The 144,179-nt window shown below is 44.3% G+C and overlaps 6 protein-coding genes and 2 pseudogenes across 6 annotated transcripts; 3 read left to right on the top strand and 5 right to left on the bottom strand.

The window, feature by feature from the left end:
- Nucleotides 1–41,409: 41,409 nt before the first annotated feature.
- Nucleotides 41,410–47,771, bottom strand: LOC127326728 (AAA-ATPase At3g28610-like; annotated as a pseudogene).
- A 554-nt stretch (nucleotides 47,772–48,325) lies between these two features.
- On the bottom strand, nucleotides 48,326–52,826 carry LOC127326800 (DEAD-box ATP-dependent RNA helicase 48). The gene is made up of 10 exons (XM_051353593.2): nucleotides 51,699–52,826; nucleotides 51,189–51,295; nucleotides 50,914–50,969; nucleotides 50,595–50,819; nucleotides 50,297–50,503; nucleotides 50,080–50,166; nucleotides 49,546–49,641; nucleotides 49,239–49,454; nucleotides 48,883–49,065; nucleotides 48,326–48,769 (listed from the first exon to the last, which is right to left on the bottom strand). Exons 1-10 carry the CDS (start codon nucleotides 52,808–52,810, stop codon nucleotides 48,539–48,541), a joined length of 2,520 nt encoding a protein of 839 aa, XP_051209553.1. The 5' UTR covers nucleotides 52,811–52,826; the 3' UTR covers nucleotides 48,326–48,538.
- Nucleotides 52,827–53,049: 223 nt separating this feature from the next.
- On the top strand, nucleotides 53,050–55,856 carry LOC127326801 (uncharacterized). Its single transcript, XM_051353594.2, has 6 exons — nucleotides 53,050–53,274; nucleotides 54,022–54,181; nucleotides 54,491–54,678; nucleotides 54,815–54,938; nucleotides 55,145–55,275; nucleotides 55,413–55,856. The coding sequence occupies exons 1-6, from the start codon at nucleotides 53,050–53,052 to the stop codon at nucleotides 55,545–55,547; spliced, it is 963 nt and encodes a 320-aa protein (XP_051209554.1). The 3' UTR covers nucleotides 55,548–55,856.
- Nucleotides 55,857–59,944: 4,088 nt separating this feature from the next.
- Nucleotides 59,945–62,483, bottom strand: LOC127326699 (uncharacterized). Its single transcript, XM_051353493.2, has 4 exons — nucleotides 62,173–62,483; nucleotides 61,936–62,034; nucleotides 60,911–61,834; nucleotides 59,945–60,678 (listed from the first exon to the last, which is right to left on the bottom strand). Exons 2-4 carry the CDS (start codon nucleotides 61,966–61,968, stop codon nucleotides 60,178–60,180), a joined length of 1,458 nt encoding a protein of 485 aa, XP_051209453.1. The 5' UTR covers nucleotides 61,969–62,034; nucleotides 62,173–62,483; the 3' UTR covers nucleotides 59,945–60,177.
- Nucleotides 62,484–64,342: 1,859 nt separating this feature from the next.
- Nucleotides 64,343–66,342, bottom strand: LOC127326767 (F-box/FBD/LRR-repeat protein At1g13570). The gene is made up of 3 exons (XM_051353551.2): nucleotides 65,360–66,342; nucleotides 65,046–65,189; nucleotides 64,343–64,949 (listed from the first exon to the last, which is right to left on the bottom strand). The coding sequence occupies exons 1-3, from the start codon at nucleotides 66,290–66,292 to the stop codon at nucleotides 64,575–64,577; spliced, it is 1,452 nt and encodes a 483-aa protein (XP_051209511.1). The 5' UTR covers nucleotides 66,293–66,342; the 3' UTR covers nucleotides 64,343–64,574.
- Nucleotides 66,343–69,252: 2,910 nt separating this feature from the next.
- LOC127326771 (uncharacterized) lies at nucleotides 69,253–130,914 on the top strand. The gene is made up of 5 exons (XM_051353557.2): nucleotides 69,253–69,610; nucleotides 94,824–95,145; nucleotide 95,258; nucleotides 129,870–130,112; nucleotides 130,256–130,914. The coding sequence occupies exons 1-5, from the start codon at nucleotides 69,253–69,255 to the stop codon at nucleotides 130,781–130,783; spliced, it is 1,452 nt and encodes a 483-aa protein (XP_051209517.1). The 3' UTR covers nucleotides 130,784–130,914.
- A 4,548-nt stretch (nucleotides 130,915–135,462) lies between these two features.
- LOC127326757 (F-box/FBD/LRR-repeat protein At5g56420-like) lies at nucleotides 135,463–139,204 on the bottom strand (annotated as a pseudogene).
- A 1,332-nt stretch (nucleotides 139,205–140,536) lies between these two features.
- On the top strand, nucleotides 140,537–141,019 carry LOC127326729 (BTB/POZ and MATH domain-containing protein 5-like). The gene has a single exon (XM_051353515.1). The coding sequence runs from the start codon at nucleotides 140,537–140,539 to the stop codon at nucleotides 141,017–141,019; it is 483 nt and encodes a 160-aa protein (XP_051209475.1).
- The last annotated feature ends 3,160 nt before the right edge of the window (nucleotides 141,020–144,179 follow it).

Here is a 144,179-nt window from a genome sequence, read left to right as displayed (position 1 = left end):
GTTGCCCTAACCGCCCTTCCAAACGGTAACCTGCGACCTTCGTCTGAGAAAGCAAACTCAGATCCCCAAATCGCCGCCTGAGCAATTTCCACTCACGGCCGCCCTCGTCTCAGATCTCGACCGCGCCACCTGCAACTCTTCAACACGCCCAATGGCGGAATCATCCAGCACCAACGCCATGGTCTCCGATCTGAAGGTAATCCTTAATCTCCTCTGGCCATCAGAATTGACGTTAGGATTAATAGCAAGCACCTGAAATAATGTTTCGCTCCGTTACTCCTTTTAGGCTTCAGACATCCTACTGCCACATCCTTCTCTCGCAAATTCCATGTGCCTCGGTCCTCGTTCTTCCGAGAGTCCCGCCCTCTTAATTTCATGCGAAGCTAACAGAATCCCCTTTGTGAATCAGACCTTAGATCTGACTTCCTGGGCCGACTGCCTGCGAGCCTGGCCTAATCCCCCCGAAGGTTGGGTGGCATGGTACACTAGAGTATCCAAAACCCATTATGCCACCTGGGAAGCCATAGGGATAGCCGATGCCTTGTCATTATCATTGTCTCCCCTTGAGAAGAATGAGAACATTCTGAAAACCATCGGCTACTTCTGGTCTGACGCACTGAACTGTTTCATGTTCGGCCATGGCCCCATGACACCAACTCTGCTGGATGTGGCCATGATCACAGGCCTAGACATTGCATCCCCACGCCCTTCTGCATTCAAACTGCCAAAAGTCCCTTTCACCCTGTCTTCTAAGAAAGAATGTACCAGCTGGGGCGCCTACCTCACTCGTTATATGAAGACCAAGGGGCCTGTGACAGAGAGAGAACATACAGCCTTCCTGAATTTCTGGTTGGAGCACTTTATTTTCTGTGGCCCATCACTTGCCCCTACCAAGAATTACCTTTCCCTGGCCTATGAACTTGCCAAGGGTACCCAACTTGGCCTAGGCAAACTGTTTCTTGGAGAAGTCTATCGATCTCTTCAACTGATGTCTGTCAAACTGTTCTCTCAAAAGACAGTTAAAACTGGCGGCCCTTGGTGGTTTATTCAGTTATGGGCGCAGCTATATTTTCAGAACCATATCCCAGACTTCCCACCCTTGACCGACTGCACCTTTCTAGATGTTAATGGAAAGGATATCCGATGCACCAGCTATGGCCAGGCTTTGTATGGTCTCCCCGGCAGCAGGCTGATCCCCAAGGAAGCAGCAGGGTGGTTCAAAATCTTCTTCCAAGGTTTGGACAACCCCCTGTTCTTTCCTTATACTGAATCAGCAAACTTTGAAAACCCAACCTCCTTTCGATTGGATGACTTTGCCGATGACGCTAGTACCCAGCATCTGTATTCTATCATGATCCGTCCTTGCTTCCTCCCTGTTGGTATGAGTACTCGAACCGGATCATCAAGCCTGGTTATGAGTGTTACCAACCGGTAGTGGTAGCCCGACAGCTTGGCCTCGGGTAGGTGCCTCCACACTTCTTCTTACACCACCTGACAGCAAGTAGAGCTGAACTGCCTGACATTCTTACTGGCCAAAGATGTTATACCTTCTTCGATGCTTTGGCCATTCCAATTCCCCACGACCTCCGTTTCTCCTCCACCACCGATGGCTTCGAGACTTGGTGGTCCATGTGGAAGACCCATGTCTTCAGAAGGGCTCTCGGACCACTGCTGAGACAACTTGATGCCGAGTATGACATTCCTGCAGACCAGGTACCATTCTTTAACCATTTCTTGTAACAGCATTATGGTGATTGTCTGTGACCTGACTCCATCTCCTGGCAGCAACAAGATGGCCCGGCTCCCATGCAAGCCGATGGTTCCCCCTTCGTATTCCTCCCTCCGGCACCAGTGGTCCTCTTCTGCCAAAGCTCGCCACCCCTGAAGAAAGTCATAATGCAGAGTCAGCCGATTTCACCGAAATCGGCTCCCAAGAATAAAGCATCTTCAGGGCCAGTTGCCCCCCGAGCCTCGACTCAGGCGAAGACGGCAGTGAGGAAGGTAGCTGCCAGGAAGACCCTGAAGCGCAAAGCTCCTGCCCAAGAAAACTTGCATGTAAGTTGGTTCATGCCCTGTCCACATTTTTCTGCTTTCCAAGTCTTTTACAACACACTCGTATTCTTTTCTGCAGACTTCCACGGAAGAAACTTCGAGCAGGGCCGTAGAATCCAGCCAGGGGAACTCGAGCTCGGGCAATTCTGAGAGGTCCACCACTCAGAGCCAGACGGCTTCACCAGCACCGGCCTCTAGGAAAAGGTCGATCCCCGAGCCTACCGCTCCCCAAGCCCCGACCAGATCGGGGTCACGCACGAAGCGTCGATGCGTCAAAAGGGCACGTAGAGACCCACGAACCTCTCCATCAAGCCAGGAGGTCTCAAATGTAATTCTCTCCCCGGTCGCACTTCGTGCTAATCCATCGTCGTTTGGATCAGCTAACCACTTCCCCCTGCAGACCAAAGAAACTTCTAGCGGAGACGTCGAGGAGGTACCGATGCCGTCCACCACCCTGGACCTAGCCACCTCGACGATCGCGGCCGACCAAGTGGCTGACCTAGCCAAGCCCACAGAAAAGCCGATTCTCACTACATCGGCTGTTCCTCCTACCTTGGGAGAGGTATACCCCCTCTCCTTGGCTCTATCACCTTTTTCACTGTATGCTAAACTCGCTTTGCTTGCCTTATCAGGGTTGTGATCTCTCGAGCTTGCTGACGTTCGATCCAGAATCCATCGAACCAACTTTTTCCAAGGCGAGTGGAGAGCCGAGTCCTAGCACGGTCCATGGCCCACTCCAGCGTCTCAAGGATTTGCTCTCTTCCTCAATTGAGACCTTGATTGAAAATTCCGAGGAAGTCAAAGGCATCCTCGCAGATATCCAGCCCCATCTCCCTATGACACTGCAAGTGAAACTCTGGCCAGCTGTCACTCTGTCGGTCTTCAAGTCAAGAGTGCAATCAGCTCGACAAAGGATTACTCTTCGCCACACCCAGCTTCCTTTGAGGGCCGATATTGCGGAAAAGTGTCAGCGGCTCAACGAGAAAAAGGCTGCTCTGGACGCCAAGACGGACACTTCTGCTAATCGCGCCGAACTCGAGACTCTGTGCAAGGAGCTGAAGAGCCTTGAAGGGAGGGTCAGGGTGACCAAGCAGCTCATCCAAGACAAGGAAGCTCTTATTGCCCGCTCTCAGGAGGAAGCAAAAGGCCTTACAGCCGATCTGAAGACCGATCTAGCTGAAATTTGTACCCTGAGCAGTCAGCTGGTGACGGGTAAGGACGAGGATGATGAGGCTGAGATCGCTGAGGTGGATCGCATCCGTGTTGACGCCCTTCTCACCCTCGGCGCATTTCTTCAGTAGGGCCTTCAGAGACAGATGATGTTTCGCTGGACTGGATCTTTCTGTACTTGCTACATTTTTTTTTATTGGCCGATTTTCCATCGGCTCCTAACATTTTCTTGCCCATGCGTCTGTCTGCTGATGCGTCTGTCTGCTGATCATATGCCCCCCCGAGCCGAATCTGTCAGGTGACTGCAGATATCGGCTCTGTAGTATGCCAAGGCACTGTATTTGCACGTCGGCTCCGTTAGGATTCGTGTAGCCGACGTGGCCGTTGTTCATTAGATCATCGTTGAACCCAAGCAGACCGTGTGGTGAGGATAATATTGGCCGATTTGCTGGATCGAAGCGCTCCAGGAAGGTTTTGTAATGTCCCTTCATAGATCTTCGGGGGCCGATCCCAAGGATCGGCCTCGCCACGTTTGCTCATCAATTTGTCACACTTCATAGGTCTTCGGGGGCCGATCCCAATGTTCTTACTACACGGTCAGGCCGGTAGGTAGAACCAGTCTAACCCCATCCTTCGTCACGTCGATGCGCTTGCCGTCGTCCAAATTGGGTACCTCGTGTAATCCTGGAGCACTAGGCTCCGTCGGGAGGACGAGCACCGTGTTTGTGCCAGCCGATGTCTCGTCATCGGCTTTCCTTTGCTTGGTGTCCCACCGGGCGTGCCAGAATGTGTTGCGGTCAGAAACCCACCGGCGGGCAGCGACGGGCAACACAGTAGAGCCGGGAACAACTTAGGGCTGCGGCTGGCCCTGGTCCCTCCGAGCGACGGCCCGCAAAGCCTTCTGGTACACACGTCCGATGCTGATGCTTGGGCGTGCCACCTGACCTATACCTGGTCAGGAAGGTGATGGAGATGCCTCGCTTAGTTTCCTGCATGGCATACACGTAAACATTAAATACGAGCCTCGATCGGCTCTCAGGTTATCCTGTGAATCGGCTCAAGGAGCCGATCCACCCATGATTCGTACGAGGTGCACGAATATATGGTGGTCCTGCTTGATCAAGATAAAGCTAACTCGATCTACGACGATTTAGGGTTTTCACCGCATAATCGGATCATCCTACTCACGATTGGGCCTCGCGGCCACGCACGGTGACCGTAAGCCGATCCTAAACAAGGCCTAAAAACCAACACGAGGTTGATCCCCGGAACATCCTGTTTAGGACTAGCAAACGACACCCTACGTGCCGCTGGATCCTCCAACCCTTTGTAAGGCCTAACTATTGCAGATATTAAACTAATCCTTGTAGAACAAGGAGCAACCGTAACGGATCGGATCTACTAAATAAAGATCAAGCGGGGTGCCGCCCCTACACCTGAGATAGGTGTAAGGGCGGCTAGATGTGCAAGGGTTGCACTACGACAGCATATGATACGAAGAACTATGCTAACCCTAACACATCTATGATAACTACATTGCTCGCCATCAAAAAGGCTTCAGTACGAGCAACGCATGAACAACATAAAGCTTCTGCTGCCTAGATCGCTAGATGCGATCTAGGCAGCATGATGCTTACCGGTAGAAACCCTCGAGACGAAGGAGTTGGCGATGCGCCGAGATTGATTTGTGGTTGAACGTTGGTTGTTGTTTATTCCATAAACCCTAGATACATATTTATAGTCCAGGGGACTTTCTAACGTGGGAATAATCCCCACCGTGCACGAGACAAACGACACGTATCCTACTATATTACAGATACACGGGCCAACTAGCCCAAACTTTGCATAACAGGCCGATTCACGTATTTCTTCCATGTATATAATCTTCAAATCCATCTTGATCGCGGCCCACCTCTGACTCGGTCAAATTCTGGTGATAACAATGTGTTGATATGGTGGAGGTTCCATTGCATGGGTTATATCACCCTAGGATTAATTACCAATGCCGTCCAGTGATTCTAGCGCCGTACAAACCGCGTTGACCATGAGATCTATAATGGCTCTGGGGAAGCCAGCTGTATCTTTTCCCTTCTGCATGCCAACGGATTGGTAGAGCCGGCGGGGTGTTGGAGGCACTGCCGTAGGTTGGGATAGCCTTTTAAATCCCCATCCATTAGTGATGATGGCTCTACGATCTATGAAGGATTGTCTGGAGTACACCGTGAGTAAAGCCGTATTATCGGGGGAAGTCTACTGGGGGTGTACGGTTGGACAAAAGGGTGGATTTGCAGTCGCGGAGAAGGCGGTGTGGGCTTGGATCTTTATACCTGGCCTCACACCAAAGGAAGTGTGAACGGGGGCAAGTCCCTGCGGATGGCAAAAAGGGTGAGATCTCTTGTGGGAAAAGTAACGCACCTCTGCAGAGTGTATCAAATTGTGGCTGTCACTCCTTGTTCCGGGAAGGGAACTGCGAACGCGGCAGGAAAGGAACTCCACGAAGTTCTAATCAACCTGTGAAGACTGACGGGCATAGTTTTCATAATAAAAGCAACCTTTTGAAGAAATGATTTCAAAACATGCATTGACCTGCGATTTCCTGATCAATGGTCGTAGCTAGTGCATCAAACACCTTTTTACTCTTTTAGAACTTGCTGAGTACCACTGTACTCACTTTCTTTCGACACCCTTGCTAGACTGTGATCCGGAAGTGGAGGCCATCAACGATGGAGCACCAGAAGGAAGTTACGAGCTGGTCTACGAAGAACCTGATCTTACCGGCGGAGTGGAAGGAGTAGACTATGGGATAGTCTACGGACCAGATGACACGGAGGTGGAGGAGTAGTGACATACCCTAGCATCATAGAGCCGAGCATCGTAGAACTTACCTAAATAAGTTGTTGAGCTCTCTTTATATTTGTTATGAGTTGTAATCGTACTTAAGTAGTATCTTAGGGTGTTCTCATAGGACCTGTGAGAATACCAACTTGTTAAGACAATGTTTGTAATAATGTATGGAGTGTTATGATCTGCAATGTTTCTGTTGTACCAGTCTGAGGGATATGGCAATTTGTGAAGAAGTGCCTTCACAAAGATCATATCAACGACTTGTATACTACAACATGCAGTGGTATGCTGGGTCACCGCAGCTGGTATCAGAGCAAATGTTGCGACCTTAGGTTGGAAAAACCTAGTATAGGGAAGAAACCTGTAGGAGTCTAGTAGAAATAGTAAAGGATTCTCTAGAAATATGGTGATTATTCACTTGAGAATAGCAAAACCATATATTTTAGTGCGATAATTCTTTATTATAGCTATTATGATGCATTATCACTACTAATATTCTGCTTTTGTATACAGCCATAATGGCGAACACTTTTCCTAAGAGGACTTTGAGGAAGGTTGAGGGATGGCTCGGTGATTATGATGGACCAATCACAGCTCTCCTGTGTGGGATGCTGAAGGAACTTCATTGTGACCCACGGATACCTGTTATCAAGTATACCTACTATGATGGGGAGATCCTAGCCAAGTGCAGAGTATCGGTCCAACTACCGACAAAACTGCTGATGAGTCGTGTAATGCCATACGGAGAAGCCAAAACCATCACCACAGCCTACCACATGGGCCTATTCAAGGCAATCCTTGAGATAAGGCAGCACAAGTCAGTAGAACTGCTATGTTCAGAGTTTTCTCATATACCTCATGCCGAGGAAGATGAGGATCCCACTCTGAATCATTTGGTGTTAGCACGCAGAAGTCCTGAAGCTGCAGCACAGCACATGGATAGCTGTAAGTCTTTATTGACCACGATGTACCTTTTACACATGAAGATGAGAGGTGAGATTGACCACATGCTAGCTGAGTTCACGGACCCGGATAAAGTCCAAACTCGGATGCGTGATCTAAGGGCACAACCACAACATACTACACCATTCTTTAGCCTAGACAACTATGTAGATTTGAGTGACCAGTTGTCCCATAAAGATCCACTCACACCCAACTTTGTTCCACACTATCCACATGTGTCAGCATCATATGAGTCTGGATATGGGGGAGATGATTCTAGGAACTGATACGCGTACAGCACGCGACCGTTGGGAACCCCAAGAGGAAGGTGTGATGCGTACAGCGGCAAGTTTTCCCTCAGTATGAAACCAAGGTTTATCGAACCAGTAGGAGCCAAGAAGCACGTTGAAGGTTGATGGCGGCGAGATGTAGTGCGGCGCAACACCAGGGATTCCAGCGCCAACGTTGAACCTGCACAACACAACCAAAATACTTTGCCCCAACGAAACAGTGAGGTTGTCAATCTTACCGGCTTGCTGTAACAAAGGATTAGATGTATAGTGTGGATGATGATTGTTTGCAGAGAACAGTAGAACAATTGCAGCAGATTGTATTTCAGATGTAAAGAATAGGACCGGGGTCCACAGTTCACTAGAGGTGTCTCTCCCATAAGATAAATAGCATGTTGGGTGAACAAAGTACAGTTGGGCAATTGACAAATAGAGAGGGCATGACCATGCACATACATGATATGATGAGTATAGTGAGATTTAATTGGGCATTACGACAAAGTACATAGACCGCTATCCAGCATGCATCTATGCCTAAAAAGTCCACCTTCAGGCTATCATCTGAACCCCTTCCAGTATTAAGTTGCTAACAACAGACAATTGCATTAAGTATGGTGCGTAATGTAATCAATAACTACATCCTCGGACATAGCATCAATGTTTTATCCCTAGTGGCAACAGCACATCCATAATCTTAGAGGTTTCTCTCACTCCCCCAGATTCACGGAGACATGAACCCACTATCGAGCATAAATACTCCCTCTTGGAGTTACTAGCATCAACTTGGCCAGAGCCTCTACTAATAACGGAGAGCATGCAAGATCATAAACAACACATAGATATAAATTGATAATCAACATAACATAGTATTCTCTATTCATCGGATCCCAACAAACACAACATATAGTATTATAGATAGATGATCTTGATCATGTTCGGCAGCTCACAAGATCCGACAATGAAGCACATAAGGAGAAGACAACCATCTAGCTACTGCTATGGACCCATAGTCCAGGGGTAGACTACTCACTCATCACTCCGGAGGCGACCATGGCGGCGTAGAGTCCTCCGGGAGATGAATCCCCTCTCCGGCAGGGTGCCGGAGGCGATCTCCTGAATACCCCGAGATGGGATTGGCGGCGGCGGCGTCTCTGGAAGGTTTTCCGTATCGTGGCTCTCGGTACTGGGGGTTTCGCGACGAAGGCTATTTTTAGGCGGAAGGGCAGGTCAGGGGGGCCACACGAGGGGCCCACACAGTAGGTCGGCGCGGCCAAGGCCCAGGCCGCGCCGCCCTAGCGTGTCGCCACCTCGTGGCCCCACTTCGTTAGCTCACCGGTCTTCTGGAAGCTTCGTGTGAAAATAGGCCCCTGGGCGTTGATTTCGTCCAATTCCGAGAATATTTCCTTACTAGGATTTCTGAAACCAAAAACAGCAGAAAACAGCAACTGGCTCTTCGGCATCTCGTTAATAGGTTAGTTCCAGAAAATGCATAAATATGACATAAAGTATGCATAAAACATGTAGATATCATCAATAATGTGGCATGGAACATAAGAAATTATCGATACGTCGGAGACGTATCAGCATCCCCAAGCTTAGTTTCTGCTCGTCCCGAGCAGGTAAACGATAACAAAGATAATTTCTGGAGTGACATTCCATCATAACCTTGATCATAATATTGTAAGCATATGTAATGAATGCAGCGATCAAAACAATGTAAATGACATGAGTAAACAACTGAATCATATAGCAAAGACTTTTCATGAATAGTACTTCAAGACAAGCATCAATAAGTCTTGCATAAGAGTTAACTCATAAAGCAATAATTCAAAGTAAAGGCATTGAAGCAACACAAAGGAAGATGAAGTTTCAGCGGTTGCTTTCAACTTATAACATGTATATCTCATGGATAGTTGTCAATGCAAAGTAATATAACAAGTGCAATATGCAAGTATGTAGGAATCAATGCACAGTTCACACAAGTGTTTGCTTCTTGAGGTAGAGAGAGATAGGTGAACTGACTCAACATAAAAGTAAAAGAATGGTCCTTCAAAGAGGAAAGCATCGATTGCTATATTTATGCTAGAGCTTTGGTTTTGAAAACATATAGAGATCATAAAAGTAAAATTTTGAGAGGTGTTTGTTGTTGTCAACGAATGGTAGTGGGCACTCTAACCCCCTTGCCAGACAAACCTTTAAAGAGCGGCTCCCATTTTATTTTTATTTTTGGGTGGCACTCCTTCCAACCTTTCTTTCACAAACCATGGCTAACCGAATCCTCGGGTGCCTGCCAACAATCTCATACCATGAAGGAGTGCCTTTTTATTTTAGTTTTATTATGATGACACTCCTTCCCACCTTTGCTTTCTCAAGCCATGGCTAACCGAATCCTTCGGGTGCCGTCCAACAATCACATACCATGGAGGAGTGTCTATTTTTTTGTTAATTAATTTGGGACTGGGAATCCCATTGCCATCTCTTTTTGTAAAATTATTGGATAAGCGGATGAAGCCACTAGTCCATTGGTGAAAGTTGCCCAACAAGATTGAAAGATAAACACCACATACTTCCTCATGAGCTATAAAACATTGACACAAATCAGAGGTAATAAATTTTGAATTGTTTAAAGGTAGCACTCAAGCAATTTACTTTGGAATGGCGGAGAAATACCATGTAGTAGGTAGGTATGGTGGACACAAATGGCATAGTTGTTGGCTCAAGGATTTGGATGCATGAGAAGTATTCCCTCTCGATACAAGGTTTAGGCTATTAAGGTTATTTGAAACAAACACAAGGATGAAGCGGTGCAGCAAAACTCACATAAAAGACATATTGTAAACATTATAAGACTCTACACCGTCTTCCTTGTTGTTCAAACTCAATACTAGAAATTATCTAGACCTTAGAGAGACCAATTATGCAAACCAAATTTTAGCATGCTCTATGTATTTCTTCATTAATGGGTGCAAAGTATATGATGCAAGAGCTTAAACATGAGCACAACAATTGCCAAGTATCACATTATCCAAGACATTATAGCAAATTACTACATGTATCATTTTCCAATTCCAACCATATAACAAATTAACGAAGAAGAAACTTCGCCATGAATATTATGAGTAAAGCCTAAGGACATATTTGTCCATATGTAACAGCGGAGCGTGTCTCTCTCCCACACAATGAATGCTAGGATCCATTTTATTCAAACAAAACAAAAACAAACCGACGCTCCAAGCAAAGCACATAAGATGTGATGGAATAAAAATATAGTTTCAGGGGAGGAACCTGATAATGTTGTCGACGAAGAAGGGGATGCCTTGGGCATCCCCAAGCTTAGACGCTTGAGTCTTCTTGATATATGCAGGGGTGAACCACCAGCGCATCCCCAAGCTTAGAGCTTTCACTCTCCTTGATCATGTTGTATCATCTCCCTCTCTTGATCCTTGAAAACTTCCTCCACACCAAACTCAAAACAACTCATTAGGGGGTTAATGCACAATCAAAATTTACATGTTCAGAGGTGACATAATCATTCTTAACACTTCTGGACATTGCACAAAGCTACTAAAAGTCAATGGAATCGAAATATCCATCGAACATAGCAAAACAGGCAATGCGAAATAAAAGGCAGAATCTGTTAAAATAGAACATTTCGTAAAGACGAATTTTATTGAGGCACCAGACTTGCTCAAATGAAAATTCTCAAATTTAATGAAAGTTGCGTATATATCTGAGGATCACTCACGTAAATTGGCATAATTTTCTGAGTTACCTATAGAGAATTTGGCCCAGATTCGTGACAGCAAAGAAATCTGTTTCTGCGCAGTAATCCAAATCTAGTATGAACCTTACTATCAACGACTTTACTTGGCACAACAATGCACAAAACTAAGATAAGGAGAGGTTGCTACAGTAGTAAACAACTTCCAAGACTCAAATATAAAATAAAATACTGTAGTAAAAACATGGGTTGTCTCCCATAAGCGCTTTTCTTGAACGCCTTTCAGCTAGGCGCAGAAAGTGTGTATCAAGTATCATCAAGAGACGAAGTGTCAACATCATAATTTGTTCTAATAATAGAATCAAAAGGTAACTTCATTCTCTTTCTAGGGAAGTGTTCCATACCTTTCTTGAGAGGAAATTGATATTTAATATTACCTTCCTTCATATCAATGATAGCACCAACGGTTCGAAGAAAAGGTCTTCCCAATATAATGGGACAAGATGCATTGCATTCAATATCCAAGACAACAAAATCAACGGGGACAAGGTTATTGTTAACGGTAATGCGAACATTATCAACTTTCCCCAAAGGTTTCTTTGTAGAATGATCAGCAAGATTAACATCCAAATAACAATTTTTCAATGGTGGCAAGTCAAGCATATTATAAATTTTCTTAGGCATAACAGAAATACTTGCACCAAGATCACATAAAGCATTACAATCAAAGTCATTGACCTTCATCTTAATAATGGGCTCCCAACCATCCTCTAGCTTCCTAGGAATAGAAGCTTCGCGTTCTAATTTCTCTTCTCTAGCTTTTATGAGAGCATTTGTAATATGTTTCGTGAAAGCCAAATTTATAGCGCTAGCATTAGGACTCTTAGAAAGTTTTTGTAAGAACTTTATAACTTCAGAGATGTGGCAATCATCAAAATTTAAACCATTATAATCTAAAGCAATGGGATCATCATGCCCAATGTTGGAAAAAATTTCAGCAGTTTTATCACAGGCAGTTTCAGCAGTTTTAGCAGTTTCAGGGAGTTTTTCGCGCTTTGCATTTGAAGTGGAAACATTGCTAACACCTATTCTTTTACCATTATTAGTAGGAGATGCAGCAACATGTGTAGAATTAGCATTGCTAGTGGTGGTAATAGTCCAAACTTTAGCTATATTATCTTCTTTTTCATTTTCTTCTCTTTCCCACCTAGCACGCAATTCGGCCACCAATCTTATATTCTCATTAATTCTAACTTGGATGGCATTTGCTGTAGTAACAAGTTTATTATCAATATCCTCAGGTTTAGCAGCCATTTTATTAATTAAAGAAGATTGTGACGCAGACATGTATGAGATTCGGTTTTCAGCATTCGCAAGTTTAGTTTGCAACCCAGAGATCTCCATATTCAGATTTTCGAGTTGATTTCCTATATTCTTCAACAAGGTGGATTGTTCATTCATAGTTTTAGTAAACAATTTATTTTGCTCATATTGAGATTGCATAAAGCTCTTGGTGGACCTTTCAATTTCTAACATCTTTTCCTCATTAGGTGAAACATATCTACCATAAGAGTTTCCATTAGCAGGATATGGCCTAGAATCATTGTAATTATTATTTTTAATGAAATTCACATCAACATATTCTTTTTGAGCTACCAATGACGCTAACAGAACATTATTAGGATCAACATTAGTCCTACCATTCACAAGCATAGACATAATAGCATCAATCTTATCACTCAAGGAAGAGGTTTCTTCGACAGAATTTACCTTCTTACCTTGTGGAGCTCTTTCCGTGTGCCATTCAGAGTAATTAATCATCATATTATCAAGAAGCTTTGTTGCCTCGCCAAGAGTGATGGACATAAAGGTACCTCTAGCAGCTGAATCCAATAGGTTCCGCGAAGAAAAATTCAGTCCTGCATAAAAGGTTTGGATGATCATCCAAGTAGTCAGTCCATGGGTTGGGCAATTTTTAACCAAAGATTTCATTCTTTCCCATGCTTGTGCAACATGCTCATTATCCAATTGTTTAAAATTCGTTATGCTACTCCTCAAAGATATAATTTTAGCAGGGGGATAATATCTACCAATAAAAGCATCCTTGCATTTAGTCCATGAATCAATACTATTCTTAGGCAGAGATAGCAACCAATCTTTAGCTCTTCCTCTTAATGAGAAAGGGAACAATTTTAATTTTATAATGTCACCATCTACATCTTTATACTTTTGCATTTCACACAATTCAACAAAATTATTGAGATGGGCAGCAGCATCATCAGAACTAACACCAGAAAATTGCTCTCGCACAACAAGATTCAGTAAAGCAGGTTTAATTTCAAAGAATTCTGCTGTAGTAGCAGGTGGAGCAATAGGTGTGCATAAGAAATCATTATTATTTGTGGTTGTGAAGTCACACAACTTAGTATTTTCAGGAGTACCCATTTTAGCAGTAGTAAATAAAGCAAACTAGATAAAGTAAATGCAAGTAACTAATTTTTTGTGTTTTTAATATGGAGAATGCAAACAAGACAGTAAATAAAGTAAAGCTAGCAACTAATTTTTTTGTGTTTTGATTTAGTGCAGCAAACAAAGTAGTAAATAAAATAAATCAAGACAAAAACAAAGTAAAGAGATTGCGATGTGGAGACTCCCCTTGCAGCGTGTCTTGATCTCCCCGGCAACGGCGCCAGAAAACAGTCTTGATACGCGTACATCACGCGACCGTTGGGAACCCCAAGAGGAAGGTGTGTTGCGTACAGCGGCAAGTTTTCCCTCAGTATGAAACCAAGGTTTATCGAACCAGTAGGAGCCAAGAAGCACGTTGAAGGTTGATGGCGGCGAGATGTAGTGCGGCGCAACACCAGAGATTCCGGCGCCAACGTGGAACCTGCACAACACAACCAAAATACTTTGCCCCAACGAAACAGTGAGGTTGTCAATCTCACAGGCTTGCTGTAACAAAGGATTAGATGTATAGTGTGGATGATGATTGTTTGCAGAGAACAGTAGAACAATTGCAGCAGATTGTATTTCAGATGTAAATAATAGGACCGGGGTCCACAGTTCACTAGAGGTGTCTCTCCCATAAGATAAATAGCATGTTGGGTGAACAAATTACAGTTGGGCAATTGACAAATAGAGAGGGCATGACCATGCACATACATGATATGATGAGTATAGTGAGATTTAATTGGGCATTACGACAAAGTACATAGACCGCTATCCAGCATGCATCTATGCCTAAAAAGTCCACCTTCAGGTTATCATCCGAACCCCTTCCAGTATTAAGTTGCTAACAACAGACAATTGCATTAAGTATGGTGTGTAATGTAATCAATAACTACATCCTCGGACATAGCATCAATGTTTTATCCCTAGTGGCAACAACACATCCATAATCTTAGAGGTTTCTCTCACTCCCCCAAATTCACGGAGACATGAACCCACTATCGAGCATAAATACTCCCTCTTGGAGTTACTAGCATCAACTTGGCCAGAGCCTCTACTAATAACGGAGAGCATGCAAGATCATAAACAACACATAGATATAAATTGATAATCAACATAACATAGTATTCTCTATTCATCGGATCCCAACAAACACAACATATAGTATTACAGATAGATGATCTTGATCATGTTCGGCAGCTCACAAGATCCGACAATGAAGCACATAAGGAGAAGACAACCATCTAGCTACTGCTATGGACCCATAGTCCAGGGGTAGACTACTCACTCATCACTCCGGAGGCGACCATGGCGGCGTAGAGTCCTCCGGGAGATGAATCCCCTCTCCGGCAGGGTGCCGGAGGCGATCTCCTGAATCCCCTGAGATGGGATTGGCGGTGGCGGCGTCTCTGGAAGGTTTTCTGTATTGTGGCTCTCGGTACTGGGGGTTTCGCGATGAAGGCTATTTGTAGGCGGAAGGGCAGGTCAGGGGGCCACACGAGGGGCCCACACAGTAGGTCGGCGCGGCCAAGGCCCTGGCCGCGCCGCCCTAGCGTGTCGCCACCTCGTGGCCCCACTTCGTTAGCTCTCCGGTCTTCTGGAAGCTTCGTGTGAAAATAGGCCCCTGGGCGTTGATTTCGTCCAATTCCGAGAATATTTCCTTACTAGGATTTCTGAAACCAAAAACAGCAGAAAACAGCAACTGGCTCTTCGGCATCTCGTTAATAGGTTAGTTCCAGAAAATGCATAAATATGACATAAAGTATGCATAAAACATGTAGATATCATCAATAATGTGGCATGGAACATAAGAAATTATCGATACGTCGGAGACGTATCAGGAACCTAAACTGCTCGGAGTCACCAATCGAGAATTCGACTGGTTGGCATTTCTGGGAACCATTTGGAGATGAAGGAGAACCTATCCCATGTGAGTCAGAGGATGAAGGAGGCGCGGTTAACCAGAATGTTAACCAAAGCTTTGGGCAGGAAGAGAAAGACACCAACTCCATTTCTTTAGATTTGGAGATGGGATTACCCAAAACATCCCAGTACGTCGTAGGTGAGAGTTCTGGAACCAAGAAAAAGAAGAAGAAGAAGATGAGGGGTCAAGTGAATAGGAATCCTCCATGGATGGCAGAAGAAGGTGAGCTGTATCCCACTGGGGATACATATGATTCTTTATCCAGCTACTTTGGCATGACAGATCTCTGTCTCGGCACTTCGTCCGATTCATACTACATACCTACTGGAAGGACCTTCATTCCGGACGGGATTCGGAAGACAAACCGCTGTACCGGATGGACCCCAGGGATGTACGCGGAGGCGAGTTATGATGACGAGGAGTAGAGCTCCAAGGAAGAATAAAGTAATCTAGGTGGTATTGTAATAGAACGTATTTTAAATTCCTGTTGGCTTGGGCTTTGAGCCAAATAAGTGGTTTATATATACCACATGTAATATAAGTTTGTGTGTGTTATGTATTATACAAAGTATATGCATAATAAATGTTTGTTTTGGATTTGCTTCTTGATTTCATTGTGTGACTAGTTCTGGGCATTGAGTTGAGCTCAGAAAGCATTTGCATGGTGTAATTATGAGTAATCGCTCTTTGTTACAGGACTAGGGGGAAATGGCGTTAGTAGAAACCGAAGAGGCTCGCAGAGAGCGGGAGGCAAAAGAAAAAGAGGAGGCAGATGCAGCAGCTAGAGCAGAGAATGCACCACCACCACCACACCCAATGATGCACCCAGACTTCCAACAGTATATGAGGGCAGTGGAGGAAGATAGGAGGCGTTACCAGGAAAGCCAGAGCAAGAACATGCAAGATTTCTTTACCCACGTCATCAATGATAGGGGTAATGAAGGCAAGGGAGTAACCCTATCAGACTTCCAAAATGCAAGACCACTACCGTTTACATCAGCTCCAGAACCAATGGACGCTGAAGATTGGCTTATGGATACGGAACGGAAGCTGAAGACCGTTGGTTGCAATGATGAGGAGAATATTAGATACACTACTTATCTGTTGTCAGGACCAGCAGCGTCATGGTGGGAGAATCTTGTAGCTGTACACCCTCCAGATAAGGTGTTCACCTGGGAGGAGTTCAAGAAGAAGTTCCGGGATGCTCATGTTCCGGACAGCGTGGTGGAGCTCAAGAAGAGGGAGTTTGACGAACTACGACAGAATACTGCACCCATCATGCAGTATGTTCGGGATTTCAACAGGCTATCCAGGTATGCACCTGAGGATGTAGATACGGAGGAGAAGAGGAAGAAGCAGTTCATGAAAGGCATGAATCCATACATGAAGATGCAACTGAGGTTGGCACGGACTGCCGAATTCCAGGAACTGATTGACTCGGCAATCACTTTCGAGGATGATTACAGGCAAGTCCAGGAGGACAGGAGGAAGAGGGCTCTTATCGAGCCAAGGAAGTACCCAATCAGTAAACCAACACCTGATCGGGGTTTCAAACCCCGATACCGACCTACTACTGGTAGCCAATACAACCGGGGAGGTCAGAGTCAGAATCCAATCAGCCAAATCATCTGCAACAATTGTGGCCTAAAGGGTCATTTGCAGAAGGATTGTCAGAAACCCAGGATCATTTGTTATGGTTGTGGGAAGGATGGACACATCAAGCCGGATTGTCCAAACAAGGCGTCTTGGAGCGAACAGAGCTCAGGAGGACGAGGTGGAAACAACAACAACAACAACAACAACCGCAACAACAACAACAATAACAACCGCAACTACAACAACAACAACAACAACAACAACAACAACAAGAGGGGAAAGCCTTATGGAAAGCTGAATTGCACATCTTTGGAACAAGCGGAAGAGTCGGATCAAACAGTCTTAGGTACGCTAAGCATTCTTACTCATCCTGGCAAAGTATTATTTGATACTGGAGCAACCACATCATTTCTTGCATTGGAGTTTGTGGAAAAATTTGGGCTTAGATGTTCTAAGTTAGAAACTCCTATAACTGTTCTATCCACGGGGGGAACGATCTTAGTAACCCACGTGAAAGAAGCACAAGTCCTAACCATATGTGACTGTGTGTATTTCGCGGACCTATTCATCATACCCATGAAGGACATATCTGTCATCCTAGGGATGGATTGGTTGACAGAGAATGGAGCGGTGATTAACTGTGGAGACAAAACAGTATCACTTCGCAACTCCATCGGAGGTCGAATAGTGTTCCAAGGAGATAAGTACAGTGAGTTGGAGATCGGATTGGAACTCAATAGTCTGAAGGAGGTGAGAATTGAAGATATTCCTGTAGTGAATGAGTTTCAAGATGTATTTCCTAAGGAACTACCGGGGATGCCACCCGATAGGGAGATTGAATTCACAATCGATCTGATTCCAGGCACAGCACCAATAGCTCAACCACCATATAAGATGGGGCCAAAGGAATTAGTGGAACTGAAAGCTCAGATTGATGAGTTAGAACAGAAGGGATTCATTCAAGAAAGTGTGTCACCATGGGGTACACCAGTTATTTTTGTGGATAAAAGAGATGGAGGAAAGAGAATGTGTGGAGATTACAGAAATTTGAACAATGTAACTATCAAGAACAAGTATCCTTTACCTAGAATCCAAGACCTTTTTGATCAAGTTCAAGGAGCTGGAGTCTTCTCGAAGATAGATTTAAGGTCAGGATACCATCAAATCAAGATCAAGAAGGAGGACGTACCAAAAACAGCGTTCGTATCAAGGTATGGACACCATGAATATTTGGTTGTACCATTTGGACTAACAAATGCACCAGCAATTTTCATGAATTTGATGAACAAGATATTCATGAAGTACTTGGACAAGTTCGTGATAGTGTTCATAGATGATATTTTAATCTATTCCAAAGATAAAGAAGAACATGCCAAGCATTTGAAAATAGTTCTGCAAATTTTGAGAGAACATCAGCTATATGCAAAGTTTAGTAAGTGCAAATTTTGGTTAGATAGTGTTGAATTTCTTGTACATGTCATAACCAAAGAAGGCATAGCGGTGAATCCAAGCAAGGTTCAGTCCGTATTGGAATGGAAATCACCTAAAAATGCTAAGGAGATACGGGGATTTCTTGGCATGGCAGGCTATTATCGGAGATTCATAGAGGGATTTTCGAAGATTGCAGGACCAATGACCAAGTTACTCAAGAAAAATACTCCATTTGAGTGGACTGATGAGTGTGAAGCCAGCTTCCAAACACTCAAAGATAAGTTAACCACAACACCGGTGTTAGCAGTTCCTGAACCTGGAAAGGATTACACGGTGTATTGTGATGCTTCCAAGAATGGACTTGGATGTGTTCTTATGCAAGATCGGAAGGTAATAGCTTACGGATCAAGGCAGTTGAAACCACATGAGCACAACTACCCAGTACATGATCTAGAGTTAGCGGCAGTTGTGTATGCTTTGAAGAGTTGGAGACAATTTCTATATGGATCCAAGTGTGAGTTATACACCGATCATAAAAGTTTGAAATATTTCTTCACCCAGAAGGAATTAAACATGAGACAGAAGAGATGGTTAGAGTTGATTAAGGATTATGACCTTACAATCAAATATACACCAGGCAAGGCTAATGTAGTAGCAGATGCTCTAAGCCAGAAGAGTACGGAGAATCAACCTACGGAACGGGAGATTCCAAAGGAACTTCGGAAAGAGCTAGAGGATGTTTAGATTCTGTTTATTCAAGGTAATGAGAAGGGAAGTATAGCAACCATGAGGATTATGGATGAGATGTACTCAGACTTGAAATATGAGAGTATCCGAAAGCAAGCGGATGATTTGTTCATCCAAGAGGAAATCAAGAGGATTGGAGAAGGAAGACCATCGGAATTCCATCTAGGGGATTTTGATTCATTATACTTCCAGAAAAGGATATGTGTACCGGATGATCCAGAAGTAAAGTCAATCATATTAAAGGAAGCACATGAAACCCCTTATTCAATACATCCGGGAAGTACTAAGATGTATATGGATTTGAAGGAGATGTTCTGGTGGAACAACATGAAAAGAGAAATAGCACAATATGTCTCGAAATGCCATACATGTCAACGAGTGAAGGCAGAACATCAGAGTCCTGCAGGATTACTCAAACCACTAGAGATACCAGAATGGAAATGGGATGAAATCGGAATGGATTTTGTTACTGGTCTACCAATGACTAGTAAGAAGAAGGATATGATATGGGTAATAGTGGACAGGCTTACCAAGAGTGCTCATTTCATAGCCGTAAACACAAAGGATACTGCAGAGAAGCTTGTGGATATATATGTGAAGGAGATTGTAAGTAAGCATGGAGTACCAAAGAAGATAGTCTCAGATAGAGGTTCAATTTTCACATCAGCATTTTGGAAACAACTCCAAGAAGCTTTGGGATCCAAGTTGGATTTCAGTACCGCTTATCATCCACAAACCGGAGGACAAACCGAAAGAACCAATCAGATACTTGAGGACATGCTTAGAGCTTGTGCTCTGAACTTTGGAGGCTCATGGGAGGACCATTTACCTTTAGCGGAATTCTCATATAACAATAGTTATCAGAGTAGCATCCAGATGGCACCGTACGAAGCATTGTACGGAAGGAAGTGTCGATCACCAATTTGTTGGTTTGAAACCGGAGAAAACAAGGAGTTTACACCAGACTACATCAAGGAGAGACAAGAAGTCATCGAGGTGATCCGGGATAGACTCAAAATAGCTCAGAGTCGTCAGAAGAGTTACGCCGACTTAAAGAGAAGAGATTGGGAACCGAAAGTGGGAGACATGGTTTATTTAAAGGTTAGCCCAATGAAAGGACTTAAGAGGTTCAGAGTGAAAGGAAAGTTAAGTCCTCGATATATAGGACCATTTAAGATACTCAGTCAGAATCGAGGAACAGCTTTTGAGTTGGAGTTACCAGCACAACTAAGTCAAGTTCACAATGTGTTTCATGTATCACAACTCAGAAAGTGTTTGAAGGCACCGGATGATCCTATCACATATGAAGAAATAGAATTGCAATCTGACCTAACTTATGTGGAAAGACCGGAAAAGATCTTAGAAGTACAGTGGAAGAAGTTAAGAAACAGGGCAATCAAATACTGCAAAGTTCAATGGCAACATCATCCTGAGCGAGAAGCAACTTGGGAGACGGAAGAAGAATTAAGGAAGTCTTACCCCGAGATGTTCAGGTACCAATCTTAACTTCGGGACGAAGTTTCTATTAAGGGGGAGAGGATGTAATAACCCAGAACATAGGAACAACGAAGGGTAGATTTAGAAATGGGATGTGCATTTCATCGCAAAACGGGGGAAATTTTCGCGCCTTATTGCAACTAAACCTAAGAGGGATCGAGGTTCTCTCTCATTTTGCACTTAGGGTTAGGCAATGTGAGTTAGGGAAATTTCGACATGATCTCTTTTGTATCTTGTTACTTTGGGGAATGATTGCATTTGATAAGTGTTAAACATTTAACTATAAACATCACACAATATAAATAATGAATTTATAATTCAAACACAAGATATAAATTCAAATCACTTTGAATTTCCAAATGAATATCAAATACAATATTTAATCAAGAATATAAACATTACATCATACAAAAGCTCATAAACCAAAACTTGAGCTTTATTGATATACAACACAAATTACAAAGTCTTTACAATATTCTTGATACAAGAATTGAGAAATAATGAACAGAAATAAAAAGAGGAAAATTACAAGTTCATTCTAAACTAAAACCTAGACTAAGTGGCTTGAGGATGATCTTCTGGCCATAGCACAATTCAAACCTGCAAAACAAAGAACAAGAACTAGCCAGAGTGTAAGTATTAGAAATTCAGTTTGGACAGTTAGCAAAGTAACACAGAAATTCAGTTTGGACAGTGCACACTGTCACAGCACACTTGTGCTTGTCCAAATTCTTGGACAGCACAAGATAGGTATAGGCAGACCAGAACTGAGCAAGCCACAGGGGCTCAAGTTTCAGCATATGAGTGCTGTTGCTAACCAAGCAACAACAAGGCAATGCAAGGGGTGAGTCATAAAGTAACCAGGCTTGTGTGTCATGGCCAGGGAAGAAGTAGAGACCATATAAATAGCACACAAACCCTAGAACCATGACAGTCGACCAGAAATGCAAATCACCAGGTAAGGGTGAAGCTAGAACTAGCACCAGTTCATCCAGTTCATACTCAAGAACAGAAACCAACACAACCACTTAGCCACCAGGAATCATGGTGACTTGAGAAGCTCAACCAAAAACTGGAGGTGAAGGGCTGTGCACAAAAACCCCAAGTCTGCAACAACCAAATATTTCAATCTAGGAGCTGGAACAAGGTATACCAAGTTCCTGGACAGATCCAATGGATCTGATCCATCATATATGCATGATATAAGCATGGGAATGAGCAGATGCTCAAGTGGGTAGATCATCACTTGGTTTTCACCAAGGATTACTGTCAGTCTAAAAGCCACTAAAAATAGAAAGCATCTAGATATAGATCTTGTACACAGAAGCTAGCAAACATGCACAGATGCACACACTAGCCAGATCAGATGCACAGATAGCACCAGTAGATGAATTGCAGGGATTAGCAGCTAATAAAGACTACACAGTAAATCCTAAGCTATGAACCATCAGTAAACCCAAGATTTTCACCAGGCAAGCATATTGGCATTCATATCTAGTATGATCCCCAAATATGCAAGCAAAGGTTGAGTAGCCACAAGATCCAATTAAATAGGTGAGGAACCAATCAGTAGCAAGGCTACTGAGGTCACATCACACTTAGCACCAAATAAAAGAAAGCCAATCATAGCACATCATTATCCAGGAATGGATTCAAATTCATTTGCTTGCTAAACAATCATGAATAGCCAAATCATTTGCAAGCAAGTCATTTAAATCATAACTGCATAAGCAGTTCATCATAACTTAATTAATACAAGCATGAATTTATCACAGATCCATGCTTAGTACTGACAGCAGTATAATATAAGGCAACACAGTTTAATCACTGCATCATAGCCACTGGAGCAAGTCCAGTAGCTTGAATGAGCAACAGCACAAGTAAGCAGCAGCATAGTGATGCTTGAGCATCAACATCAACAAGGAAAGTGAATCACTTAGCCACAGAATTAAACAGTAAGCCATCACTGACATTTAATTGATCAAATGGATAAATTGAATCAAGTCAAGCTACACAGGGAAGCTAGCCAACAAGCAAAGGATGATCCAATGGATCATTAGCTTGCATAGGAAGCACAGAAGCATTTCACAAGCACCACTAGCACACACAAGTGTCACTGATGCATCACAGTACACCTAGACAAGCAAGTATGACATGCCAGTAAGCACAAGCAAGCCATAAGCAAATACAGCATGAATAGCAAGCTCTTAAGCAAGCACAACAGAGCATGGCAAGTACAGGGCATGCTAGGAGCAGCAAGATAAGCAAGCACAGCATGAATAGCAAGCAAAGCAACATTGGCCAGTACCAGAAACTGGTGATTTAGCCATGAGCTTGCAGTAGATAGTAGCACTAGAAGATTAAGCAACTATGGCATAGCTCTGTGTGATCACAGGATCACTAGAGAGCAACAGAGCATGAGGAGGAAGAAGAACAGAAGCAAGGGAGGCGCACAGACATGGAGAAGTGAAGGAGGAGGTGAAGTACTTACTCGTGCCTGGAAGCAGAAGCTAGGGCATGGCGAGGCAGTGCTCGCACGGCCATAGCAGCTGCAAATCCAGGGTAGGCGCCGACGTTACGCTGGCGACACGAACACCACCGTAGCAGAGCACCCGAGGCGACGGCACGAGTACTACGAGCAGCACACGCGCCAGGACAACCTCAGGGGCGCACACATCGTCGGCGAGGACGAGAGCTCGCCGGAGTTCGTCAATCGCCAGAGGCGATTCTCCACGAGATCCAGAACGGAGGCGATTCGCCAGGAGAGGAAGAGAAAGGGAAAACCACGCGGACAGATCGGTAGATCTGCACGCGGTGGTTCTGATTCGGTAGGTGGCTATGGTGGGGGAGCTCGGAGCTGGCCGGAGCGCGGCGGCGGCCATGGCAGCGACGCCATCGCCACGGGCGTCGCAGGAGGTTAGGGTTAGAGATGAACGAGTGAGAGAGGGCCGAGTGAGTGAGTGAGGTGGGCCGTTCGGCGCCACCGACCCATAAGGGACAAGCCTTAATGGGCTGTCCCTGGGCTTTAGGAAAATGGGCTGGCCCAATAGGGGCTAGGGGGCATTTTAGTCTTTTAACAATTTAGAAAAGGCCAGAATTTCACCAATTTTTAATAAATAAAATACAATTCTAAAAATCCATTAAAAATTGGATTAATGAATGAAAAATAAATCTTAACAAGAATAAAATATGAAATGGAATTTATGAAACAAATTCAAAATTATGAATTTCAAGAATTTAAATAATAACTTGGAATTTTAAACTATTATTTCCTTGTATTTAAAATTCAAGGAAAAATCTCAAATAAGTTCAAATACTTATTTTCAAACATTTCAAAATGAAATTCTACTATTCCAAGTCATTTCTATTGGAAAAGGGTATTTTTCCAAGAAAAATACTATATTCCTTTTATTCCAAAAACTATAGAGGTAACTCTATGATTTCAAATTATTTTTGGAATGATTAAGGGAATCACCAAGTAAAATAGTTTTACTTTGAATTATTGTACTTTATGTGAATTAAAATGGTTTATACTTTTAAATCAATTGCAAGTTACCGTCAAAGACATAAATCTTAAACTCAACCCTAAATTGATATAACTTAGCGGGGTAAAGGGATTCAACATAAAATAATACATCCATGATTGCATTATTTGGATTTTATAACATTGTCCTTACCGGACAATGATGCTTCTTACAGAACCCGAGGTCCAGGTTCCATCAACTGCATTGAACTGCACTATATCGCAGTCCACAGGCAAGTTCACCCTTGCTCATGTCAACTTGATTATTTTCTACTACTTTAGTGCAAAGCTATATACTTATCATTCCTGCATCGCAAATAAAATGTTACTTTCCAACTATGAATATGACTATGTGGTTGGCAATGGAACCATGGTATGTGTTGATATGGTGGAGGTTCCATTGCATGGGTTATATCACCCTAGGATTAATTACCAATGCCGTCCAGTGATTCTAGCGCCGTACAAACCGCGTTGACCATGAGATCTATAATGGCTCTGGGGAAGCCAGCCGTATCTTTTCCCTTCTGCACGCCAACGGATTGGTAGAGCCGGCGGGGTGTTGGAGGCACTGCCGTAGGTTGGGATAGCCTTTTAAATCCCCATCCATTAGTGATGATGGCTCTACGATCTATGAAGGATTGTCCGGAGTACACCGTGAGTAAAGCCGTATTATCGGGGGAAGTCTACTGGGGGTGTACGGTTGGACAAAAGGGTGGGTTTGCAGTCGCAGAGAAGGCGGTGTGGGCTTGGATCTTTATACCTGGCCTCACACCAAAGGAAGTGTGAACTGGGGCAAGTCCCTGCGTGTAACATCCCAAGTTTCAACAAAATGAACACGAGAGAATTCAAGAATCCAAAAATTTAGGCCAACAAAAACTTTTTCTCATCATATAGGTTTATGCATATAGATCACCTTATTATTTATTTTGAGTGTGCAATTGCCATGATGTTTGCTTATGTGTTCTCTCTCACTCTAAAACCCTAACAATGATCACTTGATCACCCTCAGCCAATTAAAATTGAAATATAAAAGAAATCCCAAAAATCCATTTCACTCTCACATAAGGCCTATGCCATTTTTGCAAATACTTAATCTAGGCCAATTTGGTTTGCACCATTACTTGTAAATGGTTACTAAACACTTATTAACACCTTTGAAATCAAGCCAACTCAATTCAAACCAAAATCAAACTCAAATTCCAAGTCACATGCAATATGGTCACTTATGCCATTTTTAGTCTGATGGCCACTTTGAGCCCCTGGTTCTCTTCTTTCCACTTCTAAACTTTGTCAACTCTTTTCACCTCATCCAAGACAACATCAAGCACTACAACTTTGCCCAAAACCACCACCCCAAATTCATCACCATTTTCAAATGACAAGCAAGCAAAGTCAGGACTTTGAAACAAATTTAAGATCATATGCAAAATGTGATTTTGCATATCAAATCCATTTTGACCACCACCACCACCAAAATGCTCCACTTAATATATGATTTCAACCCACCAAAAAGAATTTCAAAATTCGAAAATAATTTTCTTGCGGGCATTTTGTCGAACACATTGCAGGCAGGGTAAAATCTTGAGCCCATGCCTCATTTTTCTACTTGGACTTGGTCCAACTTGGACCTCCCTGCACCCTGGAGTCTCCCTCTCACCTCACCACACCATCACCACCACTTGCACTGACCAGGGTCTGGTTAAATCAACAAAAACATGCCATGCCGTGGCATGGCATGGCCACTTCATGCCATCTCCTCACCTGGTCACCTCTGGACTACACCACCATGTCCACTAGCTCCTTCACACTCACCTGAGCAAGACCCAACCCTGCCTCGACGAAAAATGTTACCGCAACGGGTAGAAAACGTCGCGCCCAGACGCGCCCAGGCACGCCCATGCCGCGCCAGAGCGCGCATGGCGCCAGCGCTGGACGCGCCAGAGCGTCAGCCGCCCCGCGCCCCTGCGTCACCTCCGCCTTCACGCTCACCGCCAGTAGACGCACCACGGCGCCCTGCATCGCCTGGACACGCGCACGAGGCCGCGGGAACGCCGTGGACGACGACCGCGTCGACGACCGTCCGCCACAGTGCCCACGGACGCGTGACGCGCGCCACTGTGCTTGACCACCGAAAGCTGTTTCGAGTACATCGTGACGCTCCCTGAGTCTGCCTGGACACGACCATGCCCTCGCCCACGCCGTTGATCGACGGGAGCGCGCCAGAGCCACCGTCACCATGACCGCCCGCCCTGGCTCGGAGCCGCTATAAAAGGAGGACTCCTCCGTCCAAACTGAGCACGCCAATCGACTCCACACATCCTCAGAACTCCCCCTGCCACCTCAATTTCATAGATACGCCGCCGGAGACCGCCAATCGCAAGATCGACGCCGCCGCCAGTACACGGAGGCCGCCGGAGCAGGAGGCCGCCATTGGAGACGCCGCTGCTTCCCTCTGCTTCACCGTCGTCGACAACGTTGCCGTGCACCTCGCCCTCGACCGCCGGAGCTCCGACGAGCTCGCCGACCCCCTGCCGCCGTCGCGGTGAGTTCCCCCTCTCGCCGGAGACGAAGGCCATCCTCGACCGTGCGATCCCACTCTAATCCTACGGTCCACCTCCCCCGTACCGTTTCGGTGTTTTAAAGCACACTGACGTGTGGTCCCCACACTGTCAGGCGGCCCGCTGCGCTGGACGCAGTACTGGGCCGGCCCAAGTTCCCTTCCCGCGCAAGCCCACCTATTTGAATTCAAATTTGGAAATTAGATAAAATATACAATCTGATGCAAACTTTGAAATTCAATTGTGACAAATCTACTCGGCCAAATTTTACAAACTTTATATTTTTGGAAACCTTATGAAATTGTCTACACTTTGCCACTGGCTAGAACCCTAGATCTTTTGTAGAAATGAAATGACAAAATAAACAAAGCAGGGACTTTTCTGCCTTGTAATAATTCTTAAAAATCAACCATAAATGCTTTTCAATTAATTCCACCTCCAATAATTCACTTTTCACTTATACTATTTGTTTCTACAAAAATATGCCATGCCTACTTTGGATGATCATAGTTTAGTTGATTTAAATGCCTTATGGCTATTTTCTAGTCAAAGATATTGTCCAAAACTATTAATAAATCTTATGTGGGAGTTTCCCTCATTTAAATCTTGTCACCACCAATTCCAAGTGAAGTGGAGACTCTGGTTATTTAGGTCCCATAGGAATTGTTGGTGATATTAAATCCTTGTTATGCTAGAATTAAATTGTATGAGGTGCTCACCTCATTTAAATCTTTTTCTCCAAATGATAAGTGTGAAGAGGTTGACTTGGGTCAACCTAGGTCACATATTATGCATGAGAGAAATTAAATCTTAATAAGAGAATGAGAGGAAATTATTTCTCTGAATAATTCAAAGTAACCTTTAATATTAGTGTGAGAGGAAATTATTTTTCTTAATTAATAAGAAGAACCCATCCACCAACTTAATAGTAATATGTGATGCTAGTTTAAGTGTGTGAACCATGTTTGTGCATAGTTTAGTAGATTAGTTTGGTGTGATGATTGTGTACCCCGTATTCGTATTTTAGACGCTAGTACCGAGGAGTACCAGGAGGAGGAGGAGGTCTACTTCCAGGAAGAAGAAGACCACTTTGACCAGTTTCCCAACCAAGGCAAGATAATACTCTTGCAAAGTGCAAAGCTCACCATGAGCAAGGCATTACCCCATTTACTTTATGCTTATGATCCTATTTCCCAGTTTTACTTACAAGCTTTATTTACCTTTGTTTTATCAAAGTACCTTTGATTTATGTTTTACTAGGTTAGTACGAAGTTAGTACAAGAGTATCAAACTTAGCCTAGAAGCAAAGCAAATACTTAGCACCCCTCACACATAGTGGCTAGTGCTAAATTTAAAATGACTACTCTAGATGGGAACATGTGTTGATGAAATGATGATGGTGAAAACCTTGGAATGATTAGTCATTTCCATTGAAAGATTTTGAAGGTGAATATGACACTAAAGTTGACTTGGTGACTTTGGCTAAAAAAACTGATGATTGATTGGATGCGATACCATTCCAATTTTTGAGTACCCCCACAATACCTGATTATGGGTAGGGCTTAGCTGGAAATTTATGTATCTTAGTATGGGTTCCCTCTGAACACACATCATAGGGGTTATGCTTGAGGCTGCCTCCGTTGTTGAGAAATGATGTGAATTGAAGGTGAATTGTACGGCCAAGCCCTGTGCAGTTCCCGGGTTAACAGTTGGTTTTCACCGGGAGGCCAAGCTCATGGGGAGAGGTGCCTATACTAGGGTGTGTAAGTGAAAGGTTAACGGTTGATGATCCGCGTACTGAGTTACGATTATTCAGGGTTTTACCCCTGACGGATGTAATCAAATGTTGTGGCACAAGTGTGCGACCTCTGCAGAGTGTAGAACTATTCGAATAGCCGCGTCCGCGGATATGGACAATTGGAAAGGCCATTCTCGTTTCCGTCATCGAATTTATATCTTTGTGATCGGTGTTTTTGAACTTGAACTGGAAAGGTGACTTTGACTTTGAATCACAACTGAGTTGTGGGAATGACACTAATGTTCCCACTTGAGTTAGTTAGCACTTGAGGAGTTGTTTACAAAAGGGTTTACGAAATAAAATTGGCTTTATGCAAATAAACTTAGAGCTTAGAACACATTTATGTCAATACTAGTACTTACTTTAGTGTTAGATTGCGAGTACTTAAAGTACTCACGGCTTTGTCCCTGGCTATTCAAATGGCCAGAATATGAAGCCGAGCAGCAGTACGAGGAGGACGATCAGCAGGACGTCTACCACAACTAGGAGCTTCTAACGTCAAGCGTTGGCCTGTGGACTAGAGAGTCCTTGTATCTTACGCTTCCGCTATGAACTTATGTTTGTTCGTTGATCATTAGATCAACTATTTGTGTAATATGGATCATGTGATTCCAAGTTGTAAGACATTATGGTTTGTAATGAATGATGACTGTGATACTTAACTATTATGCCTCGCAACAACAATTTCCTGGGATTGCGATGTATGACATAATAGGCATCCGGACTTAAAAATCCGGGTGTTGACAAGTTGGTATCAGAGCCATTGTTTGACCTTAGGAGACCCTAGTTAGAAATGGACGTTCTGAAAAATTAAGTTTCAAAAAGGAATGAAGTATTTCTGAAAAATGTAAGTCTTTGTCTTCTCCTTGAGCTCTTTGGAAAAACAAAAAAATTCATGCTCTTCCTTAGAAAGATAACTAAAATTTTGCCACACTTGTTCACTTCTCTAACTTAATCCTTTACTTCACTTTCAGATGGAGCCCGTGAACACGAAGTTTTACCAGCTTGGGAACGGGGGTAGCTTGATCTTCGAGCACGACCTCAACGCCCTGTCCGACCACCTTGGTCGCCCGCACCCCGAGTTCCACGGTTCGCAGATCGCGAACCAGCCAGGAGGCGAGTTGCAGTGGATCATCACCGCTGACTTGAGGGGCAAGATGGAGCCTCCCACTTCTGAGAGGATCCTCTTCTCCTTCATGGAGAGCAACTGGCTGGACGGACTTGCTCGCGGCCTTCAGGAGGGACTCGCACGCTTGTGCGGGATGAGCGGGGAGGCACTCCAGCACCCTCGCTTTTCTCACCTCGCGAGGCGTAACTCTGCTGGAGAACCCATGGACATGTCATCGCACCCGCAGCTGAAGCACCACGTGGAGCATCTCGACTTCATGTTGTACCACACTCAGCAGGATCTCGACCACTCCCGTGAGTACGCCAACCAGACTCACGCCCGCATCATCGAGCAAGGCGACTGCATCAAGATGCTCGCCAAGGACCGCAGGACTCTCCGCCAGCAGCGCGCGAAGAAGGATGCCACCATCGACCGCCTCCGCGCGAAGATCGCAGCACTTGAGGCCACTGTCAAGGCCCAGGAGGAGCAGATGAAGAAGATGGAGGAAGATGGAGAAGATATTCAGGGAGGAAGCAACTACCTGAGTGACGACGACGACTTCGAGGAGGATGAGAACACCGAGGGGGAAGACTACGACTTCCTGGACGACGAGGATGATGACCACACCCCCATCGATGTTGATGAGGAGGAGGAGTAGTTCACTTATGCACTATCGTAGGTGTGAGTTGTATCCCGCCCCATGTATCGTAGCTTGGAGAAGAAGGGTTCTTAAAACCCTTAGTGTGTTAGCTTGTAATGTGTGTTGTTTGCTATGAATGAATGTATGTTTGTGTCATCATGAAAAGACTTCAAGTTCTAAACTTTTGAACTTAAACACAAAACAAGCCATAGAAATTTCCCTCTTTTCTCATGATCAATCTCAATACTCAGATGGCCCCTCCAAATCGCAACACGAACCAAGACGCTATGATGCAGATGTTGCAAGTTATGCTGGAAGATAGAGAAGCAGAAAGAGCTGAAAGGCAAGCCAACATCGCAGCACTTCAACAGCTTGTCAACAACAATCAAGGCCACCATGATCATCCAGGATCTAAGCTCAAGAACTTCCAGAATACCAACCCGCCAGTTTTCAGCAAGACTGAGGAACCACTTGATGCAGATGATTGGCTCCAAACTATGGAGAACAATCTAGAAGTAGCTGGAGTGGAAGAGAATGAGAAAGTGCTGTTTGCAACGCACTACCTAGCAGGACCAGCAAGAGCTTGGTGGACAAGCACCCGTGCCATGAACGCGGGACAGTTCATGACTTGGACTGATTTCAAGCTCAAGTTCAGCAAGTACCATGTGCCCCCGGGTCTGATAAAGAAGATGAGAGATGAATTCCGTGAACTGAAGCAAGGCCGGATGTCCGTGGTGGAATACCGCGACAAGTTTCTCACACTGTCAAGGTACGCCCCGGATGAGACCGACACTACTGAGAAGAGGAAGGAAAGGTTCCTGAACGGACTGCATGATGAGATGCAGACTGTGTTGATCAACATCCCCTTTGCCGACCTCGAAGCCCTTGTTGACTCCGCCATCCAGATGGAAGGCAAACTGCACCAAGCCAGCGAGAACCGCAAGCGCCGCATGATGAATCAGAGTGGGCCTAGCAATGCCCCAAGGTACCGCCCCAACTCAGGCGGAGGTTTCAGAACCAACAAGCCCAATGCACAGATGTCACGTCCGGTTTATCAGAACCGGAGTGGAGGAAACCCCAGGCCAGGAGGCCACCACAACAACAGCAACTACAACACCAACAACAACTTCAACCGCGCTCCGCCAAGAGCCCCCAACAACAACAACAGCCACAGCAACACCAACACCGCACCAAGGACCGGGAGCAATGCAATCCCCGTCGCGAACAAGCAAGACAAGACCACCATCACTTGCTATGAGTGTGGTGTAGTGGGGCACTACTCCAATGAGTGTCCCAAGAGGCTCGCCAAGCTCGCAGGCAACCCCGCACCACCAGCTCAGCAGCAACGCCGTGTCTCCACCGGCAAGAAGTTCGCCCCCAACAACCCGAACAACCGCGGAGGTCGCCTCTACCACATGAATGCTGAGGAAGCCCAGGAAGCACCTGACGTGGTGCTGGGTATGTTCTCTGTTAACTCAATACCTGCAAGAGTGTTGTTTGATTCTGGAGCATCGCATTCGTTCGTTACAGAAGATTTTGTGTGCACTAGTAAGATTCAACCAATCAGCTTGAAACATGTCATGGTAGTTCAAATACCTGGATCAACAACTAAAGCTAGAAAATTTTGCAAAGATGTACCCATCAGAATCCATGAAATAGACTTTTATGCAAACTTGATTGTTCTGGGAACAAAAGGATTGGAAGTAGTCCTGGGTATGGACTGGATGGCGAAACATCATGGATTGATAGACTGCGCCAAGAAGGCCATCACCATGACAAGTAGCACCGGAATAATAATAGAACACCTATCTGAAAAACTACCCAGAAAATTTACCTGCAACCAAAGTGTAGCCAAGCCAACTCTGGATCAAATCAGGGTCGTTTGTCGATACCCTGATGTGTTTCCGGATGATCTACCCGGTATGCCCCCGGATCGGGATATCGAGTTTATCATCGAGTTAATCCCTGGAACAGGACCTATAGCCCAGAGAGCCTATAGCATGAACCCCGCAGAACTGATGGAACTGAAAAAGCAACTGGATGATATGCTGTACAAAGGTCTGATTCGACCAAGTGCGTCGCCTTGGAGATCACCAGTTTTGTTTGTGGATAAAAAGGACGGTGCCACTCGTTTGGTTACGGATTATCGTAAGCTTAACGATGTCACCATCAAGAACAAATATCCCTTGCCAAAGATAGAAGACCTGTTTGACCAGCTGACCGGTGCTCAAGTTTTCTCAAAGATTGATCTGAGGACAGGTTACCATCAACTGAAGATTCGAGCAACAGATATTCCAAAGACTGCCTTTACCACCAGATATGGACTGTATGAGTACAATGTCATGTCCTTTGGACTGACCAATGCCCCCGCTTATTTCATGAATCTCATGAATAAGATCTTTATGGAATTCCTGGATAAGTTTGTCGTTGTCTTCATCGACGACATCCTTATCTACTCCAAATCAGAAGAAGAACATGAGCGACATTTGGAAGTGGTTCTAGAAACCCTTAGGCAACATCAGTTGTACGCCAAGTTTAGCAAATGTGAGTTTTGGTTAAGAGAAGTGGGATTCCTGGGACACATCTTGTCTGCAGGAGGAATTCTTTGTAGATCCCGCAAAAATCAAAACCGTTGAGGAATGGAAGGCCCCAACCACCCAGACTGAAGTCAGAGCATTTCTAGGATTGGCGGGATATTACCGCCGATTCGTTGAAGGATTTTCAAGCATCGCAAGACCAATGACTCAACTGTTGAAGAAGGACCGGAAATTTGACTGGAATGACAAATGTGAAGAAAGTTTTCAGCTACTCAAGCTCAGATTAACCACAGCCCCAATACTGATCATGCCCGATGTCACCAAACCATTTGATGTCTATTGTGATGCATCCAAGACTGGACTTGGATGTGTGTTGATGCAAGAAGGCAAAGTGATATCTTACCTATCCAGGCAACTGAAGCAACATGAACAGAACTATCCAACCCATGACTTGGAATTAGCAGCCGTAGTGTTAGCCCTGAAGGTTTGGCGTCATTACCTCATGGGTAATCGATGCGAGATATATTCTGATCACAAGAGCCTGAAGTACATTTTCACCCAGAAAGAGCTGAACATGAGACAGCGCAGATGGATAGAATTAATCAAGGATTACGACATGGAAATTCACTACCACCCCGGCAAGGCCAATGTGGTAGCGGATGCCTTGAGCAGACTGCCGTGTCAGTTGAACTCCATGATCGCAATAGAGCAACCAAGCCTGTACCAAGAGTTTGAACAATTCCGACTAGAGCTAGTGAGCGAAGGATTCCTCGCCAGCATTGAACTCCAACCCACTTTGGTGAGCCAGATAAAGGAAGCCCAGAAGGGAAATGCCAGCATTGAAGGAATAAAGAGTCAGATAGCTGCAGGAAAGGCACCAGGATTTACCGTAGACGAAGCCGGAGTTCTTTGGTACAAAGAACGTCTCTGCGTACCATCGGACTCTGACTTGAAACAAGTCATTCTGCAAGAAGCCCATGACACCCTTTATTCAATCCACCCCGGAGGAACCAAGATGTACCAAGACCTAAAGGAACAATTCTGGTGGCACGGAATGAAGCGAGAGATAGGAAGCTACATCGCCAAGTGTGATATCTGTCAGCGAGTCAAAGCAGAACATCAACGACCCGCAGGACTGTTGCAACCCTTGCAGATTCCTGAGTGGAAATGGGATTCTGTCGGTATGGACTTTATCACAGGATTGCCCAAATCTAGCAGAGGAAATGACTCCATTTGGGTAGTCATCGATAGGTTAACCAAGGTTGCACATTTCATCCCCGTCAAGACCACATACCAAGGCCCAAAGCTAGCTGAGTTATACATATCCAGAATAGTCAGCCTGCACGGAACCCCGAAGTCAATTGTGTCAGATAGAGGATCACAATTCACCTCAAGATTCTGGCAGAAAGTGCATGAAGGACTAGGAACCCGTCTGAATTTCAGCACAGCATACCACCCACAGACTGACGGACAGACTGAGAGAGTCAACCAGATACTAGAAGATATGCTGAGAGCCTGTGTGCTAGAGTACGGATCCAAATGGGAAGACTGCCTACCATATGCAGAATTCTCCTACAACAATAGCTATCAAGCCAGCTTACAGATGGCCCCCTTTGAAGCCCTGTACGGAAGGAAATTCCGTACCCCTCTGAACTGGTCGGAAGTCGGAGATAGTCAAGTCTTCGGCCCCGATGTTCTCCGCGAAGCCGAAGAAAAGGTGCACAAGATCCGCGAGTACCTCAAGACCGCCCAGTCCAGACAGAAGAGCTACGCCGACAAGAGACGCCGAGAGATGACATTCGAGATCGGAGATTTTGTGTATCTCAAGGTCTCACCCCTCAAAGGAATGCAGAGATTCCAACTTAAAGGAAAGCTCGCCCCCAGATATGTCGGACCATTCAAGATTCTGGATCGCCGAGGAGAAGTCTCATATCATTTGGAACTACCGGAAGAGATGTCTGCCGTACACAATGTGTTTCACATCTCACTACTTAGGAAGTGCCTAGAAGTGCCTGAGAAGACCGAAGTATTCAAGAACATCGACCATAGAGCCATTGATATCAACACGGACCTAACCTACCGCGAAGTGCCTATTCGCATCCTTGAAGAAGCATTCAGGACCACCCGCACCAGAAGTATCAAGTTCCTGAAGATACAATGGAGTAACCACACTGAAGAAGAAGCAACTTGGGAACGCGAGGAAGATATGAAGAAGGAATACCCAGATCTCTTTCGTACCTAGTTTTCTCTAGATCTCGGGACGAGATCTTTTGTAAGGGGGAAGGGTTTGTAACATCCCAAGTTTCAACAAAATGAACACGAGAGAATTCAAGAATCCAAAAATTTAGGCCAACAAAAACTTTTTCTCATCATATAGGTTTATGCATATAGATCACCTTATTATTTATTTTGAGTGTGCAATTGCCATGATGTTTGCTTATGTGTTCTCTCTCACTCTAAAACCCTAACAATGATCACTTGATCACCCTCAGCCAATTAAAATTGAAATATAAAAGAAATCCCAAAAATCCATTTCACTCTCACATAAGGCCTATGCCATTTTTGCAAATACTTAATCTAGGCCAATTTGGTTTGCACCATTACTTGTAAATGGTTACTAAACACTTATTAACACCTTTGAAATCAAGCCAACTCAATTCAAACCAAAATCAAACTCAAATTCCAAGTCACATGCAATATGGTCACTTATGCCATTTTTAGTCTGATGGCCACTTTGAGCCCCTGGTTCTCTTCTTTCCACTTCTAAACTTTGTCAACTCTTTTCACCTCATCCAAGACAACATCAAGCACTACAACTTTGCCCAAAACCACCACCCCAAATTCATCACCATTTTCAAATGACAAGCAAGCAAAGTCAGGACTTTGAAACAAATTTAAGATCATATGCAAAATGTGATTTTGCATATCAAATCCATTTTGACCACCACCACCACCAAAATGCTCCACTTAATATATGATTTCAACCCACCAAAAAGAATTTCAAAATTCGAAAATAATTTTCTTGCGGGCATTTTGTCGAACACATTGCAGGCAGGGTAAAATCTTGAGCCCATGCCTCATTTTTCTACTTGGACTTGGTCCAACTTGGACCTCCCTGCACCCTGGAGTCTCCCTCTCACCTCACCACACCATCACCACCACTTGCACTGACCAGGGTCTGGTTAAATCAACAAAAACATGCCATGCCGTGGCATGGCATGGCCACTTCATGCCATCTCCTCACCTGGTCACCTCTGGACTACACCACCATGTCCACTAGCTCCTTCACACTCACCTGAGCAAGACCCAACCCTGCCACGACGAAAAATGTTACCGCAACGGGTAGAAAACGTCGCGCCCAGACGCGCCCAGGCACGCCCATGCCGCGCCAGAGCGCGCATGGCGCCAGCGCTGGACGCGCCAGAGCGTCAGCCGCCCCGCGCCCTGCGTCACCTCCGCCTTCACGCTCACCGCCGCAGACGCACCACGGCGCCGCATCGCCCGGACACGCGCACGAGGCCGCGGGAACGCCGTGGACGACGACCGCGTCGACGACCGTCCGCCACCGGTGCCCACGGACGCGTGACGCGCGCCACCGTGCTTGACCACCGAAAGCTGTTTCGAGTACATCGTGACGCTCCCGAGTCTGCTGGACACGACCATGCCCTCGCCCACGCCCGTGATAGACGGGAGCGCGCCAGAGCCACACTCACCATGACCGCCCGCCCTGGCTCGGAGCCGCTATAAAAGGAGGACTCCTCCGTCCAAACTGAGCACGCCAATCGACTCCACACATCCTCAGAACTCCCCCTGCCACCTCAATTTCATAGATACGCCGCCGGAGACCGCTAATCGCAAGATCGACGCCGCCGCCAGTACACGGAGGCCGCCGGAGCAGGAGGCCGCCATTGGAGACGCCGCTGCTTCCCTCTGCTTCACCGTCGTCGACAACGTTGCCGTGCACCTCGCCCTCGACCGCCGGAGCTCCGACGAGCTCGCCGACCCCCTGCCGCCGTCGCGGTGAGTTCCCCCTCTCGCCGGAGACGAAGGCCATCCTCGACCGTGCGATCCCACTCTAATCCTACGGTCCACCTCCCCCGTACCGTTTCGGTGTTTTAAAGCACACTGACGTGTGGTCCCCACACTGTCAGGCGGCCCGCTGCGCTGGACGCAGTACTGGGCCGGCCCAAGTTCCCTTCCCGCGCAAGCCCACCTATTTGAATTCAAATTTGGAAATTAGATAAAATATACAATCTGATGCAAACTTTGAAATTCAATTGTGACAAATCTACTCGGCCAAATTTTACAAACTTTATATTTTTGGAAACCTTATGAAATTGTCTACACTTTGCCACTGGCTAGAACCCTAGATCTTTTGTAGAAATGAAATGACAAAATAAACAAAGCAGGGACTTTTCTGCCTTGTAATAATTCTTAAAAATCAACCATAAATGCTTTTCAATTAATTCCACCTCCAATAATTCACTTTTCACTTATACTATTTGTTTCTACAAAAATATGCCATGCCTACTTTGGATGATCATAGTTTAGTTGATTTAAATGCCTTATGGCTATTTTCTAGTCAAAGATATTGTCCAAAACTATTAATAAATCTTATGTGGGAGTTTCCCTCATTTAAATCTTGTCACCACCAATTCCAAGTGAAGTGGAGACTCTGGTTATTTAGGTCCCATAGGAATTGTTGGTGATATTAAATCCTTGTTATGCTAGAATTAAATTGTATGAGGTGCTCACCTCATTTAAATCTTTTTCTCCAAATGATAAGTGTGAAGAGGTTGACTTGGGTCAACCTAGGTCACATATTATGCATGAGAGAAATTAAATCTTAATAAGAGAATGAGAGGAAATTATTTCTCTGAATAATTCAAAGTAACCTTTAATATTAGTGTGAGAGGAAATTATTTTTCTTAATTAATAAGAAGAACCCATCCACCAACTTAATAGTAATATGTGATGCTAGTTTAAGTGTGTGAACCATGTTTGTGCATAGTTTAGTAGATTAGTTTGGTGTGATGATTGTGTACCCCGTATTCGTATTTTAGACGCTAGTACCGAGGAGTACCAGGAGGAGGAGGAGGTCTACTTCCGAGAAGAAGAAGACCACTTTGACCAGTTTCCCAACCAAGGCAAGATAATACTCTTGCAAAGTGCAAAGCTCACCATGAGCAAGGCATTACCCCATTTACTTTATGCTTATGATCCTATTTCCCAGTTTTACTTACAAGCTTTATTTACCTTTGTTTTATCAAGGTACCTTTGATTTATGTTTTACTAGGTTAGTACGAAGTTAGTACAAGAGTATCAAACTTAGCCTAGAAGCAAAGCAAATACTTAGCACCCCTCACACATAGTGGCTAGTGCTAAATTTAAAATGACTACTCTAGATGGGAACATGTGTTGATGAAATGATGATGGTGAAAACCTTGGAATGATTAGTCATTTCCATTGAAAGATTTTGAAGGTGAATATGACACTAAAGTTGACTTGGTGACTTTGGCTAAAAAAACTGATGATTGATTGGATGCGATACCATTCCAATTTTTGAGTACCCCCACAATACCTGATTATGGGTAGGGCTTAGCTGGAAATTTATGTATCTTAGTATGGGTTCCCTCTGAACACACATCATAGGGGTTATGCTTGAGGCTGCCTCCGTTGTTGAGAAATGATGTGAATTGAAGGTGAATTGTACGGCCAAGCCCTGTGCAGTTCCCGGGTTAACAGTTGGTTTTCACCGGGAGGCCAAGCTCATGGGGAGAGGTGCCTATACTAGGGTGTGTAAGTGAAAGGTTAACGGTTGATGATCCGCGTACTGAGTTACGATTATTCAGGGTTTTACCCCTGACGGATGTAATCAAATGTTGTGGCACAAGTGTGCGACCTCTGCAGAGTGTAGAACTATTCGAATAGCCGCGTCCGCGGATATGGACAATTGGAAAGGCCATTCTGTTTCCGTCATCAGAATTTATATCTTTGTGACTGGTGTTTTTGAACTTGAACTGGAAAGGTGACTTTGACTTTGAATCACAACTGAGTTGTGGGAATGACACTAATGTTCCCACTTGAGTTAGTTAGCACTTGAGGAGTTGTTTACAAAAGGGTTTACGAAATAAAATTGGCTTTATGCAAATAAACTTAGAGCTTAGAACACATTTATGTCAATACTAGTACTTACTTTAGTGTTAGATTGCGAGTACTTAAAGTACTCACGGCTTTGTCCCTGGCTATTCAAATGGCCAGAATATGAAGCCGAGCAGCAGTACGAGGAGGACGATCAGCAGGACGTCTACCACAACTAGGAGCTTCTAACGTCAAGCGTTGGCCTGTGGACTAGAGAGTCCTTGTATCTTACGCTTCCGCTATGAACTTATGTTTGTTCGTTGATCATTAGATCAACTATTTGTGTAATATGGATCATGTGATTCCAAGTTGTAAGACATTATGGTTTGTAATGAATGATGACTGTGATACTTAACTATTATGCCTCGCAACAACAATTTCCTGGGATTGCGATGTATGACATAATAGGCATCCGGACTTAAAAATCCGGGTGTTGACACTGCGGATGGCAAAAAGGGTGAGATCTCTTGTGGGAAAAGTAACGCACCTCTGCAGAGTGTATCAAATTGTGGCTGTCACTCCTTGTTCCGGGAAGGGAACTGCGAACGCGGCAGGAAAGGAACTCCACGAAGTTCTAATCAACCTGTGAAGACTGACGGGCATAGTTTTCATAATAAAAGCAACCTTTTGAAGAAATGATTTCAAAATATGCATTGACCTGCGATTTCCTGATCAATGGTCGTAGCTAGTGCATCAAACACCTTTTTACTCTTTTAGAACTTGCTGAGTACCCCTGTACTCACTTTCTTTCGACACCCTTGCTAGACTGTGATCCGGAAGTGGAGGCCATCAACGATGGAGCACCAGAAGGAAGTTACGAGCTGGTCTACGAAGAACCTGATCTTACCGGCAGAGTGGAAGGAGTAGACTATGGGATAGTCTACGGACCAGATGACACGGAGGTGGAGGAGTAGTGACATACCCTAGCATCATAGAGCCGAGCATCGTAGAACTTACCTAAATAAGTTGTTGAGCTCTCTTTATATTTGTTATGAGTTGTAATCGTACTTAAGTAGTATCTTAGGGTGTTCTCATATGACCTGTGAGAATACCAACTTGTTAAGACAATGTTTGTAATAATGTATGGAGTGTTATGACCTGCAATGTTTCTGTTGTACCACTCTGAGGGATATGGCAATTTGTGAAGAAGTCCCTTCACAAAGATCATATCAACGACTTGTATACTACAACATGCAGTGGTATGCTGGGTCACCGCACTCTAGCATGTTCTTTTAGCTAAATTGTAATGATAAGAGTTGGGCCCATGTATGAATAAAGTGCTACATTTTATAACTAATTTGTCTAGTACTATACACATTGGCTATAAGCTAGTTATAAATAAGGGAGCGTCTAGAGATCAGTCGCCTGAGACTTAATAAGTCTAAGTCGCTGACATCAGTAGCTTATTAAGTCGTGTACTACTTTAATTTTAGCGTCCAGTTTTGTGCGTTCGTATTTTTCACTAGAAAAAATAATTTGTGCAACCATTTAAGACCTAAGAAAAATATTAATAGCAATTTACGTGTAACTGGAAAAAACTAAGTTGCAACTCACATGTAAGTGTAAATTCTTAGTTGCGAGGCATGTGTAACTGAAAAAAATCTCAATTGCAACCCACATGTACGTGGAAATTGTTAGTTGCAACATATGCGTAACTGGAAATATCTCAATTGCAATGCTCATGCAATTGGAAAAAAATATCAGTTGCAACCCACATGTAAGTGGAAATTCTTAGTTACGACGCGGGCGTAACTGGAAAAATTCTCAGTTGTAATCCACATGTGTGTGGAAATTCTTAGTTGCAACATATGCGCAACTAGAAAAATCTCAGTTGCAACGCTCATGCAATTGGAAAAAACAAAATCAGTTACAACTCATATGTGTAACCGAAAAAACCTCAGTTGCAACTCACGTGCAACTGGAAATATGTCGTTTGCAACACACGCGCAACTGAAATGTGTGGTAAGCTGTTCCATGGGAGAGAGAGAAAGACACCTTATAGATAGGAACCGTCACCACGAACCCACTTCACAAAACCCGCAAAAAACAAGTCAGCCCGCTTACACGTCGGGGCAACAACAACACAAACACACACAAACAACACAAAAGTCAGAGCACGAATCTACAGGCACAAAATACGAATCTCCAAGCGCTCGACTTAAACTTATTAAATATATGGCGCCTAATTTCCAGTAAATCCGTATAAATAAGTGGGCAATGGCTTATATCCAACCCTTGACTTTACTAGTATTAAACTTGCTCTTATACATTTGGAGTCACGTAAATCAAAAAAATTAATGATAACGCTAAGATCAAGAAATAACTAACATATAAGCCCTATGAACCAGGACGGATGTAGTACTTCTCATTATCATCTCCAAATAATGTGGAGAGGTAATTAAGAGAAGCATCACTTTCTAACCTATGCATATAGCCCAGCTAGCACACCCTTCGCAAGGATCCGGCATCGCCGACCTGTATCGGCCCGCACGACGTATCCTTGACCTTGTCCTCCCTAGCGCCGTGGAGCATGACATCGAACACCTGCTCCCCGCTGCGCATTTGCATCGCCAGGCTGCCGAGCACAGACCCCGGCACCACCACCCCGGCGCCCCTCGCGACGACGGCCTTCTCCGTCGCCTTCCTTGGCCCGGCGCAGACCCGCTCCGTCAAGCCCACGCTGGACGCGAGCGCGACGCCACGGTAGGACACCTCCACGTACATGCCGAGCTTGGCGCACTCGGCCGCCCAGATCCCCGACGAGGCGACGCGGAGCGTGACGTTGAACTCCGGGTCGAGCGCGCGCACGAGGTCCGTCGCGGGGTCGAGGCCGGACACCGAGTCGATCGCGACGGAGTAGTGGCGCAGTCCCTCGGGGAGGGTCTCGTACATGTAGAAGCCGTAGACGACTATCAAGACGACGACCGCCGCCGCGCCGCACCAGGTCCAGCAGCGGCACGAGCACCAGCGCTTCCGCGCCTCCGCCGGCTGAAGCTGGACGGACGAACAGTGAACCCGTGTGACGCCCATCGTCGTCGTCGTCTCCGGCCGGCCGGTAGCCTGCGCGCGCGCCGCGCTAGCTAGATCGATATTGCTTGGAGCGGACGGCACGGTCTTACGCGCGCGCTCGTGGGTCTTCGGACTGATCCAATGAGGTCAAGGCCGGGTCAGATTTATATCGACCTTAATTATCTTCTGAGCAACCAACACAGATCGATCATCTGATCGAGTTGTGGTGTACCACGCTTTTCTCAACAAATTAGGGAACATGGATTTTATCTGTTTCGTGATGGTGGTGTACCCGTGTCACCTGATGCACATACTGTAAAAGCCCAACTTTCATCCTCACAAGTAATTAAGATAGTATCTAGTCTAGAGTTTTTTAACATGGGAAATAATTAACCGATAAAAGGTTTCACACATACTACCTCCGTTTTTATTTACCTCGCGTTTTGAATTTAGATTAATAATATCAGCATACATATATAATATCAAATGAATATAGTACAAAGATATACTTCATGACGCTAATACTACTCCGTATAAAATTTAAATTGCAAATAATGTTGATATTTTCTAAATACTTTTTTTAGATTTTGCAAACTTTGACTTTGACTAAACTCAAAGCGCAAAGTAATTGTGAATGGTGAAAGTATTAGGGCATGTGCAATGGTTGATAAGACCCGTCTTATCTTAATTATCACGTAATCTAGATATGATAATTAAACCTTATGTATAATACATTACTTTTTAATTTTAGCTTTGCTAGCTAGATATCCTACAAATACGGTGAGAGAAATTGTGCTAAGAAATTATCTCTTAATTAAGAGAAGACAAACCTTTTTTTAGCCTTCTCTTTACTCCACTGCAGCGTTTATCCAATGTGACACTGCTAAGATATCACCATTGTTACATTGTACATGCCCTTAGGCTATTAACACATAGAGTTGCATTAATTGTTACAACTAGCCGGGGAATAAAATCTTCCTTTTGCGAAAGAAAATGATACACCTCAATATATTTGGTAGCAAGAAAAGGACATATCCCACAATATTTGTTACCCTTGAATATATTGCCCGTCATTATGCCTTCCGCCGGATACAAGAGTAAGCAACATCTTCTTATCACATCTCCACAAAAGCCAACCATCTTCTCCCCATCATGCGCCTCCGCATGAAAAAGAACAGAGCCATCGCCTCCACCTTCTACTCCACCATAGGTCAGTTCCCCCTCCTTTGACCGGCCTTGTCGGCATAATGAGGAGTGGGCAACCCGATCTATGAATGAAGGTTTCAATAAAGTAGTGTTTTTCTATAAGATTAGGTTAAGATTTTAGGTAGTTGTCTTCTTTTGGTTACCATATCAATGGGGATGCCATCATCTACAATAATTGATCTTCGGCCCACTATTCGGCGACGAGATCTTGCTCCTGGCATCAATAATGGTGTTGGAAGATTAAAATTATCTATGTATGGTTCTTCGGATCTTATTTTGCTAGATCGATCTAGAATATCTTTTTGTGCTTGCCGCGAGGATTTTTGTTCTCGCAATATTTGTCCCGACTGCTACGTCCTCGACAATTGTGATTCATATTCTTAGGTTTGCGGTGACATTGACGAGGTTGTTCAATTGTTTTTTCCTGGCATACTGGTGTTGGTACTCTTGCTGATGGTGATTGGCTACTTGAATGGCTGCACGCGCGCATGTAGCCTTGACATTGCGGCTCAAATTAAAATTATGAGAGAAATTCCGTTAGTATTTTCAGGTCTATGGTTTGGTATATATCTTCGAATGCCTCCAGAAAAATACAATATTGTGTCATGGAAGAAGAAGAAAGAGCTTAAAGACCATAAAGATTTGTTGGTTTCTTTTGGATTTTATTTTGAAATATTTGAAGTCAGCTCGTATCTCATTTACCATGTACTATTTTTTATTATAAATATATATGGTATTGATTCTGAAAAAAACCCAACCATCTTCTCGTTGTAGTGAAGAGATATTTTCTCTCGTTTAGACAGAAAGCTCGAGCAAAGCCCGACTTCAAATTAATAAAACCCCATAGGCCAACACAAGATTCACACAACAAAATTGCACAAAGGTACCCAACAACACAACAAGACAACACGAAGCCTAGACATACACACTTAAAGGTTCAAAACAGGAACCAAAGACACATCACTAGCTAGATGGAATTCGTGAAGGCGACTCAAGTAGGTACACGAACTTCCATGTTGCCTCTCATCGCAGCATCGAGCGCTCGAATCTTCTCAACCGCCTTTTGGATAGCATATCGGTCCTTCCGTCTAGCCAATGCTTCCACACCGGTAGATACATAGACAATTTGTACAGGCTATCAGCCGGTTGTGTTGGAAAAATCCCCTTAATCGTAAACTTATTCCTAAGATTTCACAGTCCAGCAAAGGGCCACACGTACAGTAGATCCCTAGAAGGCGCATCGTTTAACCAGCCTGGTCCTGAAGGAGCCTAAACACATCAGCGAACCAAGAAGGATTCCAGGAGTAAACCAACATTTTCTTAACTACGCTTCAAAAGAATTTAGCCAAGCCAAAGGAGAAAACAAAATGTGGTTTGTGTCCTCATTCTCTCCACAGAGGGCACATCTACATGTGGTGTGGCCTCGATGCTGCCTGATCCGGATCCGTAGAGGGATCGCCAACTTCCAGATAGCGCTAAAGAATTTGGAAGGTGTGTCCTCGCAAAACTTACGATATAGAGAGAACACCGATAACCAAGTGTTTAGCCCCCATGCTGACCACCTGTTTGAACTTCTGGAGCGGGTTCCAGAACGAACATGGCCTATGGGAGTTGACCCACATATCCTTAGCTCTAAGATATTCCCCTGGATGATATTTGGCCACAAGCCATGCTCGCGCCTGTACAGTCTCCAGAGCTATTTTGCTGTAAGACAGATGTTCATAAGCCTCGTATCGAGGATACCTAGACCCCCTAAGGCCTTAGGTAGATAGATTTGCACATGGCACCTAACCCAATGATGCCATTGTGAGAAGTTTGATGTCCTCTGATTCCATTTTCCCCCAGTTTTAATCTTTTGAGTTGCCAGCTAGGCTTGTCATGCGATAGCAGCTATTGGACTAAATTGATGGTAAATAGCAATATCCGGGCTATTAGCGGTTATTTTCATTTTAGCCTAGCCGTAGCCGCATGCCTCGTAAAAGGCTATAACCGAGCTATAGTGGGCTATTGTAAAGAGAGGTTCCAATCTTGCCGCTGCTTCTAATTACCTCCTGTGCACACGAGCACATCGCACCTTCAGCTTCTGGATTTTATGGCAAAAGAGACCACACTGCCCAATTTATTGACAAAAAGGACCACCTGTGAGTGCAATTGACAAAAACGACCACCTTCTCAGTGACGGCAGCGCCCCCAGGCGACACGTGGCACATGCCGCTGCAGGCTGTGGCGGCAGGAGCTTGCCGTCCCGTGTCGTGGCGGCACATTAGGCGTCGAGCAGCGCCGTCCGTCCCCATCAGCAGTGGCGGGTCATGCCGCCAGAGGCAACAGCGGCGGGGTGACGTGGAGGATGCCTCCACTGAGTGCGGCTGCAGACCCCGCCCCTTGCCAAATTTTTTGCATGCTAGCTAACCATGTCATTAGGCCATACTCCATATCTATGTACGTTGCATGCATGGATTTCACGGCACCGCAGCATAATTAGCATATAATAATGATATTTTGTAGATAGCACATGAAATATATTTCATTATCTATCTAATAATATTAATTTTGTATTTTGCAAGTTAATGATTTTTGATAAAAACTTGGTCAAACTTAACATAGTTTGATTTTCTAAAAAATATAGACCTTAAGTCTTGGGATGGAGGTAATAGTATATAGGAGTTCGGCAAAAAATGCTTTAAATCATAAGAATATTAATTTTCAATTAGTTATTATCATCAGACCTAGAAGAAGAAGAAGAAGAAGAAGAAGAAGAAGAAGAAGAAGAAGAAGAATCGGAACGTCCAGAGCTCAAACTGCTAGCTCTTCCGTTGTCCCGGCTTTCCAAGATGGCATCAACGTTATCCTTCTTGGCTCTTTTCAATGGAGCACCCTCCTTCTCCTCCTCTCCCTCTGTCTTATCATACGTGTTCTCATAATCATCGGACGTTTTGTTTTTTCTGATCTTCTTCCTCAGCTCGTCGATTAGACGGCTGATACAAGATTCCACGTCACCGGTGTTGCGCTTGGACGCCATCAAACACTCAGCGACGTCCGCCGGGGTCATCAGCACCGTCTGTAGCAGCACCTTGATGGCGTCGAACAGCGGGTGCGCGTCCACACCGAGGTAATTCTTGGCCAGCGTCTTGAACGCCTCGAACTCACAGTAGGACATTTCCACGTGCATGTCCATCCTCCCTCGTCGGATCAGCGCAGCGTCGAGCTTGTCCAGGTGGTTGGTCGTGAACACGATTATCCGCTCCCCGCTGTGCGCTGACCATAGCCCGTCGATGAAGTTAAGAAGTCCAGACAAGGTCAATATGCTGTCGTCCCACTTGCGCTTCTTATTATCAGTCATTGGTGTTGGCAAGGTCATCGCGCGGCTGCCAGTCAAATCAAGGGAGCAATCGATGTCCTCTATGACAATGATCGACTTGCCCGTCGTCTCGATGAAAAGTTTGCGCAGGTCGTTGTTGTCGGCCAGCGTGGTCAGTTCGATGTCGTAGATATCATAGTTGAGGTAGTTGGCCATGGCGGCGATCATTGTGGACTTGCCTGTGCCTGGCGGGCCGTATAGGAGGTAGCCACGCTTCCATGCCTTGCCGATGCGATGGTAGTAGTCCTTGCTGCTGCGGAAGTCATCGAGGTCGTCGATGATCTTCTGCTTCTTGGTAGGGTTCATGGCCAGCGTGTCGAACGTGGTTGGATGGTCGAAGTCAATGTAGCTCCACACATCTTTCCGGCTAGTACTGTAAAATTAAGGCAGGGAATGATCATCCGGCGGGCAGCACTAAATAATAACTTGAAGTAAAATTTGCGGCAAGAAGAAACAAAAGGTATCGTATTTGTTTCTTCTGTATAGCTTAAGAAACGTGCTTTGTATTTTATTTTTGAAAAGAAGAAATAAATCTGAGTGCTTGTAATTCAGTTTAACTTTATCTGTATGCCTGAAATCAATTAGTCATCACAATTAAAACTGTATAGCAGCAATCAATTAATATGTATATGCTTGCAAATCAACTGATCATCACAAAGATATATAAAATATAGTGCATCAGATTAAGCGCGTACGTACGAGTAGGTGATATGCTTCTTGTTGGTGTAGAGCCTGCGGCGTCGGTTGCCAGACATGGCATCGCGGCCGCTCCGGCGTACATGCGGAAGGTACTCGTCGACGACGAGCTTCCGGTGCCGCTCGTGGAATGTCAGCCGGCAGCACCTCTGGCCATTATTTCCTTCCGGCGTACATGCGGAAGGTACTCGTCGGCCACCTCCTCCCCGTCCCGCAGGCTGATCACGAAGCCACTGCCGTCGGCGGCGCCCTCGGCACAGAGCTGGCGCGCCTCGCGCGAGCAGGCCGTGCTCAGGTAGGCCTTCACCTCCTCGAACGCGTCGTTCGACTTGATCTTGTCCGTCAAGTCGTTGCGCATGCTCGCAATGTCTAGGGTGATGAACGGGTCGAGGAACGGGAGGAGTCGCCGCACAGGCCGCCGAACATGCTGGTTGAAGTAGGTCCTCACCGCCCCGATGGGCAGGCAGGCCGCGACCAGCGGCGTCAGGTAGAGCCACGCCGACGAACGGAGGTGGCCAAGAAGCACCACCATTATATTGATTTCGTCGGATCGATCAATACCTAAGTAGGTACGTCGTTCGATATGTACGTCTCTGCAGACGGTTTGGCCCAGTATCGATCGGGTTATGTACGTAATGGGCAGAGACATGAATGAATACGCGCGCCGGCCGCTGGAGGTGGACAAGATCAAGCCACATGCCTTTTTTTATTTTATTTTTAGGAATCGTCTACGGCGGGCCAAAAAGAAAATAAAAAAATTTCCTCAAAAAAAGAAAGATGAAAATGAAACACGGGTTGAGCTTGTTTTTACATTTTGTTTGAATTTGTACAAAGTTAAATTTTACCAAGTTTGATTAATAGTATCAACATACATAATGTCAAATGAATATAGTACAAAAATATACTTCATGACGCTAATACTATAAAATTTAAATTGCAAAATGCTGATATTTTCTAAATACTTTTTTAGATTTTGCAAAGTTTGACTTCGATTAAACCCAAAGCGCAAAGTAATTGTGAATGGTGAGAGTATTAGGGCATGTGCAATGGTTCGTAAGAGATCTTAATTGTCACGTAATCAAGATATGATAATAAAACCTTATGTGTAATGCCTTACTTTTTAGTTTTATCTTCTCCCAAACGCTCCTTTACTACATATGAGTTTGAATCAGTGGTTTTCTATCTGCACCGTACAACACACCCGCAGGAAGTTACAGAGCTTCCAAGCAGAGCCTTATGTACAAGTGAAACGAAAAGCGGGACATGGAAAAATGTACTACCAGTACTAGCTTCCTTATTTCATTTCCTGATCCGGATCCCCGGTACATCTTTCAACCCCATCTTCATGGCGGTTTTCCTGTACAACGACGGAGGCTTCTCCATGCCTATAGACACGCAGAACCTACTTGCCAGGTCGGCGAGCATGGCTTTGTCTCTTCCTACATCAGCTATTGAATTATAGTACCCGAGCCAGGCGTGATAGGCGGCTTCCTTGATGCTCATGTCAACAATCTTAATCGACTCATCCACCTACATTACATTGCAATAAGAAAGTGTGTGTATGTTCAGGAGATGATTCCGATGAGCGTTTATGTGCATAACACCGAAAGAGAGGAATGTGTACTAGTAAAGCCAAGACAAACCTTCTGTTTCATCTCCGGATCAATATGTGGCACAGGCCCCTTCTCTATCGGAAGATCCTGTACCTCCTTCAAGAAATACTCTTCCCACGGCGCGATCAACAGGACTCCTTTCCCGGATTTACCTTCCCTTCCGGTCCTTCCAAGACGGTGAATATAGTGCTCTCTGCCAGGAGGAACACCGACCTAATCCAGTCATGATGTGCAGCAGTTAGAGAAGCAACCATGTTAAGAAAAGACAACCATGCAAAGTAATGACATTCAAGAGATAGCTGGCAATCCCGTGTTGCTCTATCGTAGGCAGATAAAAGGTTCTGTTTGGAACTTTTCTCCATGATGAAAAGGAAAAGAAATCCTACCTGCAGCACTAGGGTCACATCTGGATAGTTCACTCCACGTGTTGAAACGTCTGATGTTACCAGAATCAGGCGATTGGAATCGCGGAACTCTTCGGATATGCGTGTTCTGTAAAGCTGAGGCTTCCTTGAATGTATTTCTCTGACATTCAGCTTCAAATCTCGAAGCATTATGTACATAAATTCAGTCATCATGGCTGTTGTGCAGAAGACAATCACCTGCATGCAACGACCTTGGTAATTTAACACATTGCAAAACTTACAGCAATTATACTGCTTGATTCAGAGAGAGGGGCGGAGGAGGAAGGACCTTATAGTTCACTTCCTGATCAATATGCTCTCGAAGAAGGCGATGGACCATATGAAAGTGCAGTTCATGTGGTACCACGAGATATTGCTGCTGCACCTAAGCTCAAGAACCAAGGAATCAATAAGCTACAGGAGAAAAAATCATAACAGGGAAGAGGGGAAAAACACAGCAAACAAGGTATTGTAATATTTTACTTTCAGACGAAATTTGGTTAGAAGTAATGCTCATCTACCATACAAAATGTAGAAATGATGACATAATGACATGGTACATAATGTTGATGTGAATGTCAGCATCTACATGTAAAATGTTTTACAGTCACTGAGTCACCATTATACTTGCATGACAAACATACATTGATAACTTAATTATGTATGAAACTCTAAATGGTCAAATGATGCAATAGAACATCATGGCATTAGTACATCTTGCAGGAGCCAGAACGAAGTGAGTACTTTGTATAGCTACTAATGGAAGATAACTACATTTGATATTAGTACCAACTACCAAGTGAGTACGTGTAGAAATACACACCTTAGTAGGAGTTTCAACAGCTCCCAGGCCCACTGTATCAACAAAGACATGATCCTTATTTAAAACTAGCTGTGAAACCCTTCGAACCTGCCATCAAAAAATGACAAGCATTATTCCTATTTTCAGACCTGTGGTTATCCACAAATTATAGGAGTAGTAAGATATACATTACGATACAAGAAAGTATTCATGCCATAGATCATGCTGAATACATTACCTCTTTTGGGACAGTAGCTGAAAACAGTAATGTCTGTCTTTGGCGTGGCAAGCTATCAGCAATCTTCTCTATGTCTTTGCGAAAACCCAAATCTAGCAAATGATCAGCTTCATCCAACACGAGCAACTTTAGTCCCATCAAGCGGACAGAAAACGAAGATCTGTTTTCAATGTGATCCAGCAGCCTACCAGGTGTTGCTACTAAAATCTGAAAAGGGAAAACACCACAATGTATATAGGTCAACCCAAGAGTTAGCAGTTTCACCTTGGTCTTCCGCAGCTCAGTAAATGCTACAAACCTGGCATGGATCAGACTCTAACCGCCTCTGATCAAGCTTGAATCTAGTTCCGCCAATAAGAGACTGAACACCCACTCCATGATGGTGCTTCAACAAAACATTTGCTTCAGCTGTAACCTGGACAGCAAGCTCTCTTGTAGGGCAAAGAACAAGGGCATATACTGGAGACACTCGGTGGTTTGTGTTGCTCTTCATAGCATTCAAGACTGATTCAATTGCAGGAAGCTGTTTATCAACTCATTGCTTTAATAAATTGCTTGAAGGACAAGGAAACTGAAAGGAACTACATGTCAGAGTAACTTCTTGGAATGAACATTACCAGAAAAGCTACACTTTTGCCGGTTCCAGTTTTGGCCTTGACAAGAACATCTTTACCTGCGTGTATACAGTGATGAGTGACCAATCTCCTGATTGTCGCATGGTTTCATGATAATATGTTCAGATAGTTCACGCACAGCTAAAATGATACCACTGGAGTAAAATGCTAAATATGAACTACTGAAATCAAGTAGAGCATTTCATTATACTAACCAGCAAAAGGTAGGATTATTTCATGAAGTTCGTCTTTAAAGAAAGTGAAATAAGATATACTACCTTCAAGACAAACTGGAAGAGCTGCTTCCTGCACAACAGTTGTCTGTACGTATCCAGCATCAGTGAGCGCTTTTACAGTAAGTGGGGAGATGCCAAACTCATCGAATCTGAAGAATGAAGATAAAACAAAAATATCAGTTGAGATACCACAACTCATCAAATCTAAGGAAAAGAAACAACATGAATTATTGATATGATACTCAATTTCAGTATGGGACAGAGTGTGCTTTGAAGAAGTTAATCACTGACCATTCGTTAATCTTGAGTTAATATGTCCATTTTTCGTATAATGGCTAGACCGGTGCTTACGTAATAAAAAGGAGCTTCAAACAGGCTAAATTTGGCGATCATATATATACCAAGAGCCACACATTTCAGGACTTGCTAGTTAAGTTAGCCTTATACATTCATTAGACAGCTATACGGACACGATTCCTTACAAAGTTAGTAGGACACACACAACAAATGAGGCAATTGGCAATGAGGAAATAAATAACATTAGAGAATAACCTCTTGTTGGTAAACAAAGATTCACCCCTCGACTCATAACGCCTCCTCTCAGCGCCGAGCACCTCCCTATTCCTGATCTCCTCTCGCAGCTCCTGGATCCTACCGGCGATATCGTTGCTCTCTTCCTCGTACGTCTTGAGCTGCACCCTCCTCTCCTTCTTCATGTCGCAGTTCCTCAGAGCCGCACTGCTCCATTTCCTCCTGATGGCGCTCCCCTCCCCCTCTGGCTCATCGTCTTCCGACTCCTCCTCCTCCCTCGAATCAACGAACTTCCTCAGCCTCAGATCCCTCTTGGCGGCCGGGGCACCCTCCTGATCCTCGTCCGACGAGTCCCGCCCCCATCTCTGCCCAAACCGCCGCGCAGCGACCGCGTACATCCTCTCCTGATTGAGCAGCGCTAGGGGTGTGCCCTTTGTTCCGTTCCCAACCTCGGCAAGCTGTGTCGCACCCGGTGGCATGAGCGCGCCGGTTGATCGTCGATGGGGCTGGCAAGGAGGAGGAGCCGCCGAGTAGCATCGGTTTGGGCTGAAGAAGCCGAGAGACGCATCCTTTCTTTGTAATCCTGTGGCAGAGCGAGAACCCCACTGCCACCACCAGGGAGCCACTGTTCCGTACTCCCTCCTCTGGCCGAAGCCTCTCTTGGGATTGACCGGGGGCAGATGTGGCTCGTTCCCAGCGCTTGGCTCCTCGGAATCCAGCTCCTCCCAGTGCTTCCAATCCCCTCCTCCTCTCCGAGGCGGCTTCTCCTGGTCCCAGTCGACCAAGCGGACACCGGACGGCAGGCTCCTCGCCGGCGGCTGCTGCTGCTGCTGCGGGAGTGGGAGCGGAGGCCTGGCGCGACGGAGCGGCCCGTCGTCGTCGTTCCAGAGGTCCTCGGCTCCGGGGCGGAGGAATCGGTCGGCGAGGGCCCGGATGTGGGCGCGCGAGGAGGTGGGCCCGCGGTCGGGGGCGGGGAGGTGGGATGCGCGGATCTCGGAGCGGAGGCGGGCGAGGTAGAGCTGCTTCTCGTGGCGCAGCAGGCCCCGCTCCTTGTGGCGCGCCAGCTTCTCGTGCATCCGCTTGTGCTGCCACTTGGACAGCCCGCCCGGGAACGTCCGCGGGCCTCCCCCCATCTCGCTCCGGCGGGGACCGGCGGCGCGACGGCGAGCGGCGGCGGCGGGCGGCGAGGGTTTAGGTGGTCGCTGCTCGCGGAAGGTTTAGTGATGTAGACTAGCCAAGGTGTCGCTACTCCGTGGTTTACGCCTCCGCACTGAGATAGCGGAATCTACCACGAGGCGCGGGCTAGAGTCAGTCAACTGGTACTGACAGGTGGGACCCACCCCACGCCTGCTCACCAACTGTGATCGGAGCGATGGCGGGCGAGAGGAAGAGGGTGCTGGTGGTGGGGGGAAGCGGCTACCTCGGCCAGCACCTCCTCGCCGCGCTCGCCTCCGCCGGCGACGTCGACGTGGCCTTCACCCACCACCGGGATGCCGCGCCGTTGCAGCTCCTCGAAGCGCTCCCGGGCGTCCGTGCCTTCCGCGTCGACCTCCGCTCCGGCGACGGGCTCGAGGCCGTCTCCGCGTCCTTCGGCCAGGTAACGCTCCTCCCAGTTTCGTCCATCTGTCTGTCTGCGTATGGCATTTCGTCGAACCCAACACCCCTGCGTTTGCAACAGAACACATTGTGCCATGATGCACACCACCTAGTGAACTAGGCGTTGGACGTGTCTGTAGAAACGTCTCCTTCTAGCTCCCAAATGGCCGACTCTTCTTGTTCTGTGCTTTGCTTGTCTACTGAAATTCAGCCTAGCACTTTTAGAGGGTTATCAACCCAGATGATCCATGGCTAGGGTTCTCTCGTGCCTCTGGTTCAGTGTTGCAAATCACATAAACAAGATTGTCCATTCACTCATGCAGGCCAACTAGGTAATGGATATCTCTGTAGCAATGCTGACTTTAGGCTCCAAATAGTTGACTTTTATTTAGCTGAAAGAAGAGTATTAACTGCAATGAATGGTTCTAAAATACTCCACCTGAATTTTGGGTCAGTAAACTGTGCATTCAGAATGCGATGGCTTCTTGCTACGCCAGCTAACAGTACCATCAGGGCATAATATCTGAAGATTATGTGTGCGCTTGCATAATTTTTCTTAATTTGTTTCCTACTTAAATGCATAGAGGTACCGTAAAATGCTCCATCAATTTAGGACTCTCAGGAAGGACTGGCGTAAGACTTAATTGTTTCAGTAAACATTGTTTATTGCTGATCTCTTGCTCTATCTTACACGAGTTCGCAACTCCATTATTGTCTAACTGACAACGTCGACATTCCTCGTGTCCAGCCACATGTAATCGTGAACTGTGCTGCGATCTCAGTTCCCCGGGCATGCGAAACGGACCCAGCTGCTGCTATGGCTACTAATGTACCTTCTTCACTCGTCAATTGGTCACTAAGCTTTGGCAACGACAAGTCTCTTTTGATTCATCTCTCAACAGATCAAGGTAGAGCACTGTTGTCATTGGCGTGATGAATTCATACCATCATATTAAATGTTCATTCTTTACTTGGATTTACAAGTGAGCATGCATCCACTTATATTCATATTTGTTCGCAATTAGGGGGACATATTGACCTACTTTAACTTCTACTTTATCGTCTTAGTGAGCTTAAGCCAAGACAAAATGTGGAGCTTAACATAGTTATACCCTTGCTTGCTTCCTGATTTCTAGTATATATATGTATGTTGTTTTGTTCTGTGATGCCATCTTTTGTGCCAACTCCAATTCAAACCTAGAACTCCTATGCTGCAGTTTATGAGGGGGTGAAATCCTTCTACAAGGAGGAGGATGAGACGCTACCAGTGAACATGTATGGAAAATCAAAAGTTGCTGCAGAGAAATTCATTACAGAGAAATGCTCAAACTATGCGATCTTAAGAAGCAGCATTATTTATGGGCCACAAACAATCTCTCCTGTGGATAAGTCTCTCCCTATTCAGGTAATTAACAGATTGCCCCAAAGCAGGTCAGATTCTTAACGTTGTTTCTAAGTTTAGAATAAAATAAAATTTTCTGACTGCATAACAGTTGCAGAATGTAGTGTCTAATTGCAAAGTGCATTCTCTTTGGATGCAGTGGATGAATGATGTCCTTTCACAAGGCCAAGAAGTTAATTTCTTTAATGATGAGTACCGCTGCCCAGTTTATGTAAAAGATATGGTGGATGTGATTTTGTCATTAGCAAAAAGTTGGTTATCAGGTAAGCTGAATACAAAGTGATTTATGGAGTTCGGTCATTAGAAAGTGCTCCTTTTATATATGGTATAATGGTACGCAAATTATAATCAGCTCTTTGTAAACACACTCCACTTTTTGTTTAATAACTTTAATATTTTCTCTCCATCTTAATCAGCTCTCTTATTTGTTCATTTATCAGTTGCATTGACACTAAAGCACATTGTGCAGATGGCAAAAAAATTCAGGTCCTTCTGAATATTGGTGGACCAGATAGGGTTTCAAGACTGCAGATGGCTGAGTCTGTTGCTAATGTTCGTGGATATAGCCACTCTACAATCAAATCTGTTCCTGCATCATCGGTATGAACCCTTGCTCTCTCCTACTGTTCATATGGACTGTTCTCAAAGTTCATAACGCGATGGGTTCATTTCAAGAATTTTATATTGATATAGCCCTTTACCATTGACTGATGGCCCCCTCATTTATTATTATCCAGGTTAATCGTGGTGTAGCTTCTCCGCCCGACATATCTATGGATATCACCAAGCTAACTCAGATGCTTGGTATCCAGCCAATTACATTTCATGATGGAGTCCGAGCTACACTTGACGCAGAAGCCAGTACATTATAGTACTGTATGAATTGTTTGTTCAATTTACTAAAAGAATCAATTGAATCAAAATATTGAAGTGTGACACAAACAACCTGCTTTTTTTTACCTGACAAAGGGCCCGTCTTATTTTGCCGAAATTGTAGTTTTGTGAAACTTGTAACTTTGTTATCATTTGGTTTTAGCGTTTATATGTACCATTCCAATAAAATGGCATTCATGTATGTTTTTCAGAAGTTTGTAATTCTTGTTGTACCACATATACTGTGACCATATATCACTAAGGAAGAATTTTTACTCGTAAAAGTATATCTGAAAATTTAAGCAAGATATCTTATTGTTCATGTATGCTCGCTGGAACTTGCCATGTTCTCTTTGAGTAGTACTTTACAGACTCTCACCGAGTTATCATATTTGCAGCTATCAGTACCTAAATAATACTATCCATCAGAAGGTGCAGGTCCTTGATGTGCAAGTCTCTTAACTTACCTTACCTGTATGACATACATGGGCCCAAGCAGACACTGGATTGTGATTCACGCCCATGAGAGGAGACCGTGAAGTAATACCCTTATGGCAAAAGCAACATGATTTGACTCAAGCCCTTGTCTTGTACCCTAGTGGCGAAGCTAAATACTGCTACTTGTCTGGTGCTAATGAAAGCTTTGGAAGTCATACTCATGATATTGGGCATCACAACTTTAGGCTTGCCCTGGTACTTAGTTTTGTAGCATCAGTGGTATAACTAGCATTTTTTTTTTTTTTGCGTAAAAGTGGTATAACTAGCATGTGTTGCTGTTGACCACACTGCAGGAAAACAAGCGGCAGGGATCCCACCACCACGGTAACAATCATACAAGTGAAGGTGTACATTCTTTTGCTTTACAATTATGCTTACTCATGCAGAAATGATGTTTATCATTTATACAGTAATGCTTGTTCATGCAGTAATGCTGTTTATCATTCATACAGTAATGCTGTTTATCATTCACAATTCTAAACCCTCCCATGCAGTAGTGCTATTTATCATTCATACGAGTGGAACGTCTACATTCTTATGCTTTACAACTATGCTTGCTCATATCAGAGGATAGATTAGCCTGGTACAAGTACAACTGTGCTTGCACACACCCTGTCACTGTAGCAATCTGTATCAGGCAGCTCATGGGCATTTATTGGCCACACCCAAAGCATCACTGGATGTAGGTAAGCATCATGCACATTAATTCAGTCCATGTTTTGTACAATTCCATTCATTTCTCCAGCTAAACTTGCAATTACTCTTCAACAGTGAACTGGTTGCTCGATATAAATTGCTTAAAAACCTGCTTGAGATGAGAGGGCAGTGTTAATGAACCATGGCAGTCACACTCACTGGTGCAAACATGCATCACTTAAAAATTTAACATGTCTACTGTAAAAAAACAATTTATCATGTCAAATGAAAAGTGTATTCAGTACTGCTGCCAAGGTGCCTTTTCTTATTACCAGATCTACTGAACCACAGTTAGTTGTCAAAGGCACCAACTTGGCAAGAAATACGCGTATTTTTGCAAGGAAATTGGCCACCTAAACCTGTTCATTACTACTAGTATTTTAGTGCTGTTGGATTCTTCCTAACTTGAAGACTGTGCTTTACATTATTTATCTATTCATTCGAGGAAAGACTGTGCTTTACTACATTGACATTTCTGTTTCCTTCCAGTCTTCTATTTAGATTACTGGGCTGGGCACCTGTTTGTGTCTGGATTCCCACCATGATGTGGGGTCTATGCTGCTGAGAATCTACTGAGGACTGTTAATTAAGCTTGAGCTACCTACCAGGCTCTGAAAGTCCAATAGTAGGAGACATCTCCTGCTTTCACCCTATAGATAGATAACTTGTGTCTATAACCAAAGGCATGGGGTTCATGTACAAGGGGCCATTGGTTGCTTGCCTGAGCAGGCTAACATACATAATGGCATGTAGGACTTCTTGCCACAAACAACCAAGGTTGTAAATAACCTCTTCCCAGCCTAGGCATTTTTTATGCGCCATAAGTTTCATGAATCTTTCTATATATTTGTAGGCCTTTGGGACTAAAGTACACTAGTTTCTTGACAAAAGTCTGTCAACTGCTGCTCCTTTTAGATCACCAAGTCCATAGTTCAGACCTGAGAATGGACACCTGGAAAATTAATATATCTGGTCAAATAGGATGGCACTGTGTGTTAGCCATGCTTGGTAGGCCCTATGTCCAGCTCTGGTCTCCATATGCAGAAACTTCAGGAAACAAGGATTATGTTAAGGAAAATCAGCGGGCCCTACATGCCAAACTTTTAGTGAAACTAACACATTATCATGTAGTCAGAGTAACCGGACCATCAGGATAGAGGATCATGCATGCAGTCTATTTCTTGTTACTACTGTCTCCTCTTCACCCCAGCTAAACTATCCATATTAATAGCCTCCACCCTCCTTGCCCTCCCATCTCTCTCTCTCTCTCTCTCTCTCTCTCTCTCTCATGCCATGAGGATCAGGCTCTTCCAGCACTTGATGCCCTGCATACTCCTCCTGCTCCTCGCCATGTCACACTTGCCAAGCTCAAGCCATGGCTTGAGAACGCTCAGGGAAGAAGAAGCAGGCGGTGAGCTCAGAAGTCGTGGGCTTGCCCCAGCCGCATCCCCTCCTCTGCCCTCTCAAGAAGTAGGCGTCGATGAAGACACCGGCATGGTCGATGCTGGGAAGTATGCTGTTTCAAGAAGAGTGGTGCCTCAAGGGCCCAACCCTCTGCACAACTGATGAGGCCCGATCGATGCAGGCTCATGATCGTCATCAGCGTTCGGTCTCTTCAGTAAGGTTGATGGTGCTGACCATGGTCATCAGATACTCGTATACCTTTTTTGTCTCTAATCTTTTTAGCTAGAAATATGATAGTAATACAGACAGACCATGATGGCTGTTTATGAATACAGCGGGATGCATGTTCCGCTGCATGATTAACTAGCCAGCCCTTGTGTATACGCAGTGATTGATTTGGCAAAGCTGTGACTGTAGCTTGAGCATTTACTACATATCTTTGTATCATATTTACATAGGTTCTAAAAATGCCGAAATGTTATTTGTTTATATTTGTCTTCCCCCCTGAAGTGCTTAAGGTGTATCGGTTTTAGGTTGTCCTGCCATATCTTGTGGTTGTTGAATAGTATTCCTTAATTACATGAGCAGGTGTTAATCACTGCTCAAGGCACCTCTCTCTTTTGGTCTTGTCTTTTTTTCCTTTTCTTGGTAATTTAGCTGGTTATGAAATGCTTTCTTGCATGGACAGTCGTTGTTGTGGCAAAGCTGGAATTGTAGCTTAAGCATTCGCTACAAATCTTTTTTTTATAAAAGCATTCACTACATATCTTTGTATAATGGTGAAACATATGATCTGAACTGCATTTTACTTAATTTTCTACTCAATTAAGGTGTGTCGGTTTTAGTTGGTTGGCCTGTGAGATCTTGTGTTTGTTGGAGGGCTCCCATCTGCCGATCAGGCAACCTGTGAATGAATCTTCTTTAATCACATGAGCAGGCGTTAATCAGCTACTTAATGCACCTCTCGTTTTCCTCAATCTTGCGGCCATACTTTCAGAGATGGAGTGGAACAAATATATTGTCGTTGGATATCGTGGTTGGACAGAGTAAAGAAAGTGTTGTGTAGCTGGCTTGTACTTGTTTTTTTCTTTGTAATTCAGCTGGATGTGTACTTGGGTCAGTGGTTTCACGGAGGACGCGGCGATGAGACAGGTGATTAGGTGGCTGCTGTCGGCGCAAATACATGTGGTCAAAGCTCTGGTCTCCAGGTGTGGTGGGTGGGTTGAGGAGCAGCTGGACAACAGGAGATTTTGCTTGGTCAGACTAATCGAGCTCGAGATCCGGAGAGCAATGGGAGCAGGCAGTGTCTGAACTAAACTGAACCGACCGTCTTCTTTCAGACTATTATACTGCAGAGGTCGATGCTACCTGGACGGCCAGGATTAACAGGGTCTGAACTCGGAACTGAACCAAACCGGGCCGATCAATATGGTTCATTTGAAAAGAAAAAGAAAAAGTGCTTGAGCAAGAACAAATGATCAGCATTCTGTCAAAAAATATTCAAGTATTAGATCCAGCATATCATGCTCGTGTGGACCAGCATATCCGTTGAAAGGTTTCAGCCACAGCACCTTCAGAAAGTGTATGCAGATATTAAATATTACCACGGTGCGCAATGGAATCGCTATACCACAAAATCTGTTACTACATGTAAAAACAAATACCTGATCATGAACATTTTTTCAGGCCACAAATCACTGCAATAAATATGAAGTTGACAAGCCAACTTCCACTGATCAAGCATTTGGTTTTGACATCTAATTTCTCTAAATAATTATCCTATAGGAAATATCACAAATATCAGAATATTCAGATAATTATTTTATCTAGTAGGCAATAGAACAAGTTCAACAAAAGGGAAACCTAGAGTACAGACACAATAGTTACTGACTTATGGAGTTCTGACCTCCCCTTGAAACTAAAAAGATTACTGGACATATATGCTTTACTGAGATATGAAGTTGATGAACTCCCCGAAACTAAAAAGATGACAGGACACATGCTCTCCAGACTACATGTTCTCTTCTTCAATTAGAGCCGGAAGTGAACCACAGATGGCGAAGCCAAACCCAGCTCCTCGGTTGTCCGCTTCCTCTCCTCAGCGGTCTGTGGGTACCTTGAAGGACAAGCATTGATCTTGCGATCCAAGCCACCGCAAAGCTCACACACCTTCCCGTCGTGCAGAGATATCTCTACCATGTTAACCGCGACTTCCTTGACACGCCTGATGTATCGCATGAAGTTGTTGTCGGGTTGGAAGCCATAGATCGCGAGCTTAGCTAGATTCTTGTGCTTGAAATCAGGGGCATAGGGCTTCCACTCCACTTCTGCATTTTCGCAGTGTTTGTCTGTCACCATGTCGCAGGAATGATCCCATACTGTGATGCACAGCTCTTCTAAGGAAGGTGCAGCTTCAAGAATAAACATTGTCCAAGCAAAATCACAGCCTTCAGGAAGATTTACCAGATTCACTTGCTGTAGTTTTCTGAGGACAGGAGTGAGCAGTTTCGGGCATTCTGGTAGAACCCAAACCTGCGATACAAGAAACGATATAAAAAAAATGAGTGCAAGTTGCAAGTAAATTACATTCTCAACTGGCAGAGAAGACCAATACGAGTTACTATTGTTACATCAAACCAAAAGTTGATAGCAGGCTACAAACAAATTACACTCTGGACTGGAGTGTCAGAAAAGACTTGCTTAAGTTAATATAGTTCTATAACAATCATAGGGTGGAAACAAGACAGATGATTACAGTGAGTACCTTTTCACTTTGGAAATCCAGATGCAGAGCAGTAATAGAAGGAACATTGGTGAGGAGCTGGCTTAGCTCGAGAGTCTTCTTGCGCAAACGAGTCCCATCTTTCGCGAGGCTTAGCTTTGAAAGCCGCGGCACAAAGCCGAAAGACAGAGGATCCTCACAAGAGAACCAATTATAATAGCTCACCCGCTGGAGTTTTGGCACAAATGTCAGCTCAATCCTCTCAAATTTCCCAGAGTGAACCACGAGCTCAACAAGCTGATCATGTTCTATCTGCACCACTGAATAGATCCCTGAGTCGCAGTTTGTTAAACACAAGGACTCCAAGCGCTTGCAAGTGCTGAGGATGTTGGGGATGTCCAGTTCACCAAACCTCAGATTGCGCAGCCAAAGGCGGGTGAGGCCAGCAAATGCGTCCGGACAAGCGCCAAGAAAAGCATTGAAGTGGCTCGCAAAGTGGAGGAGATCGTCAGGATGGCAATCGGCATAAGCCTTCTCGGTTACTATCTGAAACTCAGCCTTTTCAACTTTCTGGGTTGCCATGGCACGGGCAACAGACTTGGCAATGCAGACAGAGTCATGATCCGTCAAGACAAATCTGATTATGAGTTTACTGACGGTGATTGCTGGGGTCCTCCTGCTCAAGATGTTATCCGTTACACTAGCCACGGCGTGGCTGATCCGGAGCACGTCGCGGATGCCGAATTCAAGGGCTGGGTTGTGGTGACACGAGATGGAACTGACGCTTATGAACAGGTGTGAGAGCATGGTGGGGAGCTTCAGCAGCCGCTTGGAGAGGATGCAGGTCCTTATTGCGTCGAGCGTGTCGACCCTCTCCAGAATATTGAGCAGAAGGTCATCGGGCAGCTTGCTGAGCCAGTCTACGGTGCTCGGAGTGGCAGCGGCGGTTTCGTTGCTAGCTGGTTTCTGCATGGCAGTTAGCAGGAACAAAGAATAAGTGACACTCCACTTGAGGATGAATCTTTCGAGAAGGATAGACATCAGGAACAAAAGAAGCAAATACTTACACTGCGTCTGCGGCGACCGTTCTTGTTCTTCATGGCTGATCTGATCAGCACTGCATCAGGGACGCCGGGTTATTATTTGACAACAAGAAACAAGAATAGCTGCATCAGGGACGCCGAGTTATTATTTGACAACAAGAAACAAGAATAATTGCATCAGGTAAAGCAGATAAGACACCTCATATTCAGAATTCAGAGTAACGATTCTCTTGAAATTAGGCATGGGGAATCTGTGCTTACCGCTGAGTCGGAGGTTGTGTAGGTGAGGAGCTGCCAGCGTTCCACGCGGCTGTGCGACAAGGCGGCGGGGCAGTGGCCAGTGGGGCAGGAGGGGCGGCGGAGTGGGGAATAGGCGGCAATGGACGGGACGTGGCCGCGGGGCGGCGAAGCGGGGAAGGATGCGGTGGCGCGGATGGGAAGCAGGCGGTAGTAGAGGTGGGCGGCGGAAGAGACCGGCGGAGTGAGCCGGAGAGGTGCAGGGGTCAGAACGCGGCGGCGGAGTGGGTCTGAGAAGGTTGAGGTTGATGTGGTACACGGGGCTGCTCCAAGATTCGTGCTAGTGCGACGTGGAAGAATCAGGGAGAGGGCCTTTTCCACATGGTCGACTCTTATTTTACCCTCTTGGATTCAAACACGTCCTAAATAGAGAAAAGTCCAATATCAGCATGGATTTGTCCAGGGTTCAGATTACCACTGTGAACTTTGACTTGGTTTGAAATAGGAAAATGACTTATTTCCTCCGGAGGCAGCGCCGCTCGCAGCCTTCGGATCAAGCGTCGTGGGATCTGGTTAAATCGCCCGGCTTTCATGTGCCACACGTTCATAGTGGGCACTGTCAGAACCCCCGATGTCCACCGCCCGAGCTGCAAACCACCGTCGATCGAGCTGCCCGCTGCCGAAGCTGCAAAAGGCACAAGCTAGAGCTTCAACCCCTATTGTCGGTGTTGCAAATGGCCTGCCACCCGACCTACAAGCCCCGCCACCTGAGCTGAAATCTACCATCGTCGGTGCTGCAAATGCCTTCCGTTGGAGATGCAATGGGCGGGCGCCGGAGCTGCAATCAAGTACCGTCGGTGCTTCAAATGCCTTCCATGAGAGCTTCCATGGGGGCGCCGAAGCTGCAAGCGACCAGCAGCGATGCTGCAACCGCTACCGCTAGATGTCGACGCTGGAGATCGACGCACCGGTGCATCCGCACGCAAGGCATCGTTGATGACATGCCGCCCCGCAAAACCTAGCTTCGACTTCACAGTGGCACTGGTCACTCGATCTAGTCGGAGTCGCTCCAAGATGTAGAATGTTGTTGTGAGTCAAGCCCGTTAGCAGGGTCGCCACTCAAGTATCCTGCTATAAATCATTAGTAGATAACTTGAAGAGTTAGTGCCATCACAATATGTACTGTGGAGATGGTGAAATTTTAATATTAATATATTAAATAACTTCGATCAGTGTGGCATGGTCAATAATTCAATATGCTCTGGTCGAAGGCTCGATAAAACATTTTATGTGCCCTGTTGTGTTTATCATTAGAAGAACTAGACAGATTCCGTTATGTTAATCTTTATCTTTTTATTTTGAGCATCAACCCGTTGTCTTTATCTGATCACGTAGGAGAAAAAGTATCCCTCCAATTCATAATAAGTGTCAAGATTTTACATCTAATGATCAAGACATAGAAAAGGCTAGCCGGGCCACTGGGCCAGAGTCTTCAGATTCCCAACATTCATGCCCAGCAACTTATATCAGTATCCCCTAAAAAAGCAACTTATTTCAGTAGCCATGCTCCTAAATCTAGCCCTAGTCAATGCCCTGACACTACAACTTAATATCCAATTCCATTTTAAAGCATTTCCATTTAGATATCCCTAGAACCTTAGTAGCTCGTAGGGCTGCAAGCGGCGCCGGTGTTTCGTCCGCAGAACTAGAAATACTGCAAAAGAAGGTACAGATTTAAAGCAAAATTAAAGCGTCCAGCATCCCACCCAGCTTGACACCCTAGTAGCTCGACACAATTGCACAAAATCTGGTTATAGCCGTACAGTTCACCATGGCTCGGACAGTGGTGTATTCATCTAGCGATCTCACTCCTTGAACTGGAGCAACCCTAACAGCGCAAAATCCTCAAATCGGAAAAGACAGGAGTTGCAGCAATTCAGCAATGGCAATATATCCACATGAAACGGGTTACAGTTGTTACAGTCAGAACATAAGTTTGGTACTGAGCTTAGTACAAAAGGAGCATAAATAAACACGAACTAGGGACTGGGAGCTTTGTGCAATCCAATAAATGTGTTGCTACTCGTACCCAAACACTGCAGAAAATAGTCAAGAGTCAAGACATGGTATTCACATCTATTACTTTGCAGCAATGATGAAAACTGGAAGTGCACCTAGTATTGAATGGAACGGATAAATAGAAGGAGCAATATAGCGCAGAGCAATGAGATGGCAGCACCAGACACAGATCCATGTCAATCGCACACAGCAGATGACACAATAAAGCAATTAGTTCTTGCTCATAAATTCAACACTTGCAGCTACTCAAGCTACCTGAATTAGCCCTCTGTTAAGAGCCTACAAAGTGAAGGAGTGTCCAGCGCCTAGAAGAGTACATACATTGTACCGAGCTTCAAGTGTGCACGTCAGTGGAAAGGGTCCTTGACAGAGAGATCAGATGCTTTGCGAAAGCTCCAAATGTTGTCCACTCTAGGCCCCAACACCAGAACGATACACTCGCCGCAGGCCCATGTTCGTGATACAGCCGCCACTTTGGCCGTCGCCTCACTCAACTTACGCGCTGAAGCTTGTATCTCCTCGGTGACACCGACGAGCAAAGCCCCCAGCTTCTCTGCACTCCTTGCAGCGAACTTGAGGAATTCAATCTCGCTCCGGTGCCCATGGAATTCATGGATGAACATCTTCTTGACTCGCGATGTAACACATTTGATGGGAAGACAGAGACCTCGCCAGAACTTGGCATTGTGCTTTCCAGTGGGTCCATCGGCACCAATGAGAGACTGCAAAAATCATAGCAGTGAAGAGTAGTTTTGTTCATCATCTGACTGAAAATATAAATGTGAAATGACTGACTGAACAAATGTGCAGAATGTTACCTCGATGTGCAGGGTGTCAACATTGGGAAAGCATCTGAGGATGCTGGCCAGCATCTTGACCTCCTTCAAGACACCAAAGTTCACCTTCAAGGCCAGTATCTTGACGCTTGGAACCATGGTGCTGGGGCTCGCCATGGTGTCAGGCTGCACCAAGTGAAGCAGAGATGTTACTTCGTTGATGACACTCAATATCTTGCATTTCTTGCTGATGCGCAGCATGGGGAGGGAGAGAATCATGTGCATTGCATAACGCATAATGAATAGGCTGGTTACTGAAACTTGAAAGTAAGTGAGATGCATTGAAAAGGTAGTACCTTGATGACAATGTCCCCAATCTGCAGCTGGTGAAGTCTTGGCTCCAGGTAGCCGAGCACCTGCAGCTTGGGCACGCCAGCAGCAATCTTTACCCTGACAGCCACCGAGAAGTCTTGGCCAACAACGATTTCCCACAGAATGAGGCGCTCCAGGAGCGGGGAGTCCATGACGGCGACCTCCTCCACGAAGCAATGCCAGAGGAGCACGCACCTGAAGCTCTGGTTGCGGAGGTGGACGCGCTGGAACATCTTGCTGAGAGAGACGGCGAAGGTGTGAAGAACGGGGCAGCGGGCGAGCAGGTGGTCGAGGTCACGGCCGCCGGGCATCTCGTTGCCGAACATGATGAGCTCCCAGAGGTGCGGGAACCCGTCCGCGCCACCAGCGGGTAGATGGGCGCCAGCGTCGGGGAACTTCCAGAAGCCCAGGAGGAGGCGGCGGAAGGTGTCGCAGCGGAGGACGTCGGCCGGGACGGCAGGGAGGCGGTCGAAGTCGGCGGGCATGTTGACGAGGGCGAGGTCCTGGACGCCCTTGGCGGCGAGGAGGCGCGGCCACTCGGCGAGCTCGCGGTCGTGGCAGGCGAAGTCGCAGTAGCCGATACTGACGGTGCGGAAGGGGCCCGGGTGGGCGGCGAGGACGCGGGCGACGGCGGCGACGTGGGCGCGGTCGCGGGACGGGAGGAGGTGGTGGTCGTGGAAGACGAGCGGCGTGGAGCGCCATAGGTGGCGCCAGCGGGAGGCGAGCGCGGCGGTGCGGGCGGCGTCCTTGGCGGGGAGGCGGGAGAGGATGTGGTGGAGGAGGTGGTCGTGGAGGGCGCTGATGCGGTCCTCGTAACCGCCGTCGGCGTCGGAGCAGGAGAGGAAGGAGTGCTTGGCCCTGGCGATGGACTCGCCTCCGGGGAACCACCGCAGCACGTGCAGGACGGCGGCGGCCATGCCGGCGAGAAGACGGGAGTGGGGAGTGGAGTGGAGTGAAGGTGCGGCGATGGCCTTTTTTTGCTGTGGAGATGGAAGAAACCCAATGGGCCACCCAATTGTTGGAAGCGGCCCATGAATCGCGAGGTGCAATCTAGACTTTGATTGACTTTTAGACAGCTCTAGAACCTTTTTAGGAATACTTTCTATCCTTTACTAGCCCATAATAAATTATACACACAACTTCGTAGTTTAGCATTTATCCATTTGAGTTCATATTTGGTATATCGTAGTACAAGGAAAAGTTTCTATCATATGGTGGGAAAGCGGTACTGTTGAAGGCGGAGGCCCAAGCCATCCCGGCGTATGCAATGCCCATGCTCAAGCTCCCCAAACAGACAATAAGAGGGATCATATATGCTATGACCCGTTACTGGTAGGGAGATGACGATGTTCCAAAACATGCATTGATTTGCTTAGTGGAAAATATGTGTACCAAAGAAGAAGGATGGAATGGGTTTTAGAAATTTACATTGTTTCAACTTGCCAATGCTAGCAAGGCAGTGTTGGCTTCTATTGTGTGAGCCAGAGTCCCTTTGTGCTCAAGTGTTGAGGGCAAACTATTTTCCAACATGAGATCTACTCAATGCAGAATTTAAAAAGTGATCATCATATACTTGGTAGAGTATTTGGGCGCCTATTCAAACTTTCAGGAAAGGGTACATATGGCGTGTGGGTAGCGGAGAAAATATTGACATATGGAATGACCGATAGGTTCCAAGTAGCCCATCGAGGAAGATTATTACTCCAAGAGGCACATAGTCTACACCAGTGTCTGAACTCATTGACCCCATAAATAGATGCTAGGATGAAACAATGTTGAGATCCTTATTCTATTTGGCAGATGTGACTAGGATACTAAAGATCCCCTTGGCAGTGGGGATGATGGAGGACTTTACTTCATGGAATCATACAAAAATGGCATTTTTACTGTTCGATATGTATACTATGTTGAATGGGATCACCAACATGGAAGAAAATTAATTAGAACAAGTGCCCTAGGTGTATCTGATATCAATCCAGTTTGAACGCAGGTTTGGAAACTAAAGGTTTCAGCAAAGATAAAAGTATTTGCATGGGGAATGTTACACGGGACTCTGCCCTGCTATTGTATCTTGGCAAATAGACAAATAATTACCTCTAGTCTATGTCCGGTATGTAAAGTAGGGTGTGAAACTACAAAACACACTTTATTTGAATGTCCAAGAGCTGTCGAGATTTGGGAAAACCTAGGGATTCAATGAGTAATTGAGGAGGCATGCATGGACGATACTGCAGTTCTTGAATCCATCTTGCGAAAGAGTGATTCTATGCATGGGATAGTGACCGATTTAGGCTCAACGAATTGGTTGTTTCAATCTGTTGGTATACATGGTGGAAGAAGAGAAAAATCTCTCGAGATGAACAAGTTCAGAAACCGGCCAGGAGCAGCCAATCGACTGTGCACTTTCCTTGAATTACTACAGAGCTACCAAAAGGAACATAGGTATCAAACTCTATGGTTGGCAAGCCGGCGGATGAGTTTGTCAAACTAAACAACGATGCCGCGATCTCTGCAGAAAATTATACGGGAGCTACGGGTGCTGTCATTAGGGATGATGGTGGTATGTTCGTTGCAGTTAGCTGTCGTGGTATATTGCATGTCGCAGATGAAGCCATGGCTGAAGCCATTGCCCTTCGAGATGGTATCCTCCTTGCGGGACAACTTGGATGCAATAGGATTGAGGTAAAACAATGCACCCACCGTCTATGAGGGTTGCTCTTTTCTAGCTCGTAATTTTACTCATGTTAAATTTGATCATTGCCCTAGGAAAAGCAATATTGTAGCTCATACTTTGGCTTGTAATGCAGAGGGACCTCAGTCAATAGTTTTGCATGAGGATCCGCCTAATTTTCTTTTGAGCCTTTTGGGAAAGGGTTAATTGGATCTATGCCTCTCCAATTTTCACCACTTGGAGAAATGCCATTACAAAAACTGGATTTGGACATATGCCACTCTAACTCTCCAATACCTCTATGTATGCCATTTTGTGCACTTGAAAAGAATAATGGTCACTTAATCAATATTTCTATAAATAAATTATTGTGCGTCAAATCGTGGAATTTTTGCTATAAAAATAAACAGCGTACTATCTTGCAATTTTTTAATAATATTTCAGGTCTATTAGAATTCAGATGCATCTAGATGCTATTTAGTATCTAGATACATCTAAATTTAGACAAATTTTAGATAAGTTTGATGAGAGGTGGGAGTAGTAGAGATTGGACTACCGGTTGAGATGCTCTTGCGGTTGTGCCCTGTTTTGAATCGAAATCGAACAGGTTCTCACATAAATAAACGAAATAATGAACCATAAAAAACGTACAGTAATAAACAATGTATATATATACTCCGTAATTAAATAAGAGAGAAAAAACAACTCCAACGTGAAGCTTCTTGCCTGATTGTAGCACGTCGCATCCTCCGTCTTCGCATGAATCTCCGAGGACCGATCGAGCAGCCCCACCTCCGGTCCACCTCCGCCGCCCCCTCCCGCTGTCGGTCCATCCGCGCCGCCGCCTATCGCCCAACCGCACCATCCTGCTCCTCTTCGCCGCCGTGTCCTGCCACGCTTTGCCGGCGCTTCCCGTCACCGGTAAAGCAACGGTTCCTTTTGGTTAACTTCAAGAATCATTACTCCGAATATGAGGTTTTCTTCTCTGCTTCCGGTGAAGGAGTTCTCGTTCTATCTTATTCGCAGGAAGCAGCAACATCACACCAATAAGCCCGGCCAGGAGTTGTTTATCCAATCAGCCATGAAGAATGGTCGCCGCAGACGCAATGTAAGTGCTGCTTCTTTTGTTCCCGCTCTTCTGTCCCTCACCTCACCTAAGTATCATCCTCAGACAATGAGTTTGTCGCTTCCACCCCGCTAAATGCAATGCAGAGATCAGCTTGCAACGAAGCCGCCACTGCTACGGGGAACAGCGACATGATCAGCAAGCTGCCCAATGACCTCTTGCTCAACATACTGGAGAGGGTGGAGACCCTTGACGCGATAAGGACATGCATCCTATCCAAGCGAACGCTCAAGCTCCCGACCATGTTCTCACGATTTGACATAGATATTGCTTCCATTGCACGCCACATAGATGAATCCAGTGATTTCACTCTTCGTGATGTGGTCCGCATCAATGGCGTTGTGGCTGATGTCACTGAAAACATCATGTTTGGGAGAAGCAGGGATATCACCATCCGCAAGCTGCACGTGAGGTTCATCCTCAGGCGCTATGACTGTCTCTCCTGTAGGGATACGTTGCATAGAAAACAAAAAATTTCCTACCGCGAACACGCAATCCAAGCCAAGATGCAATCTAGAAGACGGTAGCAACGAGGGGATTATCGAGTCTCACCCTTGAAGAGATTCCAAAGCCTACAAGATGAGGCTCTTGTTGTTGCGGTAGACGTTCACTTGCCGCTTGCAAAAGCGCGTAGAAGATCTTGATCACGGCGCCACGAACGGGCAGCACCTCCGTACTCGGTCACACGTTCGGTTGTTGATGAAGACGACGTCCACCTCCCCGTTCCAGCGGGCAGCGGAAGTAGTAGCTCCTCTTGAATCCAGCAGCACGACGGCGTGATGGCGGTGGTGGTGGAGAACTCCGGCGGAGCTTCGCTAAGCGTGCGGGAGAGAAGGAGGAGCTGGGCGGCTAGGGTTTGGGGAGAGGGGGGCGCCGGCCACTCTAGGGGTGCGGCCACCTTGTGGTGTTGGGGTGGCCGGCCCCCTCCCCTTGGCCCTCATTATATAGGTGGAACACCCAAGAGTTGGTCTACAAGTCTTCGAATAAGACCCCAAACCAAAACCTTCCATATCACATGAAACCTACCCAAGCTAGGACTCCCACTAGAGGTGGGATTCCCACCCTTCCTTGGGAGGGGGTGGCCGGCCCCCTTAGGGGAGTCCACTTGGGACTCCTCCCCCCTTAGGGTTGGCCGGCCATGGTGGTGGAGTCCCTTTGGGACTCCGCCTTCCAAAGTGGTTTCTTCCGGACTTTTCTAAAACCTTCTAGAACCTTCCGTAGAAACTTCCGGATCATTTTAAATCTTATAAAATGATTTCCTATATATGAATCTTATTCTCCGGACCATTCCGGAACTCCTCGTGATGTCCGGGATCTCATCCGGGACTCCGAACAAATATTCGAACTCCATTCCATATTCAAGTTCTACCATTTCAACATCCAACCTTAAGTGTGTCACCCTACGGTTCGCGAACTATGCGGACATGGTTGAGTACTCACTCCGACCAATAACCAATAGCGGGATCTGGAGATCCATAATGGCTCCCACATATTCAACGATGACTTTAGTGATCGAATGAACCATTCACATACGATACCAATTCCCTTTGTCACGCGATATTTTACTTGTCCGAGGTTTGATCATCGGTATCACTCTATACCTTGTTCAACCTCGTCTCCTGACAAGTACTCTTTACTCGTACCGTGGTATGTGGTCTCTTATGAACTTATTCATATGCTTGCAAGACATTAGACGACTGATACGTCCAAAATGTATCTACTTTCCCGAACACTTTTGCTATTGTTTTGCCTCTAATTTGTGTATTTTGGATACAACTAACACGGACTAACGCTGTTTTCAGCAGAACTGTTCTGGTGTCTCGTTTTTGTGCAGAAATCCAACTTTCGGGAAAATCCTCGGAATTTATGCAGAAGGCCCTATTTTCCCAGAATACTGACGGAGCCAGAAGGACAAGTAAGGTGGAGGCCCGAGGGCCCCACACCATAAGGCGGCGCGGCCTAGGGGGGGCCGCGCGGCCCTATGGTGTGGCCCCCTCGGCCGGCCTCCGACGCCCTCCTTCGGACTATAAATTGCCTTCGACCTAAAAACGCACGGGGAGAAGTCGAAATCGCCAGAAAGCCTCCAGAACGCCGCCACATCGCGAAACTTCGTCGCGGGAGCCAGAAGTCTCCGTTCTGGCACTCCGCCGAGACGGGGAATTGGAGGAGATCATCGCCATCATCACCGCCAACGCCTCTCCATCAACCAGCCATGCTTCCCCCATCCATGAGTGAGTAATTCCCCCGCTGTAGGCCGAAGGGGATGGTAGGGATTGGATGAGATTGGTCATGTAATAGCATAAGATTGTTAGGGCATAGTGCCTAGTGTCCGTAATTGGTACTTTGATGATATTGTTGCAACTTGTTATGCTTAATGCTTGTCACTAGGGCCCGAGTGCCATGATCTCAGATCTGAACATGTTATTGTTTCATCATGATATTCATTGTTTATGGTCTTACCTACAAGTTGTATACACATATCGCTGTCCGGAACCGATGGCCCCGAAGTGACAGAAATCGGGACAACCGGAGGGAATGGTAGTGATGTGAGGATCACATGTGTTCACGGAGTGTTAATGCTTTGCTCCGGTACTCTATTAAAAGGAGTACCTTAATATCCAGTAGTTTCCCTTGAGGCCCGGCTGCCACCGGCTGGTAGGACAAAAGATGTTGTGCAAGTTTCTCATTGCGAGCACGTACGACTATAATTGGAACACATGCCTATTGATTGCTTTGTACTTGGACACCGTTTTATTATTATCTGCAAATGCCCTGCTATGATTATTACATGAGTTTCTCTCATCCATGCAACGCCCGTTATCCGTCCCCGTGCCTACAGTATTTTAATCCTGCTGTTTACTATAATCACTACTGCTGTCTTTGTTACTCTCGTTGTTATTTCACTACTGCTACTGCTATAAAACTGTTACTACTGATAAACTCTTGCGAGCAAGTCTGTTTCCAGGTGCAGCTGAATTGACAACTCCGCTGTTAAGGCTTCCAAGTATTCTTTGTCTCCCCTTGTGTCGAATCAATAAATTGGGTTATACTACCCGCGAAGACTGCTGCGATCCCCTATACTTGTGGGTTATCAAGACCGTTTTCTGGCGCCGTTGCCGGGGAGCATAGCTTTATTTGGAAGTTCACTTGGATTGATATTGTTCGCTGCAAATTCTCCATCATGGGTAAAGCTCGCGATTCTAAAGTCGCCATATTACCATCCACTACAAGAAAAGGTACAACTCTGAGTACCTCTGCTACACTTGATTCACCATCTGTGATAAGTCAACTTGTTTCACCGCCACAAGCTGGTACGTCTGCTGAATCTGAAAACTCTCATAATATTGATAATGTTTCTGCTGTGCTTGATGATAGTGGTTCACTGGGATCCTTTCTAGATGCTACAATTGCTAGGTCTAGACAAATTGAAAATGCTGAAACTCCTAATGAAAACGCCATTACACCTGTTAGTTCACCTGAACTTGATTATTCTAGTGATGATCCTGATGAAGATTATGTGGAGCTTAATGATGATTTTATTGATAAATGCAATTCTATTACTGATGCAAGAAACATTAAAAAGTTTCTCGCACAATATACTGTTAGACATAAGCTATCTCCTGATCCTGAATTTGCCACATCTCCTATATGCATTAAGGATAAAGATTATGATTTTTCTCTTGATCTATCTCATATAGCTATTGTAGAGAAAACACCCTTTTGTGGTACTGAAAAAGAAAGTGCTGTAGAACACATGATTGAACTTTCTTCTATGAGTAGCTTGTTTTCTGATGATGTTAAGATGCGTACTTACTTTGTCACTAAATTTTTTCCTTTCTCATTAAAGGATGATGCTAAAACTTGGTATAATAATTTGCCTCCTGGTTCTATTAAAAATCCAACTGAGTTGCGTGATTTTTTCTTTCGAAAATACTTTCCTGCTAGTGCTCAACATGCTGCTTTACAGAGAATTTACAGATTTGATCAAGGAGATGAAGAGAAATTGCCTGCGGCATGGGCAAGATTTTGTTCTCTTATCAGAGCTCGACCTGGACATGATTTAGAAAAGAATGATCTACTTGATATATTTTATAGTGGACTAACCATTGAATCTAGAGCATATTTGGATAGTTGTGCTGGTTGTGTTTTCAGGAAAAGAACTCAGAAGAAGTTTGAAGATTTATTGGCTAGAATAAGCCGGAATCATGATGATTGGGAAACACCTGAACCAACTCCAACGCCAATATTGAAGAAGAGGGGTTTAATTGAATTGAATGATGATGATATGCGGGAAGCTAAGAAGTCTCTCAAGGAGAAAGGTATTAAATCCGAAGATGTGAAGAATCTACCTCCTATAGAGGATATATGTGAGATAATTCCCCCTTCACCCATGATTGAGGTAAACTCCCTTCAACGCTTTACTAGGGAAGATATTCCGTATTCAAAACCTCCTACGCAATGCTTAGATGAGTTTGATAATTATATTGTTAAGCAAGAAAATTTTAATATGAGAGTAGAGAATCATCTAATGGAAAATTCTCAAGCTATTAGCAATTTGCATGATATTGTGGAGAGAACCTCCAATGATGTTAAGGTGCTTGTTAAACATTTTCAAATGATTCAAACTCAAATTGATCAACTCACTAAAGTGCAAAATGATTTGCTAAATAATAATTCTAAAGAGAAACATGCTTATGAAGTAACAACTAGAGGTGGTGTCTCTACCCAGGATCCTCTATATCCTGAAGGGCACCCCAAAAGAATTGAACAAGATTCTCAACGCATTGAACCTAGTGCTCATTCTAAGAAGAAAAAGAAGAAGAAACATAAAAAGGTTGTAGAATCCTCTGAACCTGCTAATGATCCTAATAGTATTTCTATTTCTGATGCTGAAACTGAAAGTGGAAATGAACATGATAATGATAATGATAATGATAAGAATGATGCTTCTGATAAATAAGAGGTTGAAGATGAACCTGAAAAGCATGATAAAAATAAAAAGTATACTAAAGAAGATTTTATTGCTAAGAAACATGGTAATGAAAGAGAACCTTGGGTGCAAAAGCAAATGCCTTTTCCTGCTAAGAAACTAAAATCAAAGGAAGAAGAACACTATAATAAATTTTGCGATTGGATGAAACCTTTATTCTTGCAAATTCCTTTGACTGATGCTATTAAATTGCCTCCTTATTCAAAGTATATGAAAGATATTGTTACTAACAAGAGGAATGAGGAAATTTCCACTATGCTTGCTAATTACTCTTTCAATGGCAAAGTGCCAAAGAAGTTGGGCGACCCAGGTATACCTACTATTCCTTGTTCTATCAAGAATAATTATGTTAAAACTGCTCTATGTGATTTGGGAGCCGGTGTTAGTGTTATGCCTTTTTCTCTTTATAAGAGGCTTTATCTAGATAAGTTGATACCTACTGATATATCTTTGCAAATGGCTGATAAATCTACTGCTATTCCTGTTGGTATATGTGAGGATGTTCCTGTTCAAGTTACTACTAACTGCTTGATATTAACTGATTTTGTTGTGTTGGAAATGCCTGAAGATGATAATATGTCTATTATTCTTGGGAGACCCTTTCTTAACACCGCAGGGGCTGTTATTGATTGCAATAAAGGAAAGGTTACTTTTAATGTTGATGATAAGGAGCATACCGTCTATTTCCCCAAGAAGATTGATAAAGTATGTGGAGTCAATACTATTTCTAATGTGAGAACTATCAAAGTTGGAACTATTGATTGTCCTATATATGAGCCTAAAGAGGGTTATCAAAATCTTATGATTGGATCCATATCAATACAATTCAAGGTAACATGATTGATTTGAGGTTTATTTCTTCATATGCTATGTAAAATTTATTCGGTGGCAAGACTTGATCAACCTTGTTAACGAATACCTTTTATATGCATAGAGGAGGTAAACAACATCTCTTTCTTCCTCCACTTGTCTTACTTGCTGTAGCACTTTTGTTTTGTAAAGTTCCTCAGTTGATTAGGGTTTTCGAAATTTTTCCTGGCCAGTAATAATAAACTTAATACCCAGAAATGTGCATTTTTCAAAGTTTTCAAAAATTCACAAAAATTATACCGTTGGTCCTATTTTTCGAAGAGGCACCTGGGAGCACCAGAGGATGATCTGTGGGGCACCACAGGGTGCCACACCACAGGCCGGCGCGGCCAAGGAGGGGGGCGCGCCACCCTGTGGTGTGGGCCCCTCCTTGCCCCACTACTTCATCTCTTTCTCCCAGCATCTTCTCTCTCCCGAAAAAACTCGAACCAGCTTTCTCTCACTCGCGTTTTTGCTCAAGAGCTCAGGATTTTTCGATCTCTTTGCTCAGCCCAGATTTCTGTCTGAAATTTGGCACATTTGCTCTCCGGTATGTGACTCCTCCGCCTATCCAAGTAGAATTTTGTTTGGTTGAGTATATCTTGAATATTTTGCTGCTGTAGGTAACATGTTTAGTGAGCTTGCATGCTTGTTTTAAGTTGTATAAACTAGTTTTGATGCATGATTAGTACTCTAGCAAGTCCCTATAGTAGTTCCCCTTGATTATATGTCACCAAATCAAATTTTATATTGTTTGTTGAAAATTTCAGAAAATGGAGTGGAATAGATATCAACTTAACCAACAAGAATTGGAGGTCCAACAAGTCATGAGAGTGAACCGTGAAGAGGGAGTATACCCCTCTTACTACCCGTGCGCGGATTTCATGAGAAGCGCGGGAATATTGGAAGATGTTCGGAGTCTAATTTCTCGTGCAGGGCTGAGTGATTTTGTTGAAGGAGAGCCAAGCCAATATGCAAAATTAACTATGTCGGTTGTGCAGGACTTTAAGTTCAATTGGTCGCGATCTAATCCCACGGTTCAGTATAAAATTTAAAATAAAGCTGTCAACTTGCCATTCAGTGATTTCTGTGCAGCAATTAGAGTACCGCAATGGGGATCATGCGAGAAGATAAGGGGATCGCCGCAAGAACTCTTAAGCCTCTTCAAGATGATTTGCTATGGAAGGAGTTTCTCAGAGGATAGTGGTAAAATCACTAGCATTCAGCTCCCGGCTATCCGATACTTTGCTTATTTCATCACTAAATGCGTTCTTGCTAGAAGGATTGGTGGTAGACTATCTATCCCGGATTTAGCTTTTCTAGCTGCGGCATTGCAAAGTAGTAGGACTTATAATTTGGGGGCATTGATAGCTTATAGACTTGCTACTAACCGTGAGAAAGGTGGAATTTGTGGAGGTCTCATCGCCTCTCGTTTACTAGCTTTGCATAATGTAGAACCTCATCATCTTGACATTCCACTTTCCATAGAAAAACTTGATATAGTCTCTATGATTAGACATGAATTTGTTTCTGACTCCTCCAACTTGGGTAACCTGTTTTACAAGATGACATTTTATAAGAAAGTCTGGAGAATAACTAAGAAAACTGAGAAACTAGTAAGATTGCCTGCGCCTGTTCTGTTTAACCTTGATTCCAGGGAAGATTGGTCGGTCACAGAAGGTGCACCGAATGCACACATAGAGGGAGGAGGCAATCATGCAAGAGACAACACGGAGGAGGCCGAGGAACATCTTGACTCATCGTCCGATGCAGCAAGTTCCTCGCAGCAACATGTTGGGCATATGGAGCCTCCACGCTTTTCTTCTGCACAGGAACTTTACTATGACTACGCCATGAATTATCCACCGGCGAGGAACAGCGACCCTCGTTGGGGTTGAACTCCACTTAGGCCAAAAGCCTAAGCTTGGGGGGAGGTATACCGGCATCACTCATTCTTTGCATATTATGATTGCTGGATACTTGTACATACTTGTTTTGTTCGTTTGAGTGGTTTTCTAATGAGAGGAAGATGATATTTGGGGAAGTGCTGCCTGAAAACAGATTCTGAACTGTTACCGTAAAAATTCTCAAAAATAGCCAGAACGGTATTTTGCGAAGACAATTTTTGTGCATGTTCCCCAGGTTGTTATCTAACTTTCATTAGTTGAACACTTTTCGATTTGAGCAGTGGAAGAATTTATTAAAAATCGAGTACTGTACTGCTGTCAAGTTTGACGAATTTCTGCTGCTTTGTGTTTATGTGAGTTTTCTAGTTTGCCATTTCTTGTTTTCGCTCTGTTTCCTTCCCAAAACACAAAAAGACCAAAAATATTTCTGTTGTTTCTCTTCACCATTTGTTTGCTTTGGTTTCTTGCATTTGTTTCGCTTTATTTGCTACTGCTAGTTTGCTATAAGAAAACCCAAAAAGATTTTGCTTTGTTTGCTTGTTTTCCTTTGTTCTTGTTTCTAATTCGAAAACACCAAAAATATTTGCTGTTCTTCTTTGGTTTGTAAAGTTCATTATGAGTTCAATGGTCTTCGGTGGCTGGAGCGTGGTTTTCATTTTATATTATCCAAGCTACACAAGTGAAAGGCAATAATGACGATCTACGACAATTGGATTGTGGTGAGAGGCTGGTATGAACTGTATTTGTTTTCATTTTTGTACATATACTCATCCATGTGAGCATGCTTAGTTAGTTCATGTGAGGTATATGTTATTTGAGAAAGTCTAGTAGTTCATGATCTCTCATGTTTAGCTCCAATTTATTAATATGAGTAGCATGTCATGGATGTTTGCTTGCATTGTTTTATTCATAAGTAAGTATGGCTTTGTGGTATCCTCCTCTGAATAATTCATTTATATCGACTTGGCACATGCTCACGCATGCATATGACTGAACAAAAAGTCAATTAAGCCTCGATGATCTATATTGCTTCAGAGTTCTTGTATCACTTTTATGCCTCCGTTAATTTATTTTGCCGCAAGCATGATTATGACAGTTACTACTCTCTTGATTTGTCGCTCCCTAGTCTTTTGCTAGCCTTCACTTGTACTGAGCGGGAACGCTACTCGTGCTTCCAAACACCTGAAAACCAAGTTGTTCCAAAGTGTCCACCATAAATACCTATGCATGGCATTTCAAACCATTCCAAGTAAATTCTCATGCGCTACCTTTAAAACCTTCAAAATGTTTCTCAATTTGTGTTTATGTTTCATAGCTCATGAGGAAGTATGTGGTGTTTATCTTTCAACCTTGTCATTTACTTTTGACGGACTCTCATATGGACTAGTGGCACATCCGCTTATCCAATAATTTTGCAAAAAGAGCTGGCAATGGGATTCCCAGTCCCAAATTAATTAACTTAAATAGACACTCCTCCATGGTTTGTGATTGTTGGACGGCACCCGAAGGATTCGGTTAGCCATGGCTTGTGTACGCAAAGGTTGGGGGGAGTGTCATCATCATAATGAAACTAAAATAAAAAGGCACTCCTTCATGGTATGTGATTGTTGGCAGGCACCCGAGGATTCGGTTAGCCATGGTTTGTGAAAGAAAGGTTGGAAGGAGTGCCACATAAATATGCAAATAATTCATGGGAGCCGCTCTTGAAAGTCCGGTTGGCGAGGTAGTTAGTGTACCCATTACCATTCGTTGACAACAACAAACACCTCTCAAAATAATTTTACTCCTGATTTCAAAAATGAAAAGCTCTAGCGCATGTTAATCCCTGCTTCCCTCTGCGAAGGGTCAATCTTTTACTTTTATGTTGTGTCTCCATTATTTCTTTGAGCACTATCTTGAGAGCACAACTGTCATTCTTAGTATAATATGCTTGTCCCAAAATATGATTGATTGTGGTATAACTTTGATGCTTCTATCTTTGACAATCACTACTTCTAGTTTTTCTATGAACTCCAGAGGTGCCTGGGCATATATGTTTTGCCAATCAAATACAGGCAAGCGAGATACCACTTTATCATGCTTTCTTATGAACATTGCAATCCTGCTTATATACATGATTCATGATGCTTATTATTAATTGTTGGTACCTCTCCATGATTGACATAGCTGTTAGATGATCTTATTTGCATGTATCTCATTATGAACTGCTTAAGTATTAGCCATATCATGAGAATATATACATCATATGAGCAAATGTGTTCGTGAAAGTTCTTTTATCGCTCAGTTGTTAACTGAATTGCTTGAGGATAAGCAATAAGCTAAGCTTGGGGGGAGTTGATACGTCCAAAACGTATCTACTTTCCCGAACACTTTTGCTATTGTTTTGCCTCTAATTTGTGTATTTTGGATACAACTAACACGGACTAACGCTGTTTTCAGCAGAACTGTTCTGGTGTCTCGTTTTTGTGCAGAAATCCATCTTTCGGGAAAATCCTCGGAATTTATGCAGAAGGCCCTATTTTCCCAGAATACTGATGAAGCCAGAAGGACAAGTAAGGTGGAGGCCCGAGGGCCCCACACCATAAGGCGGCGCGGCCTAGGGGGGGCCCGCGCGGCCCTATGGTGTGGCCCCCTCGGCCGGCCTCCGACGCCCTCCTTCGGACTATAAATTGCCTTCGACCTAAAAACGCACGGGGAGAAGTCGAAATCGCCAGAAAGCCTCCAGAACGCCGCCACATCGCGAAACTCCATCGCGGGAGCCAGAAGTCTCCGTTCTGGCACTCCGCCGGGACGGGGAATTGGAGGAGATCATCGCCATCATCACCGCCAACGCCTCTCCATCAACCAGCCATGCTTCCCCCATCCATGAGTGAGTAATTCCCCCGCTGTAGGCCGAAGGGGATGGTAGGGATTGGATGAGATTGGTCACGTAATAGCATAAGATTGTTAGGGCATAGTGCCTAGTGTCCGTAATTGGTACTTTGATGATATTGTTGCAACTTGTTATGCTTAATGCTTGTCACTAGGGCCCGAGTGCCATGATCTCAGATCTGAACATGTTATTGTTTCATCATGATATTCATTGTTTATGGTCTTACCTGCAAGTTGTATACACATGTCGTTGTCCAGAACCGATGGCCCCGAAGTGACAGAAATCGGGACAACCGGAGGGAATGGTAGTGATGTGAGGATCACATGTGTTCACGGAGTGTTAATGCTTTGCTCCGGTACTCTATTAAAAGGAGTACCTTAATATCCAGTAGTTTCCCTTGAGGCCCGGCTGCCACCGGCTGGTAGGACAAAAGATGTTGTGCAAGTTTCTCATTGCGAGCACGTACGACTATAATTGGAACACATGCCTATTGATTACTTTGTACTTGGACACCGTTTATTATTATCTGCAAATGCCCTACTATGATTATTACATGAGTTTCTCTCATCCATGCAACGCCCGTTATCCGTCCCCGTGCCTACAGTATTTTAATCCTGCTGTTTACTATAATCACTACTGCTGTCTTTGTTACTCTGCTGCTGTTATTTCACTACTGCTACTGCTATAAAACTGTTACTACTGATAAACTCTTGCGAGCAAGTCTGTTTCCAGGTGCAGCTGAATTGACAACTCCGCTGTTAAGGCTTCCAAGTGTTCTTTGTCTCCCCTTGTGTCGAATCAATAAATTGGGTTATACTACCCGCGAAGACTGCTGCGATCCCCTATACTTGTGGGTTATCAACGACATTCCACCGAGAGGGCCCAGAGTATATCTATCCGTCATCGGGATGGACAAATCCCACTGTTGATCCATATGCCTCAACTCATACTTTCCGGATACTTAATCCCACCTTTATAACCACATATTTAGGCAGTGGCGTTTGATGTAATCAAAGTACCTTTCTGGTATAAGTGATTTACATGATCTCATGGTCATAAGGACTAGGTAACTATGTATCGAAAGCTTATAGCAAATAACTTAATGACGTGATCTTATGCTACGCTTAATTGGGTGTGTCCATTACATTATTCATACAATGATATAACCTTGTTATTAATAACATCCAATGTTCATGATTATGAAACTAATCATCCATTAATCAACAAGCTAGTTAAGAGGCATACTAGGGACTCTTTGTTGTTTACATATCACACATGTATCAATGTTTCGGTTAATACAATTATAGCATGGTATATAAACATTTATCATAAACATAAAGATATATAATAACCACTTTTATTATTGCCTCTTGGGCATATCTCCTTCAGTCTCCCACTTGCACTAGAGTCAATAATCTAGATTACATTGTAATGTACCTAACACCCATGGCATTCTGGTGTTGGTCATGCTTTGCCCTAGGGAGAGCTTTAGTCAACGGATCTGCTACATTCAGATCAGTGTGTACTTTGCAAATCTTTACTTCTCCATCTTCGATGTACTCGCGAATCGAGTGGTAACGCAGCTTGATATGCTTCAGCCTCTTGTGTGACCTTGGTTCTTGTGCATTGGCGATGGCACCCATGTTGTCACAGTATATGACTAGTGGGTCCAATGCACTAGGAACCACACCGAGCTCTACAATGAACCTCTTCATCCATACCACTTCTGATGAAGCCTCTGAAGCCGCTATGTACTCTGATTCTGTTGAAGACTTCGCCACCGTGCACTGCTTCGAGCTTGCCCAGCTTACTGCAACACCATTCAATATAAATGATACGTCTCCAACGTATCGATAATTTCTTATGTTCCATGCCACATTATTGATGTTATCTACATGTTTTATGCACACTTTATGTCATATTCGTGCATTTTCTGGAACTAACCTATTAACAAGATGCCAAAGTGCCAGTTGCTATTTTCTGCTGTTTTTGGTTTCAGAAATCCTAGTAACGAAATATTCTCGGAATTGGACGAAATCAACGCCCAGGGTCCTATTTTGCCACGAAGCTTCCAGAAGACCGAAGAGAAGACGAAGTGGGGCCACGAGGTGGCGACACCATAGGGCGGCGCGGCCCAAGCCCTGGCCGCGCCGACCTAGGGTGTGGGCCCCTCGTGCCGCCTCCTGACCTGCCCTTCCGCCTACTTAAAGCCTCCGTCGCGAAACCCCCAGTACCAAGAGCCACGATACGGAAAACCTTACTGAGACGCCGCTGCCGCCAATCCCATCTCGGGGGATTCAGGAGATCGCCTCCGGCACCCTGCCGGAGAGGGGATTCATCTCCCGGAGGACTCTACGCCACCATGGTCGCCTCCGGAGTGATGTGTGAGTAGTCTACCCCTGGACTATGGGTCCATAGCAGTAGCTAGATGGTTGTCTTCTCCCCATTGTGCTTAATTGTCGGATCTTGTGAGCTGCCTAACATGATCAAGATCATCTATCTGTAATTCTATATGTTGCGTTTGTTGGGATCCGATGAATAGAGAATACTTGTTATGTTGATTATCAAAGTTATGTCTATGTGTTGTTTATGATCTTGCATGCTCTCCGTTATTAGTAGATGCTCTGGCCAAGTTGATGCTAGTAACTCCAAGAGGGAGTATTTATGCTCGATAGTGGGTTCATGTCTCCGTGAATCTGGAGGAGTGACAAGAACCACTAAGGTTACGGATGTGCTGTTGCCACTAGGGATAAAACATTGGTGCTATGTTCAAGGATGTAGTCACTGATTACATTACGCGCAATACTTAATGCAATTGTCTGTTGTTAGCAACTTAATACTGGAGGGGGTTCGGATGATAACCTGAAGGTGGACTTTTTAGGCATAGATGCATGTTGGATAGCGGTCTATGTACTTTGTCGTAATGCCCAATTAAATCTCACAATACTCATCATAATATGTATGTGCATGGTCATGCCCTCTCTATTTGTCAATTGCACAACTGTAATTTGTTCACCCAACATGCTGTTTATCTTATGGGAGAGACACCTCTAGTGAACTGTGGACCCCGGTCCAATTCTCTATACTGAAATACAATCTACTGCAATACTGTTCTACTGTTTTCTGCAAACAATCATCTTCCACACAATACGGTTAACCCTTTGTTACAGCAAGCCGGTGAGATTGACAACCTCACTGTTTCGTTGGGGCAAAGTACTTTGGTTGTGTTGTGCAGGTTCCACGTTGGCGCCGGAATCTCTGGTGTTGCGCCGCACTACATCCCACTGCCATCAACCATCAACGTGCTTCTTGGCTCCTACTGGTTCGATAAACCTTGGTTTCATACTGAGGGAAAACTTGCCGCTGTACGCATCACACCTTCCTCTTGGGGTTCCCAACGGACGTGTGTTGTACGCGTATCAAGCAGCTTTTTCTGGCACCGTTGCCGGGGAGATCAAGACACGCTGCAAGGGGAGTCTCCACTTCCCAATCTCTTTACTTTGTTTTTGTCTTGCTTAGTTTTATTTACTACTTTGTTTGCTGCACTAAATCAAAATACAAAAAAATTAGTTGCTAGTTTTACTTTATTTGCTATCTTGTTTGCTATATCAAAAACACAAAAAAAAATTAGTTACTTGCATTTACTTTACTTGATTCATCATGTTTCCTTTTAATTTTACCACAAAAGACATACCGGTAGGACGTGGGTCTATAGTTGGGAGAAATAATATAGAAGAATTTTTCAATCATGTTAGTACCATTGAAGATTTTGAAGATAGACACTTGGTAGACCTTGCTCCCACTTATGAAAATGCTGCTGCGCATTTAGTTCGCCTGTTGGAAACTAAATTTGTTAATCTCAATCCTATAATCCAACACATGTTCCTTACACTTGGTGATATGGAAGAGGGGGAAAAGAAAGATTTTGTTTTAGAAACCCTTCTTAGAGAATTTGGTGGTCTAGCAAGAGAAGCTAGAAAGGTCTTTGCTAAATTTAATATGCTTGGTTCTCATACTAATTTTGTTAGTCTCCTTGAAAAGATGGACATGGATAGAATAAGATACACTAATAATATTGATGATGGAGGGGAGATCAAAGCACCAATACCATGTAAACTCCTAGCTATGAATGATGCACTAGAAAATAACTATGCTTGGCTTGTTCCCGAAAATTTGTTTGATGAGAGTAGCAAGCCCAAGACTAACGAAAAGGGAGACGCTAAAACTTATGTATCCAATATACTATGCTTGGTTGAGAAAAATCCACACCCCGCTGTAGAAGTATCACCCTTCGATAATACTTGATACACACTTTCTGCGCCTAGCTGAAAGGCGTTAAAGAAAAGCGCTTATGGGAGACAACCCATGTTTTTACCTACAGTACTTTGTTTTTATTTTGTGTCTTGGAAGTTGTTTACTACTGTAGCAACCTCTCCTTATCTTAGTTTAGTGTTTTGTTGTGCCAAGTAAAGTCGTTGATAGAAAAGTTCATACTAGATTTGGATTACTGCGCAGAAACAGATTTCTTTGCTGTCACGAATCTGGGCTGTTTTCTCTGTAGGTAACTCAGAAAATTATGCCAATTTACGTGAGTGATCCTCAGATATGTACGCAACTTTCATTCAATTTGAGAATTTTCATTTGATTAAGTCTGGTGCCTCGATAAAATTCGTCAATACAAACTGTTCTGTTTTGACAGATTCTGCCTTTTATTTCGCATTGCCTCTTTTGCTATGTTGGATGAATTTCTTTGATCCATTAATGTCCAGTAGCTTTATGCAATGTCCAGAAGTGTTAAGAATGATTGTGTCACCTCTGAATATGTTAATTTTTATTGTCGCTAACCCTCTAATGAGTTGTTCTAAGTTTGGTGTGGAGGAAGTTTTCAAGGATCAAGAGAGGAGTATGATGCAACATGATCAAGGAGAGTGAAAGCTCTAAGCTTGGGGATGCCCCGGTGGTTCACCCCTGCATATTCTAAGAAGACTCAAGCGTCTAAGCTTGGGGATGCCCAAGGCATCCCCTTCTTCATCGACAACATTATCAGGTTCCTCCCCTGAAACTATATTTTTATTCCATCACATCTTATGTGCTTTGCTTGGAGCGTCGGTTTGTTTTTGTTTTTGTTTTGTTTGAATAAAATGGATCCTAGCATTCACTTTGTGGGAGAGAGACACGCTCCGCTGTAGCATATGGACAAGTATGTCCTTAGCTTCTACTCATAGTATTCATGGCGAAGTTTCTTCTTCGTTAAATTGTTATATGATTGGAATTGGAAAATGATACATGTAGTAATTGCTATAAATGTCTTGGGTAAGGTGATACTTGGCAATTGTTGTGCTCATGTTTAAGCTCTTGCATCATATGCTTTGCACCCATTAATGAAGAAATACATAGAGCATGCTAAAATTTGGTTTGCATATTTGGTCTCTCTAAGGTCTAGATAATTTCTAGTATTGAGTTTGAACAACAAGGAAGACGGTGTAGATTCTTATAATGTTTACAATATGTCTTTTATGTGAGTTTTGCTGCACCGGTTCATCCTTGTGTTTGTTTCAAATAAGCCTTGCTAGCCTAAACCCTGTATCGAGAGGGAATACCTCTCATGCATCCAAAATACTTGAGCCAACTACTATGCCATTTGTGTCCACCATACCTACCTACTACATGGTATTTTCCGCCATTCCAAAGTAAATTTCTTGAGTGCTACCTTTAAAATTCCATCATTCACCTTTGCAATATATAGCTCACGGGACAAATAGCTTAAAAACTATTGTGGTATTGAATATGTACTTATGCACTTTATCTCTTATTAAGTTGCTTGTTGTGCGATAACCATGTTCACTGGGGACGCCATCAACTACTCTTTGTTGAATTTCATGTGAGTTGCTATGCATGTTCGTCTTGTCTGAAGTAAGAGAGATCTACCACCTTATGGTTAAGCATGCATATTGTTAGAGAAGAACATTGGGCCGCTAACTAAAGCCATGATCCATGGTGGAAGTTTCAGTTTTGGACATATATCCTCAATCTCATATGAGAAAATTATTAATTGTTGTTACATGCTTATGCATAAAAGAGGAGTCCATTATCTGTTGTCTATGTTGTCCCGGTATGGATGTCTAAGTTGAGAATAATCAATAGCGAGAAATCTAATGCGAGCTTTCTCCTTAGACCTTTGTACAGGCGGCATAGAGGTACCCCTTTGTGACACTTGGTTAAAACATGTGCATTGTGATGATCCGGTAGTCCAAGCTAATTAGGACAAGGTGCGGGCACTATTAGTATACTATGCATGAGGCTTGCAACTTGTAAGATATAATTTACATGATACATATGCTTTATTACTACCGTTGACAAAATTGTTTCATGTTTTCAAAATCAAAGCTCTAGCACAAATATAGCAATCGATGCTTTTCCTCTATGGAGGACCATTCTTTTACTTTCATTGTTGAGTCAGTTCACCTATTTGTCTCCACCTCAAGAAGCAAACACTTGTGTGAACTGTGCATTGATTCCTACATATTTGCATATTGCACTTGTTATATTACTCTATGTTGACAATATCCATGAGATATACATGTTATAAGTTGAAAGCAACCGCTGAAACTTAATCTTTCTTTGTGTTGCTTCAATGCCTTTACTTTGAATTATTGCTTTATGAGTTAACTCTTATGCAAGACTTATTGATGCTTGTCTTGAAGTACTATTCATGAAAAGTCTTTGCTATATGATTCACTTGTTTACTCATGTCATATACATTGTTTTGATCGCTGCATTCACTACATATGCTTTACAAATAGTATGATCAAGGTTATGATGGCATGTCACTCCAGAAATTATCTTTGTTATCGTTTTACCTGCTCGGGACGAGCAGAACTAAGCTTGGGGATGCTGATACGTCTCCAACGTATCGATAATTTCTTATGTTCCATGCCACATTATTGATGTTATCTACATGTTTTATGCACACTTTATGTCATATTCGTGCATTTTCTGGAACTAACCTATTAACAAGATGCCGAAGTGCCGATTCTTTGTTTCTGCTGTTTTTGGTTTCAGAAATCCTAGTAACGAAATATTCTCGGAATTGGATGAAATCAACGCCCAGGGTCCTATTTTGCCACGAAGCTTCCAGAAGACCGAAGAGAAGACGAAGTGGGGCCACGAGGTGGCGACACCATAGGGCGGCGTGGCCCAAGCCCTGGCCGCGCCGACCTAGGGTGTGGGCCCCTCGTGCTGCCTCCTGACCTGCCCTTCCGCCTACTTAAAGCCTCCGTCGCGAAACCCCCAGTACCGAGAGCCACGATACGGAAAACCTTACAGAGACGCCGCCGCCGCCAATCCCATCTCGGGGGATTCAGGAGATCGCCTCCGGCACCCTGCCGGAGAGGGGATTCATCTCCCGGAGGACTCTACGCTGCCATGGTCGCCTCCGGAGTGATGTGTGAGTAGTCTACCCCTGGACTATGGGTCCATAGCAGTAGCTAGATGGTTGTCTTCTCCCCATTGTGCTTAATTGTCGGATCTTGTGAGCTGCCTAACATGATCAAGATCATCTATCTGTAATTCTATATGTTGCGTTTGTTGGGATCCGATGAATAGAGAATACTTGTTATGTTGATTATCAAAGTTATGTCTATGTGTTGTTTATGATCTTGCATGCTCTCCGTTATTAGTAGATGCTCTGGCCAAGTTGATGCTAGTAACTCCAAGAGGGAGTATTTATGCTCGATAGTGGGTTCATGTCTCCGTGAATCTGGAGGAGTGACAAGAACCACTAAGGTTACGGATGTGCTGTTGCCACTAGGGATAAAACATTGGTGCTATGTTCAAGGATGTAGTCACTGATTACATTACGCGTAATACTTAATGCAATTGTCTGTTGTTAGCAACTTAATACTGGAGGGGGTTCGGATGATAACCTGAAGGTGGACTTTTTAGGCATAGATGCATGCTGGATAGCGGTCTATGTACTTTGTCGTAATGCCCAATTAAATCTCACAATACTCATCATAATATGTATGTGCATGGTCATGCCCTCTCTATTTGTCAATTGCCCAACTGTAATTTGTTCACCCAACATGCTGTTTATCTTATGGGAGAGACACCTCTAGTGAACTGTGGACCCCGGTCCAATTCTCTATCTTGAAATACAATCTCTTGCAATACGTTCTCTTGTTTTACGCAAACAATCATCTTCCACACAATACGGTTAACCCTTTGTTACAGCAAGCCGGTGAGATTGACAACCTCACTGTTTCGTTGGGGCAAAGTACTTTGGTTGTGTTGTGCAGGTTCCACGTTGGCGCCGGAATCTCTGGTGTTGCGCCACACTACATCCCGCCGCCATCAACCATCAACGTGCTTCTTGGCTCCTACTGGTTCGATAAACCTTGGTTTCATACTGAGGGAAAACTTGCCACTGTACGCATCACACCTTCCTCTTGGGGTTCCCAACGGACGCGTGTTGTACGCGTATCAATAAACACGTACCCAGAGTGTGACTTAGAGTCATCAGGATCAGTGTTCCAACTTGCATCGGTGTAACTTGTTACAACGAGCTCTTGGTCACCTCCATAACAAAGAAACATATCCTTAGTTCTTTTCAAGTACTTCAGGATATTCTTGACCGCTGTCCAGTGTTCCATTCCTGGATCACTTTGATATCTGCTAGTCAAACTAACAGCATGCGCTATATCCGGTCTTGTACATAGCATGGCATATATAATAGAGCCTACAGCCGAAGCATAGGGATCTGACTCATCCTTTCTCTTTCTTCTGCCGTAGCCAGTCCTTGAGTCTTACTCAAGACCTTGCCTGGTAACATAGGTAAGAACCCTTTCTTACTTTCGTCCATTCTAAACTTCTTTAGAATCTTGTCCAGGTATGTACTCTGTGATAGCCCTATTAGGCGTCTTGATCTATCTCTATAAATCTTGATGCCTAATATATACGATGCTTCACCAAGGTCTTTCATTGAAAAACTGTTATTCAAATAACCTTTTACACTGCTTAATAGTTCTATATCATTCCCAATCAATAATATGTCATCTACATATGATATCAGGAATGCTACAGAGCTCCCACTCACTTTCTTGTAAATACAGGCCTCTCCATGGCACTGTATAAACACGAAGTCTTTGATCACCTTATCAAAGCGTCGGTTCCAACTTCTCGATGCTTGCTTCAGTCCATAGATTGAACGCTGAAGTTTGCATACTTTGTCAGCATTTTTAGGATCGACAAAACCTTTGGGTTGTACCATATACAACTCTTCCTCAATGTCTCCATTAAGGAACGCCGTTTTGACATCCATCTGCCAAATCTCATAATCGAAAAATGCAGCTATTGCTAACAAAATCCTCACAGATTTTAGCTTCGCTACAGGTGAGAAAGTCTCATCGTAGTCAACTCCTTGAATTTGTCGGAAACCCTTTGCGACAAGTCGAGCTTTATAGACAGTAATTTTACCATCATCATCTGTTTTTCTCTTGAAGATCCATTTATTTTCGACAGCCTTGCGGCTATCAGGTAAGTCTACCAAAGTCCATACTTTGTTATCATACATGGATCCCATTTCGGATTTCATGGCTTCTTGCCATTTGTTGGAATCTGGGCTCATCATCGCTTCTTCATGCGTCGCAGGGTCCTCATCATTGTTATCCACAATCATGACATTTAGACAAGGATCATACCAATCAGGAGTGGCACGTTCCCTTGTCGATCTGCGAGGTTCAGTAGTTTCCTCGTTCGAAGTTTCATGATCATTATCATTAGCTTCCTCTATTGCTGGTGTAGGCGGTACAGGTACAACTTCCGGTACTGCGCTACTTTGATCAACGAGTATAGATTCATCAATCTCATCGAGTTCTACTTTTCTTCCAGTCACTTCTTTAGTGAGAAATTCTTTCTCAAGAAAGGTTCCGTTCTTAGCAACAAAGATTTTGCCTTCAGATCTGTGATAGAAAGTGTACCCTATAGTTTCCTTAGGGTATCCTATGAAGACGCATTTCTCCGCTTTGGGTTCTAGCTTGTCCGGTTGTAACTTTTTTACATAGGCTTCGCAACCCCAAACTTTAAGGAACGACAGCTTAGGTTTCTTATTAAACCATAATTCATACGGTGTCGTTTCTACGGATTTTGATGGTGCTCTATTTAAAGTGAATGCGGCTGTCTCTAATGCATAACTCCAAAATGATAACGGCAAATCAGTAAGAGACATCATAGAACGAACCATATCTAAGAGAGTTCGATTACGACGTTCGGACACACCGTTTCGTTGTGGTGTTCCCGGCGGTGTCAATTGTGAAAGTATTCCGCATTTCTTTAAATGCATGCCAAACTCATAACTCAGATATTCACCTCCGCGATCAGATCGTAGAAATTTAATCTTCTTGTTACGTTGATTTTCTACTTCACTTTGGAATTCCTTAAACTTCTCGAAAGTTTCGGATTTATGTTTCATGAAATAGATATACCTATATCTACTCAGATCATCTGTGAAGGTTAGAACATAACGATAACCACCGCGCGATGCTACGCTCATTGGTCCGCACACATCGGTATGTATGATTTCCAATAAGTCAGTAGCTCGCTCCATCATACCAGAAAATGGAGTCTTAGTCATTTTTCCCATTAGACATGCTTCGCATCTATCAAGTGACTCAAAGTCAAGTGATTCAAGTAATCCATCAGTATGGAGTTTCTTCATGCGTTTCACTCCAATATGACCAAGACGACAGTGCCACATATAAGTAGAATTATCATTCAATTTCATTCGCTTAGCATCAATGTTATGTATATGTGTATCACTACTATCGAGATCTAACAGAAATAAGCCATTCTTTTCAGGTGCTCGACCATAAAAGATATTATTCATAAAAATAGAACAACCATTATTCTCAGACTTGAATGAATAACTGTCTTGCATTAAACAAGATCCAGATATAATGTTCATGCTCAACGCGGGTACAAAATAACAATTATTTAGGCTTAAAACTAATCCCGAAGGTAGATGTAGAGGAAGTGTGCCGACAACGATCACATCGACTTTGGATCCGTTTCCAACGCGCATCGTCACTTCATCTTTCAGTAGTCTTCGTTTATTCTTTAGTTCCTGTTTCGAGTTACAAATATGAGCAACCAAACCAGTATCAAATACCCAGGTACTAGAACGAGAACCAGTGAGATAAACATCTATAACATGTATATCAGATATACCTTCTTTCTTCTTCTTGACAAGGCCGCTCTTCAGATCAGCCAGATACTTGGAGCAATTACGCTTCCAGTGTCCCTTCTCCTTGGCAAGAATAGCACTCAGCATCAGGCTTAGGGCCGTTCTTAGGTTTCATAGGAGGCGTGGCAGCTTTCTTGCCACCCTTCTTGAATTTTCCCTTAGACTTGCCCTGTTTCTTGAAACTGGTGGTCTTGTTGACCATCAACACTTTGTGCTCTTTCTTGATCTCAATCTCAGCAGCTTTTAGCATGCCAAAGAGTTCAGGTAACTCCTTGTTCATGTTCTGCATATTGTAGTTCATCACAAAGTTCTTGTAACTTGGTGGCAGTGATTGAAGGACACGATTAATCCCCAGTCTATTAGGAATCACTATTCCCAAGTCACTGAGTTTCTTCGCATGCCCGGTCATGGCGAGCATGTGCTCACTAAAGGAGTTGCCTTCTTCCATCATGCAGCTGAAGAAGTGTTTCGATGCTTCATAGCATTCCACGGCCGCATGAGTCTCAAATATAGCTTTCAGCTCGTTGACCAACTCATGAGGATCGTGGTGCTCAAAACGTTTTTGAAGATCGGCTTCCAGACTGCATAGGAGGGCACACTGAACTTGAGAGTACCGAGTTTTCCGAGTCGCGTAAACATTCTTTACTTCATCAGTTTCAGTTTCTGCAGGAGGGTCACCTAGCGGTGCATCAAGCACAAATTGCAGATTTCCACCAGAGAGGAAGATCCTCACATGACGGAACCAGTCGGTGAAGTTGCTACCGTTGCTCTTAAGCTTTTCTTTTTCTAGGAACTGGTTAAAATTGATTGGGGACACCATCTCTACAACATATATTTGCAAAAGTTTAGACTAAGTTTATGACAAATTGAGTTCAAATTATAATTCAACATAATTAAAAATCTAGGTGAACTCCCACTCAAAACAATATCCCTCGCATTGTCTTAGTGATCACACGAACCAAATCCACCGCACCTAAGCCCGATCATCACGAGACAAGGTGTGATTTCAATGGCGAACACTCAAAGTGTTCATCATATCAACCATATGATTCATGCTCTACCTTTCGGTATCACGTGTTCCGAGACCATGTCTGTACATGCTAGGCTCGTCAAGGCCACCTTAGTATCCGCATGTGCAAAACTGGCTTGCACCCGTTGTATGCACTTGTTGATTCTATCACACCCGATCATCACGAGATGCTTCGAAACGACAAGTCTTGGCAATGGTGCTACTAAGGATGAACACTTTATTATCTTGAGATTTTAGTGAGGGATCATCTTATAATGCTACCGTCGCGATCTAAGCAAAATAAGATGCATAAAAGGATTAACATCACATGCAGTTCATATGTGATATGATATGGCCCTTTTGTCTTTGTGCCTTTGATCTTCATCTCCAAAGCACGGACATGATCTCCATCATCTTCGGGTATGATCTCCATCATCGTCGGCGTAGCGTCAAGGTCAATGGCGTCGTCTTCATGATTGTCCTCCATGTAGCAACTATTACAACTACTTTGAAATACTACTCAACATGAAATTTAAAGACAACCATAAGGCTCCTGCCGGTTGCCACAATACAATAATGATCATCTCATACATATTCATCATCACATTATGGCCATATCACATCACCAAACCCTGCAAAAACAAGTTAGACGTCTCTAATTTGGTTTGCATATTTTACGTGGTTTAGGGTTTTCGAGAGAGATCTAATCTACCTACGAACATGAACCACAATGTTGATACTAATGTTGTCAATAGAAGAGTAAATTGAATCTTCACTATAGTAGGAGAGATAGACACCCGCAAAGCCTCTTATGCAATACAAGTTGCATGTCGAACGAGGAACAAGTCTCATGAACGCGGTCATGTAAAGTTAGTCCGAGCCGCTTCATCCCACTATGCCACAAAGATGCAAAGTACTCAAACTAAAGATAACAAGAGCATCAATGCCCACAAAACCATTGTGTTCTACTCGTGCAACCATCTATGCATAGACACGGCTCTGATACCACTGTAGGGATACGTTGCATAGAAAACAAAAAATTTCCTACCGCGAACACGCAATCCAAGCCAAGATGCAATCTAGAAGACGGTAGCAACGAGGGGATTATCGAGTCTCACCCTTGAAGAGATTCCAAAGCCTACAAGATGAGGCTCTTGTTGCTGCGGTAGACGTTCACTTGCCGCTTGCAAAAGCGCGTAGAAGATCTTGATCACGGCGCCACGAACGGGCAGCACCTCCGTACTCGGTCACACGTTCGGTTGTTGATGAAGATGACGTCCACCTCCCCGTTCCAGCAGGCAGCGGAAGTAGTAGCTCCTCTTGAATCCGGCAGCACGACGGCGTGGTGGTGGTGGTGGTGGAGAACTCCGGCGGAGCTTCGCTAAGCGTGCGGTAGAGAAGGAGGAGCGGGGCGGCTAGGGTTTGGGGAGAGGGGGGCGCCGGCCACTCTAGGGGTGCGGCCACCTTGTGGTGTTGGGGTGGCCGGCCCCCTCCCCTTGGCCCTCATTATATAGGTGGAACACCCAAGAGTTGGTCTACAAGTCTTCGAATAAGACCCCAAACCAAAACCTTCCATATCACATGAAACCTACCCAAGCTAGGACTCCCACTAGAGGTGGGATTCCCACCCTTCCTTGCGAGGGGGTGGCCGGCCCCCTTAGGGGAGTCCACTTGGGACTCCTCCCCCCTTAGGGTTGGCCGGCCATGGTGGTGGAGTCCCTTTGGGACTCCGCCTTCCAAAGTGGTTTCTTCCGGACTTTTCTAGAACCTTCTAGAACCTTCCGTCGAAACTTCCGGATCATTTAAATCTTATAAAATGACTTCCTATATATGAATCTTATTCTTCGGACCATTCCGGAACTCCTCGTGATGTCCGGGATCTCATCCGGGACTCCGAACAAATATTCGAACTCCATTCCATATTCAAGTTCTACCATTTCAACATCCAACCTTAAGTGTGTCACCCTACGGTTCGCGAACTATGCGGACATGGTTGAGTACTCACTCCGACCAATAACCAATAGCGGGATCTGGAGATCCATAATGGCTCCCACATATTCAACGATGACTTTAGTGATCGAATGAACCATTCACATACGATACCAATTCCCTTTGTCACGCGATATTTTACTTGTCCGAGGTTTGATCATCGGTATCACTCTATACCTTGTTCAACCTCGTCTCCTGACAAGTACTCTTTACTCGTACCGTGGTATGTGGTCTCTTATGAACTTATTCATATGCTTGCAAGACATTAGACGACATTCCACCGAGAGGGCCCAGAGTATATCTATCCGTCATCGGGATGGACAAATCCCACTGTTGATCCATATGCCTCAACTCATACTTTCCGGATACTTAATCCCACCTTTATAACCACCCATTTACGCAGTGGCGTTTGATGTAATCAAAGTACCTTTCCGGTATAAGTGATTTACATGATCTCATGGTCATAAGGACTAGGTAACTATGTATCGAAAGCTTATAGCAAATAACTTAATGACGTGATCTTATGCTACGCTTAATTGGGTGTGTCCATTACATTATTCATACAATGATATAACCTTGTTATTAATAACATCCAATGTTCATGATTATGAAACTAATCATCCATTAATCAACAAGCTAGTTAAGAGGCATACTAGGGACTCTTTGTTGTTTACATATCACACATGTATCAATGTTTCGGTTAATACAATTATAGCATGGTATATAAACATTTATCATAAACATAAAGATATATAATAACCACTTTTATTATTACCTCTTGGGCATATCTCCTTCATCTCCATTGGCACATCCGTTGGCCGTGCAATGGCAACCAACAAGGTTGAGGCAGCAGAGTTTGAGATCCTTACGGAGAAGGTTCATGAGGGTTGCACGCCGGCTGATCTGCTCAACTTTGCGACTCAGTTCAATACTTTTCTTGGCGCTTCTCCTGATGCATTCGCTGGCCTCACCCGCCTGCTGCTGAGGAATATGAGGTTTGGTGAATCTGGCATTCCCAACATCCTCAGCACTTGCAAGTGCTTGAAGTCTTTGCACTTAACCTACTGTGACTCTGGGATCAATTCTGTGCTACAAGTTGAACATGATCAACTCATTGAGTTTTGTTGGAGTATTTGTTGGGCTATCTTCTTGTTCTTTGTTGTGGCCCATCTGGCCCAGCCCAGTCGTGACCTATATAAGTTGCTTCTATCTCTGTAACCCTAAGCTAAGAGTGTTCCTCCCTGCAGCCTCCTTCTACCTCAGGTTAGGCCCTCACCTCCGTCCACATGGTATCAGAGCAAAGGGCAGTGAGGGCAACGATGGGAAGGATTGCCGATCTGGAAGCCTAGTCTGCTGTAGCAGCTAGGAGGAAGAGGAAGATGAAGAAAGTAGGCTGCTGCGGCGGCTAGGAGGAAGAGGAAGGGAGCAGGCTGCTGCAGAGGCAAGGAGGGGAAGGAAGTGACGAGTAAGAAGACGAAGAGGGCATCCTGCGGGTAAGCCCTTTGGTGTTTCCGAGAGGTTAGTTTGGTGTCAAGCATGGGGGACAACAGGGATTTGTCCAAGGCTCTGGAGAAGCTGGCATAACTTATCACTACCAAAGGAGATGGAGGAGGAGGATCTGCTGGAGGGGGAGCAATCGTTCCTCATACCAACATCGGTCAGAAACTTGAGCTGCCGGCGAATGAAATCAAGTTGGAAGGAGTGGCCAACTATCTCCGGTGGTCAAGGAGGGCTCTGTTGATTTTGAACTCGAAAGGGCTGGATGAACGTGTGAGTGGTGAAGCTGGAGAACCAGTGGACAAGGCCAGTCCAGAATGGAAACAGTGGAATGCCACAAATTCTCTGATTGTGGCATGGTTGCTTAACTCTTTGGTTCCTAACATTGCTGCTTCTGTAGAGGCACTCACAAAAGCTTCAGAGGTATGGGACACCTTATCAAATCTATATTCTGGAAAGGGGAACATTATGTTGATAGCTGAGATTGAGGATAAAGTGCATGACTTGCAAGAAGGAAACAAAATTGTGATGGCATATGTGGCTGAGTTGCAGCATCTTTGGGGAGATTTAGATCATGTTGATCCTCTGGAACTTGCCCATGGGGAGTGTGTGAGTGCTGCTGCAAGCTGGATTGAACGTCGGCGAGTCATGAAGTTCTTGAAAGGTCTCAATCAAGATTTTGAGGGGAGAAGGGCTGCTTTACTGCATCAAACCACTACCCCTTCTCTCAAAGAAGCCATTGCAGCTATGTCCAGAGAGGAAGTGCGTCTGAATATGACAAAGGGAAGCGATTTTGTCCCGCATCCGACCTTCTACACTATCGAGAGACAAGAGATGAGAGACTACTATACTTGTGGACAAAAGGGACACTTGAAGCATCAATGTACCTCCTTTGCTACACCCAGTAGGGGGAGAGGAGGATACACACATGACAGAGGAAGCTACAGAGGAAGAGGTGATGGCAGAGGTGGTGGACAGCCATATGGACAGCAGTATGGAAGAGGTGGTGGACAGCAGTATGGCAGAGGTGGTGTACAGCCATATGGACATCAGTATGGCAGAGGTGGTGGACAACCATATGGACAACAATATGGCAGGGGTGGTGGACAGCAGCACGCTATATCACCCAAGGCACATATGGCAGCAGCTTCAGAGCCAACTACCAGTACCTCTCAGGGACAATCAAAGGAAGAAGGACAGAATGAAGCAACCTTTGGGAACTTTGCTCACTATGCCTACAAAGATGAAGGTAATATTGATCGAGTTTCTATAGCCACTCATAATGCTAATTCAGATTGGATTCTTGATTCTGGAGCATCCAAACATGTTACTGGGAATATTAGTGAGTTTGACTCTTATACTAAGTATCCTCCCACACATAGTGGCACTATCCAAACAGCAGATGGCACATCACAATCTATAAAAGGGGAGGGGTCGGTGCAATGTACACCCAACATAAAATTGTCATCAGTTCTACATGTTCCTGCTTTTCTAGTAAATCTGCTATCTCTAAGTGCCCTGATTGATCAGCAGGACTACCGTATAATAGTTGACAGATATATGTGTTTAATTCAGGAAAGGGAGAGCAGCAGGAAGATTGGGACTGCAACCAGGCATAGGGGTCTTTGGCACATAGATCGTGACAAGATGGGGCATGATGCTAGTTCTGTGTTTGCTGCGATTGTTGGAGGAAAGGAAAGTATGGCCCTAGTTCATCATTGTCGAATGGGCCACATGGCATTTGATAAAATGTTTCGAGTTTTTCCTGATGTAATGAATGGAGTGGACAAAACCAAATTATGTTGTGATACCTGCGAATATGCTAAGCATACGAGAACCTCTTATGTTAGTAGAGGGATCAGAAGTGTATCCCCATTTGTGTTAGTGCACTCTGATGTATGGACATGTCCTGTTGTGTCAGTAAGTGGCATGAAGTACTTTGTGACTTTTATTGACTGCTATTCCAGAATGACTTGGATTTATCTTATGCGTCACAAAGATGAAGTGTTCACTTGTTTTCAGAGTTTTTGTGCCTATGTGAAGAACCAATTTAATGTTCAGGTGCAAGTGATCAGAACTGATAATGGTACTGAATATATCAACAAACCTTTTGCTGATTTCTTATCTTCGCAAGGTATACTGCACCAGACTTCATGTCCTGACACTCCTCCCCAGAATGGAGTTGCTGAGCGGAAGAATAGGCACATTCTTGAAGTGGCTCGATCTCTTATGTTTACCATGAATGTTCCCAAATTCTTATGGAGTGAGGCAGTTATGACTGCTACGTATTTGATCAACAGAATGCCTTCAAAGATTCTAGGTATGCAGTCTCCTTGCCAACTCCTTCTAAATAACAATGATTTTGTTGTACCACCCAAACTCTTTGGCTGTACATGTTTTGTAAGGGATCACAGAACGTCTGTTGGCAAGCTAGATCATCGGGCTATCAAATGTATCTTTATTGGCTATTCCTCCAGACAGAATGGTTACAAGTGTTGGAGTCCCACTGACAGGAGGACATTTGTAAGCATGGATGTTACGTTTCGCGAGTCAGAACCATTTTATGACGGTGAGAGTGATCTTAGTGGCTTGTTCCAGGGGCTTGACCATCTTGGTGATGCTCAAGAGGGGGATCAACAGCAAGGTGGTGATCAAGAGCAGAAAGATGGTGACCAACAACAACTTCAACAAATTCCTATTGTAGCGGAGATTCCTGCAATTCCTGGTACACCTACACCACCTAGACCCGTACCACCACAAAGATAGCTGCAGAATCCACTTGTGTACTCTAGAAGACAAGTACAAAGGGAGCAAGTAGATGCTGTGGAGGAGCAACAAGACCAGGGGCAGGGGGAGCAACCTATTGGACCTGAAAATCAAGAAAGCACAAGTGTAGATTCTGCTGAGGAGAATCAATCTCAGACTGAATCCAATAATAGCCTAGACTTGCCAATTGCAATAAGAAAAGGGGTAAGGAAAGTTGGGCCCCCAAAGAGACTGAGTTATGATGACTATGACGTAGGAAATTATATTTCTTACAAGGCATTGTCACCCTCTTTTCGGGCTTTTGTTGCGTCACTTCTGTCAACACCCGGATTTTTAAGTCCAGATGCCTATTATGCCATTCCTCGCAATCCCAGGAATATTGTTTTTGCGAGACATAATAGATTGATATCACAACACATCATTCATTACAACACATAATCGTCTTACAACAACGGATCACATGATCCAGTCTTAATACATCATAGTGGATCTAGAGATCCTATTACAAAACACATAGCGGAAGCGAAGTAGTAGCGGTCATAGTCCATCTGTTCCACAGGCAACTGTTGACGTCAGGAGTGATCCTAGTTGTCGTAGACGTCCTGCTGTCCTTCTTCCGGGTTCTGGTACTCCTCTTCATAGTCTGGCCATTTGAATAGCCAGGGACAAAGCCATGAGTACTTTAAAGTACTCGCAAACTAATACTAAGGTAAGTATTATCAACTATGGAAGGGGATGCTAAGCTCTAGTTTCATTTGCATAAAGCCAGTTTTATTTCATAAGCACTTTAGTAAACAAAGACTTTTCATTTGCCTAATTTAACTCAAGTGGGAACATTAGTGTCATTCCCACAACTCAGTTGTGATTCAAAGTCAAAGTCACCTTTCAAACTCAAGTCACAAGTCACCATTCATATTTTTGGAAAAGTTCTGATGACGGAACAGTATGGCCTTTCCAACTGTCCATGACCGCGGACGCGGCTATTCGAATAGGTTTAACTCTGCAGAGGGTGTACACTTGTGCCACAACAATTGCAATAGTTCGTCAGGGGTAACTGGCCCTGATTTATCGTACGCAGTACGCGAACTACCAATCCTAACCTTTCATTTACATACTCTAGTATATGCACCTCTCCCCATGAGCTTGGCCTCCCAGTGAAGACAGACAGTCAGCCTGGGAACTGCACAGGGCTTGGGCCGGACATTCACCTCATTTCACGTCATTTCACATCACTTCACCAGTACGGAGGCAGCCTCAAGCATAACCCCTATGACGCTTGTTCAGAGGAAACCCATACTAAAATACATAAGTTTCCAGCTAAGCCTTACCCAGATTCAGGTATTGTGGGGGTACTTGTAAAATTGGAATGGTATCGCATCCGAACCCAACCATCAGTGTTTTTGTAAAATTCACCAAGTCATTCACCAGTCATATTCACCTTCAAACTCTCTCAATAGAATGACTCATCATTCCAAGGTTTTCAAAGTCATTTCATTTCACAAGTTCCCATCTAGAGTAGTCAATTTTAATTTAGCACTAGCATCTAGGTATGAGGGGTGCTAAGTAATTTGCTTTGCTTCTAGGCTAACTTTGATACTCTTGTACTAATCCAAAACTAACCAATTGAATCTTGAATCAAAAAGTACTTTGATAAAACAAAAGTAAATAAAGCTTGTAAAGTAAAACTGGGAAATAGGATCATAAGCATAAAGTAAATGGGTAATGCCTTGCTCATAGTGAGCTTTGCAATTTGCCAAAGTATTATCTTGCAAGAATATTAGCTTGCAATGGTGTTAGCTTGCCTTGGTTGTTGAGGTGATCAAAGTGGTCTTCTTCTCCTTGAAAGTAGACTTCCTCCTCCTCTTGATACTCCTCGGTACTAGCGTCTAAAATACGAATACGAGGACACAATCACCAAACAATTCATTGGCTATTCCAAACATCACATATATTCACACAAACTATTCTATTCACTCAATTAATACAATTTGGTGCATTGGTGGTCTTGCTTTGAGGAAGAATAATTTCCTCTCATTTTATATGTAAATGATAGTTTCCATATAGTTCTTGAGGAATAATTTCCTCTCCTTGAATCTTCTTTAAGATTTAATTTCTCAAACCATCACACATGAATTTATGTTGACCTAAGTCAACCATTCATCATCATCATTTGAGAAAATGATTTAAATGAGGTAGGGATACCTCATACCATTTAATAAGGCCTATTATGATTTAAAATCTCCAAGTATTTCATGTGAGAGTATTTGACCAGTGGTTCAAACTTCATATGAAAGTACTTGGGACAAGATTTAAATGAAGTGAAACACCTCATATAATTTACACAAGTAAACTAGCATCACTCATTACTATTAAGTGGGTAAATGTGTTGTTTTCTTATTTAGGAAAAATAATTTCCTCTCATACTAATTAAGGTGTTACTTTTAATTACTTAGAGAAATAATGTAATGTCCCAGGTTTAGAGACGATCGAGGGGTAGATTTTAGAAAGGGATGTGCATTGCATAGTAAATTCTGGGGAAATTTCGCGCTTTTAAACAAAAACTGCATCGAAGGGGGACAAGTTTCTCTCTCGACACCTTACAGGGTTAGGGTTTCGAGAGTGCGACAAACTTGCATTTCTCTTCACTAGTTAGGGTTTCGAGATGAGAGGGGAGAGTTTGTTTGATTGAATTCTAAATGATAAGACATGGTTGAATTCAAACCAAGGTTGAATTTGAATTTCAAATTCCAACAATAAATAATTACCTTAAATAATTCAATTAAGTAAATTCATTAAGTAAATGAACAATAATAAATAAGATGAACAAATATAATAAAGTAAAGCTCATTAGGAAAAACTTTGAGCTTTATTGATCATCACACAATTTACATTGTCTTTACAATATTCATAATTAAGAATAAATAATAATACAACACATTACAAGAATTGCTTTGATAAAAGATGAAAAGGAAAATTACAAGTAAATGAAATATATCCTAAACTACAAGGTGATCTTTAACTTGGTGATCTTCATATCCATTTGATCATCATCTTGAAATCTGCACACAAACACAAAGAAAGGAAATCAAGTGTTATGCCAAGTGGCATAGCCACTTGGCAGATTAGTAAAGAAATGGAATTGGAGAGGATATGCACATGGATCTGCCGAGCTGATCCATCTCCAAGTCCTGGTACACCACACCAGGCTACACACACACACAGGCAGCTCACAGTACATGTGTGCATGCTCAACACCAAGGCATGGGGTGTGCATGCATCACAGCACACACACACCAGCAGTGAGTCATAAGCTGAGCCAGACCAAGCTGTCGACCAGGGGAAGAAGAGGCCAGCCATATATAAACCTCCTCAACAGTGAACCCTAGCCATTCCATCGGCAGCATCTCCAAAGAGTAAGAACACCAAGAACAGGAAGAACAGCCAGAGCTGTTCAACCTGTCCAAGATCACCACTGAACCAAACCAAGATTCACAAGCTTGCAAGGAGGAGAAGGGCAGGCAAACCAAAACCACCAGAAGCAATCCTCTACACCAACAACTCATTCTAGGAGCTGGAGTGAGGTATACACATCATCATGAACAAACCAGAGGTTTTTGTTCATAGATTGCACAGGCATGAGCACAAGCACACAAAAGGGTGGGGTAACCCTGTTTTGATCATCACTTGGTCATAGACCAAGTGTAAACCTGGTATAAATGGCAAAGCCCAGGGATCAATCAAGCCCATGACCATGGCTATGCCAACCAGTATAGTGGTAGCATCTTCCAGATGGAAACAGGAAAGAAAACCATCCCAGAAACTTACCCAAGCATAACCAGTCTACACTAGCCCATTTGAAAACCATCAGAAATGCAGAGATATTGATCTACTGCAAGTATTTGTCAACACCAAAAGCTCTGGCAACCAAATTTGGTCAAGCCAGAGAGTAACTGTCCATACAACTCAAGCCAACAGGTGTGGGAGCTTCCTGAACAGCCAGAATTGACTGTTGAGGCCACCTCAACCAACCAAATCAGTTAAACCACCAAGCCATCACAAGCATCATCACCCAGAAGGGTTCAGAGTGGGCTAGGGTTCCCAAAAATATATTGGCATCCCTCTAGCCCAAGCAAACTAATTATTATGATCATCACTGTGTCACAGTTCACATCAGTTATCTGTTTAAGCAATCAAAAATAAACAGATAAATGAAACAGTAAGTTATTGATGCACTGGATCTTACAGATGATCCAATGGATCATTGCAAGCATCCACTGATGCTTGGACAAGCACCAGCACCCACAGGCTAAGCCTGTATGAAGCACAAACAGCACTGGTTGAGCACCAGTGAATCACAGAGAGGAGCACACACTTGCTCACAAGCAAGTAATGATAAATTGATCACCAGAGCATCATTAGCTCTTGCTACTGATCACCACAGTCAAGCATAGCATCAACACATGCACCAGATAATTTACATAACCACAAAATAAGAACAATGGCATAGCAGACAATCAAATACATGACATATAATTGTATGCAGAAGCACACTAACAAGGGTTAGAGATGTCTAGTCAACCAACATGCTCAGTAGGACATTCCCATGAGCTACAATTCTATAATCATCACACAGGGGCACTGGTACTTGCATACTACAAGAATCATGCATCATGATTAAGCCAGGGCCCAAATTATGCACACACAGGATATCCCTGTGGTAGTAATTATCATAGAAGCCAGTCAGTAGGCCATGAGCATCACTGGATGCTCATGAGCAACCACATCAGGGTCACAGTAGGATTACAGGATACCACAGTAGTGCAAAGAACAAAGCTAGAAGAACAGCAGCAGCTAGCACGCATGGCAACAGCAAAGAGCATAGCGGCATACGCACAGTCAGAGCAAGCACAGCTACATCATGGCACGGCCACACCTCTGTGAGTAGAGGCAGGCCAGTGACCAAGCTAGGAGAAGGAAGAGAAGAAGCAGAGCAAGGAGAAGAAGAGGGGTGGCGCACTTACCGTGGACGAGTAGACAGGCGCGGCCATGGCGGCCACGGCGGCGCACGCCGGAGCGCAGCGGCGCCAGACCAAGCCAGGCCATGGCGGCACCGTGGTAACACCCGCACCACGGCGGCGAAGCCAGGGCGAAGTCCAAGCACCAGGAGCGCCAGGAACGGCGGGATCGAACGGATCCCGTAACCCTAGCACCAGAGGGGGTCGAGGCCGAGAGCAGCTGGACGGCCGCGTCAGATCGACGCAGATAGGATTGACCGCCGTCGTGGGGCGCGTCGAATGCGCACCATGGCGGGGGCCAAGTCCGGCGGAGCTCGCCGGAATCAAGCGGCGACGGCGGAGGCGACGCGGGTCGCCAGAGCGGGTTAGGGTTAGGGTTCGGACATGCGAGCGAGTGAGAGAGAGAAGAGTGGGGCTGGTCGAGCCAGACCGGACCGGTCGGTTCGACCTAACCCACTGGGTTGCACCGACAGGTGGGCCCAGGGGTGTTTTTGTCTTTTCACAAACAAATAAAAATGCTAAAACTTTGAATAATAATAGAAAATTGACAAAAGCTCTAAAAAAATAATTAAAAATATGAAAATAGATCAGCATAAAATCCTCTATAATAATAAAATACAAAAGGGAGTTTTTGAAGACAATTAAACATAATTCTTCATTTAAGGATTTAAATAATCATTTAAATCACACATAAAATTTTCAATAATAAAATAAGTCCATTAATGAATTGGGACTTCAAAAACACCTTGACAACATTTCAAGGTTGTATTTTACTTTAATTCATGTATCCCCAAATTATTCTTAGTATTAACCTCTTACACGAATTAATAACAATGTCGGAAGGGGGGAACAAACCCTAAAAATGGAATCATGCATAAATTGCTTCTTTAACCATTGCCCTTATCGGACAATGATGCTATTTTTCAGAACAAGAGGACAAGGGTCAGTCCATACCTTCCAACTGCAGAACTTTGCAGTGTTCAGGCAAGTTCATCACTTGCTCATGTCACTTGAAGTATTTTTATCAAATTACTTGCAAAGTATTATGGTTATCACTATTGCACAAAAATCAAAACCACTACTTTCATAACTATGAATATGACTATGTGGTGGGCAATGGAACCATGGATCGTGTTGATATGGTGGAGGTTCTATTGCACGGGTTTATATCCATCTAGGATTAAACAACAAATGTCGCCAGTGATTCTTGTGCCGTAATACCCGTGTTAACCATAAGATCCGGAGTGGGACGGAGTAGTCAAAAGTGTTTCCACCTCTCGTTCATCAACGGATGCGCTTTACCGTAGTACACTTGAAATCCAAGGGGGCAAGCTAGTGAGGCTGGGGAGTCCTAAGTCCCCACGGCATAGTCCGTAGTACACTTGTCGCCCGAAGGAGCAAGCTGGTGAGGCTGGGGAGTCCTAAGTCCCCACGGTATTGCGGTCTATGATGGGTTGCAGCTACCGGCGAAGGAGTTTGGTTCGATCCCAGACTGTCGTCGTGGTCGGGGTCCACCCTGAAATATGGGAATCATGGGACCGGCGAGGACCCAGGGTCGGGGCATGCAACAAAGGGTGGGTGTTCGAGGTAGCGGAGGAACATGATTGGCTAGACCTTATACCAGGCCTCACACCTAAGGAAGTGTGAACGGGAAAGCTGCCCGGTTGGCACCAAGGTTAAGATCTCTTATGGGTAAAGCAACACACCTCTGCAGAGTGTAACAAACTGTGACCTGTCACTCCCTGTTCCGGGATTGAGGAACTGCGAACGCGGCCGGAAAGGAGCTCCATGAAGTTCTAGTAAACCGGTGAAGGCTGACGGACATAGCTCTTTGAAATAAAAGCAATCTCTTGAAGAAATGTTTATCAAAACTTGCATTGATATTAGGCTTTCTGGTCTAATATCGTAGCTAGTGCATTAAACACCTCTTATCTATAATGAACTTGTTGAGTACGCTCGTACTCATACCACTCTTAAATCCCATGCTTAGATTGTCTGAATCGTCTGGAGGAGGACTGCGACAACAATGAAGGAGCCGAGATCATCGGCTACGAGGAACCAGACCTCTCAGGAGGAGTTGAAGGCGTAGACTACCTCATCGTCTACGGATCCGGAGAGGCTTCCGGAGGAGAACAAGCCTAGGGATATCCGCTAGTAGTAGTAACCGAGCAGCCGGAACTCTTAGTATTTAGCTGCTCGATGAAATAAATGTTTAGTTTAATGAAACTCTGGTATTGTAAGTTAAGATGGGTTCACCTCGAACCCAGGAGTATTCCTCTTAGGACCCAAGAGGAGCTCCAAGACGACATGTGTATGTTAATTGTAATAATATGTGAATGAGTTATGGACCCTGCTATGTTCTGTTGTACTACTCTGAGGGATGTAATATTTGCGGAATGGTACTTCGTGAATGTTATATCAACGACTGGCATACTACAACATGCAGTGGTATGCAGGGTCACCACAGTTGGTATCAGAGCAAAAGCTTTGACCTTAGGTTGGAACCTAGTAAATGGGACTAAACGTTAGGAGTCAAATAGGATTAGTAAAGAATTCTCTAAAAATATGGTGAATATTCAATTGGGAATATAATAATCATATCTTTTAGTGCGATAATTCTTTATTATCTCTATTATGATGCATTATTACTAATCCTATAATCTTTCTATTTCTACAGCCAACATGGCAAGTGCACGACCGGGAAGAAACGTGAAAGTTATGGATTCCACACTGAACGATTACCAAGGAGGACTTGCTGATATCTTACGAGCCATGCTATTGGAATTTGGGTGTGATCCCCAGATTCCAGTAAAGAAGTACATGTTCTTTGATGGACCGGTGTTAGCCAAGTGCAGAGTAGGACTGCGACTTCCCGAATCTTTGGGAATGAGCGTAGTCATGCCAATTTGGAGAAGCTAGGACAACCAACACAGCCTATCATATAGCTGTTATGAGAGCCATAACCGACATACGGGAACATAAGACAAAAGAGCTTATGGATTCCGAGTTCTCCCATATTCCTCATAATCAGGAGGAGGAAGATCCCTTGCTCAACCACTACAAATACGCCAAACGCAAACCCATAGCAGCGGCAAAATATATGGATAATAGCCGTAACTTCATATCATTACTCTTTCAGCTGAATCATCATCTGATAGGAGCTATTGATACGATGCTAGAGGAATTTACCGAACCCAAGGAGGAGAGTAGGGGGAAAGAACCTATGGAGAATGTAGTGCACACACCAGTTTATTCAGCTGGTGACTACATCAGCTTTGATCCACTTGCACGTGAACCTACACCTGCTACACCTGGGAACTACCTGAATAGTTCCTATGGGGGATACGAAGGCGGAGCGGAATCCGGAAACAACCAGCGTTCCGAGACTCCGATCGAGAATTCTAGGGGTTGGCGTTGGGGTAGTGATACTGGAACCCATAGTACTACTGAGTATTATGATGGAGAGATGAACGATGATGCAACAACCCAGAACCAGAGCTATCCTAGTAATGAAGGAGTGGATGGAGGATATCCGACACAGGTTGAGTCGGGTATGGGTTTTGGTAACCCTTATGGTGGGGCTACAGGAGAGTACACCCGATGGGTGGACTATGATGCACTCAACGATCAGTTTGTGAACACTGATTTCTCCTTAGGGTCATCATCGGATTCGGATTACAAGCCAACGGGGAGACCTTATGTTCCAGGGTCTATCAGGAGGACGACACGTTCGACCGGATGGAAGCCTGGAATGTATCGGGAGTGAAGACCGATTAGAAGTCCACCAAGGGAGGCGTGGCTATAATACACAAGTACCACGTGTATTATAGTTTGTAATATTTGTATAAATTTGTACATATACTTTAATAAGTGAGTTTGCATACTCACATCGACTTGAGTACTGTAATAAGACCACTTATGTTTGTACATACAGGGTATATGTTTTGTATGAATTGGATTTGCTTCTTGATTTCCATTGCGTGACTAGTTCTGTGCACAATGTTGAGCTCAGAAAACTTGCGCATGGAGTAATTATGAGTATCATCTTGTGTTGCAGAACTAGGGGAATTATGTCGGGAACGTTAGGAAACGAAACTGAAGCACAGCGCATGGAGCGCGAAGCTAAAGAGAAGGAAGAGGCTGAGGGAGCAACCAGAGACCAGTTTCCACCACCACCACCACCCATGACGCAGCAAAACTTTATCCAGTACATGCAGCTGGCGGAAGAGAGGCAGCGTGTAACACTGGAGCTGCAGAACAAATTCCTTCAGGATCTGATGCAGCAGAATAGGGTGGAGAGACCTGAGAACCAGGGAGTCACATTAGCAGACTTCCAAAACACCAAGCCGATATCTTTCGCATACGCGCCCGAGCCGATGGATGCGGAAGATTGGTTGATGGATACTGAGCGCAAGCTCAACACTGTTGGATGCAATGACCAAGAGAAGGTCCGATATGCTACCCATCTGCTATGTGGACCTGCCGCATCATGGTGGGACAACATTGTAGCCGTGTATCCGGCAGGAAAGGTATTTACCTGGGAGGAGTTTGCAAGGAAGTTCAGGGAATCCAATGTCCCTGAAAGTATTGTAGAACTGAAGCGTCGAGAGTTCGAGAGTCTAGAGCAGAAGGACAAGGCAATCCTGACCTATGTCAGGGAGTTTTCAAAGCTGTCCCGGTACGCGGTTGAGGAAGTCAATACCGAGGACAAGAAGAAGAAGAGATTTCTGAGGGGGTTAAGTCCCCAGTTCAAAGTACAGCTGCGGATGATGAGAGCAACGGAATTCCAAGAGTTGGTGGATGCAGCCATCACTCTTGAAGATGACTTTAAACAACTGCAAGAAGAAAAGAGGAAGAAGGCCAAGTATGAGCCTAAGAGGTTTGTTAGTAACAAGCCCAATACCAGCTTGAGTTTCAAGCCACGGTACAACAACAACAACAACGGTTACAATAACAGGAGGAACCAAGGAAACCAAGCCGCAAACCAGATTGTTTGCCGCATTTGTGGAGTTAGAGGGCATCTTTCACAAGATTGCCGGAAACCCAAGATCATATGCTTTGGTTGTCGCCAGGAGGGGCATATGATGAAGGATTGCCCTAACAAGAAGAATAGTGGAGGAGGTCAATCTGGAGGAGGAGGAAATCGAGGAAACACCGGAGGGAACTGGAAGAATAAGAAGCCCTTCGGCAAGCTGAACTGTACCAGTCTGGAGGAGGTGGTCAACTCTGACCAGGCGGTGATAGGTACGCTCCAGATACTCACTCATCCTGGCAAAGTACTTTTTGATACTGGTGCAACTACATCATTCATTTCTCAACAATTCATCATCAAACATGGGATTAGTTGCACTAAGTTAGATACACCCATAACCATACTTTCTGCGGGGGGAACGATATTAGTAACCCATGCCAAACAAAAACAAGTCATTATGATCAATAAGTGCGCGTTTGACGCGGACCTGTTCATTTTACCGATGAAGGACATTGATGTCATTCTTGGTATGAACTGGTTAGAAGCTAATGGAGCATTGATCGACTGTGTAAACAAGACGGTGTCACTAAAAAGTCCCGATGGAAGTAGAATGATCTACCAAGGCGACAAACATACTCAGATTGAAGTGGAGCTACAGCTGAATAGCATGAAAGAAGTGAAGTTAGAAGATATACCTGTAGTAAATGAATTCCAGGATGTGTTTCCTGCAGAATTACCTGGTATGCCACCAGATAGGGAGATAGAATTCACTATCGACCTAATTCCAGGAACAGCTCCGATTGCTAAAGCACCATATAAGATGGGGCCTAAGGAACTGAAGGAACTTAAGGAGCAATTGGATGACTTGGAGCAAAAGGGATTCATTCAGGAGAGTGTTTCACCATGGGGATCACCTGTGATCTTCGTAGATAAAAGGGATGGAGGAAGAAGGATGTGCGGAGACTACAGAAATCTGAACAACGTCACAATCAAGAACAAGTATCCACTTCCAAGAATACAAGATCTATTTGATCAGGTTAGAGGAGCGGGAGTCTTTTCCAAGATTGATCTAAGATCGGGTTATCACCAGATAAAGATCAAGAAGGAGGACGTTCCGAAAACTGCCTTTGTCTCAAGGTATGGTCACCATGAATACCTTGTAGTACCTTTTGGATTAACCAATGCCCCAGCAATATTCATGAATCTCATGAATAAGATTTTCATGCCATATCTAGATAAGTTTGTCATCGTATTCATCGATGATATTCTGATATATTCCAAGAACAAGGCAGAACATGCCGAACATTTGAGGTTAGTGTTGCAAACACTAAGGGAACACCAACTTTATGCCAAACTCAGTAAGTGTGAATTTTGGCTAGATCAAGTGGAATTTCTTGGTCATGTCATTAGCAAGGATGGAATCGCTGTCAACCCGAACAAGGTAGCAGCAGTTTTAGAATGGGAAGCACCCAAGACTGTCAAGGAAATCCGAGGATTCCTAGGAATGGCAGGATACTATCGGAGATTCATTGAAGGATTCTCTAAGATAGCAGGACCTATGACAAAGTTGCTAAGGAAGAATACACCATTCGTTTGGTCAGAGGAGTGTGAGAAGAGTTTTCAAACTCTGAAGGAGAAACTCACCACGGCACCGGTGTTAGCGATTCCTAAGTCGGCAAGGACTACACCGTGTACTGTGACGCATCCAAGCATGGATTGGGTTGCGTACTCATGCAAGATCGGAAAGTGATATCCTATGGATCGAGGCAACTTAGACCTCATGAAGTGAACTATCCAACACATGACTTGGAATTAGCAGCGGTCGTATTCGCACTTAAAACATGGAGACATTTTCTCTATGGAGCTAAGTGTGAGCTCTACACAGACCATAAAAGCCTCAAATATTTCTTCACTCAGAAGGAACTCAATATGAGGCAGAAAAGATGGCTAGAATTGATCAAGGATTATGATCTAACAATCAATTACACACCAGGGAAGGCTAATGTAGTAGCAGACGCCCTGAGTAGGAAGAGTACCGGAGGAGTGGAACAAGAAATATCACCGGAGTTGAGGAAGGAAATAAGCCAAGCCCAAATACAACTTTGGGAGAAGGAAGCCCATGAAGGATTATCAGCGTTGCAAGTAGCCGATGAACTTAATGTTAACTTGAAGAATGAGATAATGATGGGTCAGTTGGACGATCCATTCATTGTAGAAGAGATGAGGAGAATAGATGAGGGAAGACCATCAGAATTTCACCGGGGAGAATCTGGATCTTTGTGGTTCCAGAAGAGGATTTGCGTTCCGGATATTGCTGAAATTAAGGAAGTAATACTCCGGGAAGCTCATCAGACCCCATATTCAATACATCCGGGAAGTACAAAGATGTACATGGATCTAAAGGAACTATTCTGGTGGAATAACATGAAGAGGGAGATAGCGCAATATGTGGCAGAATGCCATACCTGCCAGCGAGTGAAGGCTGAACATCAGAGTCCGGCAGGGAAGTTACAACCTCTACCTATTCCAGAGTGGAAATGGGAGGAAATAGGGATGGATTTCATCACCGGACTACCCATGACTAATAAAAAGAAGGACATGATATGGGTAATCGTGGACCGGTTGACGAAAAGTGCACACTTTTTAGCAGTAAACCAGCAGGATAAAGGAGAGAAACTTATCGATCTTTACATCAAAGAGATCGTAAGTAAGCATGGAGTGCCAAAGAAGATCGTATCGGATCGAGGATCCGTGTTCACATCAGCATTCTGGAAGCAGCTTCACGAAGCTTTAGGATCCAAGTTGGATTATAGTACCGCGTATCACCCACAAACTGGTGGGCAAACTGAGAGAACCAATCAGATCTTAGAAGATATGCTTAGGGCTTGTGCCCTAGACTTCGGAGGATCATGGGAGGAGCATCTACCTTTAGCAGAGTTTTCATACAACAATAGTTATCAAAGCAGCATCAAGATGGCACCATTTGAAGCTCTGTATGGGAGGAAGTGTAGATCACCAATATGTTGGTATGAAACCGGAGCAAGCAAAGAGTTCAACCCTGATTATGTCAAGGAAAAACAACAAATCATTGACATTATCAGAGACAGGCTCAAGATAGCCCAGAGTCGGCAAAAGAGTTATGCCGATCAGAAGAGAAGGACATGGGAGCCACAAGTTGGAGACATGGTTTATCTTAAAGTAAGCCCGATGAAAGGACTCCAGAGATTTGGAGTAAAAGGGAAACTCAGTCCTAGATATATAGGACCTTTCAAGATTCTGAGTCAGAATCGAGGTTTAGCCTTTGAGTTGGATCTACCGGGAAGGTTAGCTCAAGTTCATAATGTATTCCATGTGTCACAACTTCGGAAATGTTTGAAGACCCCAGATGAACCAATATCACATGAGGAGCTCGAGTTACAACCAGACTTGACATACATCGAGAAGCCAGCCAAGATTCTCGAGGAAAGCTGGAAACAACTCAGAAATAAGGCGATCAAGTATTGCAAGATACAATGGAAGCAACACCCTGAGAGGGAAGCCACCTGGGAAAAAGAGGAAGACCTGAGGAAAACATACCCCGAGCTGTTCAGGTATTCCAACCACAACTTCGGGACGAAGTTTTCTTTAAGGGGGAAAGGCTGTAATGTCCCAGGTTTAGAGACGATCGAGGGGTAGATTTTAGAAAGGGATGTGCATTGCATAGTAAATTCTGGGGAAATTTCGCGCTTTTAAACAAAAACTGCATCGAAGGGGGACAAGTTTCTCTCTCGACACCTTACAGGGTTAGGGTTTCGAGAGTGCGACAAACTTGCATTTCTCTTCACTAGTTAGGGTTTCGAGATGAGAGGGGAGAGTTTGTTTGATTGAATTCTAAATGATAAGACATGGTTGAATTCAAACCAAGGTTGAATTTGAATTTCAAATTCCAACAATAAATAATTACCTTAAATAATTCAATTAAGTAAATTCATTAAGTAAATGAACAATAATAAATAAGATGAACAAATATAATAAAGTAAAGCTCATTAGGAAAAACTTTGAGCTTTATTGATCATCACACAATTTACATTGTCTTTACAATATTCATAATTAAGAATAAATAATAATACAACACATTACAAGAATTGCTTTGATAAAAGATGAAAAGGAAAATTACAAGTAAATGAAATATATCCTAAACTACAAGGTGATCTTTAACTTGGTGATCTTCATATCCATTTGATCATCATCTTGAAATCTGCACACAAACACAAAGAAAGGAAATCAAGTGTTATGCCAAGTGGCATAGCCACTTGGCAGATTAGTAAAGAAATGGAATTGGAGAGGATATGCACATGGATCTGCCGAGCTGATCCATCTCCAAGTCCTGGTACACCACACCAGGCTACACACACACACAGGCAGCTCACAGTACATGTGTGCATGCTCAACACCAAGGCATGGGGTGTGCATGCATCACAGCACACACACACCAGCAGTGAGTCATAAGCTGAGCCAGACCAAGTCATCGACCAGGGGAAGAAGAGGCCAGCCATATATAAACCTCCTCAACAGTGAACCCTAGCCATTCCATCGGCAGCATCTCCAAAGAGTAAGAACACCAAGAACAGGAAGAACAGCCAGAGCTGTTCAACCTGTCCAAGATCACCACTGAACCAAACCAAGATTCACAAGCTTGCAAGGAGGAGAAGGGCAGGCAAACCAAAACCACCAGAAGCAATCCTCTACACCAACAACTCATTCTAGGAGCTGGAGTGAGGTATACACATCATCATGAACAAACCAGAGGTTTTTGTTCATAGATTGCACAGGCATGAGCACAAGCACACAAAAGGGTGGGGTAACCCTGTTTTGATCATCACTTGGTCATAGACCAAGTGTAAACCTGGTATAAATGGCAAAGCCCAGGGATCAATCAAGCCCATGACCATGGCTATGCCAACCAGTATAGTGGTAGCATCTTCCAGATGGAAACAGGAAAGAAAACCATCCCAGAAACTTACCCAAGCATAACCAGTCTACACTAGCCCATTTGAAAACCATCAGAAATGCAGAGATATTGATCTACTGCAAGTATTTGTCAACACCAAAAGCTCTGGCAACCAAATTTGGTCAAGCCAGAGAGTAACTGTCCATACAACTCAAGCCAACAGGTGTGGGAGCTTCCTGAACAGCCAGAATTGACTGTTGAGGCCACCTCAACCAACCAAATCAGTTAAACCACCAAGCCAGCACAAGCATCATCACCCAGAAGGGTTCAGAGTGGGCTAGGGTTCCCAAAAATATATTGGCATCCCTCTAGCCCAAGCAAAATAATTATTATGATCATCACTGTGTCACAGTTCACATCAGTTATCTGTTTAAGCAATCAAAAATAAACAGATAAATGAAACAGGCAAGTTATTGATGCACTGGATCTTACAGATGATCCAATGGATCATTGCAAGCATCCACTGATGCTTGGACAAGCACCAGCACCCACAGGCTAAGCCTGTATGAAGCACAAACAGCACTGGTTGAGCACCAGTGAATCACAGAGAGGAGCACACACTTGCTCACAAGCAAGTAATGTTAAATTGATCACCAGAGCATCATTAGCTCTTGCTACTGATCACCACAGTCAAGCATAGCATCAACACATGCACCAGATAATTTACATAACCACAAAATAAGAACAATGGCATAGCAGACAATCAAATACATGACATATAATTGTATGCAGAAGCACACTAACAAGGGTTAGAGATGTCTAGTCAACCAACATGCTCAGTAGGACATTCCCATGAGCTACAATTCTATAATCATCACACAGGGGCACTGGTACTTGCATACTACAAGAATCATGCATCATGATTAAGCCAGGGCCCAAATTATGCACACACAGGATATCCCTGTGGTAGTAATTATCATAGAAGCCAGTCAGTAGGCCATGAGCATCACTGGATGCTCATGAGCAACCACATCAGGGTCACAGTAGGATTACAGGATACCACAGTAGTGCAAAGAACAAAGCTAGAAGAACAGCAGCAGCTAGCACGCATGGCAACAGCAAAGAGCATAGCGGCATACGCACAGTCAGAGCAAGCACAGCAACATCATGGCACGGCCACACCTCTGTGAGTAGAGGCAGGCCAGTGACCAAGCTAGGAGAAGGAAGAGAAGAAGCAGAGCAAGGAGAAGAAGAGGGGTGGCGCACTTACCGTGGACGAGTAGACAGGCGTGGCCATGGCGGCCACGGCGGCGCACGCCGGAGCGCAGCAGCGCCAGACCAAGCCAGGCCATGGCGGCACCGTGGTAACACCCGCACCACGGCGGCGAAGCCAGGGCGAAGTCCAAGCACCAGGAGCGCCAGGAACGGCGGGATCGAACGGATCCCGTAACCCTAGCACCAGAGGGGGTCGAGGCCGAGAGCAGCTGGACGGCCGCGTCAGATCGACGCGGATAGGATTGACCGCCATCGTGGGGCGCGTCGAATGCGCACCATGGCGGGGGCCAAGTCCGGCGGAGCTCGCCGGAATCAAGCGGCGACGGCGGAGGCGACGCGGGTCGCCAGAGCGGGTTAGGGTTAGGGTTCGGACATGCGAGCGAGTGAGAGAGAGAAGAGTGGGGCTGGTCGAGCCAGACCGGACCGGTCGGTTCGACCTAACCCACTGGGTTGCACCGACAGGTGGGCCCAGGGGTGTTTTTGTCTTTTCACAAACAAATAAAAATGCTAAAACTTTGAATAATAATAGAAAATTGACAAAAGCTCTAAAAAAATAATTAAAAATATGAAAATAGATCAGCATAAAATCCTCTATAATAATAAAATACAAAAGGGAGTTTTTGAAGACAATTAAACATAATTCTTCATTTAAGGATTTAAATAATCATTTAAATCACACATAAAATTTTCAATAATAAAATAAGTCCATTAATGAATTGGGACTTCAAAAACACCTTGACAACATTTCAAGGTTGTATTTTACTTTAATTCATGTATCCCCAAATTATTCTTAGTATTAACCTCTTACACGAATTAATAACAATGTCGGAAGGGGGGAACAAACCCTAAAAATGGAATCATGCATAAATTGCTTCTTTAACCATTGCCCTTATCGGACAATGATGCTATTTTTCAGAACAAGAGGACAAGGGTCAGTCCATACCTTCCAACTGCAGAACTTTGCAGTGTTCAGGCAAGTTCATCACTTGCTCATGTCACTTGAAGTATTTTTATCAAATTACTTGCAAAGTATTATGGTTATCACTATTGCACAAAAATCAAAACCACTACTTTCATAACTATGAATATGACTATGTGGTGGGCAATGGAACCATGGATCGTGTTGATATGGTGGAGGTTCTATTGCACGGGTTTATATCCATCTAGGATTAAACAACAAATGTCGCCAGTGATTCTTGTGCCGTAATACCCGTGTTAACCATAAGATCCGGAGTGGGACGGAGTAGTCAAAAGTGTTTCCACCTCTCGTTCATCAACGGATGCGCTTTACCGTAGTACACTTGAAATCCAAGGGGGCAAGCTGGTGAGGCTGGGGAGTCCTAAGTCCCCACGGCATAGTCCGTAGTACACTTGTCGCCCGAAGGAGCAAGCTGGTGAGGCTGGGGAGTCCTAAGTCCCCACGGTATTGCGGTCTATGATGGGTTGCAGCTACCGGCGAAGGAGTTTGGTTCGATCCTGCATCGTCGTCGTGGTCGGGGTCCACCCTGAAATATGGGAATCATGGGACCGGCGAGGACCCAGGGTCGGGGCATGCAACAAAGGGTGGGTGTTCGAGGTAGCGGAGGAACATGATTGGCTAGACCTTATACCAGGCCTCACACCTAAGGAAGTGTGAACGAGAAAGCTGCCCGGTTGGCACCAAGGTTAAGATCTCTTATGGGTAAAGCAACACACCTCTGCAGAGTGTAACAAACTGTGACCTGTCACTCCCTGTTCCGGGATTGAGGAACTGCGAACGCGGCCGGAAAGGAGCTCCATGAAGTTCTAGTAAACCGGTGAAGGCTGACGGACATAGCTCTTTGAAATAAAAGCAATCTCTTGAAGAAATGTTTATCAAAACTTGCATTGATATTAGGCTTTCTGGTCTAATATCGTAGCTAGTGCATTAAACACCTCTTATCTATAATGAACTTGTTGAGTACGCTCGTACTCATACCACTCTTAAATCCCATGCTTAGATTGTCTGAATCGTCTGGAGGAGGACTGCGACAACAATGAAGGAGCCGAGATCATCGGCTACGAGGAACCAGACCTCTCAGGAGGAGTTGAAGGCGTAGACTACCTCATCGTCTACGGATCCGGAGAGGCTTCCGGAGGAGAACAAGCCTAGGGATATCCGCTAGTAGTAGTAACCGAGCAGCCGGAACTCTTAGTATTTAGCTGCTCGATGAAATAAATGTTTAGTTTAATGAAACTCTGGTATTGTAAGTTAAGATGGGTTCACCTCGAACCCAGGAGTATTCCTCTTAGGACCCAAGAGGAGCTCCAAGACGACATGTGTATGTTAATTGTAATAATATGTGAATGAGTTATGGACCCTGCTATGTTCTGTTGTACTACTCTGAGGGATGTAATATTTGCGGAATGGTACTTCGTGAATGTTATATCAACGACTGGCATACTACAACATGCAGTGGTATGCAGGGTCACCACAAATAATTTCCTCTCATTATCTTATTAAGATTTAATTTCTCTCATGAACAATATATGACCTAGGTTGACCAAAGTCAACCTCTTCATACTTATCATTTAAGAAAATGATTTAAATGAGGTTCCATACCTCATGCTATTTAAATCCTATTTGATTTAATATCCTCAAGTGAGCATATATGAGACCAACCAATAAGGGTCATCACATTACTTTAGGCCACTTGGTAAGTTGATTTAAATGAGGTGCTACACCTCATAGATTTGAATCCTAATTTTGAACATAATTTAAATGAGGTGGGGCACCTCATGCATTTTAATAACACATAGTAATGATTTAATATCATCAACTAATTCAATATGAGATTTAACTAACCATGGTATCTACCTCATGTTGAATTAGTTGAGACAAGATTTAAATGAGAGGGAAGCTCTCATACATTTTAATAAATTATCTTGCCTAATTTAAATGATCTAGAACTAGCCATAGGGCCAATCTTTAAACTAGGCCATGATCATACACAGAACCTATGTCATATTTTTACATAAACAATTAGAGTTTGTGAAATGTGAATTATGAGAGGTGGAATCACCTAAAAATTCAAAAGGGTTGATTTTTAATAATTTTTCTAAGGAAGAAAAGTCTCTGTCTTGTTTATTTTCCCACTTTAATTCTATAACAGATCTAGGTTTGAATCCAGTGGCATTTGATAGAGAAAACTCTAAGCTTTCCAAAAATATAAAGTTGGTAAAATTTGGCCATGTAGATTTGGAGTTATTCAATTTTGAACACAGCACCAGTTTTGCATTATTTCTCTATTTTGTATTTTCGAATTTAAAACGTGGGCTGGCGGGAGAGTTAATGGGCTGAAATGGTTTGAACAGAGGAAACCAGCCCAACTAACGTTTTGGGCTGCTGACAGCATGGGGCCCAGTGGTCAGTGGCTTATAACACCGAAACGGTATGGGCTAACCTCGACCGTTGGATCAGAAGGGGATCGAGCGGTGCAGCGTCGTCGTCGTCCTCAGCGAGAAACGGCGGCGGGCACGGTGGAGGTAGGAGGTCGGCGGCGCTCCCAGGCTCCGGTGATCGACGGCGACGGGCTGCAGCGACGTTGTCGAGGCAGAGGAAGAAGATGGAGCAGACGGCGGCTCGGATGGTGGCCGCAATCGACGGCTTGCTTGGCGGCGGTGCTGCGGGTCTTCAGCTCGCAATTGGGCGGCGGCCGGCGACGATGTGGTTGGGAGAGGGGCGGTGGAGGATCAGAGAGGGGAGAGGAGTAGATTGGCGTGAGAAATCAGTCGCGGAGGGGTCTCCTTTTATAGGTTCAAGGGGTGGCCGTGGCGCTCGGGGTAGGTCGACGGCGAGATCGCCGTTCCAGGGTGATGAAGAGGCAAGGAGTGGGCGCATCGTGTTCTTGATGTCACGGTGATGCTGACGCGCGTCGTGGCGCGGCTAGAGATGGAGTGATCACGTCGTTATCGTCATCGGATACCAGGGTACTGCGGCGGATGGTCGTCGTCCGTGACGACGGCGACAGGGCGAGCGCGTCCAATTGGCGATGTCTGCGAGCTAGCTGATGTCGAGGGGAGGCTGCAGGTGAAAGGAGAGGTCGAGGGGAGCGCTGAGTCGACGGGGCACGGCGGCGTCCTGTCGCGTCCAGGGATGTCACCGTGCGCGTCCTGGCGAGCGTGGGCATCCTCTGGGCGTGTCTGGGCGCGCGTGGCCTGGGCGGTGTCGACGTCATCCTGGTCAATGGCTTGCAGGAGCAGCTTCAGGAGGGTCAGGGGAAGGCAGCTGACATGGTGGAGTGGCTTGGATGGGAGAGGAGAGGGGGTGAGCATGTGGAGTGACAAGGTGGCCGGCATGGTTTGGGTTTTGGTCATGGTGACCAAGAGAGAGGGGTGCAGTGGCTTGGATGGATGCTGAGGGGTGAGGTGAAGTGTCAGGGCAGCAGAGAGGGGCCAGGGTTGGACTTGGTCCAACCAAAATCCTAGCATGGGCACAAAAATAGGTGCTGCCCACAAGGTGTTTGATGATATGGCCGAAAGAAAAAGGTTTTCAAATTTTGGAAAATCCTTTGGTGGATCTCATTCATATATTCATAGAGATGGAGTGGTGGTGGTGGTGGTCAATTTGGTGTTGTTTTGCAAGTTTTCAAAAAGTGGATCATCTTCTCTTTGTTTCAAAGTCCCCTCTTGTCAACACTATACTGGTCAACCTGGTCAACATTAGGTATGGTGGTCAACATGAAAGTTGTTCACCTTGACATAGTCTTGGATGACATGGAAATAGTTGACCAAGTTTGGTTGAAGAAAAGTCAAAGCCAGAGGGGTAAAGTGAGGAACATTTTATAAAATGGCCCAATGACCATTATCACATGTAATGTTGATTTTGAGATTTGCTTTGATTTGATTTTGGTTTCTTTGATGCAATTGTGTTTGTTTATCATATATAAGAGTTTTACAAACAATAGATCAAGCAATGGTGGCCTTGGTTGAAGATTTGCAAATTTGGCTAAGTGTATGTGAGTGAATTTTGGGGATTTTCTCCCTATTTGATTTCTCCCCATTTGAGTTGACTTTTGTTGACTCTAATGTGATTCTTATTAGTTTAGAAACATTTTCAAACCATTGAATCCATTTCAAAAGGTCTTGGTCAAAGATTTGCAAAATTGGCCATAACACATAAGAGGTGAGGTTCAAATTTTATTATTTTTGTAAATTGTTCCCCTTGCTTTACTTGGACATGGGTTAGGGTCAATTTAGTGTTATATTAGGTTGAGAGATGGTTTCCCATCATTTGGTCAAGGTTTAGAGTCATAGGTCAAAGTTTGGTGAAATGGCTATGTGTCACATATGCTTCTATGCATATGTTGCATTTGATTTTTAATTTGACTTTGCTTCACCCAAATGGTGTTGTTGAGTGTTGAAATGGTATATGGAAGTGATCCAACCATTCACAACAAGTCCTAGGGTCAATCTTCTCAAATTCACAAATTTGCTATTTTACTCTCATATGCCTCTATGGCATTTTTAGTTTCTTTTTAATTTCTTTGGAAACCACTTGGAATTGGTTTGATAGGTACTAGGTAAGGTGTATGAAGGTTTTCCAAACCTCTAAGCAAAGTAGAAAAGCATAGGGTAAAGATTTATAAAAATAGCCATAGGCACATATACCTTTTTCTTATTTAATTTCCTTTTATTTCATTTTAACTAGTAGGGTGAAAAGAGGGGTGAGGTTTAGGGTTTAAGATCATTTCAAAACTACTATTACAAGCAAACATGGCAATAGCACAAGAATTAAGCAGGATCACTATGTATCATACTTAATTTAATAAAAGTTTTTGTTGGTTCCAAAATTTGGAACTAGGGAAGTTCATTTGTTTTATTTTGAAATTTTTGGGATGTTACAAACCCTTCCCCCTTAAACAAATCTCGTCCCGAGATTTTAAGAAAAGTTAGGTTCCTAAGAGAGATTGAGAAATTGATTAACATGAGAACATACTTGGCATGGCCTGGGGTGCTTCCTGAGCTTCAGTGGCATTCATGTGATAGAAACGGCCATTGTTGTTGTTCTGGTTCCTTCTACCGGCAAAGCGACGCTGTTGCTGAGCAGGGGCAGCGGTATTGGCGGCAATCTTGGCAAGCTTCTTAGGGCACTCATTGGAGTAGTGACCCACAACTCCACATTCATAGCAGTTCACAGTTGACTTGTCTTTGGGAGTGACGGGAACAGCGTTGCTTCCAGTCCTCGGGGCAGTATTGGGGTTGTTGTTGTTACCGTTGTTGTTGTTGCTGTTGGGGTGGGCGTTGTTGTTGTGATTGTTGTTGTTGTTGCCTCCGGGCTTTGGGGGTCCTCCGTTGTTGTTGGTGTAGTTGGGGCGATAATTCTGAGTGGTTGGCTTGTTGTATCTTGGGGTGAATCCTCCAGAGGAGTTGTTGCGGTACTTCTGGGTATGGTGGGGTCCATTCTGGTTCATCATCCTTCTCTTGCGGTTCTCGTTGGCTTGATGCAGCTTTCCTTCCATTTGGATGGCTGAGTCTACTAGGGCTTCGAGGTCAGCGAACGGAATGTTCACTAACACAGTTTGCATCTCGTCATGCAGTCCATTCAGAAATCTTTCCTTCCGCTTCTCATTGGTGTCGGTCTCATCCGGGGCGTACCTTGACAGAGTGAGAAACCTGTCGCGGTATTCTACCACGGACATCCTTCCTTGCCTGAGTTCCCGGAACTCGTCTCTCATTTTCTTGATCAGTCCTTGGGGCACATGGTATTTACTGAACTTCAGCTTGAAGTCTTCCCAGGTCATCATTTGTCCGGCATTCATTGCGCGGGCGCTTGTCCACCAGGCTCGTGCAGGTCCTGACAGGTAGTGGGTGGCGAACAGTACTTTCTCTGCGGCTTCTACTCCCGCAACTTCTAGGTTGTTCTCCATTGTCTGTAGCCAGTCATCAGCATCTAGGGGCTCTTCAGTCTTGTTGAACATGGGTGGGTTGGTGTGCTGAAAGTTCTTCAACTTTGACCCAGGGTGGTCGGGGTTTCCATGGCCGTTGTTGTTCTGAGCAAGCTGATGCAGTGCAGCAATGTTGGCTTGGCGTTCAGCTCTCTCGGCTTCCCGGTCAGCCATCATTATCTGTAGCATCTGCATCATGGCGTCTTGGGTGGCGTTGCGGGTTGGTGGGGCCATCTGAACATTGAGGTAGATGATAAGATAAGAGGGAAATTTCTAGTTTTTAAAGTTTTAAAAAGTTCACAACTTGAAAATTTAAGTAGTGTTGCGGGGGTAAAAACCAACAACACTTTTTCATTCATACCAAACATCATACATTACAAAGCTAACACACCGTTGGTTTGAAGAACCATTCATTCGTTCTACGATACAAGGGGATCCTGATACAACTCACACCTACTTAAGTGCTGGGGTGATACTACTCTTCAGAGTGGATTCTTCGTCTTCACGGGTTATGTGCTTGGCGAGAGGCGAGGGCGTTGTCCAAATCCCTGCAGGTTTTGTACATCCTGAAGTCCTGGTGTGCTACATAGGGGTTCATCTCCGGGGGTGGGGGCATGATCATCGGTCTTCCCATGGAGTCATGTCTTGGGTAGTAGATGAAGCGAGTGTTCTTGATCTTGTCCTCATTTTGTCCACACAGACGGGAAATTGCTTCTTGCATAGCTTTTTCTAGTCCTTCCTTCCAAGTGTTTCCCGTTACAGAAAACCATATGGTTTCCCATACCGGGGCATCAAGCTTCCTTCGTAGATCAGTAGAAACGTCCCACTGAGGCGGTTCTCCTAACTGAGCTTTGAGGTGTATTCCGAAGAACTCGGGATACGGGTGTCCTAGATAGTCCACTAGTTGCTTCAACTCCTTTTCGAACCTTAGGTTGCCTCCGGAACCAAGCTGATAGGACTCCCATTGGTACGTCATCTGTGAACAAAGAGGAGGAGTAAGGTAAAGAAGTAGTCAAGTGTGCAACATTTTAGGTAGGCTTGTAAAGAAAGTAAAGTATAGATTTCTCATTTTTGCAAAAGATCTCAAGGATAAGAGTGAGAATAAGTTTTCATAAATATTCACTTCATTTGTTTTTTTTTTTGAAACTAAGTTTTTCAGAACGTCCATTCTAACTAGGGTCTCCTAAGGTCAAACAATGGCTCTGATACCAACTTGTCAACACCCGGATTTTTAAGTCCAGATGCCTATTATGCCATTCCTCGCAATGCCAGGAATATTGTTTTTGCGAGACATAATAGATTGATATCACAACACATCATTCATTACAACACATAATCGTCTTACAACAACGGATCACATGATCCAGTCTTAATACATCATAGTGGATCTAGAGATCCTATTACAAAACACATAGCGGAAGCGAAGTAGTAGCGGTCATAGTCCATCTGTTCCACAGGCAACTGTTGACGTCAGGAGTGATCCTAGTTGTCGTAGACGTCCTGCTGTCCTTCTTCCGGGTTCTGGTACTCCTCTTCATAGTCTGGCCATTTGAATAGCCAGGGACAAAGCCATGAGTACTTTAAAGTACTCGCAAACTAATACTAAGGTAAGTATTATCAACTATGGAAGGGGATGCTAAGCTCTAGTTTCATTTGCACAAAGCCAGTTTTATTTCATAAGCACTTTAGTAAACAAAGACTTTTCATTTGCCTAATTTAACTCAAGTGGGAACATTAGTGTCATTCCCACAACTCAGTTGTGATTCAAAGTCAAAGTCACCTTTCAAACTCAAGTCACAAGTCACCATTCATATTTTTGGAAAAGTTCTGATGACGGAACAGTATGGCCTTTCCAACTGTCCATGACCGCGGACGCGGCTATTCGAATAGGTTTAACTCTGCAGAGGGTGTACACTTGTGCCACAACAATTGCAATAGTTCGTCAGGGGTAACTGGCCCTGATTTATCGTACGCAGTACGCGAACTACCAATCCTAACCTTTCATTTACATACTCTAGTATAGGCACCTCTCCCCATGAGCTTGGCCTCCCAGTGAAGACAGACAACACAGGAACCGCACAGGCTTGGGCCGGACATTCACCTCATTTCACGTCATTTCACATCACTTCACCAGTACGGAGGCAGCCTCAAGCATAACCCCTATGACGCTTGTTCAGAGGGAACCCATACTAAAATACATAAGTTTCCAGCTAAGCCTTACCCAGATTCAGGTATTGTGGGGGTACTTGTAAAATTGGAATGGTATCGCATCCGAACCCAACCATCAGTGTTTTTGTAAAATTCACCAAGTCATTCACCAGTCATATTCACCTTCAAACTCTCTCAATAGAATGACTCATCATTCCAAGGTTTTCAAAGTCATTTCATTTCACAAGTTCCCATCTAGAGTAGTCAATTTTAATTTAGCACTAGCATCTAGGTATGAGGGGTGCTAAGTAATTTGCTTTGCTTCTAGGCTAACTTTGATACTCTTGTACTAATCCAAAACTAACCAATTGAATCATGAATCAAAAAGTACTTTGATAAAACAAAAGTAAATAAAGCTTGTAAAGTAAAACTGGGAAATAGGATCATAAGCATAAAGTAAATGGGTAATGCCTTGCTCATAGTGAGCTTTGCAATTTGCAAGAGTATTATCTTGCAAGAATATTAGCTTGCAATGGTGTTAGCTTGCCTTGGTTGTTGAGGTGATCAAAGTGGTCTTCTTCTCCTTGAAAGTAGACTTCCTCCTCCTCTTGATACTCCCGGTACTAGCGTCTAAAATACGAATACGAGGACACAATCACCAAACAATTCATTGGCTATTCCAAACATCACATATATTCACACAAACTATTCTATTCACTCAATTAATACAATTTGGTGCATTGGTGGTCTTGCTTTGAGGAAGAATAATTTCCTCTCATTTTATATGTAAATGATAGTTTCCATATAGTTCTTGAGGAATAATTTCCTCTCCTTGAATCTTCTTTAAGATTTAATTTCTCAAACCATCACACATGAATTTATGTTGACCTAAGTCAACCATTCATCATCATCATTTGAGAAAATGATTTAAATGAGGTAGGGATACCTCATACCATTTAATAAGGCCTATTATGATTTAAAATCTCCAAGTATTTCATGTGAGAGTATTTGACCAGAGGTTCAAACTTCATATGAAAGTACTTGGGACAAGATTTAAATGAAGTGAAACACCTCATATAATTTACACAAGTAAACTAGCATCACTCATTACTATTAAGTGGGCAAATGTGTTGTTTTCTTATTTAGGAAAAATAATTTCCTTTCATACTAATTAAGGTGTTACTTTTAATTACTTAGAGAAATAATTTCCTCTCATTATCTTATTAAGATTTAATTTCTCTCATGAACAATATATGACCTAGGTTGACCAAAGTCAACCTCTTCATACTTATCATTTAAGAAAATGATTTAAATGAGGTTCCATACCTCATGCTATTTAAATCCTATTTGATTTAATATCCTCAAGTGAGCATATATGAGACCAACCAATAAGGGTCATCACATTACTTTAGGCCACTTGGTAAGTTGATTTAAATGAGGTGCTACACCTCATAGATTTGAATCCTAATTTTGAACATAATTTAAATGAGGTGGTGCACCTCATGCATTTTAATAACACATAGTAATGATTTAATATCATCAACTAATTCAATATGAGATTTAACTAACCATGGTATCTACCTCATGTTGAATTAGTTGAGACAAGATTTAAATGAGAGGGAAGCTCTCATACATTTTAATAAATTATCTTGCCTAATTTAAATGATCTAGAACTAGCCATAGGGCCAATCTTTAAACTAGGCCATGATCATACACAGAACCTATATCATATTTTTACATAAACAATTAGAGTTTGTGAAATGTGAATTATGAGAGGTGGAATCACCTAAAAATTCAAAAGGGTTGATTTTTAATAATTTTTCTAAGGCAGAAAAGTCTCTGTCTTGTTTATTTTCCCACTTTAATTCTATAACAGATCTAGGTTTGAATCCAGTGGCATTTGATAGAGAAAACTCTAAGCTTTCCAAAAATATAAAGTTGGTAAAATTTGGCCAAGTAGATTTGGAGTTATTCAATTTTGAACACAGCACCAGTTTTGCATTATTTCTCTATTTTGTATTTTCGAATTTAAAACGTGGGCTGGCGGGAGAGTTAATGGGCTGAAACGGTTTGAACAGAGGAAACCAGCCCAACTAACGTTTTGGGCTGCTGACAGCATGGGGCCCAGTGGTCAGTGGCTTATAACACCGAAACGGTATGGGCTAACCTCGACCGTTGGATCAGAAGGGGATCGAGCGGTGCAGCATCGTCGTCGTCCTCAGCGAGAAACGGCGGCGGGCACGGCGGAGGTAGGAGGTCGGCGGCGCTCCCAGGCTCCGGTGATCGACGGCGACGGGCTGCAGCGACGTTGTCGAGGCAGAGGAAGAAGATGGAGCAGACGGCGGCTCGGATGGTGGCCGCAATCGACGGCTTGCTTGGCGGCGGTGCTGCGGGTCTTCAGCTCGCAATTGGGCGGCGGCCGGCGACGATGTGGTTGGGAGAGGGGCGGTGGAGGATCAGAGAGGGGAGAGGAGTAGATTGGCGTGAGAAATCAGTCGCGGAGGGGTCTCCTTTTATAGGTTCAAGGGGTGGCCGTGGCGCTCGGGGTAGGTCGACGGCGAGATCGCCGTTCCAGGGTGATGAAGAGGCAAGGAGTGGGCGCGTCGTGTTCTTGATGTCACGGTGATGCTGACGCGCGTCGTGGCGCGGCCAGAGATGGAGTGATCACGTCGTTATCGTCATCGGACACCAGGGTACTGCGGCGGATGGTCGTCGTCCGTGACGATGGCGACAGGGCGAGCGCGTCCAATTGGCGATGTCTGCAAGCTAGCTGATGTCGAGGGGAGGCTGCAGGTGAAAGGAGAGGTCGAGGGGAGCGCTGAGTCGACGGGGCACGGCGGCGTCCTGTCGCGTCCAGGGATGTCACCGTGTGCGTCCTGGCGAGCGTGGGCATCCTCTGGGCGTGTCTGGGCGCGCATGGCCTGGGCGGTGTCGACGTCATCCTGGTCAATGGCTTGCAGGAGCAGCTTCAGGAGGGTCAGGGGAAGGCAGCTGACATGGTGGAGTGGCTTGGATGGGAGAGGAGAGGGGGTGAGCATGTGGAGTGACAAGGTGGCCGGCATGGTTTGGGTTTTGGTCATGGTGACCAAGAGAGAGGGGTGCAGTGGCTTGGATGGATGCTGAGGGGTGAGGTGAAGTGTCAGGGCAGCAGAGAGGGGCCAGGGTTGGACTTGGTCCAACCAAAATCCTAGCATGGGCACAAAAATAGGTGCTGCCCACAAGGTGTTTGATGATATGGCCGAAAGAAAAAGGTTTTCAAATTTTGGAAAATCCTTTGGTGGATCTCATTCATATATTCATAGAGATGGAGTGGTGGTGGTGGTGGTCAATTTGGTGTTGTTTTGCAAGTTTTCAAAAAGTGGATCATCTTCTCTTTGTTTCAAAGTCCCCTCTTGTCAACACTATACTGGTCAACCTGGTCAACATTAGGTATGGTGGTCAACATGAAAGTTGTTCACCTTGACATAGTCTTGGATGACATGGAAATAGTTGACCAAGTTTGGTTGAAGAAAAGTCAAAGCCAGAGGGGTAAAGTGAGGAACATTTTATAAAATGGCCCAATGACCATTATCACATGTAATGTTGATTTTGAGATTTGCTTTGATTTGATTTTGGTTTCTTTGATGCAATTGTGTTTGTTTATCATATATAAGAGTTTTACAAACAATAGATCAAGCAATGGTGGCCTTGGTTGAAGATTTGCAAATTTGGCTAAGTGTATGTGAGTGAATTTTGGGGATTTTCTCCCTATTTGATTTCTCCCCATTTGAGTTGACTTTTGTTGACTCTAATGTGATTCTTATTAGTTTAGAAACATTTTCAAACCATTGAATCCATTTCAAAAGGTCTTGGTCAAAGATTTGCAAAATTGGCCATAACACATAAGAGGTGAGGTTCAAATTTTATTATTTTTGTAAATTGTTCCCCTTGCTTTACTTGGACATGGGTTAGGGTCAATTTAGTGTTATATTAGGTTGAGAGATGGTTTCCCATCATTTGGTCAAGGTTTAGAGTCATAGGTCAAAGTTTGGTGAAATGGCTATGTGTCACATATGCTTCTATGCATATGTTGCATTTGATTTTTAATTTGACTTTGCTTCACCCAAATGGTGTTGTTGAGTGTTGAAATGGTATATGGAAGTGATCCAACCATTCACAACAAGTCCTAGGGTCAATCTTCTCAAATTCACAAATTTGCTATTTTACTCTCATATGCCTCTATGGCATTTTTAGTTTCTTTTTAATTTCTTTGGAAACCACTTGGAATTGGTTTGATAGGTACTAGGTAAGGTGTATGAAGGTTTTCCAAACCTCTAAGCAAAGTAGAAAAGCATAGGGTAAAGATTTATAAAAATAGCCATAGGCACATATACCTTTTTCTTATTTAATTTCCTTTTATTTCATTTTAACTAGTAGGGTGAAAAGAGGGGTGAGGTTTAGGGTTTAAGATCATTTCAAAACTACTATTACAAGCTAACATGGCAATAGCACAAGAATTAAGCAGGATCACTATGTATCATACTTAATTTAATAAAAGTTTTTGTTGGTTCCAAAATTTGGAACTAGGGAAGTTCATTTGTTTTATTTTGAAATTTTTGGGATGTTACAACTTCAAACTGTATCTGTTCCTAAGGATTGAAAGGCAGCCAGGTTGGACCCGAGATGGTGCAATGCTATGATGGAAGAATTGGAGGCCTTGAAGAAAAATAAAACATGGGAGTTGACAGATCTCCCTAAAGGAAAGAATACAGTAGGTTGTAAGTGGATCTATTCTGTAAAACAAAATGCAGAAGGAAAAGTGGAGAGATATAAGGCAAGACTTGTGGCAAGAGGATATAGTCAGACTTATGGCATTGACTATGATGAGACGTTTGCACCAGTGGCAAAAATGAGCACTGTCAGAATATTGATCTCTTGTGCAGCAAATTTCGGATGGCCCTTGCATCAACTTGATGTCAAAAATGCATTTCGGCATGGTGATCTTCAAGAGGAGGTGTATATGGAAATGCCACCAGGATTTGTCAGACCTGAAACTAAAGGGAGGGTATGTAGACTGAAGAAATCTCTATATGGTCTCAAACAATCTCCACGGGCCTGGTTTGATAGGTTTAGACAAGTGGTGTGTGGCATGGGATATGGTCAATGCAATGGAGACCATACCTTATTTTACAGACATTCTGAGCAGAAAATCACTATCCTTGCTGTGTATGTTGATGATATTATTATCACGGGAGATGATGATGTTGAAATCGCAAAACTGAAAGGATGCTTGAGTCAAGCCTTTGAGATGAAAGATTTGGGAAAACTTAAATACTTCCTTGGAATAGAAGTTGCAAGATCGTCAAAAGGGATAGCACTATCTCAAAGAAAGTATACATTGGATCTCTTAGATGATATGGGCATGCTAGGGTGCCGAGTGGCTTCAACCCCTATTGACCAAAATAATAAAATCACAGCAGAGTCTGGAGAACCCATAGACAAGGAGAAATATCAAAGACTTGTTGGAAGACTAATATACTTATGCCACACAAGACCAGATATATCATTTGCAGTGAGTGTAGTGAGTCGCTATATGCATGATCCGAGGGATGGACACTTGGAAGCAGCTCAAAGAATCTTGAGATACTTGAAAGGCACTCCGGGAAAAGGATTGTGGTTTAAAAGTAATGGACACCTAAATGTAGATGGATATTGTGATGCAGATTGGGCTAGCTGCCTAGATGATCGAAGATCCACCTCAGGGTATTGTGTTTTTGTTTGAGGAAATTTGGTGTCATGGAGAAGTAAGAAACAATCTGTTGTCTCGAAATCAACAGCCGAAGCAGAGTACAGAGCTATGTCACAGGGCCTGGGTGAAATGTTGTGGGTACGAAATCTTCTAAGAGAGCTGAAAATTTTAAGGCAAGGAAGCTTGAAAGTGTGGTGTGATAATATGTCTGCCATAAACATAGCAAACAACCCTGTCCAGCATGAGCGCACCAAACATGTGGAGATAGACAGATTTTTCATTAAAGAAAAGATTGATGCAGGGATTATCTCATTGGCTTATGTGAGATCAAGACAACAAGTGGCAGACTGTTTAACAAAAGGACTAGGATCAAAGGAGTGTAATCTTGCCTGTGACAAGATGGGGATGATTGACATTTATCACCCATCTTGAGGGGGAGTGTTGGAGTATCTGTTGGGCTATCTTCTTGTTCTCTGTTGTGGCCCATCTGGCCCAGTCCAGTCGTGACCTATATAAGTTGCTTCTATCTCTGTAACCCTAAGCTGAGAGTGTTCCTCCCTGCATCCTCCTTCTACCTCAGGTTAGGCCCTCACCTCCGTCCACAAGTTTTTTATCGACTATGGACAATTTCAAAAAGTGGAGCTCGTCTGTCTACCGAAACTCGAACATGTGAGCTATAATAATTGGGTCTCTTGTGAGAATCTTCTGTCTTTTGGCTTCGTCCCACGGCTTTCAAAGCTAAGCCTCACGAAAGCTGGGACTCGTTCGCACAAGACCCTAGAGTTAAGTCAGCTCCTTGCTGATGTTCCCTCCATAACCGAAATGCATCTGGATTTTGAAAGTGAAAAGGTACTCGCTGTAGTCATTTGTCTTATTTCTACCCTATGATTGTTATATGTAAATGTACTAAATTTAAGCAAGTCTTCTCTTCCATTAAGAGTGTAATTTAATCCAACCTGTCATCAACTTTTGGTTTGCCTTTTCTGTCACAGATTTGGGTTCTACCAGAATGCCCAACATTGCTTGCTCCTGTGCTCGGCAAACTACAATTTGTGAATCTGGACAATCTTCCTGAAGGCTGTGATATTGATTGGACAATGTTTATCCTTGAAGCTGCACCATCAGTAAAAGAGCTATGCATCTCAGTACGGGATCATTGGTGCACCATTGTGACAGACAAGAAGCTTCGACATGAATATGGCTACCTCGACAAAGCTAACGTGGCGTGGAAGCCATCTGCTTCTAACTTCAAGCACAAGAACCTAGCTAAGCTTACCATTTACGGCTTCCAACTTGATGACAATTCCGTGCGATACATCAGTTGTGTCATTGAAGCTGCGGTGAATCTGAAGGAGGTATCTCTGCACGACCGTAAGTCATGTGATGGGTATTGTGCTGGTGATTTGGACCCGAAGATCAAAGTCTGCCCGTCGAGGTATCCAGGGACCCCTGAGGAGAGGATGTGTGTTACCAAGGAGTTGGGGATGGCGTCTTCTTGCGTGGTTCACTTTCGGTCCTAATTGAATTAGGACATGCAGCCTAGAGTTTGGGGATGGCCTGGTCTCATGTGGTTCATTCCTAGTCCTAAGTGAATTAGGACATGCAATGTGGTCTTGTGTGGTTCACTTCTGTTCCTAGTTGAATTACGACATGCAGGGTATATGTAAGATTTAGTCAAGTATTTGTTGTGTTATGAGAAGATTCTGCTGTGGAACAGTTCGCCAATGTCCTCAAGTGTTTTTTGTTCGATTTTACATTCAGTTCTATCTGTGGCTGCTTTACATTGTGTTCCCTTTCGATCTTCTTTCCCTCCTTGTTTTAACATTTTCTTGCTTGGACTATGGCACTTTACATCCTGCAGGCTGCAGCATGTGCACATGTTAATACCTAATCTCCCGGGACCGAGAGAACAATCTGGTAGAGTAAAACATGGGAGCAGGATGTTATATCAACCTGGAGTACAAAACTTTCTCTTTACATGAACCTTGAATTACCACTCAATTACCATGGAAGCATAGATGCAAAAGCCGCTATATTTGTACACTGGTCCAGGATGAAATTGACAGTACATAGTAGCAGGACCTGAATGTTAATGGAAACTGTATATCCACTTAAAGCAGTGCTCCATATGTGTGTTGCTATAGATTCCATATATTGGAAAAATAATAACCAAGCATGCACAGGTGCAAATTCCATTACCACGTTCGACATGTAACAAACATGTCTCCTGTTATGTAGAAAGTGGATTCCAAAATAAATATAAGATTAAAAAACAATAGCACATCAGACTGTCAGTTCATAATCCTCAATACCCGTTATTTCATCGTCTTCTAAGATACATTTTTATTAAAATGCATTTTTTAAGATTTAAAACTGCTTTCTATGATGAAAAAACAAGGAAATTTGAAAAAAGTTCCACGAATTCCCACCTAATCTTGTACTGTACAATCTGGCATAAAGTAGGACATAGTTGAAAACCTGGCGAGCTCACCAACTCAAACATCACGACAAGACCGTCCAAAGGGCTAGGGCATAATTTTCACCAGGCACTGTCCAGACTATCCACCACGAGCTCACCAACTCAAACATCAAAACAAGACCGTCTACCCAAATCAAAGACCTCCGTCGAACACCCTCTGGCACCCAGAATCACGCAAAAAGAAACGTTCCACGAGCAGGATATCCTCGAGCACTCAGACCCTAGCTAATTTGGGCCGAAAGATGGATCCGACTATTGCCAAAGCTAAGAGCATCTCCAACAGACATCTTAAGAGTGGTCTGACCCTTCAATTTTTTTAACGGCACCGACAGTTCGCACCGGAGACCCTTGTATATACCGTTTCGAAGGCAGAACTACCATTGCCATGTAAACCGGTCAGCGGTTGGCGGGAGGGAAGTTTCAGGATGCGCCGGTGCCCGCCGGTATTGAAACATGCAAGCATTAACTGAATGTTGCCTATGATATGTGGTTTATCTACTTCTTCAACTTCATCTTCGCTAAAGCTTACATGGAGTAGTTATTATTTACAGTAGCATTTAATTCTTGGTAATAAAACTAAAAATGGAATGCATTAATTCTCTCATAAAACGGAAGTTATTAATTTACTATTTATTAATTTGTGTTACCAATCCCACTATATAAACACTACCAAAGAGAATATCTCCACTAAGCTATCAAACGCATAACAAGAGAGGCATTAGCTAGGAAGAAAACACCTTGCTAACTAGCCATGGCACTTACCAAGCAGAACGCGCTGATTGTATGCTTGGCAGCGCTTGCGGTCATGGCGGCAACCTTGCTGCCCTTGGCGATGGCAGGAGGTTATAATATTTATTTTTGTTTAGTTCACAATGCATGTATAGGCACAAAATGTTCGCTTGATCTATGTACTTGAAACTTACGCCGTCTAAACACCTTTTGCAGTGAAGTGCTATGTCATTCCGGATTGCGACGATGAATTCTGCCGTACCCAGTGCCTTAAGTTTGGTATCGGCAGCGATGGACACTGCAGACGTTATGTAGAATGTTGTTGTGAGTCAAGCCCGTTAGCAGGGTCACCACTCAAGTATCCTGCTATAAATCCTTAGGAGATAACTTGAAGAGTTAGTGCCATCACAATATGTACTGTGGAGATGGTGAAATTTGATATTAATATATTAAATAACTTCGATCAGTGTGGCATGGTCAATAATTCAATATGCTCTGGCCGACGGCTCGATAAAACATTTAATGTGCCCTGTTGTGTTTATCATTAGAGGAACTAGACAGATTCTGTTATGTTAATCTTTATGTTTTTATTTTGAGCATCAACCCGTTGTCTTTATCTGGTCACGTAGGAGAAAAAGTATCCCTCCAATTCATAATAAATGTCAAGATTTTACATCTAATGATCAAGACATAGAAAACGCTAGTCGGGCCACTGGGCCAGAGTCTTCAGGTTCCCAACATTCATGCCCATCAACTTATTTCAGTATCCCCTAAAAAAGCAACTTATTTCAGTAGCCATGCTCCTAATCTAGCCCTAGTCAATGCCCTGACACTACTACTTAATATCCAATTCCATTTTAAAGCATTTCCATATAGATGTCCCTAGAACCTTAGTAGCTCGTAGGGCTGCAAGCGGCGCCGGCGTTTCGTCCGCTGGAATGCTGTCGGACCAATTGGTTCATGGGTACACAATTAGGTCAACAGAGAAATGAGAGAAAAATAGAATGCAAACACAACTAGATGGTGCAGCACATACCTCTTCAGCTGGCACATCCTCGTCGGAGAGGAGAGGCACGTTGGTCTGGTGACTGCCGCCATGATGAGGCAGCGCCTCCACACGTGGATATTCTCCTAGTGCCAACCTCCATATGCTGCCTCCTTTCCAACCTCCCCAACACCAACCTCTCCTCCAGTCACCTTGGTGCTCTTTGCAGGTTACGTTAGTGAACATGTTCAAGATGTTTCAACAATAACATGCTGAAATGTTTCAGCAATAACATGTTAAGTCAAACAAGGAGTCAGGATGTAATCACCATACCATATCTAATCTATACCTAATAATAAAGGGAGGATTGTTTCCTTGGTCCAACACTTTTTTGGACCGATTTACCCTCCCACCAAATCACATACAACGCACTATTGCCACCAAACCGTTTTATTCTATTTTTTTCCAGTCCATGAAGAAGGGGAGGAGAAGATCGATCAATTGATTTCCTCGAGACAGGATCGCTTCTGGCACGAGGCGAATCACCCACGGCAAGGAACGTGTCTAATCGGACGAGAAGGAGGGCTCAGGTGCGGCGGGAGGGAAAATGAAGACAGGGCCTGGCGAGGATCTAGGGCGGCGGCGGAGCACACACGACCAGGGCGACGCCACGCAGGAAAGGTAAAGCGAAGCCGTGATCTGAGGAGAACACCGCGCGGGTGCCGCACCTCCAACGACTCCGCCCCGGCGAGCAGGGACCCTGACGCGTCCAAGATGAGCTCGACCATCTGCGCGACCGTTGTCCGATGCTTGTGTGATGCCAGTCGACTGCACGGCCGCGCTGCACCGTCTCTCTGATTCCGGGCACCTCTGGTGCGGCCTCCACCACTGTCTCCGCGCGTGCCGGCCGGACATCCACGCAATCCTTCAATCCCGATGTGTGCGCGCACATGAAGCTCAGCTCAGGCCACTGCTTTGGTCTCTTCACTAGCTAATGTGGTTTGCTGCTAGCATGTTTGCAACATTGTTTGCTGCAAGCTGATGTTGTTTTCAAATTTCTGTATTTTTCTTTCAATTTGGAATGTCCTAATTTTCGCTAAGCTAGAAAATTGAATTTAAATTACAGGTTTGGAAATTTTGAATTGATTATTGAAATTATTTTTGAGTCAATGATTATTTGTTACAATTTATACGTAACATTAATCCAATTGTAGGCACTGTCATCGCCTAAGTGATAAAAATGGTTCACACCGTCCCGATCGCACACATGGATAAACAGAGGAGCTTCGGGTTGTCGTACGATGCTTGTGAGATGGCTAATAAGAAAAGGAGAGAAATCACATGAATATAGGCGATGTTGCCTGTCACTGTATCATCCAAGGAGATAAGATTGTCTCCAAGTCAACGGAAACAAAATGAGAAGATATGGACAGGCTCCATAGCGATAAACTTAGGGAAGAGACGAAGGAGGTAGGGTGAGATCTACTGGGTTCAACGAAAACAAAATGAGAGAATATGGACAGGCTTCATAGCGATCAACTTAGGGAAGGGACGAAGGAGGTAGGACGAGATCTACTGGGTTGGGCAACCTCACGGGTTAAAAAGAAAAGGAGGAGAGAAAAGATGTGGTCCATGTGAAACAAGTTTCTTTTATCTTTTTTTTGTTTTATTTCAGTATAGGTTTTTTTGTTGTATATATATGTTTCAGGGTTTAAGGATAGTCAAAATAAATACTGCAATTTTTTGATTTTTTTAAAAGCTTCAACCGATAGAGGACAAAAGTATAAAATATGATACAGTTCATTTTCTATTATAGCGCCGTAGCAACGCACGGGTTTTGTGCTAGTAAATACATATTTTCCCTCCTGGAAGATGGAGTTGTAATCAGGGCCCAACTCATTTCAATGCAACAGCTATTTGGTTTTAACTCTAACGGGTGACACTGCACACAATTCATAATGCATCTATCATATCGCATTATTTAACACAATATACCAGATAAAGACGAGGGAACACATCAACTTTTTACAATGCATCAGGCACTTGGTTATAACCTCTAAAAGTTGCAACAGATACACTTCTCTAAATAAATATTTCATCCATGTCCAGTTTACAATAGTACAAGCTTCAATTGAAGGAAAACCAAGAGTACAGACACAATAGTTACTGAGTTATGGACTTCATGAACTCCTTGAAACAAAAAAAGATGAGAGGACACATGCTCTCCAGACCACATGGCATGGTAATATCATGCATCTCTTCTTGAATTAGGAACGGAAGTGAACCAAAGAAGGCGAAGCCAAACCCAGCTCCTCGGTTCTCTGCTTCCTCTCCTCGGCCGTCCGTGGATATCTTGACGGACAAACCTTGCTCTTGGGGTCCAAGTCACCACAGCACCCAAACACCTTCCTGTCATGCAGAGATATCTCTGCCATATTAACCGCGACTTCCGCGACACGCCTGATGTATCGCACAAAGCTATCGTCAGGTTGGAAGCCATAGATGGTGAGCTTAACCAGATTCTTGTGCTTGAGATCAGGAACATGGGTCTTCCAGTTCACTTCTGCCTTTTCGCAGTAACCGCGTTCCTCCCGGAACTCTTTGCCTGTCGCCATTATGCACCAATGATCCCATACTGTGATGCAAAGCTCTTTTAGGGACGGTGCAGCTTCAAGAATAAACATTGTCCAAGCAAAATCACACCCTTCAGGAATGTTCTCCAGATTTACTTTCTGTAGTTTGCTGAGCACAGGAGTGAGCAGGTTCGGGCATTCTGGTACAACCCAAATCTGGGATAGAAAAAAAAAAAAGAGTCCGGGTTGCAAATAAGTTACATTCTGAAGCGGCAGAGAAGATTGATTTAAGTTATTACTAGCACAAAGCCCGTGCGTTGCGACGACATCACATCAAAGAAAATGAATAACTTTTAGTATGTTTAATTTCTGCCAGTCGAATTGAAATGGCATGGAGTCCTTCATCGACATGTCTTTTTATACCATGCAATAGAGAAATTCACGGAACATTAGATCTAAACGCTTAACTATGAAATTGGACAACTTAAGTCAGTAATAGTAAACAACACACAATATCATTTTAAATAAATAATATTAAGTATTCAAATTTTTTGAATTATTTTCAGCCACATGAAAAAAGTAGTGCAAAACTAATAATGGTAGCACATATTGACATGCTTAGTATATTCTAAAAGAATGAAGTGATGTCTCGTGTTTATTTCCTTAGCTGGTATTCTTTTTTTTACATGCTTCTTAGCTGGTATTGTTAGCTAAATTTCCGCCGCTCTTCATTTTCTCCTTTTCTCCTTGGTCATTGTTTTCTTTTATTTATTGTTTCTTCCATCTGAACCATTAAAGCCAGCTTTGGCTGAACGCGAATATACAAAGCATGGAGCATGAGCAGCATCGCATGCCAATCTTCTTATGAAGGATTTAGGACATATAAGGGCAACAACAACTGGGAAGAAGCAGTGGCACCGTGAGAAGGCTGGCGGGAGCTCGTAATCTCTGATGCCTTGGGACGCTGTGAGAGAAGGAAACTACTGCCTAGAACCGCTGATCTCCTGTAGCTCGAGGATTCTGTGCTTGAGCAGCCTAAGACTCCAGGGCTTTGTGGTTGGCTGCTGCCGCTCCCCATACACACGCGGACAAGTGAAGACAGGTATTTTCAATCAGCCGCAGGCAGCGACGGTTGACCAGACGATCAGGGGCAGCAGCGTCATGAGACTTTCCGAGCCGGAGTACTAAGGCGCATACGGCAACTCTACAGCCGGACGCGCGGATTCACATGGAGTTTGGGACTGCGAGGGCGAAGTTTTCTCGACTGCACACCGGTCATGCACGGCGAGTCGTCCTCAACGGGATCTAGTGGCACGGCGCTGGCTGGGATCGAGCTCGCTCGCTCGCGGCTCCTCGACGGGATCCGATCGGACCGACGGCGTTCAGAACCGATGGTCTTGTTTTATTTTGAGGACGGGAGTTACGGCAGGCAGGACCAGCGATTCGGAAAAACTTTTCGAGCGAGGCTGTGACGATGTCGTGCTTGCCGCCACCGGCGAGAGGAAGAGCACGAGAGCTGGAGACGCCGCCGCCTTGTCGTTGGGTGCTGGTCGTGTCGACCTGACGCCGCCGCGTGCTGATCTCTCACGGACGGCCGGACCAGTATATATAACCTAGCTAGCTAGATAGATTTTTACTTACAGGTGGCAGTGGTGGGTAATTTGTACTAATTTTTAGGAGTAATTTTGAATTGGACGGACGACCGAGGGAGAAACCCTTTTGCTTTTATTATTAGGTATAGATTGTTACAATAAACAACCGTAGAGTGGTAAAGGATACGATTCAAATAACGAATGAGTACCTTTTCACATTCAAAATCCAGATGGAGATCACGGATGGAAGGGACATTAGCAAGGAGCTGACTTAACTCAAGAGTCTTTTCCCAGCGGACGCCTGTTTTAGCGATGCTTAGCTTTGAAAGCTGTGGTACAAAGCCAAAATAGATGGGATCTCCATAAGCGAACCAGTTATTATAGCTCACCCGTTGGAGCTTTGGTAGACATGTGAGCTCAATTCTCTCAAAATTCCCAGAGTCTACCTCGAGCTCAACAAGTCGAGCATGTGAAAGTTGCAGCACAGAATGGATCTCTGAGTCGCAGTGAGTCAAATGCAAAGACTCTAAACGCTTGCAGGTGCTGAGGATGTCAGGGATGCCCAGTTCACCAAACCTCATATTGCGAAGCCAAAGGCGGGTGAGGCCAGCGAATGCGTCCGGACAAGCGCCAAGAAAAGCATTGAATTGGCTCCCAAAGTGGAGGAGATCGTCAGGAGAGCAATCAGGATAAGCCTTCTCGGTGACCATCTCAAACTCACCTGCTTCGACTTTCTGGTTTGCCATGGCGCGGGCAACCGAATTTCCAATGGAGACAGAGTCACGATCCGTCAAGACGAACCTGATTTTGAGTTTGCTGACAGTGATTTCTGGGCTCCTTGTGCTCAGGATGTTATCCGTGACATCAGCCACAGCACGGCTGATTCGGAGAATGTCGTCAATGCTGAATTCACGGGCTAAGTTGTGGTGACATGAGATGGAGCCAACACTTATGAACAAGTGTGAGAGCTGAGCATAGTGGGAAGCTTGAGCGTTTTCTTGGAGAGGATGCAGGTCCTTATAGCATCAAGTGTGTCCACCCTCTCCAGGATGTTGAGCAAGAGGTCATCAGGCAGCTTGTTGAGCCTGTCTCCATGGTCGGCAGCGTCGCGAGCTGGCTTCTGCTTTGCATTTAGCAGGGACAAACAACAGATCAGAATACATTGAGGGGCAAACAACAGTAGATGGTACGTAATAACAAGAAAACACTAGGAACAAACTAAAGAAGCGGCGCGTACATTGCATCTGCGGCGTCCGTTCTTGTTCTTCATGGCTGGTCGCAACAACTTTCCTGTCACCTTATTTGATCAAAGATCTATGGAAGCGAAGGACAGGAGGTGGTCGCCGGCGGCGGAGGGTAGGGTGGGCTGTGAACCTAGGCGGCGGGGGTAGTGAAAGCTGCAAGGGCACAGAGGATGGTGGGGGTCGCCGGCGGCGGAGGGCAGAGTGCGCTGGGGGTTGTCGCAGGGGATGGTGATGTCGTAGTTGATCGAGCGGCGGAAGAGAGGCGGGAAGCGGTCGGAGGAGATGGGGTGGCGCCGCGGAGGTAGTCAGGGAGCGAACGGCGAGGGTTGAGCACGGCTTCCGCCCAAGGAAGGAGATGACGACGAGTAGCCCACCTTGGCCCAGCTAAGCCCAGTCTGGGTCATTACCGCGCAATTCGGCCAGTTGGCCCAGCACATTTTAATTCCAACATCCTCCTTTTTTTTTGCGCTTTTAAGCACTTGCAAGATTACTTGATTTTGTTCTAAACAAAGACTAGTTTATCTGGATTTGTCATTTGTTTTTCTCCAAGAAAACAAACCCAGATTGGTCACCGGATAGCCATCTTTCAATCAGATATAGAGAACAAAAGCTGTCTAGTTCTTTTTTTTTAGGGTAGCTGTCTAGTTCTCCTAATACCACACGATTGCCCACATGGCCACACTTGCCATTCTTTTGTTCTTTAGGCTGAGAACATACCTTGAAAGGTGTATCAATCATGTAGAAGAAAGTTTAGGATGGCCGATACAACGCTAAGAAGGTTACAACTCCACTCTACGATACAATATCAAACGGCAAATAACGTACCCTCTACAAACCCGATGATAAACAACTCGCCTTGTCCAACATTCTACCACATGACGAGAACCAGAGCACATAGCTCCAGGACCCGTCAGAAACCAAGCAAGACACACCGTTGGCACATCAGTCAACGCCAACCGTTGGCATAGAGCTGACACCGTTGCCTCACCGTCACGGCAAAATCCTCCGGGGCCATGTGTCCCTGCCTACGACGACGGCCCCACCTATGCCTACGGTTGGCGTCGACCGTGCCGATGGCTGTTGAATGTGCCAACGGCTTAAATTGCGCTGACGGTTGCCGTCGGCACAAACGGCCCCTTCCCCTACGTCGGCAGCCATCCTGTGCCAACAGCCTAGCTGCTGGGCTACCGGGCTCAGAACATGTGCTGATGGCCCCGATAAAAAAGCCGTCAGCACAGGATTGGACCGTCGACACCTTGTGGCTTTTCTGTAGTGGCTCCAGTTTTGCTTGTTATAACAAGTCCTGGAGAAGAGAGATAATGTGGACCATCCACAGCGATCTACAACAATTGCTTTACGTTGATGTGGAGAATCGGAAGGGTTTTTTAGGCTTAGGCTTTGGTTGTTCTGTCGAGTCATGTCAATGGTTGACTTCCATATGTGCCATTGCCATACATACGTGGGTAGTTTCCAAGTTATAGTTATAAGCGTGTCCGTGCGCTAGACTAGTTTGAGTTGGCCAGCTCCCAGGTATCAACGCGAGCTAGCTAGATTGGTCGTCTATATATACAGGTGCTCTAGCTGTAATCGGACTTGCACAGATCGAGAGATCAAAGAAAACAAACCAAGGTTCTCTGCTTCAACCTTCAATCGTTCTATTCGATCGTCCCCATGGGAAACATCAACTCCTGCTGGACCGCGGAGACCGCCGAGACGTCGTCGAGCTGCGTGATGAAGACCGCCACCACGGCGCACAATTTCACGGTGCCAAACTACTCGCTCCTCAAGGGCATGGGCGTCGGCAAGTTCGTCAGCTCGACAACGTTCAGCGCCGGTGGCCACAAGTGGAAGATCAGGTTCTACCCTGACGGCAACAAGGCAACGGGCCACGCGGCGGCCTTTCTCTGTCTCTGCAGCGGCGCTCCAGCGGCCGGCGTGCATACCAAGTTCACTTTAAGCTTGCTGGTCAATGACGGCAAGGTACACGCAGATTCCAAGGCTTCCAGCTCGTGCATCACGCACACCTTCGAGGCGAAGGCGGATAATGCCTGGGGCTTTACCGATTTTATTGAGATGTCCAAGCTGCATCAAAACTGCTTCACCATCAGGTGCGACTTGACCGTCATAAAGAAGCCATCGAAGATGCAGGCATAGCGCGCGGAGGAGGGCTTCGCTTGGACGACGTCCAAGATGTGTTAACCTAGTTGTTTCCGGATAGGCAAGTTCAGTCATCGATCATAGATATATAGTTTCATACTAAGTTTATTTTGATTTCTGTTCAGGAAAGTTCTTTTGTCTTGAGAAATTGTGTACAGAAGTTCTTTTTCCTATCTTGAGAAAACTATGTAGGAAAGTTTTAACTAGTGCGAATATTCCGTAACTAGTTCGCGGGTGCACCTCACTTTTTTTTTTGACACTTTTAAGTTTCCAAAAAATGTAAACTACGTAGATGTTGGTTATGCTATCTGTTGTGAATCTGGAAATTTGTGTTTCAATATATGATCATATGTGACCTGTGCAGAAAAGAAACAACCTGAGGTTGGGTGGTTACGAGGATGGTTGTATCCCCAGCCCACTAGAGTTCAAATCCCGGGTTTGACATCTGTGTGTCTCATAAATGCGGAATATTCATTCAGTGGGAGGCGACGTTCCCGTCGACAGCGAGGCGCCTGTGGTGACTTCGTCAATTTCAAGATCTAATCCATCGGTTCAGTCTTCCGGAGGTGCTCATAGGGGTAGGGTGTGCGTGTGTGCGTTCATAGGGGTGAGTGTATGCGCGTGTATGTGAGCGTCTGCATTTGTACTGTGTTTCTCAAAAAAAAAAAAGACATAGGTGAATAGTGTCACGTACTGTTTACACATTATTTGTTCTTTTTGTGCAGATCACATATCGAATAATGAAACATCGGCTCGACGCAGGATTTCAATAGTACGAAAAATATCTGGCCATATTTTCGGATGAAACTTCACAGATACATAAGATACAACACAATGTAGATCTATAATTTTAGTTTGCATTTCTTTTAGAAATTTGAAAGTGTCAAAAAAATGGATTGCACACAACTAGTTGCGGATTAGAGTTTTCGAGTTTTAACACTTGAGTTCTAAACCGTACGGTGGTGCTTGTATTACATACAGCAGCGTTGGCAAGTCTTCATATAAGCCAAAAAAGATTATGAAAACGATGCAAGGTCGTGCTCAAAATCTAGTTTGTAAAATAAAAAATGAAAGAGCAAAAATCAAAAGGCAGTACGTCCTACCGATGGCTCGAATGTATGTTGCGTGGTTGCGGACACTGCGCTCGATACCTTATCCTTGTGACACCATGTATCACTCATATATGCACCTGCATAGTAAAATATGACAACTTTTAACTTTTAAGCGAAAAAGGGAGATTTTCGTTGTTCAAGGTGCCCGTGCAGCACACGGAGCACTTCCTCGTTGTTCCCGTATTGTCCTTGCATCAAACGAAGATTCAGAAAGAAATAAAACAGATGACGGAATTATGAAATAGTGGTTGATAGAATATTACAAACAGTGGCGTACTAGCGTGAGCATATGCATATCTAAGTATAAATTGTTGCAGCTAGCTTACACGTCGAACTAAAAATGTATATCACATGTTTATAACATGTTTATAGAAAGTGATACATTTCCTTGATGTACTATAAATTGGATATCTACTGACTACTCAATGCCACCCGTAAGATTCCCGGACAACTACTGCGACCTTGACGACGGAAGGAGTTTGTTATGAGCTGTCGTTGCCTAATCGACGGTACCCCGGAGGAGGGATCCTCACGAGGGGGAGAAGAAGTAGGGGCCATAGGGCGGAGTGCTCTCGGGACGGTGGTACGCGAGTTACCCAGCTTCGGAACACCTGCACGATGACAGGGCCTACTGCTGCATGTCTGGAATTATCTGGGCGCTTTCGCGTTGTTGCAATGAGTTGTGGTTGTGCCTCTAGGGCTCCCGGGATCCGGCTTATAAAGGCGCACGGATCTAGGGTTTACATGGAGAGTCCTAGCCGGATTACAGATAGCCTAGCTACGGTACAATATCTTGCCGTGCACGCCACGGATCCGCCTTCCATACTCGTCGTCCTGGATCCGGGTCCCTCATGGGCCTCCATGGATCCGGGTCACTCCTACGTCGGTACGGATCCGGCCTGCTAATCCTGGGCTGGACTTCTTCCTTCATGATCAACAGCAACTGGGCCGCCCGATGGGCCACATGCCTCATCACCGTCTGTGGGCCACCCGGGCTTGCCGGATCTAGGCACTGTCGATGGTACACCCATGAAGTATACCCACAACAGTAGCCCCCAGAGTTCTCCGAGTTTCGCCTGCAGTTTCCGCCATGCTTGCTCCTTAGGTTTCCGGCATCGTCGGCAACGCGGAGAAACTTGAAGAGCTCCAACTTTGCATTTTCTTCTTTTTCCAACTTACAGCCGGAAAATGCTCTCATCCTGCGGGACTTCATCCATCGACGTTCCAAAGAACATTTCCGGGTTACTCCCTGCTCGCGAACGAGAATTTGCTTATCTTCACGCCGTTACCCGGAACCTTAAAAGATTCAAACGGTTCCGCCTATCTTGGCGCCATTTTCGCGTGATTCGAGCGGTAAGTTGAGGTGCGGATCCGACTACCAAAAATTAGTTGCGGATCCGGCTACCAAAAATTGAGGTGCGGATCCGGCTACCAAAAATTAGGTGCGGATCCGGCTACCAAAAATTAGGTGCGGATCCGGCTACCAAAAATTAGGTGCGGATCCGACTAGTTAGCCAGATTTTCGCCATCTTTGAAAATTTTCTTGACATAACCATATGTATGTAGCCCCCGAGCGTTGAGTCGGCTTGCTCCAAGGAGACACAATGCTCAGAAACTTAGCCCCCAAGCGTCAAGGTGGAAATTTTCCGGCTTGTTACTCAGAGAACTTCATCGATGTAGCCCCCGAGCGCCAAGGTGAATTTTCTTGAAAATCCGGCTTGGTGCTCTTAGAGTAGCTTTATCTTTATATGTGACTTAGGAATAGCGTAAATCCCAAGCATCTAGGCGGAAATTTCCAGCACTGATACCGAAAGGAAACACACTTTTCACCTAAGATCAAACCGCAGCCCCCGAGGGTTGGTTCCGGCTAAGCATAGCGGAATCAAGACTCAAGCTGCTTCTCCAGCTGTGCACGCCATGGATCCGCCTAACCTTCTCTCATTGGATCCGGCTAGCTTCTCCTGGGGCTTCGCGCGATGCTAGATCTGCTTGAAAACACCTTACATCGAGGACTGTTGTACGTCCAAGTGTCATGTACCTGATAC

Source organism: Lolium perenne, chromosome 6 (genome assembly GCF_019359855.2).
Source record: "Lolium perenne isolate Kyuss_39 chromosome 6, Kyuss_2.0, whole genome shotgun sequence".
Lineage (NCBI taxonomy): Eukaryota > Viridiplantae > Streptophyta > Magnoliopsida > Poales > Poaceae > Lolium > Lolium perenne.
Note: the sequence above shows the minus strand (reverse complement) of the source record. Positions and strands in the feature narration are given on the sequence as shown.

What these genes read in the sequence shown, in the direction of transcription:
- LOC127326771 (XM_051353557.2), top strand. Translation starts at nt 69,253, where the DNA reads ATGCAGAGATCAGCTTGCAACGAAGCCGCCACTGCTACGGGGAACAGC. An exon ending in CCTCAGGCGCTATGACTGTC is followed by an intron (nt 69,611 to 94,823) that starts TCTCCTGTAGGG and finishes ATATCTCCTTCA; the next exon opens with TCTCCATTGGCACATCCGTT. An exon ending in TGGATTTTGAAAGTGAAAAG is followed by an intron (nt 130,113 to 130,255) that starts GTACTCGCTGTA and finishes TTTCTGTCACAG; the next exon opens with ATTTGGGTTCTACCAGAATG.
- LOC127326699 (XM_051353493.2), bottom strand. Translation starts at nt 61,968, where the DNA reads ATGAAGAACAAGAACGGTCGCCGCAGACGCAGT. An exon ending in ACGGTCGCCGCAGACGCAGT is followed by an intron (nt 61,835 to 61,935) that starts GTAAGTATTTGC and finishes ACTGCCATGCAG; the next exon opens with AAACCAGCTAGCAACGAAAC. An exon ending in TGGATTTCCAAAGTGAAAAG is followed by an intron (nt 60,679 to 60,910) that starts GTACTCACTGTA and finishes CTTGTATCGCAG; the next exon opens with GTTTGGGTTCTACCAGAATG.
- LOC127326767 (XM_051353551.2), bottom strand. Translation starts at nt 66,292, where the DNA reads ATGGCCGCCGCCGTCCTGCACGTGCTGCGGTGGTTCCCCGGAGGCGAG. An exon ending in TTGGGGACATTGTCATCAAG is followed by an intron (nt 65,190 to 65,359) that starts GTACTACCTTTT and finishes CACTTGGTGCAG; the next exon opens with CCTGACACCATGGCGAGCCC. An exon ending in TTGACACCCTGCACATCGAG is followed by an intron (nt 64,950 to 65,045) that starts GTAACATTCTGC and finishes TGATTTTTGCAG; the next exon opens with TCTCTCATTGGTGCCGATGG.
- LOC127326800 (XM_051353593.2), bottom strand. Translation starts at nt 52,810, where the DNA reads ATGGGGGGAGGCCCGCGGACGTTCCCGGGCGGGCTGTCCAAGTGGCAG. An exon ending in ATGTGACCCTAGTGCTGCAG is followed by an intron (nt 49,066 to 49,238) that starts GTAGGATTTCTT and finishes TGACTGGATTAG; the next exon opens with GTCGGTGTTCCTCCTGGCAG. An exon ending in ATCCGGAGATGAAACAGAAG is followed by an intron (nt 48,770 to 48,882) that starts GTTTGTCTTGGC and finishes AATGTAATGTAG; the next exon opens with GTGGATGAGTCGATTAAGAT.
- LOC127326729 (XM_051353515.1), top strand. Translation starts at nt 140,537, where the DNA reads ATGGGAAACATCAACTCCTGCTGGACCGCGGAGACCGCCGAGACGTCG.
- LOC127326801 (XM_051353594.2), top strand. Translation starts at nt 53,050, where the DNA reads ATGGCGGGCGAGAGGAAGAGGGTGCTGGTGGTGGGGGGAAGCGGCTAC. An exon ending in ATAAGTCTCTCCCTATTCAG is followed by an intron (nt 54,679 to 54,814) that starts GTAATTAACAGA and finishes CTTTGGATGCAG; the next exon opens with TGGATGAATGATGTCCTTTC. An exon ending in AGCAAAAAGTTGGTTATCAG is followed by an intron (nt 54,939 to 55,144) that starts GTAAGCTGAATA and finishes CACATTGTGCAG; the next exon opens with ATGGCAAAAAAATTCAGGTC.